Here is a 121,896-nt window from a genome sequence, read left to right as displayed (position 1 = left end):
TTTTAAAAAGCACCCACAATTTCACTACTCACAAGCAAACACGTATATATATTGGGATACTTCTTCACATGTTGCTATGGATATATATTTTTACAGAATTGCGAATTCTGTGCAAATTATTTAGTATCTTTTTTTTTTTTTGCTTCATATAAACATTTCTCATTTCCTTGAGCACATCGAGTTGTGTTTTTTTTGTTTGTTTTGGTTATAGTTCTATACTAACATTGTATAGCTGTACCAAAATGTTGTAACCATTTTCAGCTTTTAAATGTCCAAAGGATGCAAATATTTTAAAAATCCTTTATTCTTCATATTAAATTGTTCTCTACAGTGTCTGTACTAATCTATATTTCCAGTCTCACTGAATGAATGGCCACTCTTACTATACCTATCATTATCAATCAGAGAATGACATCAGGCCTTGAATAGGTATCCCCATCTGTCCTTCTGAGCACACCTCTGCTCTACCTTCCTCCTTACATTAAAAATGTAATGAAAAATTCAGAACCTTTGGGATTCAGACATTCAAACTATTGGAAACGTTGGCCACTTTTTCAGTTTCCCCATCATTTTCTATTCCCCTAAAGCTTATCAACAATATCACCCAATCAGTGTCTTAGAGATGGAAGAGGAATAAGTTAGAAATCTCTTTTCCAGGGAGGATTCCTTGGGTGTCTCAGTGGTTGAGCATCTGCCTTTGGCTCACGGTGTGATCCTGGGGTTCCGGGATTGATTCCCACATCGAGGTCCTTTCAGGAAGCCCGCTTCTCCCTCTGTCTATGTCTCTGCCTCTCTCTGTATCTCTCATGAATAAATAAATCTGAAAGAAAGAAAGAGAGAGAAAAAGAAAGAAATCTCTCTTCCAGAACCCTGGCCTCCCCTGCCTCTAGATAAGGCTCCTTCAGCATGTTTCCTCAGGAGCCTCAGCTGGCCAATAGATGTGGTGGCTCCCATGGAGTCAGGTCAATAAGTCAAGGTTGAGGTGTTAAATAATTATTGCTATTAAGAATCTCCTGGAGGGGTGCCTGTGTGGCTCAGGCTGTTAAGCTTCTGACTTTTTAAAGATTTTATTCATGAGAGACACAGAGAGAAGCAGAGACACAGGCAGAGGGAGAAGCAGATTCCCCGGAGGGACCTCCATCTGGGACTCGATCCCAGGACCCCAGGATCACAACCTGAGCTGAAGGCAGATGCTCAACTGCTGAGCCACCCAGGTGCCCAAGCTTCTGACTCTTGATTTCAACTCGGGTCATGATCTTAGGGTCATGAGATCAAGTCCTGCGTCAGGCTGCATGCTGGGTGTGGAGCCTGCTTAAGATTCTCTCTCCTGGGATCCCTGGGTGACGCAGCAGTTTAGCACCTGCCTTTGACCCAGGGCGCGATCCTGGAGACCCGGGATCGAATCCCACATCGGGCTCCTGGTGCATGGAGCCTGCTTCTCCCTCTGCCTGTGTCTCTGCCTCTCTCTCTCTGTGTGTGTGTGTGTGACTATCATAAATAAATAAATAAATAAATAAATAAATAAATAAATAAATAAATAAATAAATTTAAGATTCTCTCTCCTGCCTCTCTCTCTAAAAAATGAAAAAAGAAAGAAAGGAAAAAAGAAAAGATCCCCTGGAGAAACAACCTAACTGTCCATCAAGAATAATTCAGGAAGAAAAAAAAAGAATAATTCAGGAAGAAGGTGTGGTATATGTGCATATATACACACACATACATACACACCATGGAATATTATTTGGTCATGAGAAGGAAGGAAATCCTGCCATTTGCAATAAGAAATCCTGCCATTTGCAATAACGGATGAACCTTGCGGACATTAAACTAAGTGAGGTAAATCAGGGAAAGACAAATATTGCATGGTATCACTTACATATGGAATCTAAGAAAAGCTAAACTCATTCAAAAGAAAAAAAGAAGAAAAAGGGCGAGACGGTGGTTACCAATGGCTGGGGGATAGGGGAAGCAGGGAAGTAGGAGAGATGTTGTTTAAGAGTACAAACTAGTAGAGGGGCACCTGGGTGGCACAGTGGTTGAGAGTCTGATTCTTGGTTTCCACTCAGGTCATGATCTCAGGGTCGTGAGTTTGAGCCCCGTGTCAGGCTACATGCTTTAGGCTCAGCCTGGAGTCTGCTTATGACTCTCTCTCTTTCTTCCCTTTACCAGTACCCCTCATGCTTGCATTCTTTCTCTCAAATAAATAAAAATCTTAAAAAAAAAAAAGAGTTCAAACTAGTAGATACACAGTCCTGGAGATCTAATGTTTAACATAGTGATTATAGACAATAATACTGTGTTATAGACCTCAAACTTGCTAAGATACTAGATCTTAATTATTCCCACCACAAAAAAGAAATGATCATTTTGGTGACATGATAGAGGTCTAGCTAATGCTACAATAGTGATCATATTGTAATATATAGATGCATCAAGTCAACATGTGCACTTTTTTTTAAAAAGACTTATTTATTTATTTATTCATGATAGACACACACACAGAGAGAGAGAGAGAGAGAGAGAGAGAGAGAGAGGCAGAGACACAGGCAGAGGGAGAAGCAGGCTCCATGCAAGGAGCCTGGTGTGGAACTCCATCCCGGGACTCCAGGACTGGGCCCTGGGCCAAAGGCAGGCGCCAAACCACTGAGCCACCCAGGGATCCCTTCAACATGTGAACTTTAAACTTGCACAATATTATATGTCAGGGGACACCTCGGTGGCTCAGTGGTTGGGCGTCTGCCTTCAGCTCAGGGCATGATCCTGGAGTCCCAGGATCAAGTCCCACATCCAGCTCCCTGCATGGATCCTGCTTCTCCCTCTGCCTGTGTCTCTGACTCTCTCTCTCTCATGGATAAATAAATAAATAAATAAAATCTCTAAAAAAATATTATATGTCAAATATATTTCAGTACAGAAAAGCTCCCACATAGCTTGGACCTTAGAGAATAAAATAAACTGGAGAGTAAAAGAAACAACATTCCATATACAAATGACCTCACTCAGCCTTATTCCACAAAAAATTAAATTTAAATGGACAAGTGCTGTAATAAAGGTAAGTGCAAAATGCCAAGGGTGGGGAAGAAAGCCCTGGAAACCTGACCGCCTCCCCACTCAGGATGCTTTGGCAAGTCATGATCCTGGAAGATTTAGTGCCCAAATTAGTGGCTGAAGGGACTACGAAGCTTTCCAGAGCTGTGGCATTGCATTATAAGAATGAATAATAATAGTCACTCTAGGGATGCCTGGGTGGCTCAGCGGTTGAGCGTCTGTCTTGGGGTCAGGGCATGATCCCTGGTCTGGGGATGGAGTCCTGCATCAGGCTCCCTGCATGGAGCCTGCTTCTCCCTCTGCCTGTGTCTTTGCCTCTCTCCCTGTGTCTCTCATGAATAAATAAATAAAATCTTTTAAAAAAAAGTCACTCTATTGAGCCCTGTCTTGCTTTGAGTGTTATAACAGGTCATAACCACCCTGTGAAGGAGGGTGGCTCCTTTTATAGATAAGGAAACTGTAGCTCAGAGTAGTTTATCTGACTCCTTGATACCTGCAACTAATAACACATGTTGCTCCCCCTCCCCACTTTTGCACCTGCAGAGAGAGAGCGTGACCTGAACAGGATCTACACTTTCTCTTATATTTTCAACCTTATGTACTGTCTATACTCATGCAATCATAGCACAGCCCTGATGGGATCAAAACATAGCAGCAGCAACCACTTTTCATGTTTACTTCTATTTGGCTGCATATTTGTCATCACGTGGTTTTACCATATTCTATCCATTAAGCTGGCCTGCTTCCCTAGCCCCATAAATGCAGCTTGCTCTTGGGGCCCGCACCTGGAGCCTCTTGTTTTACCTTATCTTTGAAGTCTGTACTGCTCATGTGTTTGCCTGGCATCTCCCATCTGGGCAGCTGGCCTTGTGATGTTCTTGAAGACCGCTTTAACTCTTCTTCCCAGGGTGGGCTTTCAGCTTTCTTTAGATTATTAACCATTCTCTTAGTATCACTAAATCATCCAATAATTGAATTTTCAATCTAGGAGGGACTTTATCCATTGTCTAGTTATCATCTTACAGAGGCGGTGCTCAGATCACAGGTGTCCAGCACTCTTTCCTGCAGTCTCTGGTCACTGACTGTTTCCTTAGCTCCAGGAGCTAGCATCACAGATGAGAGCAGGTCACCCACCAATGCCCTTAGATAGAGCAGAGGCCTCTGTCTCTTGGCTAGTTAGCATGGTCGCTTAGATAATCCTGAATTATTGAACAATGTGGATTTTGCCTATGTTAACTCTGCAAAATATCCTTTTTTTAAATTTTTTTTTTATTTATTTATGATAGTCACACACACACAGAGAGAGAGAGAGAGAGGCAGAGACACAGGCAGAGGGAGAAGCAGGCTCCATGCACCGGGAGCCCGATGTGGGATTCGATCCCGGGTCTCCAGGATCGCGCCCTGGGCCAAAGGCAGGCGCCAAACCGCTGTGCCACCCAGGGATCCCATCTGCAAAATATCCTGATAAATTGTCTTTTATGAGCCTGCCTCAGTTAAGTGTCTGACCCTCGGTAGTGTAACAGGGAGAAGAGCATGTGTAAAGGAAAATGTTTAAAAAGTCCTGCTCTCTCCTACAGAAGGAACAATCCTCCCTCCTCCTGGCCCAACTCTTAAACCTTCCTTAAAACTAGAAAGAGCTTTATTTTGTTTTTCAAATGATCTAAAATTTATTTTAAGACATTACCACAAGCATATAGCATGTTCACACCTTTACAACTCATTGTCAGATTTTTAAAATAGTATTGTTTGTGTCATATTTTTATGTAATTTATATATTGTTTCAATTCTGCAATTTGCTTTCTTCCTTCTTTGTGTGTGTGTGTGTGTGTGTGTGTATATATATATATATATATATATATATATATATATATATAGAGAGAGAGAGAGAGAGAGAGAGATTCTGGTATCAAAAGTGATGAATTTTCCCAAACGGAACACATTCAGTTACTTGCATTCAGATCAAGAAGCACCATTTCCATCATCCCAAGCCTTCCTGTACAGAGCTTTTTAGTTGTTGTTCTTCTCTCCTTTCAGAAATTTGCCAAATGTGAAAACGGATTTTTGATTTAAAGATGCCACATTTCTCAGCTTCCTAGCCTGCAGAATGTGTACAATAGAAGAAACATTTCTTTCCTTCCTACTGTTATGAGGCCAACTTAAAATCCAGTTCATTAAACACTCTGCATCGCAGGAGAAAACTTGAGGGTGGATTCATAGATTCATAAGCTTCAAGAGACTTTGGAAAGAGGAGGTCAAGGTGGTGTAGCTCTCAAGTGGCAAGTCAGGAACTGGAGCCCAGGCCTCCTCACATCTTTCCTAGCTTTGTTAATACTATGTAAATAGCCGCAACTGAGAATAGAGAGGTACCAGATAGAGAGATTTCCCGAAAGTTTCCTGTGGAGAACTGAGGAATAACATTGTAACCTACTATGGAGAGTAGAGGTGGTGTCGTGTCGTCCCCCCCCCCCCCCCCCCCCCCCCCCCCCCCCCGTCTTCGGTTTTGCCAGAGAGAACTCTGCTGCCCTCTGGTTGCTACCTGGAATAGTCTCTAACAGGGTCCTGAAACCCCAGGGTACACAAATTGTGAGCAGAGGCACCCCCAGATGATGCAGAAAATTCACAGAGACCTCGTCAGTTATTTTTACATTTTTGAAGGAAACATGGTGATACCTGACATCCATCACAAACTGCATGAATTATTACTTAAAGGAAACCCATGGTTTCGAAATTAGGTTGCATACGTTGCTTTTGATGACATCCTACCTTTATGGAGTTGGGTTTTTGGTGGATGCTGTGTTAAAAAGAAAATTGTTGGGGAAAAGGAAATGGGCATGGCTGTGTGCAATCTGATTCCGAGGTTTGAGAAGTTGTACAGTGCTCCGCAGGTGCACAAATTTCATCAGAAAGTAATTGTAGTTATTTCAGAATAAAATAAAAATATCTACTTCTTTCCGCGTAGGTGGATTATTTTTGCAAACAACTGCTGAATTGTTTGGCCCTAACTACTTGATAAATGGACCCTTTAGGTAGGTATTTCCTTTGGCCTAGGGAGTCAATGAACCTTTTGCCTTAGGCATAAGGCTGGGTGATAGCGGCTTCTTTAAGTTACTTCACTTCTTTAGCACTATTTCACAATTGGGTGTTCAGCTGGTAGATCCAGAGTCTGGGGTGATTTTACTCAGATGAGGAAACTAAGTCTCAGAAAGTAAATTGATGGAGATTATCCAGGTAAGGCAGATCCAGGGTTTTTAAATTTTTAAAATTATTTTAAATTATTTTTTAAATATTTATTTATTTAAAGAGAAAGAGAAAGAGAGTTGCCAGGGCATGAGCAAGGGGAGGCACATAAGGAGAGGGGAGGAAAAAGAAATTCAAGCTGACTCCCTGCAGTACAAGGAGCCTGCCGCCTCTGCCGTATTGGGGCTTGATCTCAGGACTCTGGCCTTGGGGCTTGATCTCAGGACCCTGACACCACACTGACCAGAGCTGAAATCAGGAGTCAGCTGCTTAACCAGCTAGGCCAGACAGGCATTAGGGGCCTGAAGTTTCTGCAATTGTTGGAGCTTTACACTTGTCCTCTTTAAGAATGATAATGAACCTTTAGTTTCAAATTTGGATAGAGGGCTAGCCAGGGGCCTAAGCTAGTGAGGAGTCCTAAGGCTTAAGGTTCATTAGCTTTGTAGCAAGTCCACTTGGCTGCGAGCTAGTAAGGGGTGGAAATGGAATTCAAACTCTGCTTAATCTACCTCTAAAGACACAAAATAAGGAATTTTCTTTCCCTAAAGAGAAGAATAGAAAACAAGGGATGTGAAAATACTCCTAGAGATGTAAGCCTACCTGGGTTTTCTCCACACTTGACACTCTCCTCCCCAAGAAGGAACCTGAGGGTGAGGAACACAAGTCCTGTACCCTCTCATTGGAAAGTTGTGACAGGGGACTGGAGAGAGCTTTGGCGTCAAAGCTGAGTTTGAATTCTGGCCCCAGGGGGATCCCTGGGTGGCGCCTGCTTCTTCCTCTGCCTGTGTCTCTGCCTCTCTCTATATATATATTTATCGTGAATAAATGAAATTGTAAAAAAAAAAAAAAAAAAAAGAATTCTGGCCCCAGGGCTTCTAAACTCTGCAATCTGGGAAAGTGACTTACCATCTCTGGGTGCTACTGGAGCAGCAGTGCCCACACTCCACCAGATTGTGAGGATTAAATGAGCTATCACAAATGAAAGTGCCTTGTCTATAGCAGGCACACAAACTCTGTGAGTCTCCCACTCCTTCCTCTGCTCCCACACAGATATCATGCGTATTTGGAGACAAAATAAATATACACAAGCTAGCTGGTAGAATTTCCTTCATGTGTGGGTAAATTAAGTAAATGCACATATATGGCAAGCAGCTGTCTACAAAAGATGCAAATCAGACCAAGTTGGCAGATACTTGCCTGGTGTCTTGTCTTGGTTCAGTGCTTAGCTCGGTGTCTACTTTCAGGGGTTCCCCATTATCCACAGACTAAGGTCAAACCTCCTTATTCTGGTATCTGGAAATTTCCAAAATCTGGCCTCAATTTATCCTAACATTCTCTCCCACTATGACCCAACCCAAACCTCTTTTCTAACCCAACTGGCTTCCTTAATGACCCTTAAGTATCCACGGTGGCCTCAGCAGAAAACTACTGCCCCTGCCAGGAATTCTCTCTTTTCCACAGTCCTGAATCCTACCCATCTTTCAGGACGAATTCTGTCTCTTGCAGTAATTTCTGATGGACCCCAGTCCTTGGGGATTACACTCCCGTCAACTCTTACTGCTCCTCCCATTTGTACCATGCATTCAGATCCTGACCGCACACTGCCTTATTTTGTTCTACAGCTTTTAAGGAGTTTATTTTTTCTTCCAATAGCATTGTAAGTTCAATGCAGTGTCATGGAAATAACATCAGACTGAAACAGAGACTTGGCTTCTGTTTCCAACTTGCTGTATAACCCCAGGCAAGCAGCTTCCTTTAGCTCAGGAGTGAGGGGGCTGGATAGGGAAACTCTAAGATTCCTTCTTGAAAATTAGGACCCTTTCCACAGGGTCCAGCTTGGTGACATGTATATATAATTTCATTTGAAAAACACTCAAATATTTGTTGATCACTTATTCCCAAAGCACTGGCTAAAGGATGACTAAAGACAAACAACAAAGGGCTTGCTTTCAAAGAACTTAAAAGGGAGGACTAGATACATATACTCACTTGTGGAATTTACTGAATGAGGGTCAAGAGCTAAAAGGTCAGGAGCTGACTGATCATCTGTCTGACATTATGCCTGGTAGGTGCCTTTGTCCACCCTTCTCCACTGTTTGCCTCCCTGGCTGCCCTCATCCTCTGAACCTCGTGTTTCTTCCTGTTCTAGCACCCTACCAGAAGCTCCCTGCTTCTGTCCTCACGATGCCACACATCCTGTTCTCCTTGGCTTCGAAGTCAGCTGTGCTGCTCTCAACTTGGGGATGTGCCAGTCAGCATGGCTAGTCTGCCCTTCCATAACTATCTGGAACCTGAAGGTAGTCCTCTAAAGCTGGGCCTGACCTAATTTTAAAAAATATATATATTTTATTTATTTATTCATGAGAGACACAGAGACACACACAGAGAGGCAAAGACATAGGCAGAGGGAGAAGCAGGCTCCCTGCCTAGAGCCTCATGCAAGACTCCATCCCAGGCCCCCGACTGGGATCATGCCCTGAGCCAAAGGCAGATGCTCAACCACTGAGCCACCCAGGTGTCCCCTGACCTGAGAGATTAATCTGGTTGTGATACAGAGTAAGAGGCTTCAGGCAAGAGGAAGAACATCGGGCATGAGGGAAGAACATTAAGAAACCCAGCGCAGTAGGCCCACTGGAGTGATATCTTTGATGATGTTGTTATACTACAGGTGCTGTCCTGAACACTTTACCTGTATTAATGCATTCAATCCTCACATTTCTGTGAGGTAGTACTATCATTATCTTCGATTTACAAACAAGGAACCCAAAGCAGAGAGAAGTCAAGTAACTGCCCAGATAGCTAGTAGGTGGGGAAGCGAGGCCTGGAGTTCAGGCTGTCCGGCTCCACACAGCGCACTTTCCCAACCTCTAGATAAAACTGCCCCCTTTGCAGTCCTGGGTAAAGGTTTTCTGTCCCCCTGTCAGCTGTGATCCTTTCCTGGAGCTACCCTGAGACAGAAAGAAGGTAACAGGCCGATACACCTTCCCCCGGTGTGTGGTGGGGAGATCTGCAAGATGTAACCCGGATAACCAAGACTGGAGTTACCGGTTTCAGGAATAGTCGGGTCTGCCCCTGAACCGCAGGGAAGCATCAGGCTACAGAGAAGGCCCTGGCCGAGGGAGATCTGAGTTCTGGTCTTAGTTCTGATCTAGAAAATATTTGGACCTTTCATGGAGCCGCAGCTTTTCCAACCCTCAAAGTGAGAGCAAGGGAAGGGAGTGGCGCCAGGTGAGCTCCCGGGCCCCTCCGACGTCCCGGGTACGGAGGGTAGCAGAGAGGGGTGGGAAGGCCGGGAAGGCCGGGAAGGCCGGAGGGCTGCGTGCAGGAGGAGGTCTCCGCGGGCGGAGGCGGGGGCGAGCGCTGTCTGCGCAGCGCGGGCCGGGGCGGTGAACGCGTACGGCCTGGGACCCAGGCGTGAAACTTGAGGAACGAGGCTCTGCCGGCCGGGGCTCGGGGGAGGGGAGCAGAGGGCGAGCCCCGAGGCCGGGCTGCGAGCGGAGGCTGCGAGCGGAGCAGCTGCAACCGTGGCAAAGCAGACGGGAGGCCTAGCGCCGCGCTCGCCGGGCGACGGGCCAGAGCAGGGCCCGGCCGGGCCGGAGGAGGGCGGGGCAGGCGGGCCGAGGCCTACGCGGGCTCCGGGGAGGGAGCGAGCCGAGGCCCGCGCCCGCCCCCCGGCCTCCGCCCCACCCCACCCCCCCCCGCTCTCGGGCCGCCGCCGCCGCGGCCCGCGCAGGCCCCGCCCACAACACATATCACGTGTGCGCCACGCACCCTCCCTCGGCGCGGGCTGGGGGCGCGGGGCCGGCGGGCGGGCCGCGGGTCCCGAGTCCCGAGGGAGGAAGCTCCGGGGGCGGGCCGGGGGACTGGGCGCCCGGCCGAAGGCTCGGCACGGAGCCGGGACACTGCCGGGGTCGGCCGCGCCCGCCGCCGCGGAGAGGAAGGCGGGAGGCTCGCGGGGCGGGGGGCGGGGCCTGTCGCGAGGGGCGGGGCCTGTTGCTGGGGCTGGCGCAGGAAACGAGGAGCAGGGGCCGGTCCTACTGGCTGCCTGGTGCGGCTGCTTGTTTACTCCTGGCGGGGGAGCTTTAACCCGAAGGGCGGGAGGGAGAGAGGGAAAACCCGGAGCCGGAGCTTCGAGCCGCTGGAGCAGGAGTGGGCGGAAGGAGGGAACGGCTGCGAAGGTGCCAAGGCCGCTGCGTTCCTGGAAGGGTCCAGCAGCAGACGCTCTGGACAGTTTTTGCATGGTCTTTTTTTTTTTTTTTTTTTGGTGTGTTTTTAAAATTTCCTAGCCTGTGCAGTGTGCACCTCCCACCTCCCGCTTCCACCCTTCTCTCTGTTCTCGCGCACACACACGTTGGGAAGGGTGCTCGCCTGCAGGGCTCTGGCCCTGAAATTCCTCCACCCTAGGGTGGACTCCCCAGGGGAGAGGGCTGTGCCTACGTGCTCGCAGGGAGCCCTGCCTCGTGAGGTGCATGCCTGCGTGCGTGTTGTCCCTGAGTGAGTCTCTGATACTTTTCTTAATCCAGGAAATGATTCAGTTGCAGTATCGTCATATATTTTTCGTGTCTGCGTGTGGCTCCAGTTACACAAATAAGTTAATTTTAGTCTGTATTCTAAGCATTCCAGCTTCTTAGGGCTTCGTTCTCCACTTTGTGTGGTAGATGAAAGAGCTTTTCGTAAAATGTAAAGTGCTCCAGAAATGCACTCGCATAAAAATAGAGGAGAGGCAAGCCAGCAATGTTGCAATGCCTTCTTCCACTTAACTCAGTTTTTCATTGTCTGAAAATTCAGTTGGTACCAGCATAGGGAATCTGTAACATGGAATTTAATAGTGTACTAGTAACTACCGTGTAACCATTTTATACGTGAGGAATCGAGGCTCAAAAAGGCCAAGTGGCTTGTCAGCAATCGCGCAGCTGATTAAGAGCACAGGAACACAGATCCTTTCACTCCCATGGTGTCCTTCCCTCCCTGCATTCCCGTAGTGGACATATATCATTTTCTCTGTCCAGCATTCATTCCTTTGGGACATAAGTCCTCTATTTCCTGTGGTTTTATTTAGGCTCAAAACGGTTGTGTCCTATTCCTCTGGCAATGGTGGTCCAAAGGGTGGGCATTTTAACCCACCATTGATTCTTTAAGCAGAATCAATTAGAGTCTTTCCCTGGAACTGGTATATGAATACCAAGGGAGAAATTTTGCGTTCTGCTGGTGTTGCTAAATTGGGATGTCATAGTTGGTAGCTGCCAGCAACAGTCTTCCCAAGCATATGAAAGAAGCTCTTTTCTTGGGGGGGGGGGTGTATGTGTGAGGAGCTCTTTTGAAGTAGGAAAGACTGGGACTAATAAGAAGGAGCAAACAGAAATGAGAGGTTTAGAGCACAAACCCTAGCAACTTTGTTGCAACCTGGGGCCTAGCTGTGTCGGTGGCCAGTACAAACTCCTGGATTTCCCTGTTAAGTGAGCCAACAAATTCATTTTTTTGCTTAAGCTAGCATGAATTGAGTTCCTGTCACTTGTCTCCAAAGAGAGGCCTGTCTAATAAGTTTGGCACAGTATTATTTATTTATCCCTCAGAAAATAATGGAAGTTGGGTGCTTGCCACAACTATCACTTCTTAAGTATGCTAGTTCCCATGAGTCATACCAAGTGTGAGTTCCATGGATGTGGATAGACAAAAGAAAATAGAATTCTTCTTCAATATTATTGTATGATAAACAGGACACAATTCGACAAACCCAAATTAGAAGTTGGACAGGTAACATTTAACTTTGGAACATTGTGATGGTCTGTATCATGAAGAAGATAAGTCTGAGATTTTTGAGATGAGATTATTAGGAAGTTTTTAGTGAAATGGTAAAGAAGGACCAATAACAACAACAGTTGACTCTGAACAACATGAGGGTTGAGACTGCCGACCCCCCCACCCGCTCACCCCCACCTGGTGCCCCTCAAAGTAAAAAAATCCATGTGTAACTTTTGACTTCCTGAAAACTACAAATTGCCTAGGAAGCCTTACCTATAACATAAACAGTTGATTAACACGTATTTTGTATGTTACGTTATCATATAGTGTATTCTTACAATAAAGTAAGCTAGAGAAAGAACAGGTTATTAAGAAAATCATAAGGAAGAGAAAATTTATGATACTGTACGTATCTTTATGGATAAAAAATCTGCTCATAAGTGGACCCATGCAGTTCAAACTCGTATTGTTCAAGGGTCAACTGTCTTCTACTGCTTAAAGCTAAAGGATAGGAAGGCGAGCAGTCAGTTTTAAGGAGGTAGTGAGGACAGGACATTGAATTGCAAGGAACAGGGGCATTTAGAATCACAGAATCTTAGAGACATAAGGAGTCCCTGACAGATCATTCTTCTTCCTCCTGAACAATTCTGGTGATGGACAGCTAGCTAGGTCACCAAGCAAAAGGTGGTCAGCGGTCCAAGGAGAGTGGGAAAGAATGGTCCTTCACATCCTTTGTCAACTATTCTAAGGGTCTGGGGATAAAACTGTGGAGGCCCTGTGTGCATTCCTTGGGAACTCAGCAGGGAGACTGGGTCTGGTCTGATACTGCTGTCATGAGAAGAAGAAAAAAAAGAATAAAATTAAAATTTAAATGTATACAATACCAATCCCTTGCCATTCCTTGACTTCCAGGGGAAGGATTCTTGGCTGGCTCAGTCAGCTGCTAGGTCTTTGACAAAGTTAAGAGACAGAAGTCGGGAGGGGAGGAGGCTTATTTCTCCACTTGAGGAGGAAGGAGAGAGAGGGGAAGTGGTAATAAGGAAGCAAAGAGAACAACGTTGAGGACAGTGCAAGAGAGGAAGAGAAGGGGAGAGAAACAGCTGCTGGTGAGAGGTAGGGAACAGAAATTCGAAAAGAGGATTTCTGGAAGCTTTGTCGTGTGTGGTGAGATGAAATTCTTCGTTGGATTCCACCTAAAGAGAATCTCAGTGAAGACTTGCATTATTTTCAAGGCATTTTTGAATTGAATTAGTTTTTCTCCTGGCTGTGTCACCTGGATTTCACAGGTCTGCCATCAACATTTTGTAACTCCTCCAGCTAACTGAAGGTGCTATAGCATCTCACCTCCTGCACCTTTTCCTGAAACATAGAAGAAATCAGAGCGACAATAATACCTTCCATTTATCAAGTGATGGATTAGCATACTGGCAATGGTGCCAGTGGTTGCTAAAGTAAATGATAGTAATGATTTCCAGTCATTTTGGCTCCTAGTATTCATGTCAAAGAGGCCTGGCAGATAATTGGCTAGTGTATTTCAAAGATCCTCTTGATTGTTTAGATCAGGAGGTAAGCCATGAAGAAAGAATAGAAATATGCAAGATATAACAACCTAGAGTGGTCTGGGCATGGATAGAAACCTGCTTCTTGTGTATGGCAGATTTCACTCCCATGTTTGGGTGCTAAATGACTGAAAACCCAGTTGCTAGCCATTTCTCTTGCCCTCAGGAATCACTGCAAGCTTGTTGGGGTAATCTGAGATGCAATCAATTATATTGTCAGAAGGAGAAGTTTGAGATTTGGTGATTCAACAGTTTATGAGAAGATTATGAGACTGGACATGTCTAAAACAAGTATGAGAGGGGCACCCGGGTGGCTCAGTTGGTTGGGTGTCCCCTCATAGTTTTGGCTCAGATTGTGATCTCTGGGTGGTGGGATCGAACCCCGCATCAGGCTCCATGCCGAGTGCAGAGTCTGCTTGAGATTCCGTCTCCTTCTGTCCCTCCCTCTGCTCTTGCTCTCTCTCAAATAAATACATTACTTTAAAAACTATTTTAAAAAGGAATACAACAAGTATGAGGAAATCAGAGTGTTACCAGGTGGATAATGCAAAAAGGAAATTGAACAGGATTTTATAAATGCACATGATTTCTACTCCCAATGTATTATAAGGATTATTAATGCAGAATGTGGCCTAAAGCTAGCTGAATTGTAGGTTAAGAAAATCTGTGTGGAACTGCACAATTGAAGTAGGATTAAGAGGAAGTGTTTGATTGACTTTCTTCAAAAAGCCAAAGATCAGGAAGTCCTATTCTTTTCATACAAATTAATTTAGGCCGGTCTATGAAAAGAGAAAGTTTTGTCAGTAAATGATTTGAACTTGGAAAAATTAACTTTGGAAGGAGAATCTAAGTTTCAGGCCTTGCAATCTATACTGAAACACAAGAGAGAATTAACAATGTGTATCAATCCCTTTTTGCTTCTAGCATCTTATAAACTGGTCTTGTGAAGTTGAATATCCTACTGGATGTTGATGGAGGCCAATCTATGAGAGATGTAAGAAATTGTGCTGACTGCAAATACAATAAGATGTTTGGTACAAATAAGGAATATTGTCTGATGTTCATTTCGCAAGAGCCAGAAATTGTCATAAAATAATTGGCAGCATTTAAAATGCCTTTAGAAGCGGACTTTTGGGCCTCTTGTTTGATTGGCTTATGGGTTTATGGGGTTTTAAAATATCTTTTCATTTTGTTTGTCAAAAAGTTATTCAGTTGATCAACCCCACATCCTGGGCAGTGGTTAGTTAGCTCAGTACTGGTGTGGCGCTGTGGAAACTGTCAGCATCTTCCAGTGTTTATGGGGTGCCATTCCATGGTATATAGAGTAGTACAAATCATCCTGTGCCCATTGTGTTTCACATGTCAAGAACTATGGTACTCTTGCATGATCATTTCTCCCTGTAGGAGATATATAGGGTCCGGGCCATTCTTGGTGATCTGGGTGGTCTGGATTGTGGCAGGCAAATCTGCCTTGGGCAGGAGTTTGGTCCTATAGAATAAAGAAGAAGGGCTGAATCCTTATTGAGGCTAATGAACAAAATGGAATATAGTTGAGAGGATGAAGTTTAAGAACTTGACAAAAATGAAACTCTGGTAAGTTCACTAGAAAAATGGCCAGCAGCCCCTTCACTAGGGGTCTGGGAGGGTCTTTCTGCCATGGGAGGGAAAGTAAGACTAGAAGCCCTAAGGGTGAAGTTACATGAAAAAACATAGGGCAGGAAAGTCATTATCATTGTTGATTGGAACCCAAGAAAATGAAATAGAGGATGGCATGGGTGGGCATTCACAGTGTCTACTTTTCTGGCAATTCTTTGCTTGAGGCTGGTTGTCTTGCCTTTGCTTGATCTTTCTCCTCTCTCTTTGGATAGTCTCCAATCTGTTTTTAAGGTAACTTTTGTAATCTAGGGGGTGAGGTGATTTTAGGTTACCGCAACCCCAATGTATAACCAGGTCCTCTTTACTTTCACAGTCTAATGTTTCCTGTCCTTTCCCACCATGTTTAGTGTTGCTTATCCCTTAAATAGCTCTGCTGTCTCTCCTATGGTTGGGAAAAGCTGGCTGCTTCAGCCCATTTTAAGGACTTTCTATGAGAAGATTGTTATTACAGAGGTTATAATGTGGAAGCCTAATGGAGGAGGCCTCTGTTAGAATTTAGTGTTTTTTAATTTTTATTTTAAAAAAGATTTATTTATCCATTCATGAGAGATACAAAGAGGGTAGAGACATAGGCAGAGGGAGAAGCAGGCTCCCAAGGGGAAGTCTGATGAGGGACTTGATCCCAGGACCCTGAGACCACGACCTGAGCCGAAGGCAGATGCTCAACCACTGAGCCACCCAGGCGCCCTAGAACTTAGTGTTTAATAGTATTTGTTGAGTTGAGCTGAACTGGTATTTTTACCACGTGGTATTTTCCTGTACCTGGTATGCTTCAGAGTGAGAACCGTGTCTAGATAGTCTTAAGCCTGTGGAGAAATTTTTTCCTTGGACTTGCACTCCTCTGGTCTCAGTTACTTAGCATCTCCCCTGGGGTGCAATGTAGGATGAAGCTGGAGTTGGTCCACCCTCAAAAAGGTACTGTTCTGGATTTTATCTTCCTGCTCTGAACAGTGAGATAAACATACTTTTAATCCCCATTTTTAATGCACTCACTAGAAAGCAGACAGGGCTGTTCCAGAATGGATTTCCTGTGTCATAGAAATCACAGAAGCATAAAAGGAAAAACCAGATGTGCAGAGAGAGCCTGCCTGGGCTTACACATTCTTTCATACCCAGAGTCATAGGGCTTTATGGTCCACGTTCCCAAAGCCAGCTCATTTTTCCTCCCTTTTGATTATGTACTCTTGCTCATATTCACCAACTTTTAGAGCTGGGAGGAAGTAGGCACAGTTCTGGGTATTTATGCAGTGGAGTGTATCCGTGGGTATCTTCACACATGTGAGGACTCGTTTGCTTGAAATTGTGGCCATGCAGATCTGAGCAAGCTGTTCCAGGGATACCCTTAAGCTTTGAACAACCTACTTGCAACCTATCAATCCTTTCTCTTTAATGAAATGCAAAGCCCATCTTCTCCAGGAAAGCTTTACAGATTGAATAGATCAGAGACAGGACACATTTGCCTCAGGCATACCCAAACACTACCTTCTCTTTGGAGTTTCTGAGTCTTGTGCCTTTTAGAATGAACATGCTTAAAATAGGTGCTGGGCCTGTTTTTGTCCATGAGGATATATTGTGCTTTTTCTCAATCAAAAGAAAACCATAAAGTATGTTACAAAAACAGCAGTATTATCCTTTTTGTTTGACTCCATAGCCTGGTTTGAGGTTGTGATATGGAAGCTGTGTTTAGAACTGTGTATCGTAGAGGTAGTAGAACTCCCTAGTGTAAGTGGATGAGAAGCAGGTGGCAAACAATTGGGCAGCTGGGATCTTGGTGCCCCACCGTAGGACATTTAAATTCTGGAGGGATTAGTTGGGGCTAAAGCAGTGGATAAGGAGGGACATGGTTCAGGAGTAACTTTTTGGTAGTCTAATCAGACCCTGAATTCATGATTATTTCTTGAATGTCTGTTATATGCTAGACACTATTCTAGAAGGTGGGGATACAGCAGTAAACAAAATATAGTCTCTCCTATCCTTAAGCCTATAGTTGAGTGGATAGAAACAGGCTGTCAGGTGATGATAAGTGCTAGAAAGAAAACTAAAGCAGGGCCAAGGGATGGTTGGGTGGTGCTATTTTTTTTTTTATTTATTTATGATAGTCACACAGAATGAGAGAGAGAGGCAGAGACATAGGCAGAGGGAGAAGCAGGCTCCATGCACCGGGAGCCCGACGTGGGATTCGATCCCGGGTCTCCAGGATCGCGCCCTGGGCCAAAGGCAGGCGCTAAACCGCTGCGCCGCCCAGGGATCCCGGGTGGTGCTATTTTAGATAGGTTAGCTAGAGACTGCCTTTCTCAAAAGGGTACATTTGAACAGGGACCTGAATCAACTGATGGAGCAATCATATGGATATCTGGAGGTAGATCATTCCAAACTAAAAGAATAGCCTTGGAAAGGTTGATTTGGAAGTGGGTCTAAGAACAGCAAGGAAGCCAATGTGGCTGGCACTGAGTGAGCCAGGGAAGAGTGGTGGGCAGTGAGGCCAGAGAGTTGACTGGGGGCAAGACTAGGTAGGACCTTGTAGTGAGTGAGGTAGGTAGCCATTGAAGATTTTGAGCAGAATAGTGATATCATCTGACTTAGGTTTTAAAAGGATCACTCTGCCTCCCATGGTGTTGGATAAGGAGGTAACAGAAAAAGCAGGGAGAGCAGTTAGGAGTCCAGGTCAGGGAGGTAGTGGTCTGGCTGGGGAAGTAGTGCTGGAAATTGGAGGGGAGGGGGGAGCACATAGCCAGATTCTGGATATATTTCATAGATAGAACCAACAGGATTTTCTGGAGGATTGGATGTGGAGTGTGAGAAAAAGTAAGGAGTTAAGGATGACTCCAAGTTTTTGCTTGTTTGTTTCCCGAGCGACCACAAAAACGGAATTGGCATTTACTGAGGTGAGGAGAAGGAGATTTTTGGAGGGAAATCAGAAGTCTGGTTTCAGACATGGTACATTTGAGATCTTATTAGACATCCAAGTGGAGATGTCAAGTAGGTAATTAATTGGTGACAGGAATCTGGAGCTCAGGAGGCTGGGTTAGGTATAAAATTAGGTTCTGGTGGGGAGTGGAACCTGAGGACTCCATTCATTTCATAGGCCCCATCCTCTTCTAAATAAGTGGTTGGAAAGTCTTCACCAGCCCTGGAATCTACAGAGCATCTGAGGCATGCTTTGAACCAGGGATTGCCCAGACCATGAATAGAATGGCTCCCATCAGTCCCCTAGTCCAACCAGCAATTCATTATTAATCAATGTTTAGTAAGTACCTACCACGTGCCAGGCACTGTGCCAAATGTTGGGTATTCAATGGAGAACAAGATCTGCTCCTTGTCCACATAGAATGTTGAGTCTCATAGGGGATTAGGACAAGAGAAAGGAGATCTCAGTGCAGTGTAATGGGGGTAAGTACAGGGTGCTATTGGACACAAAGGAGAGGCACCTAATCCAGTCTTGGAGGCTCGAGAAAGTGCTATCTAAACTGATGCCTGAGGAATGAGTAGGAATAGCCAGGTAAAGAGGTGAGAGAATGCGGTGAAGAGTGTTCTAGGCAGAGAAAAGAGCAAGTATCAAGTAAAGAAAAAGTCTGTTCAAGCAGAGGACAAAAGTTCTATGTAGCATGTCTGGAGTACAGAGTGAAGGGGGTAGAAACAGAGAGGCAGGCAGTGACTGGAGAAGTAATTAGGAGCCACACCATGAAGGATCTTAATGAGCATTGCTGGGACTTTATTATAAAAGCTATGGGAAGCCTTTGAGGAGTTTCAAGCTGAGTAGGGAGCCAAGGCTGGAAGTAGTTACATCAGGGAATTGGGGATGGTGGTAATCTTAGACTCATACTGCCCTAAAAATCACCTGTAAATGTGTCCATATAATAAGAGGCAGAGGGACGGCTGAGTGGCTCAGCGTCTACCTTCGGCTCAGGGTGTGATCCTGGGGTCCTGGGATTGAATCCCACATCGGGCTAGCCACAGGAAGCCTCCTTCTCCCTCTGCCTATGTCTCTGTCTCTCTCTCTCTGTGTCTCTCATGAATAAATTAAAAAAAATAAAAAAAATATCTTAAAAAAAAAGAGAGAGACAGAGCTTGGGTCTGCTTTGCTTAACTTCAGCTAATGGGAAATGCTCTCCAAGAAGCTAAAAACTTTTATGAAAAGAGGTAGAAGATGCCTGCATTGTAATAGGGGGCTACAGTATGGGAAGAAGCAAGGTGAAGGGCAGTTCTAGGACAGCCTCCACGAAGGGCAAGCTCTAGTAATGGGAGAGCCAAGACTGCAAACCAGCAAGTTAAAGTCTTTCTACGATTTGCTTTGTGTAACGTGTGTGTTATTCGATGTGTCTTTAGAACAGGGCCTGGATTCTTTATGAGGGTGCTAAGTGCTGGGTGTGTGTTTGGTAATGGCTGCTTGTGATGGGAAGTTTTCTCTGAGCCTGTGTTAATGTGCAAGACTCTGGAATGCATACTGTGCAAGTATATACCTGCAGTGGAAAGGGGTATGTGTGAAGTACACACTGAGAGAGAGAGAGAGGGAGAGAGAAAGAGAGAGAGAGAGAGAGCGCATACGCCTTTTGCTGGCCTGTGTTCACAAAAGTCTCAAACAGCATAAGCAATGAGTTCTGTTCAAACTTAGAGATTTTTTTGGTTCACTCTCTACACAGCAGGAACTCACATATTTGTCAAATGAATGATTGTTTCCGTTTTATTAAAGTTCAATCATTTGGGGGAAATAGAGAGGTTTGGTTACAAGTTTGAACTAGATGTTTTAAGAAAAATAAACTCATAGCCCAGCACCAACTCCATTTGCAAAACCTAGCAGTTTAAGCACTGTAAAGGAGTTTATATACTAGTTGGAGTCCTACGCCATGTAAAAAGCCTTCTTGATTTTGTATTCAGTAAACATTTACCGAACACCTCAGCCACATAGGCAGTGCGGGGCTGTTGCTGCTGAACTCACTTCCCTCTCCTCTGGGCCGCCTTAGTCTGGGTGCAGCAATTAAAGCTTAATTATATGCTCTCTTGTATTGTTCCTTAATTGTTCCATGTGTATGAATCCACTTTCAACTACGCTGTATGTTCCTTGGGGGCAGGGACTATATTACAAACTTCAGGATAGGTGAGGAACTTAGCAGAGAGGTGAACATACAGTGAATAAACACCCACCGTTTAGGGAAAAGGGAAGAAAGAACATAAAACCATTTATAAGCCACAGTAATACATAATATATAAAATACCTTAATAATAAGGGAGCATACATTATTGTCAATTAACTATAAAATACTCCTTTAATAATATTTTTTTAATTTTTTTTATTTATGATAGTCACAGAGAGAGAGAGAGAGAGAGGCAGAGACACAGGCAGAGGGAGAAGCAGGCTCCATGCACCGGGAGCCCTACGTGGGACTCGATCCCTGGTCTCCAGGATCGCGCCCTGGGCCAAAGGCAGGCGCCAAACCGCTGCGCCACCCAGGGATCCCTCCTTTAATAATAAAATATAAAATTTGAATCTGCATTTTCACGTTAAGGAAAGGCTTTGTACATTGGTAGAATTGCTGTGATCCCCACAGTGGTTTCATTCTTGTTCTATTTAATGCAAAGCAAGAATGTTTCCTTGAGGATGAGAGTTGAAAGGTAGAAGTCTTTGGTGGACTATCTGATAGCAGAATTATCCTATAGCAGGATTTCTCAACAGCGGCACCACTAACATTTTAGGCCAGGTAATTTCTTGTGTGGGGCTGTCCTGCCCATTGCAGGATGTTTAGCAGCATAGTTGGCCTATACCTATTAGATGCTAGTACAATCCTCCCCTCCTCTGTGCACCCCCCCCCCATCGCCCAAACATTTCTAATGTTTCCTGGGGGCAAACTCATCCCCAGTTGAAAACATATGTCCTATAAGGATTTGGTTCTATTTAGATATTTTTCTTATGTAACTAATGGTGAGAGAAGGGGGAAAGGAAATAATATTTATTGCTTATTTGGTATGAGCTAGGCACTATACCTGTTTCCTATTTCATCTTACAGATAAAGAAGCTGAGGTTCAGAGAGATAAAAATCTGCTGAAGATCATAAAGATAAAGCAGTAAAATCAGGATTGCAAACCAGGCTTGTCTGACTGCAAAGTTTAGTCCTTGCCAGCACACACCCCACTGCCTCTCTGCAAGAAAAACAGCATACCTCAAGTTGAAGAAGTGCAACAAGTATGTCCAAAAAGATCTAAAACTTTTCTTTGGAGGGGGAGGGGAATCATTTCTTCCATTCCTTACATTTACTTGATTATAAATGTATGTCACCCATACCTATAGACACTCGGGGCCCCTCACTACCGTTTTGACTCTGTGGTCTTATCTCTGAAAAACATAGAGCAACACAATGGAACAGCTTCAATTCTCCTTGTTACAAATTACACAAAAGCCAGAGCCTAACGGTGCCAGAAGCAACTGGTATCGTTTACATAAGGGCCGAAAGCTAATAGTTAACTTTCTTTCATTTAATTCCAGAAAGAGTAAATAACGCCTCACTTTACAGCTGGGAACGGGTAAAATCGAGTAAAATGTCATAAAATGGAGAAGAAAACATTGACCCCGGAGGAAAATGGAAAGACCGGCTCCCAGGCTCCCTCCTCTAAGGCGCTTTCGCTCGCGCCCGCGGCGGGCGCCGGCAGCGCGGCCTGGGTCTCTGCGGTCCCCGGCGGCGCCCGGAGCTCTCCGGCTTCCTTCCCGCCCCGGGGCGAGCTCGGCCTCTCCGGGAGAAGCCCATCCCGGAGCCAGGCCTGGAAAAACAACAGCAAGAAACTTTGGCTCGGGTTTGCGGTTCAGTGAAAAAAAGCAAACACTCAAGTTTGGTTTGGGGCTGCAGCCGCCGGTTCCGATCCGGGGGCGGGGGCGGGGGTGGGGGTGGGAGGGGGGTGTCACGACTCGGTCAGGTTCAAGTGCGCATGTGCTTGAGGAGTCGCTGGGGCACTTATTGAGCGCCCACTGTCTACGGGAGGCGGGGGGTGGGGTGTGTGTGTGTGTGTGTGCGGGGAGGGCGCGCGCGGCCGGGGAAGGGGGAGGGGAGGGGAGGGGAGGGGAGGGGAGGGGAGGGGAGGGGAGGGGACGGGGCGCGCAGGCCGCGTGCGCGCGCGGCGCCTGGGGCTGGGGCTGGGGAGGGGGGCGGGGGGCGGGCGGCGGGCGCTGGGGGGGTGTGTCCCCGAGCCTCGCTCGCTCGCTCGCTCGCTCGCTCGCTGGCTGGCGCGCTCCGCCGCTCCCTTCCCGGGCGGGGAATCCGGGCCGGGTTGTGGCCGCGGCCGCGTACGTGAGCGCAGTGTCCCGGAGAGGGAGGGCAGGCCGGCCAGGTGGGCGCGAACGGAGCCTCGGCGGGCGGGCGGGCGGGCGGCCGGAGCGGAGCGGAGCGGAGCGGAGCGGGGCGGCGGGCCGCGCCGGGTGGGCGCGCAGGGGCCGCGGCCGCTGCAGCCCGAGCCAGGCCGAGCTGTCCGAGCGGGCGCTGCCCGGCCCGCGCTGCTGCGCGTGGCGGGGCGAGGTGAGCTGCGCGGGGACCTCGCGGCGCTGCAGCGCGGGGACGGGGGCGGCCCGGGAACTTCCCACGCTCCGCGCGCCTGGGGGGCCGGGCCGGCGGCCGGAGGGCCCGGGGGGCGGGCGCCGGGGGGCAGCGGCCGGCGGGGCGCGGGGGCGCTGCGGCAGCGCCGGTGCCCGCGCGGGCGGGGTGGGGGGTGGCCGCCCGCTCCGCCGTGCGCCGCCTTGTTTATCTCGGCCGCCGCGGGCGCTCGCGCAGGCACCCCCTCCCCAACTTTGAGCGGCCGTCCGGAGTCGCCTCTCCGACGGGACCGACCTGCCCCCTCCCTGACCCTTTCCGGCTGGGCCGCCAGCCCAGCCCTCGCGGCGCCCCGCGCGTCCCTGCCCGCTCCTCCGAGCGAGTGCCGGGCTCGGGACGCGCGGCGCGACACACCCTCCACCTCGGGGGCCGCCCCCCGCCCCTCTGCCCCCTTTTGTGCACCCCCACTTCCTTCCAGGCGGTGTAACCCTGTCTCTCCTCGCCGCAGGGGGGGGGGACGGAGGGGGGCCCTCCTTGGAACTGGTGCTGTGGGCCTGTGGGTGCTCGGGTGGGGGCCTGGACTGGGAGTTTGTCATGTGCAAACAATTTCAAAGGCAGAATTTTCCTCCCTGTCTTGGAGTTAAGGGTTCAGCGCCTTCACTTTAGGATTGACTCAGAAATCTAAAGAAGCCCACCTGCCCGGCGGTGGGGGTGCCACTGCCTCCTTGAGGTCAGGCAGTCCTGGGCAGCTGTCGGTGGCTTTGCCACATTCCCACCAGGCAGGCGTTTTTCGTGATGTCAGGCCGCCGGCTGCAGGGTTACCTACAGGCCACCACTGTCTTCTTTACACTCCTTCTATTAAAGTGTCTCTGGTGCAGTTTGCCTGAAAGTGAGTGATCAACAGGTATTGAAGCCTTTTTTTTTCTTGACACCCTCCTGAGGTGTTGTGTAAACAGAGGTTCTGGGTCTCAAGGAATTTGAAACACAGGGAAACAGCAATTAAGTTCAACTCCACAGGTACTTTTGAGGGGCTGCTGTGTTCTCAGGACTGTGCCAGGCTCTTAGGGAGAGATGATAGGAGGCACACAAGAAATCTAAGGCCTCAGAAATCCTACTGACCAGGTGGAAGTGATTTGAGAGCTCAAGTTCAAATTAATGTGCTGTGGCTGCCTAAATTACTGTAAATGCTGGGGGTGGGGAGGTGGGAGGAAGAATATCAAAGGAAAGGTTAGAGTTGGGGAATGGATTTAGGGTACTAAGTTATGAAATAAAGTTAGGCACTTGGAGAATATATTACCCACTGGCCAAGGCCCAAAGGCAAGAGAGGGAGAGAAGTAACAGGTGCCAGAGGTTGCAGAGATATTGCCCTAGGAGAATAGGTTCAAACAGTTATTTCAGTGAGGGAGGATACAAAAGATACATGAGATGATTCCTTCCAGGGTTTATAATCTCATGGAGAAGACAAATCCTTGAGCACCTGAAAGAAGACCTTGAGATAAGGCACAGGGGCACCTGGGTGGCTCAGTTGGTTGAGTGTCCGCCTTCAGCTCAGGTCATGATCCCTGGGTCCTGGGATCGAGCCCCATGTTGGGCTCCCTGCTCAGCACGGAGCCTGCTTCTCCCTCTGCCTTTCTCTCTCAAAAAAAAAAATAATAATAAAGATGAAACACAATTAGCTGTCAAAGTATGAGGTATAGAAGAGGTGCTGTTGGGATCCCTGGGTGGCGCAGTGGTTTAGCGCCTGCCTTTGGCCCAGGGCGCGATCCTGGAGACCCGGAATCGAATCCCACGTCGGGCTCCCGGTGCATGGAGCCTGCTTCTCCCTCTGCCTATGTCTGTCTCTCTCTCTCTCTCTCTCTCTCTCTCTCTCTCTCTATCATAAATAAAAATAAAAATTAAAAAAAAAAAGAAGAGGTGCTGTTGGAGCTCGGAGAAGAGTGCTATGCACAGGAATCACTAGAAATGTATTCCTGAGGATGAGACCCTCGAGATGGGTCCTGAGGTGCGATTGACCATGGCCTTCCTGAGAGACAGGAGATGGGCTTGGCCAGACGAGGGAACGTTTCCTGAGCAGGAGATAAAGATGCAGAGGAACAATGGTTAAGATTGTGAAAGTCCTAGAAAGCCAGACTGGGGAATTGCACTTTACCCTGTGTGTACTGGGGGGACATTAAAGATTTTTGAGCCAGAGAGTGACGTAATAAAAGGGTATTTGGAAAGGTTTTTAAAAGTAATGTTCAGAGACAAATCGGTAGACAGTTATAGTTGTAGAGTGCTCAGAGTTTGGACTGGGATAACTGGAAATGGGAAAGAGGGTGGATTTTAGAAGCATTACTGTTGAAATAATCTGTTGACAGGGGCAGGGTGAAGGAAGGGGATGAATGGAAATTAATTCTTTGTGGAAATTGATTACACGCCAGAGCCTTGGAACTGCTGTAGTTGGTAACTCGAGAAATCGGAAATGTGTATTTTGGAGAGAAGCAATTGACAGGCTGCAGAGGTTTCTTGTATTTGCCAAGACGTCCAAACATAGGTGTCTTGCAAGCAACTGAAGCTCTGCGATTGGTGGGAAACCAGGCTGCCAAAGCCAGGAGAGGGAAGACACGTTGAGTGGGATGTTGTCTTGGTCGTAGGTCATAGGTCCCAGCAGTAGAGGATGCTAGTGAGTGGGACTGAGGGTCTGAATTGGAAACGTATGTTCTGATTGTCATTCAGATGACATTGCTTGGTCCTGAAGTTGGCAAAGTAACTTGGGATTGGAGATTGGAGGGAAGAATGGAATTTGCTAAACACAAAAATTATTGGGCTTTGAAACCGGTTGAATTATGCTCTCCACTGAGACCTTCAGGCTAGTCCCGGTGTCCCTTCCTAGGGGTGTTTGGGAGGGTGATGGTGTGGGTGTGGGGAAGCCACAAGACAGGGGAGCTGCACAGTGACCAGCAAGGGTACTGCCCTTCCCAGGGCCAGATCTGTCCTAACCCGTGCCATTGCCAGTTCTCAGGAACAGAGCGACCTGCAGCGGGGGAGCTGGTGCCGGTTTTTTCCTGAGCTCTGAATTCCGCTTTCTTGTTGCAAGGGTGATTTAGGGTGATTTGCTGAGCAAATTCCCCAAGCCTCAACTTGCAACATCTGAGGGCTGGCGAATTTGAAGGATGATTGCAAAAAGTTGCAGAATGGAGTGGAGAACGTACTTACAGTCCTTGAGCCTCCTTGTTTCTCTGAGACGCAGGATCAGTGAACTAGCGGGGGAAAGCTGCCTTGCGTGGGCAGAGGCGGCCGTCAGATATTTTTCCTTTATAGGGAATATATGATTGTCAAAAAAATTTCACGGAGCGTTGGTTGAGCTAATTTACTCTTCAAACAGTAGTGTGTGTGTGTGTGTGTGTGTGTGTGTTTTGCACTGTTTTTTTTTTTTTTGTCTGTGACCTACATTAAGAAATAAAATTGACATCATGACCCAGGTACACGAAATCATGTATGTAAAAATCTAATTTAAGTTCTTGAAGTACTCCTTTCTTTTGCTTGGTGCAGTCTCCTTGGGTGCTTTTATTTTCTATTCTTTTATTTTTCATTTAAAAAAGCTCACTGTCTCCCAAGAAGTTGACTTAACCACTCGGTCACGGATATAACCCAGAGTTTGAAAAACACAGTTATGGAGAGTTTTCACATCTAGTAAATGTTTATTAAGCTGCTCATGTGCAGGGCTCCCCTTACCAGTGCTGTAAGTGGAAGGAAGCATGAGGAAGAGATTGAACATTTACAGGCTAGTTGGAGAGATAAGGTATACCGATGATTAAGGAGCAAGGCAAGATGATTAAATGCCAAAGGGAGAAATAAGCACCTGTCAGGTTCATAAGAGGGGGCAAGCAGCTTGGGCTGGAGTGGCTTGGGAAAACTTTTGGGGATAGAGAAGGAAGTCTGGGATGAACCCTCTGAGGTGTTGCATGGTGCCCTGCAGGTGTGTGTGTGTGTGTAGCCTGGACGAAGGCTTGGGGTTAGGATGAAATAGAGGGTTCTTGTTAGAGAGTGGGGAGAAGCCAGTCTGGAAAGGTTGGTTAGGATCAAAATATAGGGGTTGTAAACCAGAGACCCAGAGAACGTGTTCTACCTACAGAAGTGTTATAATTTGGAGAACACAAAGGTTTGAAAGAATTGGAACAATCCAGAAAACCTCTGGATTTGGGGCTCCGTTAAAGAATCAGATCAGGGATCCCTCGGTGGCGCAGCGGTTTGGCGCCTGCCTTTGGCCTAGGGCGCGATCCTGGAGACCCGGGATCGAGTCCCATGTCGGGCTCCCGGTTCATGGGGCCTGCTTCTCCCTCTGCCTATGTCTCTGCCTCTCTTTCTCTCTCTGTGACTATCATAAATAAATAAAAATAATAATAAAAAGAATCAGATCAGGCAGTGAGCAGTGGTGAACCCCTGTGGACAGGAGACAGGTCCTATGGTCGCCAGTTGTCATTGTGCCAGCATTCCCTGTTGCATGAGTGTGGTTGCTCTATATTTCTTGTTTAGTCCGGCAGGCCTTTGGGTTTGTGACCTGATCTTTCAAGAGACTTTAAATGCCAACCTAGGGAATTTGGGATGGCTGTCCTGGCTCTGAGTGGCCACTGGGGGATTTGGGTAGAGTGTGACATGATGGAATCTGAGATATTTGTGTGCAAGTAATTTGTTTTAGGCAAGCCAAAAGGCCAGCACTTTCTGAGTTACTGCTGGCTAGGACTTTGAAAGATTTTTCTGATGATTGGAATGGTACTAATTAGGGCTTTGGGCTGTGTTATGTATTGTGAGGCCAATTTCTAGTGACCTCAAGATTTCTCAAGCCCTCCCATTTTCTACTTCTGGCTGGCATCGGTAGATGGTGGCTCCTGGCATGTATCTTCTGAGAATGATGTTGGGGTAATAATTTGGGGAGATGTGAGTCACCACTGTCAAATGCCATATGACATTAGATTCTCAGGATCTTTGGTTGTATGAGTCAGTAGTAAAGGAAGAGCAAAGAGAGGGGCTCTGTCATTTCTTATTTCACTAGTCGTAAGAAACCCCCCAGGGGGTAGGCCTCTAGGGTTCAGAGATTTATAATCCAGGATTCAAAATGACCGCAGAATTATTGGTTTAAACCCAGGTGTTTGTGCAAATGACCCCTGGAAAACTAGGCTTATTTTAGGACCAGCTGAAGTGAGTAAATTCAGGGCTCTCTGGTCTAGAGACAGTTTGGTTTACCCTGGAAGTTCATAACCACCAGTGATTCTGAGCATTTCCCCAGGTGAGCTACAGGTTGCACAATCTGATTACTTAAACTGTTGCTGTTGTGACAGTAATAGAAGTCAGAGCTGAAGTGCTCTTTGGTTAAAAATGTGTGGTGGTAGGGTGTAAGGATAATCAAAAGTCAGCCTAACGGTATCAAATTGAATCCATTTCCTGTTTTATATGGTGGTTCTGTTACTAGAACAGAGGAATGAGGCAGTAGCTATGGTGCACTCTGGCTTTGGTAAAGTATTTAACAGTTTCTTAAGATGTGATGGTCCGTATTAAATAAGCGGTAGAATGTGGGCTGGGTGGTGTTATTAATTTGACAGTCATATGCAAAAACTGTTAACTAGTGGCACTGAGTCAACCTGGAATGGGGTCTGAAAATTAGTGTCGCAGGGTTCTATTTTTGGCCTTGAGCTACTCAACATCTTTTCCAGTGTTGTGGATCGTGATACAGAAGGTGTGTTTGTCAGCTTTGTTGATGGCACAGAGTTGGGACAGGTTGCTTATTTAGTTGATAGATCAGGGTTCACAGTCATCCAGAATGAAGGCCCAAATTAGAAAAGAAATTCTAAATAGGAAGTCTGATTTAGTTTTAAAAATTTGAATTGTTCGTACATTCTGGTAAGTTTATTTCACTTTTGGAGGTGGAGGTACAGCTAAGACCATATCCAAAATGTTAGATGATGATTATGCACAGAGATTATTCAGTTTTTTTTTTTTAACTGTTACTAAAGTGATAAGAAGTTAGAAATAGCCTAAACATCCAGTGATGTGACTGGGCTGAAAGTAATTTATAAGTGATTCTGATGGATATGTCATTATAATGGAATATTATGAAGCCATTAGAAATAATGTTTAGGGGGCACCTGGGTGGCGCAATGGATTAAGTGGGCAATTCTTGGTTTTGGCTGAGGTTGTGATCTCAGGGTTGTGAGATCAAGCCTGGTTTTGGGCTCTGCACTCAGTGGAGAGTCTCCTTGAGATTTTCTCTCCCTCTCCTTCGGCCCATCCCATTTACACACTCTGTCTCAAATCTTTAAAAAAAAAAAATTGTGTTTAGAAATAGCTTTAAAATAACATGGACAGGGCAGCCCGGGTGGCTCAGCGGTTTAGCGCCACCTTCAGCCCAGGGCCTGATCCTGGAGACCCGGGATTGAGTCCCATGTTGGGCTCCCTGCATGGAGCCTGCTTCTCCCTCTGCCTGTGCCTGTGCCTGCCTGCCTCTCTCTCTCTTTCTCTCTCTCTCTCTCTCTCTCAATCTCTCTCTCATGAATAAATAAAATCTTAAAAAAAAACATGGACAAATGTTTCTGTTAAAAGTTGAGGTGCATCTGCAATGTAATTTCAAATCTTAAAGAAACAAAGTGCCTAAGAAATGGCTGGAAGTAAATATCCTAATAATTCTAATACCAAAATACTAATACTGGATAGGGGGTGGAGTTGAATGACTTTTTTACATTTTAAATTTATTATTTGCTTTTTCTATGTGTATTTATAACACAGTGGGGAAAAACACTGTTATATATTTTTTAATGTATTTTTTTTTAGAGCAGTTTTGTGTTCACAGCAAAATTGAGAAGGTATAGAGATTTCCCATTTGTCTCCTGCCCCCACACATACATATCCTCCCTCACCGTCGACATTCCACCAGAGTGGTACATTTGCTGTGACTGATGAACCTATATTGACATGTCAAATCACCTAAAGACCATAGATTACATTAGGGCTTACTGTTGGTGTTGTACATTCTGTGAGTTTGGACAGATGTATAAATGGTGGACGTGTATCCACCATTAAGTATCCTACAGAGTACTTTTACTGCCCTGAAATCCTCCGTGGTTTGCCCATTTATCCTTCCCGCTCTCCAACCCTTGGCAACCACATTTACTTCTTACTGTGGACAGTTTTGCTTTTTCCAGGATGTCATATAGTGGGAATCATACAGCATATAGTTTTTTTCAGATTAGCTTCTTTTACTTAGTAACATGTGATTAAACTTCCTCCATGTCTTTTGATGGTTTGATAGCTCATTTCTTTATAGCACTGAAGAATATTCCATTGTCTGAATGTGCCAGTTTATCCACTTACCTACTGAAAGGGCACTTTAGTTGCTTCCAGGTTTTGGCACTTTTTATGAATAAAGCTGCTGTAAACATCTGCAGCTGCTGTAGGTTTTCATGTGGCCACAAGTGTTGAACTTGTTTGGATTAATACCAAGGAGTGTGATTGCCAGATCCTATGATAAGAGTATGTTTAGTTTTGTAAGGAACTTCCAAACTGTCTTCCAAAGTGACTGTATTGTTTTGTATTCCCACCAGCAGTGAATGAGATTTCGTATTGCTCCACATCCTCACCAGCATTTGGTGGTGTCATTGCTGTATTTTGGCCATTCTAATAGGTGTGTGGTGGTATCTCGTTTTAATTTGCATTTACCTAGTGACATGTGATGAAATCTTTTCATGTGCTTTTTTGGCATCTGTATATCTTCTTCGGTGAAGTGTCTGTTAAGGCCCATTTTGTAATCAAGTTATTGGTTTTCTTAATTGTTGAGTTTTAAGAGGTCTTTTTATATTATGGGTAACAGTCCTTTATCAGATGTGTCTTTTGCAAATATTTTTTCCCAGTCTGTGGCTTGTTTTTTTCACTCTCTTGAGTACTGCTGTTAAAACCCTGGGGGATCCCTGGGTGGCGCAGCGGTTTGGCGCCTGCCTTTGGCCCAGGGCGCGATCCTGGAGACCCGGGATCGAATCCCACATCGGGCTCCCGGTGCATGGAGCCTGCTTCTCCCTCTGCCTATGTCTCTGCCCCTCTCTTTCTCTCTGTGACTATCATAAATAAATAAAAATTAAAAACAAAACAAAACCCTGTCTTATTGTTTAAGGACAGCATAGAGTAAAGACAGATGATTTTAATTCAGTATCTTGAGTACCTACCTACTATATGTCAAGCACTGCAGTCACAAAATGAGACTCAGTCCCTGACCTGCAGTTGATAATCTAATTGAAAGGGGGAAGTCAGACAAGTGAATAGACATTGTCTTGTGAACTCACAAGTATACTGTAGTCCTGGTGGTACTCCAGGTATGCTGAAGAGGGGCAAATCATGTGGGAAAAAAAGTTTTGAGATTTTTCTATTGTTCATGGCTTAATGTGAGCTCTGAGTGGGATGTGGCTTTTAAAAAAATGAATCTAGTTCATAACTGGATGAGAAATTCATCCAGTCACAGGATGTATTTTAATGACTTCTACTGGTCATATGACATTTGGGCCATGAGGGGTTTGGGAAGGCATGATTTAAAGGAAACAAGAGGGCAGCCCCGGTGGCACAGTGGTTTGGCGCCGCCTGCAGCCTGGGGTGTGATCCTGGAGACCTGGGATCAAGTCCCGCGTGCGGCTCCCTGCGTGGAGCCTGCTTCTCTCCCTCTCCCTCTTCCTCTTCCTGTGTCTCTGCCTCTCTCTGTGTGTCAATAAATAAATAAAATCTTTAAAAAAAATAAAGGAAACAAGAACAAGCAAGGCTTTATCCTCAGGAGGGACCCTGGGATGATGTAGGATCAGGAATGACTGCAGTGAGTAGTGAGTATACTCATGTGGTCGATATACAATAGTGCTTTCATGTACTTTCATGGTTATCAGGTACAGGAAAGAGTAGATTTACCCATTTTTGGTCGTGGTGTTGGAATATGACCATTGGATAGAACAGTTGCTTTATCCTCTTTGTTTCAGGTCTCTCATCTGTAGAATGATTATACATTACAAGATCCCTTATCTGTAGAATGATTACACCAAAGTTTATGAGCTTTAAGTTTCCTTTTAACCCTAAATACTGAGAGATCAGACTTCAGGTCACTATTGAAAAAGGGTTTTTTAAGCTGGCAGAGCTGTCCAACAATGGAAATGTCTGCCTATGGAGTAGTGAGCGTCCCTTTGTTAGAGGTATTCAGTTGGGGCTGAATGCTATTGATTAGGGATGCTCTAGAAGAGAAGGACAGGAATTAGACTGACCTCCAAAGTCCTTTCCAGTTCTTAGTGTTCTTATGTGATTTGTCAAAGCTGAAAGATACTGTGGAATAGGGGTTATACTTCTAGTTGTGTAGTATTTGAGTCAACATCATCATGTGTCTTTTAAAAAAAAATGTTTATAAATGAGACCTCACACTTTTGAGAGACCCTTCTGGGGCCATTTTGGAAAGAATGAAGAGAACTGTTTCATGGTTGGTCAGGGTGGTGACCCCAGAGCTGCTGAAAACTTAATTTGGTCTTTCAGAGAAGCAAGAACGTGGGGGTGGGGTGGAAGTGGCAAATAATAAAATAGATTAACATGTAGAAGACCAGTGTGTTTATTGGGTGGTTTTACTCAACATAATGAATGAATGAAGATGGAGCCCTTTAATTGAATAATGGACACTTGGCTTGGCTATGGAGGACCTGGGAGTGCCCTTGATCATCTCCTTCCTATTTCATTTCCCACATCGCAGATTTATATCACTAGGTATAGCACATTAAAAACTATCCTGACGCCAGGGATAAGACTGAACCTCGTGATGGCTTTCTCAGTTTAGGGACAAAGAATTTCAAGGGACAAATTGAAAGAAACTTGAGTGGGATTTTCCAGGAGTGCATATATTTGTTTCATATCAGACAATAAGTTTGTGGTTCCAGTTAAAAATGTTTACTTTTTCAATTTATTAATAGCTTACACATAGAAAATAAAATTTCTCTTTCTGTAAAATTTGCTTTAGTTTAATTTTGCCTAAACTTTACTTAAATATATGGCCTATTTAGAATCTACTCTGATTATTTAACATTTTTAGATATTTTTGGATTACTTTTTGTTGGCAGGCAAGGGGGCAGTGCTAGGGCTAAATAGCCCCTTGCAAAAGTTTCTTAGCTCTGTAGACAGAACGAAGGTTTATCTCATCTTTGGAGAATATCACAAGATGATTTCCATGTCCATGTGATCCAGCCTCACATTTTGGCACTTGAAAAATCAGTATTTGGCAAGAAAGTGCTCTCTTTACATGGAGTAAAGCAGTTTGGGGGTTCATGAAGTAGGAAACAAGGGTTTTAGATGTATATAAAAATACAGGTTGAACTTGGTTATTTAGAACTAAAGTTGGAGATGTTTGTGCATTTAATGATACAGGGCCTGGGTCTCCTTTATCTCAGTATCACTTGGGCCTCACAGAGTATGGTGCATCATCTGGGCTTGTTGACTTGCTTTGAACTGGTTCCTTAGGCCATGTATCATAGGTATGGGAAACACTTAGACTCTCATATGCCTTTTTTTTTTTTTTAAAGCAAAGTATGATAAGAAATAACCGTTCACAGCCTTTTTTGTCCTTTGAGTATAGGGAAGCCATAAAACTCTTTTAGTAAAAACAACCACTTCCAGTGGCTGTTTTTTTCAAAGTGCTGGTGGAATGAAAAACTCCCTCTCCTCTTTCTATTTTTCTTCTGCTGAAAATGAATTGCTCTTGGTGTGCCGTTCTTAAATTCATGTGTCCTCTATCCATTTTAATCTTGTTATCTATTTTTATGGTGACTGTCGCCATGGTACTCGAGCTCTTTACATAGCACAACAGAGATTTCAGATGTCTGATAGGACAGCTCAAAGTTCTGCTGCAGCCAGCAGAGAAACAGTGTTTGAGTAGCTTTCTTTTTTTTTTTTTTTAATTGAAGTATAATTTGCATACAGTGGAATGCTTAGATCTTAAGTATGCTGTTTAATCAGTTTTGACAAATGCATTTTGAGACAGAACATTTCCATCACCCCAGACATGTTTCTTGTGACCATTTCCAGATTATCCTCCCCCCAACTAGAAGTAGTACTGTTCTGATTCCTATCACCTCAGCTTAGTATTGCCTACTAGGTTCTTAATAATAAAATATTGTATTTCCGAGTAGTGCTTTGAAGAGATGGAAGAGTCTGTGGTTAAAAATCAGTGTTCTATATGGTTAGGTGGCCCTGGTAAATAAATAATTTTTGGCACTTGTCTGCTCTTGCATACAGATTATTCCTTCTCATTAGTCCATGGGATCCAGATTAATGTTAGGAATTCTGGTAAGAGTCTGAGGCACAAGCAGCTAGGCCTAGAGTGGAATATGGGTGGTTGGGCAGGGCTGCCATTTGTGGCACGTGTGTACTAGTTGGTTGTGTTTGGGAGCTAGAATGTTCAACTAGAAGACCTGCAATTGCTCCTAGGACATCTGCGTGGATTTCCCAGAAAGCCCGCCTGATATACTTTCTTTTCCTGCCTCTTTCTTGAACTAGCATATAAATTTAACGATCCACAGAGTTACAGTGTTGGGCTTGTAATATTGTAACAAGATCTGTGTTGCAAAGCCTACTCTCTCCACTGCTGAGCTCTCAGCCTCCTGGAAAGCATGTGTCAGATTCAGATAGAAATTGCCCCAACACATAATTGAATTGTATCGAACAGAGTCAGTTTCTTTCTTTCTTTTTTAAAAAACTTAAATGGTTACATAGAATTTTCATTACTAAAGTAATGCATGAATACATTCTCTGTAGGGGGAAAAATGCAAACTTTCTAGAGGAAACAAAATCTCCCTCAACAACCACTCCTAATCCTAGTCCTTCTCTAGACATCAACCTCTGTTAGGAGTTTGTTGGTGTTCAGATGCTTTACGTACTTGTATTTATACCTTAGAACTTAAGACAAGGTAAGTGCATTGCACTGCAAGCACTGGGCTGTTGTTCCCCGTCCCCCTCAACGGGACATCTTGGTGACTGCTTCCTGTCTGCAAATCTAAGACTTCTTGATTTTGTCCAACTCCTATATAGCTTTCCTGAGAACCTTCCCCTAACTGATGGACATTTAAGTTATTTCTAAATCCTCTACTGTTACAAAAGCTGCTACAGTAAACTTGGCTGCACACATGCCTCTTTGCAATGCGTGTGTTTCTCTAGGGTAGATACTGAGAAAAAGCAGTTGCTGGGTGATAGGGTTTTCCAGTTTGAAATCTTTTTTTTTTTTTAAGATTTTATTTATTTATTCATGATACACACACACACACACACACACACACACACAGAGGCAGAGACACAGGCAGAAGGAGAAGCAGGCTCCATGCAGGGAGCCCTATGCGGGACTTGATCCCGGGACTCCAGGATCACACCCTGGGCCAAAGGCAGGCGCTAAACCGCTGAGCCACCTGGGGATCCCCCCCAGTTTGAAATCTTAAATAAGATATATTACAAGGTCAGTTCCTAGCTTAGTCCTGAGGTAGGCCAGGGCACATTTGAAGTGTGCTCAGACATGAAGCAATTGTTTCCTTTCTTCCCTCCTCCCCTCCCTCCTCCTCTCCTCTTTCCTTCTTGTTGACATGCAATATAATATTAGTTTCAGATATACAGCATAGTGATTCAACAACTCTCTACCACAAGTGTAGCTACAATCTGTCACCATACAATGCCATTACAATACCATTGACTATATTCTCTTTTCCATACCTTTCATCCCCAAGACTTACTCGTTCTATAGCTGGAAACCTGTATCTCTTAACTCCCTTCACTCATTTTGTCTTTCCCCTCACCCCTGTCTCCTCTGGAAGCCATCAGTTCTATGTATTTATGAATCTGATTCTTCTTGTTTATTTGCGTTTTTCTTAGATTCCATGAAGGAGTGAAATCATATGGTATTTATCTTTCTCTGACTGCTTTCACATAGCATAATACCCTGTAAGTCTGCCCATGTTGTCATAAATGGCAAGATCTAAATTTTTAAAAAAATGTTGACTAATATTCAATTGTATGTGTACCCTGCATCTTTTTTTTTTTTAAGATTTTATTAATTTATTCATGAGAGACACATAGAGACAGGCAGAGACACAGGCAGAGGGAGAAGCAGGCTCCATGCAGGGAGCCCAATGCTGGACTCGATCCCGGGACTCCAGGATCAGGCCCCTGGCTGAAGGCGGCCCTAAACCACTGAGCCACCCTGGCTGCCCTACCCTGCAGCTGTGGACACTTGGGTTACATCCATATCTTGACTACTGTAAATAATTCTGTAATAAACATAGGGGTGCGTATATCTTTTCAAATTAGTGCTTTAATTTTCTTTGGGTAAATATCCAGTAGTGGAAATCATATGGTATTTCTATTTTTAATTTTTTGAGGAAACTGCATACTGTTTCCACAGCGGCTGCACCAGTTTGTGTTCCTACCAACAGTGCATGAGAGTTCCTTTTTCTCCACATCCTGGCCAACACTTGTGATTTCTTTTTTTAAATTAAAAATTTTTTTAAAAAATATTTAAAATTTTAAAAACTTCTTTTTGATTTTAGGCATTCTGACAGGTGTGAGGTGATCGCTCTTTGTGGTTTTGGTTTGCATTTCTTTGATGATGAGTGATGTTGAGCATCTTTTCATGTGTCTGTTGGTCAGCTGTATGTCTTCTTGGGGAAATGTCTTTTCAGTTTCTCTGCCTAATTTTAATCAGATTATTTATTTTGAAGGTGTTGAGTTGTGTAAATTCTTCATATATTGTGGTACTAACCGCTTAGTGGGTATGTCATTTCCAAATACCTTCTCCCATTCAGTAGAGTTGCCTTTTTATTTTGTCAATAGTTTCCTTTATTGTGCAAAAACATTTATTTTGATGTAGTCTCAAAAGTTTACTTTTGCTTTTCTTTCTCTTGTCTCAGGAGACAAATCTAGATAAATGTTGCTAAGGCCAATGTCAAAGAAATAAGTATCCACATTCTTTTCTAGGATTTTTATGGCTTCAGGTCTCACATTTAGGTCTTTTTTTTTTTTCTTTTTAAGATTTTATTTATTTATTCATGAGAGAGAGAGAGAAGCAGAGACACAGGCAGAGGGAGAAGCCTTTAGTAGAAAGAGCTCCATGCAGGGAGCCTGATGTGGGACTTGATCCTGGGACTCCAGGATCACGTTCTGGGCCCAAAGCAGGCTCTCAACTGTTGAGCCACCCAGGGATCCCCACATTTAGGTCTTTAAAGCATTTTGAGTTTCTTTTTGTGTATGGTGTGAGCAAGTGGTCATTCTTTTACATGTAGCTGTCCCTTCTTCCCAGCATCATTTATTGAAGAGACTGTCTTTTCCCTACTGTGTATTCTTGCCTTCTTTGTCATAAATTGACCATATAAGCATGGGTTTATTTCTGGACTCTCTATTCTATTCTGTTGATCTATGTGTCAGTTTTTGTGTCGTACCATACTGTTTTGTCTATTGCAGCTTTGTGTAGTGTATCTTGAAATCTGGGATTGTGATACATCCAACTTTGTTCTTTCTCAAGATTGCTTTGGCTGTTCAGGGCCTTTTATGGTTCCATATACATTTCAGTATTATTTGTTTTAGTTCTGTGAAAAAATGTTGGTATTTTGTAGGGTTTGCTTTGGGTACTATGGACATTTTAACAATATTCTTCCAAACCATGAGCATGGAATTTCTATTTGTGTCATCTTCAATTTCTTTCTTTCTTTCTTTCTTTTTTTTTTTTTAATCTCCAATTTCTTTCATTGATGTTTTGTAGATGTCAGTGTATAGGTCTTTCACCTCCTTGGGTAAATTTATACCTAGGTATTATGCTCTTTTTGGTGTGGATATAAATGGAATTGTTTTCTTAATTTTCTTTCTGCTACTTCATTATTGGTGTATAGAAATACATCTGATTTCTGGATATTAATTTTGTATCCTGCAACTATACTGAGTTCATTTATAACTTCTAATAGTTTTTTGATGGAGCCTTAGGGCTTTCTATGTATAGTATTATGTCATCTGCAAATAGTGACAGTTTAACTTCTTCCTTACAAGTATGGGTACCTTTTTCCCCTCTCAGGTATAATTGCCATGGCTAGGATGGAGCCATTGTTTTCTAAGACTAGAGCAGGGTTTAGGTTGTGCGAGGTGTGTGTACCTGTAAGTTAGAGCTGATTGACTATAACACTTGGTGTTAGGAAGAGCCCCGCTGAGCCCCATTGTTCATTCTGTGTGGTCTTCTTGAGGACTTTGGTCTGCATGATGGTCCTGGTTGTGTGGAAGAGAGTCACAGGATGAGCAACACATTGAGAACATTGAGAACTCTGGATGGCAAATTCTAAACCAGTTCATTTCTGAACTAGAGACCTTCAATGCATCTATAATTCTTTTCTGTGACATCTTGAGAATTCAAAGTGTGGCTGAAATGCTCAAGCCAAGGGTGAGGCACATTTGGAAGCATTTAGTGTTCTTAAAAAAAAAAATCTAGAACACTGTCATGTTACTTTTATTAACAGTTTCATTTTATTTGGTGAAGGACGATGTGTGTCTCTCCGTATTTACACTTTGTGCCATCATCTCTGGATTTCTGAGAACTCTAGAAATCGTGAAAATTCATCATGTCAGGCCAAATCCATGCCTTTAGGAGCCAGTGTGGCAAGGGAGGGCTTGGCTCTGTCCCTCTTGAAGGCACATGCTGGTGCTTCCAGTCACCTAGCTGGTGAGAGGCAGTCTTTTTGCAGCTGTAATTATTTCACATCTGTTTGCCTTCAGATACCGTATGAAGACGTTAATGCAAACAGTTCTGGTTCTGACCCCAGGGCACCACTCTCCCCCTCCCCCGTCCCAGGTTGTATGAAAACTCCTGTCCAAACCCAGTGATGCATTGATATAGTCTTCTTCTGGGGGTGTTTGAGGCATCTCCCACTCTGGTCTCCCTTCAGTGTTAATAGGTGTTCCCTTTTCTGTCATTTCAGGACTTGGTGACAGAGTTGGCACCTTATTTCAGGGCCTCCTGGCCTTGGTCTTTCTGACCTTCTTAGCATACTTTCCCCATCACACACCCCCATTTAGGTGACTATCCTCTGGTTTTACAAGTTGTCTTTCTTATTGGGCAGCAACCAGTATTCTTAGTGTGGATGAATCTCTAATTTAATGGGGGGTGGTGTTGGTGGGCAGTGTGTTTGTTTTTAGTGTTCTTGCAGTGGTGCCAGATGACACGGTTTGTCCATCTGTCTTTTGGCCTTTGTGACCACATAGTAGGATAGCCTCATCTACAGTGACATCAAGGTCCTTTTATGGGGTTTGGACTGTTGCTCCAGAGCTTGATGGTCTTGATTTTTTGTTTTTTAAGATTTTATTTATTTATTTAAAGTACAAGCAGGGGGAGAGGGAGAAGCAGACTCCCTACTGAGCAGGGAGCCTGATGTGGGGCTCCATCCCAGGACCCTGGGATCATGACCCAAACCAAAGGCAGAAGAAGCTCAACCAACTGAGCTGCCCCAGCGCCCCGGTTTTGATTTTTTTTTCTTTAAATATTTTACATTGCCCTGTCATTGTTAAAATTTACTGGCTGATTTTCCTCATATTTGTTCAGTTTCCCTTGTAATCTTCTCATAAGTTTGAGTCATCACTACCCAGAGTTTTGTATCTTTTTTTCTTTTTTCTCCTCCTCCCTCGTCCCCCGCCTTTCCCTCCTTCTCCTTCTCCCCTCCTCCTCCTTCTCTTCCTTCTCCTTTTCCTCCTCCTCCTTCGCTATCATTTATCAGCTACTCTCCGAGAAATGGATGATGCTTAGTACTTGAGGTGCATTTTTTCATTTTTCCCAAGACTTCTCTGTCAGACCCAGGGAATCAGAATCTCTAGGAAGAGGAGCTCGGGGACACTTTAAAACCAAGACACCGTTGAAAGGGAAAAAGCTGCATTGCTTTCTCCAAGCCCCAAATTATCCTTTGAGCAGGAGCGAATATTTCCCTCATTTTATAGGTGAGGAAGCTGAGGCACAGAGAGATGAGGTGACCTGCCTGAAGTTGCACATTAGGAAATTAGAGTTCATTTGCAACCTTGACTCTTTCACTGTGCATTCTCTTTGGGGTATTTATAAAAGTGTTAAATCAGAATAATTTTAGTCCTGACCCTGGGGTGAGTCCCATGCTTGATACTTTGCTCTCAGAATGCCCATTTCATTTCCTCTTCCGTGCCCCAACCACCGCTACCACATTAACCTCTCGGTGACCTGAGTTTTTACTAACAAGGAGCCTGTAAGAGGTCATTTAGTCTAGCTTCTTCCTCCTCTTCCTTGATGCATAGATTTCCTGCATAATATAGTAGAAAGAGCATAGCTCTTGGAATCAGACCTATCTGAGCTAACATCTCAGTTCCATCACTTTCTGGCTCTGTGGCCTCGGGCATATGATTCAGCCTCTCTGAGTCTCAGTGTCCTCATCTGTAAAACAGGGAAGACGACGGTCTGGGGAAGATGATGGTCCTTCTCTCATGGGATTATTGTGAGGGATGAAAGGTGTTACAGTACACAAAATGCTTAGCCAGTGACTGGCACGTATGTCTTTGCCAAATAATGGCTACTGGAACATTCCTTAAGGAACATCAGTCTTTGAAAGGCTGTTTCTTTACAGAGAAGATCTGTTTTTCTCTTGCTATTTTACTCTGGAACAGTTCTAATGAAGTAGTTAGATGCAGTTTTGTTGCTTGTGCACATGGCAGTGTCTTTTCCCTCTAAAAAGGTTCTAGTCCTCTTTTGGCCCTGAACTAAGTATAGTCCACCTGCCAACCAGATACGGGGGTGGGTGGCCTCCTTGATTGTCCTTGAGGCAGGCAGGAGCTCACCAGTGCCGTGTAACCACGGCCTGTGTGTCTTGGCTTCCTGAGCGCTGATTTCATCCTTCACTTCTCTCAAAACTCAGGGGCGTGAGCCATCTGGTCTCTGTGATTGATCCACATTTATTTTGTCACTTTGGCTTAGAACATGCTTACCAGTGAGCACTCTCTGCCCAATGCCATTAGCCTGTCCATTTCAGGGAAAACATTCAAGAGTGGATACCCCAATATCCTGAGCCAAGACTGGGGGTGACCACTCATTCAGCCAGTTTCTCCATCTCTGTTTTGTCTTTGAACTCAGCCTCGGCCCTGCAGTTGTGAGGCCATGAGGATTCCTGAAACAGCCTTCTCCAGAGAAAGATACTTCCTTAGAGGTTGTGCTTTGGGTAAGCCCCCACCTCCCCCACCGTGTTCATTTTTCACTCTATTTGAACAGTCTTCCTTTATGGTGTCTATTGTCTCTTCACTTAGGCTGAATTTCTGTTTTCTGGGGAAATGTGTCTGTCTTCTTTACCCTTTAGTCACCCAGCAGATTTTTTTTTTCTAGGCTCATACTTTATTTCGGCTTAATTAACTTATGTCAAACACTTAAAATTTTAACATGCACACTCATTTAACTTTATGAGCTTAATCCTGAAAACCATCCTTTTATCAGGCTTCAGTGTCAGAGTGCTGGATGTTCTTTGCATTTTCCTGAAAGAAGCAAATTCTGATTTATTCATCTAATTATACAGCATAAATATATCAATGTGGCTCTGGAGCATATTAAGTGCTTTTATAAACAAGTGCTGGATGTGTGATCCAGGTGGGAGCTCAGTTTGGCCTAACGTTCTTTACAGGCAGGGTCTGAAGCTTAGGCTTCTTAATTATTCTGTTCAGTTCCTAGGTGAGAGTCTGGCACACGTGTTGAATATCAGCAGGTTTTTAAAAGTGCTGGTGTTTTGGTTCTGGGGTGCCCACTTCCCTGAGTTTCTGGTGAGTGGGTGCCAATTTGTTTCCCGTGTGGGTCTGCACTGCTGTGGGCCTGATCTGGATCTAGGACAGCTGGAATCTGAGACTGAGTGTCTGCGGGTGGGGTTACAGATTGGGAGGCAGTCACTGGAGGTTGCTCAGAGAGGCTGGTCAGATTCCGCCTCAGGGAGCTTTGGCAGCAGGCCTTGAACCATCCTGGGCAGGGCACCAAGAGTGAGATTTTGGCTTGGGGGAGCAGAGCACGATTTGGACCTGTGTGTGAGCAGGGGCCAGGTCATGTGGGAGACAGGCAGTGGCCCCTGGGTCTTGACTTTGTACTGCAGGGGCAAAGCTGTCTGGCTTGGCATTGAACTCTAAGCACTGATCCCTGGGGCTGATTCAGTGTGGCCAACAGGCCTCCAGATGGAATATGCTGGACTTCTCAGTTCCCCTAATCCTACTGAGATCAGTTTTGTTGCAATTTCCATTCATTACTGCCTCACCCTTGGTCTGCTTTTTGATTTCCTTCGGTAGTAGTATTACTGGTTTTGTTTGAATATCCTTTGCTAACTGCAGTTCCCAGATGCCAGCATGACAGTGGCTACTGAGCCTTTGGAGTGGCCCGTTGTGTTACTTAGCTCTCCAGCACTGGTCTAGAGTATCAGAGTCAGGGAAGGAAACACATCTGTTGAGTTCCTTCTAGATGCTGGATACATTTCTCATTTTTCACAGGTAAGGTAGGACATTGAGGCTCCAGTCACACAGGTGGAGGTGACTGGCTCCCATCCCTATCCCCGTCCATTCTTTCCCTAGAGAAGTGCCCTCTACAGTGAGTGTAGTGGCTGTGCTTTGGCTTAGCTTCACCTGCACAGGCTGGCTGTCCACTTTGATGAGCCAGGGTCAGCCCCCTCAGCATTGCCCAGCCTTTCCCCCATCTCAGCCATGGTATTCCTGGGGGATTGGAAGCATTCCCATTGGTATTGAAGGAATACTCCTCTCTCAGAGCAGAGTCTCCTAGGAGGAGATGATAGAGCGACAGGGTGAGGGGCTCCCCCCCATCTGGCAACAGAAAACATGTATAGTTAATTGGGGAGTAGGAATAAAGGGCAAAGTTGGATTAAGAGTTGGTCTGTGGAAGCCTGGCACTCCCACTTCTGGCCAGGGGGTAAGATCTATAGCCACTGGCCAGTCAGCCACTCTGGTCTTAGAACAAATTCTGGTGTCCAGCTCCAATTTAAAGATTTAAATGCTTCCAGCCACTAGAATATTTTGTCATGCCAACATCATATGCTTCTCGTGATTTATAATTTCCAAAATTGCAGTTTACTTCCCATTAGCTTAGATTTTAGACTAGTGCCTCCCAGATGACCCTTGGATTCCTGAGGGGTAGTTGGGTTGCACTCTGGTCCCTTTCCTCACCTATTTATCTTTCTTGGTTAGGTGTCTCTCAGTTGGCCAGTCTTGTGTACATGTGCATGGCTTATCTTTAATTTGGGGTCTCACACTCCTGACCTGCCCCCCAGACCAGGTGGCACTTTTCTTGAGCACTCAAAGCCCTGTGTGCCCTGATTATCCACCACAGGAAAGGGCTGCTGCCCTTTTATTACCTGCTGATTCCAGCCAGGCAAGTCGGCAGGTGGCTCCCACCCTCCTTACAAGCCTCACTGTCTGTTTATTTAGCATTGTCAATAAATGTAATAGTTATTTTTTCCAGTTTTATTGAGAAGCACTTGACATATTTCACTGCATAAGTTTAAAGCATACAGCATGATGGGTTGGTTTACATGTTTTGTGAAATGATTATCACAACAGATTCAGCTAACATCTATCTTCTCATACAGATTCAATAAAAAGAAAAGAAGGGAGAGAAGTGTTCTTGTGATGCGTACTCTCAGGATTTATTCTCTTAACACCTTTGCTATAGATCACACAGCAGTGGCAGCTCTAGTCAGCATGTTGGGCATCACATCCCTAGTACTTAGTTATCTTATCACTGGAAGTTTGTGTCTTTTGGCCACCTTCCTTTGATTCCCTGCTCTGCCATCCCCCTGCCTCTGCTAACCACAGGTCTGATCTCTTTTTCTATGAGTTTTTGTTTACTTGTTTGTTTGTTTTGCTTTTGTTTTTTTAGAGTCCACATGTAAGTGAGATCGTACAGTATTTGTCTTTGACTTATTTCACTTAGCAAAATGCCTTCAGGGCCTATCCATGTCGTTGTAAATGGTGGGATTTCCTCATGTTTCATGACTGAATAATATTCCATAGTATATACATACGTCATCTTTATTCACTCACCCATGGACACTTTGGTTATTTCCATGTCTTAGCTATTATAAATGTTGCTGTGATCATGAGGATGGAGATATCTATTTGAGTTCATGTTTTCTTTACTTTTGATTAAGATCCTAGAAGTGGAATTCCTGGATCATAAGGTAGTTCTGTTTTTAATTTTTTTTTTTTTTTAAAGATTTTATTTATTTATTCCTGAGAGAGAGAGGGGCAGAGACACAGGTAGAGGGAGAAGCAGGCTCCATGCACCGGGAGCCCGACGTGGGATTCGATCCCGGGTCTCCAGGATCGCGCCCTGGGCCGAAGGCAGGCGCCAAACCGCTGCGCCACCCAGGGATCCCCTGTTTTTAATTTTTGAGGATTCTCCATACTGTTTTCTACAGCGGCTGCACCAGCTTACATTCCCACCAACAGAGTATGAGGGCTCCCTTTGCTCTCCATCTTTATCAGCATTTGTCCTCTTGTCTTTTTGATGATGGCTCTTCTGACAGATGTGAGGTGATCTCCTCGTGCTTTAGCTTTGCGTTTCCCTGATGATGAGTGACATTGAGCATCTCTCCATGTACCCATTGGCCTCTTCTTATATCTTCTTTGGAGAAATGTCTATTCAGATCCTTTGCTCATTTTTAATTGGGTAATTTGAGGATTTTGCTTGTTTGCAATTGAGTTGTATGAGTTCTTTATATGTTTTGGATATTAAGGCCTTATCAGATACATGGTTTGCAAATATATTTTTCACTATTCTGTAGGTTGTCTTTAGGGAATGTGATTGATTATTCATTCAAATAGCTGTTGAATTCCAAATTGTTTCTACTTTAACCACTTAATGAAAAAAAATATATAGAGAGTACATTTTTCTGCCTTCCTAAGGGTGAACATCAGAGAGACTTTTTTTTTTTTGGTCTTGGGATTGCCACCTTGGGCATCATTACTGTACAGACTTCTCTTTCTGGCACGTGCAGTACTCAGGGCCTTATGCTAATGGATTGTTAGGCTTTTTAAATTCTCACCTCCATGTTTTCTATTTTTGGGGGTGGTTCTTTTGTTGCTAGCTTTGTGCTTTTTGTTACTGTGAGTGCTTCTAATAGATCCCTTTCTCACAGTGAAACTCACACTTTCTTCCTCACAGTCCTCTGAGGATCAGACAAGGTGGTGGGAAGGAGGGGACTGTGAACTCCAGAGCTCTCCATCCTGAGCCCCTGTCCTGCTGCTGCTAGGTCTCCACTTGTGGAGAAGACAGAATGAGACCAGAGAGGATCCAGGAAATCTGCAAATGCCACAGCTTGTTAGCGTGGACCAATAAATGACCTTGAGGAACCTCAGTTTTCTGAGTTGTGAAATGGGGATTATGTTGTCCCTCCATATTTTCTATTTTCTTGAGTTGCCAGGAGATTGTGAGGAAAAGGAAGTCCCCAGATGTGTGTATTATGGTGAGTGTAAACCCAAGTGCCATTCAAACAGCCCTCGGTGGTTTGAGTTAATGAGCAGGCCTCTCTTGTATGCTTACCTTAAAAACTGCTGGAGAGAACTGTTAGTTCTCTGGGCTCGTTCTCCAGGAGATCCTCAGCTCTAGGTTTCCTCCCTCCCACTGGGCTCTGGGTGAAATGCCGAGTCAGCAATCACTCATCTCCCCACCTCCTTCTGGAACGCTCACATAGTTTTAGCACAGTGCAGATCAGGTTTAACCACAGTGCACACACACACACGTACACATGTGTGTGTGTGCTCTCCCTTCCCCCGTGCATGTGCAAAAACAGTGCTACATAAACTCTCTACCTCACACAGCACATTTGCAAGCATGTTTTTACTTATGCCTGCTGCCTTTTATAGAATTCTCTGCCTGTTTTCAAGAAAACACTACAGTCTTAGAACTGAGTTTAAACACTAAAACTCTTGCTTTGCTTTTGATAACCTATCTTCATTTTAGGGCAAGCAGCAGATATTATTTCCTTTTTTTATATTATTTCTTATAACACATTATCTCTGGAATCTGGGGCTCTCCTCACCCATAAGAATATCATCCATTTAAAATCCTACATCTAAAAGAAAAATCATCAATCTGATGGGATGAGCAAGATTTGGTCTGTGCTCAAAGGGCTTACAGTCTAAGGAGGTGCAGTCCTACTGGCACTAGTAGAAATAGTTATAGATTACTGAGCCTAGCCACTAGCCTCAGAATTGTCTTGTTTAATACAGAGTGGTGTATGCAGGATAGAGCAATGAACAAAGGGCACCGCGGTGGTTTTGAAAGCAACTGGGGAGCTAGGTGTGAAGGAAGGGGAAGTGCACTTGTTCCTGGGCAGAACTGTGAAAACAGCTTTCCTTCCCTGCTGGCAGCGCAAACAGAATGATCTCTTTTACTTGACTGAATGATGGCTGTGCCATCAGACCCACAAAAGTGTTTGTTGACCAGGGTCATTTTTTATTTGCTGGAGAAAATTCAGTGTAACCAGATCAGATGACCTATTTCTATGGCCCATCTGCTGGAATATGAAAATAGGACTGCTATTTGGGACCTTTATTTTTTCCTTCCATTATTCTATTACATCTATTACTCACAATAATGGGAAGGCTGGGTACTCACTTATAGGGGATGCTGTGGAGAGGATGCCAGCCCTGGATGGGAGATGGGCACCCTTTAAGGTCCCTGTCAATCTTGATCATCTGTAATTTAAATTTTGCTGGTAGTCTAAACCATTATACACTGATGCAGTGTAGTCCAGCTTCTAAAAACCTACAGAAAAGGATGATAATTACAAAGCCCTGAGAATCCAAATAGTCATTTTTCGAATAGCTGACTTAGAAATGTTGGTATCAAATCAATCACTAATATGCTCAGTGCTGTATATCTTCAGCTTGAACTGTGAAAATCTAAAATGCACACCATACATTTTGAGATGGCATAATAGGGCCTGATAAATGACTGAAGGGGTCTGAAAGTTTTAGCTTAGGCCCTTGGCCACTCTTGGAAGGGTTTCTATCAAAAGCCAGGCTGGGCAGAGTCTTATGGGAAGAAAGGTCAATGTATGCCCAGTGAAGTGAATATTTTTAAACTTTTTCTGGAGCAGGTATCCCAGAAAAAAAATAAAGCTTGAGCACTGCCAGGTAGCATTTGGGTGGTGATAACATATGGGTATGGCCACTTGCTTCTGCCAAGGTTCAAATGGTGACCTGCGAACTAAGAGGACCACAGGCATATTTGCATATAATCATAAGCACGCTGTAAATGCACATGGAATCTCTCAACAGAGATTATCCCTGGCCAAACATTGCTGGAAAATGAATTGTTTGGGAATCCTATACCCCAATGGGTTTTGCTGTAAAATAGTAGATATGGTTTGCTACAGTATTTTGGCCTTTGGATGAGCTTAGAAAATCACCCTGAAGGACAATTTTAAGTTAAAACTTTATAGATTTAAAAGAAAAAATATTAGCTTTCTGATAAGAGATTAAGAATACTATGCAAAATATTAGCCAAAGAACTAAAAACTCAAACTGTCATTCTGTGCAGTAGTCAGCTGGTGGAGGTCATAAAATAGAAAACTGAGGTTTAGTAGAGGGCCTGAAACTCTTGGTAGAGGGTTGGTGTCCCTTGCCATGATCCATAATTATTCATTAGAGAGGTAGCAGGCACCCAGGATTTAGCAAATGGCAGTCTTATTCCAAACTCCACTCTCCTTCAACAACAGCACCCCCCTACCCCCCAAGAAATCCCATTGGATGTGTGTTGAATCACATTGACTTATGACCTGCATCCTGGAAGTGCCACTAGGTGATGTCATGGCTTGCTGCAGTGTCCTTGGGTGGTAGGAGAGAGCAGCCATTGTGCGTGAGCATGTGCACACACACGTACGTGTGCTGAGACAGGTGGTTGTCCAGCAACAGTCACATGTCAAATACCAATTTGCAACTCAGAACCACAGAAAGAATTTGTTTTCCTATTCTATCTGTTCCAGTTATTTAACTGATGGCAGATGTCCTCATTAAGGGCTATTAGTACATCAGACTATATTTGCTGAGGTTAACCCCTTTCGGACGTTGACCAAAATACAAGGGTAGCTACCCTACCTATTAGTGACAACAGCAAGGGTGAGAAACACAAGAAGGCTCAGGATCCCCTTAAAACTGTCCGTCTGCTGGGAAGGCTTTTTTAGCATACGTTTATGCTTCAGTCAAGGAATTCTGTAAGTAACTTCATAAAGTGGGATTGGGTTACAGGCTGAAACACTGTTATTGTTACCCTGAAATAGAGGTTCCTTGATTTCTTTTTGCTTCACTAGAACCCTATAGATAATAGGGTAGGGCTGTTTATATGCACCACTGATAGCTCCTGAGAAAGAAACCAAACAGGGAATGAATAGAAGTAGAGATGAGGAAAGAAGGGTTTGAAGGAGGCTATAGTTAGATTAATAGAAGCAACGTAGGAGGGAGGGTGGGACCCCTACTCCTCGTGTGAGACCCCCTACCCCTCGTGTAATGTAACGGGTGATCCTGGCGAGTCATTCTAGGTCCAGAGTTACCCTGGCTCCTTCACCCACCTGTATGATGGACCTCTGGAGGCACTACCGTTCATTTCTGGATCCCCAAAGGCCTCTGTGGTTTATGTTGTGCATAAAGCCATGCCCATAAAATAATGAGTATACTGATGAACACAAGAGAGGCATTGATTCGCTGCTGGCCTTGCTGCCCAGTCTATATTTAGCCTCGATTTGTATTCTTCACTTCCATGCTCTCAATCCCTAGTATAAACTTGGCTAAAATTTTCCTTAACTTTTGGGACTGTCATGTTATCTCTGTGCCCTCTGAGAGGGCAGTATGTGTGTAAAGGTCTTCCCGAACCACTAAATGATTAACAGTGCCTTCGACTGTTTAACAGGGTCACACTAAAGCATTGACCTTTATTTTGTAGGTAGGAGGCCAAGTGGTGAAACAATTTTCAAGGAAAGAAAGTGCACTAGGAAATGGAAAAGAGAGACTTGTAGGATTGGGAGCTAGTTTTTTTTTTCTATTGGGGTTCATTCATATAGGAAAAAAAATACCATGTAGAAAAAAAACAGCTTAACTGTTATATTTTGAGAGATTACACACCTACTAGAAACCCCCCACCCTGAGCACTGGTTCCTATTTGTGTAGCCTCTGCAAGCTAGCCTTACCGGGGCTCAGTTTCCTCATCAGAAATAGAAGAGTTTTGATCTCAAGTCATTTCTGAGGATTTAACTAAGTACAGTCTGTGAAAGCTAGTGCCTGTTTGCTACTTAATAAAGGCAGTTTCCCTTTCTTGTTTCTCTTCTGCTTTTAAAAATTAAAATGTGGGCATTCTATAAATAAATCAAATAATAAAATGCATTTCAGTGGAATTGGGCCAGTTAAAGGAGAAAGGCCAGAGAATGAAAGCAGATGCACATGGGGACGAGCTGGGAGTGGACAGGTTCACCAACTTTGCAGGCTTTGGAAGGCGTGGGATTCACAAACCAAGGGAAAAGTTTAATCTTTAAGTTTAAAAAGAAAAAGTCTCACAAAAACATCATCAGAGTCTGTCAGCCAAATATTTCAGGCCCCATCTGAAGCCTGGAAGCCCAGGAATTTTGGAAATACTATCCTTTCTTCATTTCAGTGGTAGAAACCTCAGACTTCCTGCTGTGGAAAGTGGGGGTGGCCAGTGTGTGTGTGTGTGTGTGTGTGTGTTTTTTTTTTTTGGTCAAGGAAAGGGTTGTGTTTTTCACCCCTCCCCCTGGATGGGTGCTGCCATCTGATGTCTGCAAGTGGCACTGCGGCTTCGCCTCTAGCTCTTAGGAACCCATTGAAATTAACCTGAACGTCGAGAGAGGTTCTTGTTTCAGGCTGGAGGCTTCAAAGATGAAGGTAGGCGACTGAGTTTCTAAAACCCAGTTAGCTTCGATATACTTTTTTTTTTTTTTGTAGTGGTAAAGAATTTACTGCTTACGTGTTTCTTCCTTTTTAGTGTTAAGCTTCCTAATAGTGTTACTGAATGTAAAGTCACCAGACAGCTAAACAGGAACTCCATAGGATGCTGTGGCTCTGACCTTTTCTTATCTGTTCTTTGCTTTCTAGGGAAATCATGGTGAGGATACCATGCTATCTGATTCTGATACCATGCTATCTGAAGCTTGGAGTAAAAAGCATTTCTAAAAACAAGACGAGCACTTTTTCTCAGTATTTGCAACTTTAAAGATTTTGCTTATTTATTTGGAGCATGAGTTGGGGGAGGGGCAGAGGGAAAGAGAGAATCTGAAGCAGATTCTGTGCTCCATCCCACGACCCTGAGCTTATGACCAGAGCCAAAACCAAGAGTCGGTTGTTCAACCGACTGAGCCCCCCAGGTGCCGCTCAGTATTTGCAACTTTATTATTATCTTTTAAACTTATTTTTTCCATTCATGTTTTGCTACCGTAGAAATGTTTGCTTAGCATAATTTGCTGGAATGGTTGGAAAGAGGCCAGGATTGAGAGATGTGGAAATAGCATGGGACTAGACAAAGCCCCAAGGCACTTTGAGACAAGGGTAAAAAGTAGAGGAGGTTTTTGGAATGGTTCAAAGCAAGCCTGAATTCTTTGCTGTGGTGATAGTTTTCTTCTGGTGTGAGTGTGGCCTGGGGAAAAGAGATGAGACGGAGGAGAAATGTCAATGAAACAGTCTCTAGCAATGCCAAGCCTAATAGTCAGGGGTGGAGTGAGCCTGATGGGGCATTTCAGGTGTAGCAATAGCATTGGTGTAGAGGTCCATGAAAATCCTTATAGTTTATATTTACCACAGCCCTGGGGAATGTGCTTTGCACATATCAATTCCTCAACTAAATATTAACTGAATAAATGAGTAGGAGGGAACAGAGGACCTGGAACAGTAGAGATTAGGAATGTGCTGGAGAGACCCAGAGGAAATGAACTCCAGGATGGCTGAAGAATCATGAGTGCTGTAGAGAAAGACGGCAACCTGAGTTTGTAAAGTGCTGCGTCTGATTCTTCCTCTTCTTTCAGGGGACACAGCTCTGAGAACCCCCTGGTAGGCACCTGCCCCTTGAGCCCTGTGCAAGAGCAAAGGGACTATAAAGGTCTGTCATGTTGTTAGGTGACCAATGGAAGTCAGTTCTCAGGAGTTGGAGAAAAGGACAGCTCTTAGGCTGGGGAAACCAAGGAGGAGGGTGTGGTTGGGAGTTGTAAGCACAAAGCTTACCCTTTCGGAATTGGACAATACCTTATGAAGCCAGTTCATGACATAGGTGCTAGAGATGGAGGTTTGGAATCAAAGCAGGTGAGGAATGGGGAAGTAGAGGCTGCAGGTCATGGGTCCTAGGCAATGCATATTTGGAAAAAGGAGGGGGAGCATGGTGCATGGTGTACTCTTAAGAAATACAGACTTTGAAGCCAGCAGGTCTTGGGATCCCTGACTTGGCCTTTCACCAGCTTTGACCTCAGTTGAGTCTCAATCTCTCTGAGCCTTCGTGTTTTTCTTTTGAGAGCGGAGCAAGGAGGATGCTAATGGTACCTGTGGAAAAAAAGAGAATGCCATGACAGCACTTAGAATAGGGTCTCGCACATAGGAAATGCTCTCAAGCATTAGGTATGAATGTAATGTCTATGTATGTATGAGAGGTGTTTGGAGGTGAGCTGTCCAAATGACCTGGGGGTTAGAACTTGTTACCTAATGGGGGAAAAAAAGGACCATTCATCTTTTTTAAGAATATGAGAGTTAAGTCTATTACAGAATTATTGTAGAAATCTGTGTGCAGAATGTTCATTTCTCTGAATCTGGAAGCAGAGTGGACTTCATTATAACAATGCTACTTTGTATTTCTGTCATGCTTAGCAGGTTGGGAAGAGCTGCTACAGGAATGTTTTCATTTGCTCCTTCAAGATATTGGTGAGGGGAGTGTTGGTGGTGTCATTTGTAGATGAGGAAACAGACTGAGTGGGTACGGCCCTTTTGGCCTGAGGGTGCATCTGTGTTTTCCCTGCATCTCTTTTAGCAGGGAGGCTGTAGGTCAGGGGAAGGATTTCCCAAGAGCCAACTGGTTCAGATCACCGAGGTATCTGGAAAATAGAGTTCTTGTTTTCTGGAATGATGTAGGTGCATGAAGGTCAAGGAGTGGTCCAAAGAACTCCTGAGGGCCCCACACAGCCCTGGGGCTCACCGAGTGCCACGGTGGTCAGAACCCCTCCTCTCAGGAGGATTTTGACATGATGTCTGATGTAGGGAAACATCAGAGCAAAGTTTCTAGTTCCAGCCTCCTCCCTAGCTTCCTCTTCCCTACGATGTGGAAGGCAGGTGCTCCCCAGTTCTCTGCTTTCTGCAGTATGATAAATGGGGGTACAGGGATGCCCCCAGAGTATCCTGAGATGACATGTGCCATTTTTCACAGCAGCTAGTGTTCATCATGGGATGAATGTGCCAAGGCCTGGAATAGTCTTCCTTGGTCCTTTACAGGGCTGTGGTCCTATGGTCCTATGGTCACCCTTTATGTGTTAGTAGCCTGACACCAGGTGCTATTGGAGAGAGTGTGTTGGCCACTCTGATTCACGGAGGGGACCTGGATTTGGAGTTGGGAAACCAGATCTCCTTCAGGGCCTGGCACCTACCAGGTTTAATGCTGCAAACAAGTCACTTAAGCTCTCAGCATTAATTTCTTCAAGTGTAGAATGAGGAGAGGAGAGTTAGCTACTCATTTCTGTGGCTCTTTGCAACTGAATCCAGCTAAGCCAGAGAATGTGCAAGTCTCTGACAAACGTCCTCACACTCTGACTTAGTGATGTCCTATATGGGAAGTTGACCTAAGGAAGCATCCTTGGTATGTGTGTGCAGAGGGTTGAGCTCAGAGGATGCTCCCTGCAGGCAGAGCAGATTAAACAGCACCACGCGGGATAGAGCCCTCAGGTACAATAATAAAGGATTTGTTAAGTTAGCAATAATGCATCTGCCTAAGAAAATACCGTGTGGTTTCTAAAAGTGTTTACTCATTTATTTTTTATTATTTATTTTTTAAAAAGATTTTATTAATTCATGAGAGAGAGACACACACACACAGAGGGAGAGAGAGAGAGAGAGGCAGAGACACAGGCAGAGGGAGAAGCAGGCTCCATGCAGGGAGCCCGATGCAGGACTTGATCCTGGGACTGCAGGATCACATCCTGGGCCGAAGGCAGGTGCCAAACCGAGCCACCCAGGTGTCCCTAAAACTGTGTTTATTGAATAACATTTAGTGTTATAGTAAAACCTATAGGGATCCCTGGGTGGCGCAGCGGTTTGGCGCCTGCCTTTGGCCCGGGGCGCGATCCTGGAGACCCGGGATCGAATCCCACGTCGGGCTCCCGGTGCATGGAGCCTGCTTCTCCCTCTGCCTGTGTCTCTGCCTCTCTCTCTCTGTGACTATCATAAATAAATAAAAATTAAAAAAAATTATAAAAAAAAACCTATAGAAGCTATTAAGTGAGAATTCAGTTTACCTAACCATGATCCCATTTCTGTAGAGATAAAGTATATCAACATATATATTGAAGAAAGCATGGAATGTTATATAGGTATTGGGTACCTCTGGGAGGCAGCATCTTGAGTGATTCGTTTTTTTCTTTGTGCTTATCAGTATTTTCTAAGTATCCTACTGGGGATGGGTGTTACTTTTGTAAAAGGAAAAGAAATTGTAGAAGTTACTTTAAAATGTTTCACCTACTTTAACGGATACTTACAGACTTCTGCTGCATGTAGGGTGTTGTACTAAAGGCTTCCAAATTCCTCCAGATAATGGATAAAGGACTCCCTGTCCCCTTTGCCTCCTCAGGAAAGGCAGCAGCATGGCCAGTGTGCTGTCCCGGCGCCTTGGCAAGCGGTCCCTCCTGGGAGCCCGGGTGTTGGGGCCCCCCGGGGCTGCCCCACCCTCAGAGCCTCAGACTGAGCTGCTGGAAGGGGCGGCTCCCCAGTCCTTCCTCGCCTCTAAGGACATTTCCTGCCAGGAGCAGCCCAAGGAAATCCTCAAGGCTCCTGGTACCTCAGGCCTCCAGCAAGTGATCTTTCAGCCTGGGCAGAAGGTAGGTTGATCCCCTGGTAGATAGGTGTCTGATCTCCCCTGACTTGGGGCTGGCAGGCCAGCAGCACCCTGAGTGCCCGGCCAGAAACTCTGTGGGTACCAGTTTGTACATAGACCTTGTAGCCCTGTGGGCCCTTGGGCAGCCCTGTGGGCCCTTGGGCAGCAGGCATCCCTAGAGAATGAGCCATCATTAGCAGACCCAGGGCTCCTCCATGACAGCGCTGTCTGGCCTCTGTTATTCTGGACTTAGGCCTACTCAAAGCCTCAGTTCAGAGCACGGCAAGAGCTCAGTTTCTCCATCTGCCTCAGTTTCCAACTTGACAAAACAAGACTCTTAGGCTTGTAAGAGACAGATAATATTGCACCTTTGAATTGCCTTTAGACACTTTCTTTTTTAAAAATTTTACTTATTTATTCATGAGAGACACAGAGAGAGGCAGAGGCACAGGCAGAGGGAGAAGCAGGCTCCCTTTGGGGAGCCCATTGTGGGACTCGATTGTAGGACCCTGGGATCATGACCTGAGCCAAAGGCAGACACTCAACTACTGAGCCACCCAGGTGCCTTTTTCCTTTAGACATTTTCAAGAGGCAAAGGTGTTGGTTTAGTCAGAGTGACATTTGGATTTCCTTTTTTAGTGTTCCCTCCCCTTGTGGCAGAGCCCAGTCATCATCTGTACCTGATATAACCACTAGGTCCAAGTGCATTGCCTTCTCGAGGGCCCATAAATAGAGACTCTACCTTCTGTCTCCTGCCAAGGCCTGTGTTGTCCAGGCCTCTCTTCCCATAATGTAAGGTGACCTGCCAACTGCTAGGCACCCCTTGAGAGAGGTCTACCTCTCCACTGCCACTATCTTGTCTCCAGGTAGACTTAGAATTCCCTGAAGGGAAAAATGCAGGGCTGATCAGTTCCAGGTATAGTTGGGAATATATATAGACAGCACATATATAGGACTTCAAAGGCAAGACAAAGCAAGACATCAAGAGAATGGATACAGATTCCAAATTCATTTAGTAGAGAATTTAACCCATTTACATTTAAAGTAATTATTGATAGGTAAGGACTTCTTCTTTTGTTAATTGTTGTCTGAGTTACAGTTCTTTTCTTCCCCTCTTGCTGTCTTCCCTTGTGAGTTGTTAATTTTTTTGTAGTTTTATGCTTTGATTCCTTTCTCTTTATCTTTTGTGTATCTATTATTATTACTTTTCTTAAGTTTTTTTTTAAAGAGATCTTATTTATTCATGATAGAGAGAGAGAGAGAGAGAGAGAGAGAGAGGCAGAGACACAGGCAGAGGGAGAAGCAGGCTCCATGCACCGGGAGCCCGACGTGGGACTCGATCCCGGGACTCCAGGATTGCGCCCTGGGCCAAAGGCAGGCGCTAAACCGCTGAGCCACCCAGGATCCCCTCTTTTGTGTATCTATTAGAGCGTTTTTCTTTATGGGTTACTGTGAAGCTTACAGAAAACATCTTATGTTTATAACAGTCTATTTCAAGATGATAACAACTTAACTTTAATGGTATATAGATTCCAAAATCAAGTTCCAGAAACTGGCATGTTTGCTTCAGAGAGTTTATAAGGATCTGTTTTGGGAAGAACTGATCTACTGTGGATAATTTGGGTATTCAGGTGGGAATCAGGTACCTGAGAACATGTATTTGAATTAAAATTTAGAGAAGCAGTTTGTGGTAGGTGGATCCTGGCTCTCAGAACAGGGGGCCTATGGCATAAGAACTACTAAGTACTGACCACCGATTGCTCTTTTTTACCCTCTCAGGTTTATGTGTGGTATGGAGGTCAAGAGTGCACAGGACTGGTGGAGCAGCATCGTTGGGCAGAGGATAAAGTGATGGTCTGGCTTTTGGATCAGAAGTTACAAATCTGCTGTAAAGCGGAGGAGGTGTGGCTGGCGGAGCTACAGGGCCCCATCCCTCAGGCACCACCTCTGGAGCAGGGAACCCAGACACCAGCCTACAGGCCTGTCTCTAGGAACATTGATGTCCCAAAGAGGTTTGTGTGGGAGCACCTGAGCTCTGAAAGTCATATGGGTGGTGAGGTGTGGGGTTATGGGATGTCTTGTGGTAGGGAAGGAATGTGAAAGTCCTAGGTGTCTAGTTGTCAAGATCTTGGACAAATGGGATACAGAGAGGGGGTGTCCTTTAAAAAAAAAAACAACACCTCAGAATAGCATCTTTTCTTCTCTGTAGCTCTGTTATGGGTGGCATATCTTTGGTGTGGCTAAGGGCTATTTCCCCCCTTCATCCTTAAATTAAAATGAGTAGTTTTTCATGATGAGAGGCAGGAAAAAATAGCTTAGATCAGAAGTCTGCAAACTTGTTCTGAGTGGGCCAGAAAGTAAATCACATAGGTTTGGGAGCCAAATAGTCTTCATCCTGGCTACTCAGCTCTGCTGTGGCAGTGTCAGAGCAGCCACAGACAATACAGAAACACAGGGCATGGTTGTGCTCCAATAAAACATTACTTACAGACACTCAGATTGTAATTTTATATGATTTTCATGTGTCACATATCAAGAGATAATTCTTTTGGTTTTTAATGCCATATAAAAATCTTCCCTTATGAGTCGTATAAAAACAGGCAGCGAAAACAACAACAACAACAACAACAACAACAAAAAACAAAAAAAAAACCAGGCAGCAGAGCATGTTGGCCCACAGATTGCTGACCCCTTGCTTAGATACTCAACACCATTGATGAGTGAAGAATGTATATTTTGCTTTAGAATTTTATGATACAAATTTTGCCCTAGAATATACATATATAATCTCCTAATTTCTATATTATGTACTCTGTTATACATTGATATTTTAAGATTAAGAAGGGAAATCTGCCAGTGAAGACTGCCTTATATATAGGATGTGTAAGCACTTAGGTCCCATTTTCACATCTTCTGCTGTGCTTGCCTCTGGGTACTACTGTTACAGGATATCTAATGTCTTTACACCAGACCAGAGCAATAATATTTGATTGTGAATTCAGTGGAATGCTGGCAAATAAATTATTTTACTGTCCTATGGAAATAGATATTCAAAGATCACACAGGGGGATGCACATTTGTTTAATATGATACTCGATTTAGTTACTTTCAGACCCTGTTGCATATTTCAGTGTCTAAATAGTAAAGAATGAATTAATACAATCCTTTCAAATAGATGAGCCAACCAGAAATTTATTTCAGAATAACTTTTCATACTTTAGCCATAGCTTACAGCTCCAAGTTTACTTCCATGTAATGTAACTTTATGTGGATTTTTAAAGAAGTTACATGTAAAATATTATAGAACTCTGCTGTCTGAAGCATTGAGATTTGTACCAGGAGATTTATTTTAGTGTTTCCGGTTTACTTGTGTACTAGGTTCAGAAGCTATCAGAATACCTCATCATTTTTCTCAGGGGAGGGGAAAGGAACTGGTTAATGTAATTGGTTCCTCTTCAGTTTAATAGAAGAGGGGGGAAGGAAGGTAATTTTAGTGCTTTTGAATCCCAGCAGGCATCTATTTGCTCATGGTTGATTTTGTGACCTTCACTCATCTTCCTTTGCCCCCAAATAAAATTCTCCACTTTAAGCTGCAGTTAGAGGGCCAACGTGAATTTAGCGGGGGACGGAGCTGCCTCTAGGTGTCAGCAGTGGCATGGGGACCCACCTGCTTGCACTGGGGTTGACTGATAGTAGGAATGCCATTCAGAGTGGGTATTTTTCATCAAGAATGAGGAGAGGCCTTCATGCTTTATTTAACGCACACACTGGCTGATTGGAGTGGGGGCACGGAGGGGACAGTCCAAAAGTGTGAGCTGATCACGCGCCCTGCTGTGTCAGGAAGTAACCTTTGGCACTCACCCACTTGAATTCAGGAAGTCGGACGCAGTGGAAATGGATGAGATGATGGCGGCCATGGTCCTGACATCCCTGTCCTGCAGCCCTGTCGTGCAGAGCCCTCCTGGGGCCGAGGCCAACTTCTCTGGTGAGGAAGGGGGCCCCCTGGCGGCTTCTGGGTGTGGTGCAGGCCCGCCACTGCCTCTGCTTTGACCTGCCCGTTGTGTGGCAGTAGGAGGATTTCTGGAGTCTCTTCCCCACTGGCTCCTTAGACTGGCTGAGTGACATTGAGTTAGATGCTTCCATTCTTTTTCTTCAGCTTCCTCAGCTGGGGAGGAGTTTCCCGGTGCCTTGTGAAGATGATTGAGCACGAGGCTCAGCCACACTGGCCACTCGAGTAAGTTCTTCTATGGGAGTAAGTGAGCGAGGCACTTTGGTGGGGGCCTGAACAGGGCCAATTGAGCAATATTTTAGTTCACGAAGGGGAAGCTTACCAAATGGTCCCCTAGTGGCCTCAGAAGTTTCACGCCCCCGATCCAAGTGCCTACTTCAGCCTTGTAAATCAGAGCAGGCCTACAGGCCAAGGACCTGGAATACATGAGCTGAAGTCTAACAAATCGAACTGCTTAATGCAAAGCAAGAGTAAAGGACTTCATGGCCAATTTCTTGATTAAAAGAAAATCCTTCTGGTGCGACCCCTGAACACATTATCATTAATATGGGAGGAAGAAGGGTTGCTGGATGCTAGTAGTTTGACGAGACCGATAGTGAACCTGAAGTTCTTTTCGAAATTCATTGTAAAACTGGCCTAACTTACTCCCAGGGAATAACTTTTTTTCATTGGTGACATCTAACTGAATTGCAAGCTACTTAAAAGCTGATAGGAAAATATGAGTTAGCTCAGAACACATGCCAGGAGGAAAGTGGCCTTTACAAGTATCTGTCATAAGGAATTTCCCTAGATGGAAGGTAAATCTGAAGGAGCAATGAGGCAAGCTTACTTTCTTCACCCAAAGCCTGTCATCAAGGCTGAGGCTGCTAGTGCGAGTCATGGCAGTCAGATGGCACCTAGTTGTGGAGCTCAGCACCGCTGGCCTGCTCTGTTAGCTCTTGGAGCCACACAAGCAAAACGGGGAGGAAAAGAATCAATCTTATGTTGTTAAGAAATTCTGCAGGTTTAGGAGATCTGGGAGGTTTGTCAACAGGAGGAAAATCAGGAATGTGTCATAAAGGGAAACAAAAATCACTGACTCCGTTCCCATTAGGTTATATGTGTATGTTTAGTACGTCAATACGTGTTCACACACACCCTGGCACCAACATATGCACACCTGACTGATACTATGCCTGAACCTGACATCTTAGGTCCCTGTTTGACAAACATTTTTCATTGTCTATTAAAGATTCTTTTTTCATTACAATGTATTTCCAATCTATGGTCAAAGTCAGTGGAAAAATAAGTCTTTCTTGGCAGCTGATTATATTGAAGTATTCTGCAAGGTGAGCTCTATGCTTTGCTGTACTTGTGGGTATATTTGCACAGAAGCCACCTATTTTCTTTATTCTCTGTATTGTTAGGATGGGTGTCTGTGTGTGTGTGTGTGTGTGTATGTAGAACAGAGGAAATTATAAATATTTCTTAGAAATTCAGTGTAGACCCTCATAGTTATGCAGAGGAACACTGTTTTCATGGTATAGAATATCTATTAACCTTACCCTAGAAGATCTAATGATTGGGCACCAGGGTGGCTCAGTGGTTGTGCATCTGCCTTTGGCTCAGATTATGATCCCAGGGTCCTGGGATCGAGTCCTGCATCAGGCTCCCTACAGGGAGCCTGCTTCTCCCTCTGTCTATGTCTCTGCCTCTCTGTGTCTCTCATGAATAAATAAAATATTAAAAAAAATCTCATAACCTAAGGTAGAGTCATTTATGTTTATCTTATAATTTATAGATTAATTTATGATATTAATATTTGTTATTTTGTTTTCTGTTTTTCTTCCTTTGTATGTCAATTTGCCAGTTTTGACATTTGAACCATTTGAATGGTTCCTCTGTGGAAGGCTGCTGTATTGTAGGGTTGGCCTACTGTTTGACCTACCTTTTTTCTCTAGAGTCTTGATCACACTAAACGTAGCATTCTGTTCCCTGGCCCTTATTTCCTTGATAGGTGTCCTAAGTAGATGTGTGGGCCCTGGACCTACTGGCCTGTTGGTGGCTCCTGAGTTCTTCCCTGAAGGGCTATCCTGGTTTTTTTTTTTTTTTTTCTTTCAGACTTATTTATTTTAGAGAAAGAGAAAGAGAGCAAGCTTGGGGGTGGGGGGGGGACAGAGGGAGAGGGAGGAGAGGGAGAGACAGAGAATCTCAAGCAGACTCCTCGTCAAGCATGGAGCCCAACACGAAGCTCGATCCCAGGACCCTGAGATCATGACCTGAGCTGAAATCAAGAGTCAGATGCTTAACTGACAGAGTCACCCAGGCATCATGAAGGGCTACCCTGTTTTAAGCCCTATGTGTACATGTTGAAACTCTGGGTTTTCAAGAAGTCATAGCTTTGAGACTTGACAGTGATACTTGGGGAGGGAAGAGTTCCTCCATCCCGTTCTTTTTGGGTGAGCTTTTCTTCATATGGAGGAGAGCCTGCATTGGAAACATGTAATGCTGAGAGTCTATTTCAGATGTCTAGATGAGCCTAGAAGCAGTTGGGAATCCGGAGCAGGATGAGAGAAAAACCGTAGGATTTTTATCCCGGCCACAAGGGACATGGTAGCGGATCTCAGAATCCAGGGTAGGGCAGCTCTGTGGAGCACCTGCCCTTGTTGGCAGTTGGGACTTTAGGGGACATGGCTGCCATACCTTGTCCCTGGCTTTTTCCCCCTCCTTCTCTTGCTCTTTCCGTGTATCAGAATTTCAGATTCTCCTGTCCCATAAATCAATCTGGATTTATGGCCTAGGCAGGGAGGGTTTGGGTTGCACCTAAGAAAGCAGCCTGAAGAAAGGCAGTGTAGAAACTGAAGAATGCACCTGTCTCCCTGCAGTCTTCTTCCTGTCCAGACACACAGCTGGGAGCAGGACAGTGAGTTCAGGGCTGTAGCTGTGGAAGGGTCTCCCCGACATCTCATGGTCAGTCTGAATTGCCCTCAGAGTTTCTTTCCTTCTCCAGACGTGTTACTTGTGGATAAAAGCAGGAGCCGCCTGGGCTGTAGTTAGCTCTGGTAAATGTTACACCTCCCATAGCTGTAAGGGCTGGTAGGATTGTTTCTCACACGCAGGTTTTGGTGTCCTTGTCTGGGTTTAAATTATGGAAAGGCATTTTTCAAGAAAGCCTGACCAAGGAACCCTTCAGTTGGCCTTTCCATCTGCCTTTGCTGTGGAGAAAGGGTCTCAAGTGAGACCCCGCACGCTGGTTTGTGCAAGTTCTCACCGACCCTCTTATGTCTAGATGCAGAGGAAGGTCTTGCCCCTCCCCACACCGGACACCCTACTCTCCCCCTGCCGTTTTTTTTTTTAAACATATAAAGTGAGAAATACATTTTAATTAGGTTATCCTTCTATTAATAATCTATAAAAGAAAGTTGCAGTGTGTGTCTGTGGGTTAATGATGATCAGCATGGCTGTGGTAGGAAATGCCCACTAGTGCAGAGCCGGGCTACTTCATGGAAGCTCAGAAAGGAAAGATTTTAGGGTCCTCCCCCACTCAAGGAAGTGGCAAAGCCAGGCAGAGCCAGAGCCAGCAATTGGATTCAGGAAGCCAGACTCCAAACTAGAATTTCATGGCCTCTGACTGGGGCTGCTGGTACGAATCTGATGTAGACAGAGCTGTGCCAGGAGCCCTGCCTGGGGATAGCATGTGAATGCTCCTGTCTTCTCTCTCTGGGCAGCTTCCCGTGCCGCCTGTGATCCGTGGAAGGAAAGCGGTGATGTGTCTGACAGTGGCAGCAGCACCACCAGCGGGCACTGGAGTGCGAGCAGTGGCATTTCTACTCCCTCGCCTCCCCACCCTCAGGCCAGCCCCAAGTATTTGGGGGATGCCTTTGGTTCTCCCCAAACTGATAATGGATTTGAGACCGATCCAGATGCTTTCCTGTTGGATGAACCAGCTCCACGCAAAAGAAAGGTATGTGGTATGGTGTGGCGCTGACATCGGCTTGAGACCCAGCTATAGAGGGGCGGCAGGTGGTGGTGGTGGTGGTGGCATGGGTCCTTTGGTCTTTAGTGTTCTCAGGCTCCATCCCATTTCCATTTTCCTTTGCTCCTGTGTTCCCTCATGATATCCCCAGGGGCACACTCCTCCTCCTTCACACTGGTTCCTTTTTACCTCTGCCCCAATCCCTGCCTTCTTCACTGCACTCATATAGGGCCCATGCATGAGGGCCTCCTGTGGGGTCTTATTCCCAGCACCCAGCACTGCTGCTAGCAGCAGGACCATCTCCTGGGTCTGGGCTTTCTGCCTCTGCCTGTCTGTTTCTCTGGTCCCAGAGAATCCCTTCCTTAGAGCTTTTTGTTAGGTTCTGTTTGAGGGCAGCTGAAATCCCCACTGGGTGAGGATGAGGAGTGGTGAGAGGGAGGGGCATATCCCCATGATATTCTCTTCCTTTCCCCCAGAACTCCGTGAAGGTCATGTACAAGTGCCTGTGGCCAAACTGTGGCAAAGTTCTGCGCTCCATTGTGGGCATCAAACGACATGTCAAAGCCCTCCACCTGGGGTAGGTATGGAGCCCAGGGCCCATTTACGTGGGGACCCACTCAGGTGTTCCTCCACTGTGCCAATTCCCCATGACCTACAGCCAAGAATGGCTCCAAGAAAATGACTTGCTGAGAAGACCACCTGGTGCCTTCCCTGGCCCCTGTGTTCGGCAAAATAGCTTGTTGGAAAGTGATCTTTGCTGGGAAGGAAGGGCCCTCCTCTCATGGTGAATGTTGATGCTGTTCATGGGAAGGGAGCCCTGTCCATCTGTGGACTTGTCTTCCTGCCTCACTGTAGGAAGCAAGATGTTTTAATTCCGTGTAGAAATTGGGTGATTTGGTGAGACCTCATTGTGGGTTCTGCACCCCCTTCCCCTCAGGGAGCTGGGGCTGCATCAGCTCTGACTCCCCGGAGCCAGGGCTGCTTATGGCAGTGGAAACTGACTCACAGCCCTTTCCCTTAAGTAGAGGATGTGACCACAGTATGTGGGGCTCAGAGGGGACCCGTTGCAGAGTCAGATGACTATTGCAGGAGGAGAGGTGTGCACACATCCCTTGAGAGGAGGAACCTTAGGTACGAGGAAAAACAGTTCCCACTAATGTGTAAGCACATCATCCTTTGCATCAGCAGTGAGACTTTTGAGGGTTCTCTTGGTCTCCTTCCCTGCCTTGGCTGGGTTGGCCTGAGCCATCACTCTTCCCTCTTGTGCCACAGTGTCCCTGTGTTTGACCTGAGACAACTTGTCCCTGACCATCACCACATCTCCCTCCCTCACAGAGACACTGTGGACTCTGACCAGTTCAAGCGGGAGGAGGATTTCTACTACACAGAGGTGCAGATGAAGGAGGAAGCCGCTGCTGCTGGCACCCCTGCAGCTGACCCAGCACCCACCCCCGGCATGACCAGCCCTCCTCTTGCTCTCCTTCCACCACCTCCTCCCAAAACCCAGTCCTCAGGCCCAGAACACCCTGGCCTGGAGTCTTACCTGCCGTCTGGTGCTCTCAGCAAGTCAGCTCCTGGCTCCTTCTGGCACATTCAGGCCGACCATGCGTACCAGGTATGGGACTGGCAGACATTGGGAGCTCAGCCTTGTGGCCATGAGGATGTTTGGTGTCTGACCTGTCACTGGTCAGCCTGATCGAAGGCTGAGGCCTTTGGCTAGATTGCTAATTGCTAACTTCTACAAAGAAGAAAAGAAAAATGACTTCATGGTCAATAAATGTGGGAATTCCATAGTTCTCCATCGGTGGCTGTCATGAGTAGTTACTAGAAATCTGGTTGAATCCGAGTGACCTGGTCGATGGATTTGGACTGGGGAACTGTTATATCCCTGGTTATACCAGGGGATGGAGTTGTGGATTTGCGCTTCCCACGGTAAATCCCTACCTCCTAAAATTGTGTGACGTTAACAAACAACCCGGCACCCATGTTTTTGAGTACCTGCTATGTGTCAAGCATTGGGCTAAGCTTTTCAAATAGAGTAAGACATAGTCGCTGATGGTGTGAAGTGCATGGTTTAGCGGGAGAAAGAAATGAATATGTAAGTCTGATTAATTATAATAAGTGGTCAAAATGCCTTTTGAGAGGCAGGAGAAATTGTTGTGGGTACAGGAAGAACCAAACTATTATGCCCGTGTGGCTGGGCAAGTTATTGTAGAGGGGGTGACATGTAAGCTGATCTTTACCACACATAAGTACTCAGTGAATGCACAACTTGCTCTGTGCCATTTTCTAAAAACATCCTTTTAGGCCTACAGCTTGGTTTTATCAGACTCCAGCCTGGCTTACAAGTCAGTAATTAAAAAGCAGTGCTTTCAATCAGAAAGACTTTACAAAATGAGCCAGCTCTCCTTCTCATTAGAATGAGTGGCTGCTTGGCTAGTTCATGTTTGGCCAACTTCAGGGGGCCCCTTTGGGCTGCTGGCTGACCCACAAGCTGGGCCCTAGAGAGGGCAATTGGTGTTTTTACAAACAGACCTAAACCCGAACATCTAGGAGAGTGTTGCCTCCTTCCAAGTGGTTGCCTGGGGACACCATATACTTAGTATAGCAATACCACCTGTGCTTAGAAGGGTTTTAGACTTCTTTGGGGGCACTGCCTTTAGCATGTTCTTGGAAGGTGAGCCAACTGATGCTAATCCAAGTGATGATTCAGTCATGAGGCTGGCACAGAGACCAGCTCTGAGAGAAGGGATCCAAAAAAGGATTGGAGCCTGGGACTAAGGAGTAACTCGAAGACTTGGGCTTGCTGGCGTCTCCCCCAGGCAGTGTTTGGGTGCATCCCAGTATTGTCTGCTTGGAGGCCCATACTCTGCTGTGGTATGAGTACCTAGAAGTTCTAGGGAGCATGGGTAGACTTGCACACTGCCCGAACAAGTGGGCCTGAGGCTGACCTGCTCTTGTCTTTGGCAGGCCCTGCCGTCCTTTCAGATCCCCGTGTCGCCACACATCTACACCAGTATTAGCTGGGCTGCCGCCCCCTCCACGGCCTCCTCCCTCTCTCCGGTGAGTTTGTCTGTCTCTGAGCCCCTGGGCACCTCTGGTGGGCCCAGAGCCAGCCCAAGGCTCTTCTGTATGTTACTGGTGCTGGAGGCCATCCCCCCCCCGCCAGCTCCTGTACTTGCTTCCAGTCCCCAGACTTCTAGAGGGCCTACATGCACTCTCCCCCTTGCCTGGCACTCCCTAGTGGTCACAGCCCCTCTCAGGGGGTGCTAGGGCAGGTGTGTGAGAAGGAGCATCCAGATCAAGCAAGTTTGCTGCCAGGGAAGTCACTGGGCAAGCATGGGGTCGGTTCCCTGCTGAGCCCTGAGTTATCTGTGGGTGCTTGTTAAGGTTCCAGTGTGCAGAGGAGAAAAAGGGAGAGAAGAAGGGAAGGTGGAGAGGATGAGGGTAGGCAAGACAGATGATGGGAGCTTGTGAGGGTGTTGCTTACCTCTGAACTAAAATCAATCTGAAATCCTTTTGAGCCACTCACAGTGGGTCCTGGTCTTAAATATCTCCTATGGGAAGGTGTCACATGTTGTCAAGTCTGAGTGCTTGCAGAAGCCACTGAGGCAGTACAGCCCCTCCTTTGTTCTACCTGCAGTGATTCCACTTAAACCTACAGGTGGCCAGGTTAAGAGGCTCCCCTGCCAGAGGCACCTGCTTTAGGCACGGAAGTGTGCCTTAAAGGCCTGCCCTCACTCTGCAACCTTTCACTACTGTCCTGGTGTCCCCGGCCTGTGCTGATGGCCCCTCTCTCTGTGCCCAGGTCCGGAGCCGGTCGCTAAGCTTCAGCGAGCCCCAGCAGCCACCGCCTGCAATGAAATCTCACCTGATTGTTACTTCTCCACCTCGGGCCCAGAGCAGTGCCAGGTGAGACCATTTGCTCCTGTGGCCTCCCCTCTGGCCTCTGTCCCCACCATGTCCACTCTAGGTGTCAACTATAGCCCAGCGAGCCTAGTCTCCAGGGTTAGTTCCCTGGTTGGGGGGTGGAAGAGGCAGCTGGGGACATGCTGGATGCAGGGGGGCGGTGGTGGTGGTGGGGTGTGGAGGGGACTTTGCTCCTTTGGCCCATTGGCTCCCACCTTTTCAGCCTCTGCTGTTTTGCTCAGCCTCATGCCAGGCTGTGCTGTGCTCCACGTCTTAACTACCAGTGCACGTCTGTACCCTCATTCTTCCTTTTTGACAGGAAAGCCCGTGGGGAGGCTAAGAAGTGCCGTAAAGTGTATGGCATCGAGCACCGGGACCAGTGGTGTACAGCCTGCCGCTGGAAGAAGGCCTGCCAGCGCTTCCTGGACTGAACCTGTCCCACCGGCTCCTCCTCTTTGCTCCCTGCCCTGACTGGCAGCCAGATGACAAAAGACAGACGTGTCACAAGCCCTCAGCAGAAACCTAAAACATAAAGAGTGGACATGGGGAGTTTGGGCTCTATTGGCTAAGGTTCAATACTTAACACATTTCCCCCTCCCTTTGGGGAACAGTTTAGTTTTTAAAAGAAGAAAGGAAAATATCCCCCCTCCCCCAGAATAGGAGAGAGAGCCAAAACTGACCAAGGGTAGTCTGCAGTGAACCAGAGACCAAAGAATTAATTACCCTCCCTTTCCTGAGTCTCTCTCTAGGGGATTAGTTTGCATGTTTCAAAAGACGGAACAGCTCATTCTGTTTCCTGCTGAGTTGGTGAATTCTTTGCTTTCTCAACTCTTCCAGAAGGGACGGTGAGCAAGATGAATTTACTTTTCTTAAAAAAAAAATAAATAAATAAGTTTCTGGCTGATGAGTCCGAGAGCAGGACCTGCTGTGGATAGGGTGGGAGGAGTGGGGAATCTGTGCACTTTTTAAGGTACAGCCGGCCCCTCTTCTCCACCCGCATCCAGGAGAAGGGAGAGCCTGTTCTCACCGAGCAGCTTCCATGGAAGTAAAAGGAAAACCCTTTCTTGATGACAACGATTTGAATCTGGGGTCACTCAGCTGTTGGGTTACATCCCAACAAATATTGTATGGCTTCTTCTCAAAGCCCAGACTAGTAGGTTTTTAAAGATTGTCCCCCAAATAGCTGAGCCAAAAGGCTATATGAATTCACTTTTTGAAAAATGTGGCAATTAAACACTACCTTGATCGTTCTCCCCTCTTTCCTTGAGGAAAAGCTGGAGGGTTTTAGTATCTGTGAAAGCCCTCTGCTGTTACCTGAGTAAACTCCCTCTTGATGTTCCTCCCTCCAGTTATGGACAGGACACCTCTAAAACACTTTATATTCTTTTCCACTGTATTCAGAAGCCTTTTATCTGATTCAAGCTCCCTTCCACTTGAGTGAGAGGCCCTCCCTCCTTCGGCACACTCTGCACAGGTTCCTCGGTCTCTGGTTTTACCAGGGATTTTCTCATACTGTCCTGAGGCTGCAGTTAGGGCTGGTGTGGCGGGACGGAGGGAGGAAAGAAGAGACAGAAAAGTAAGTGGCAGCTTGCCCCCACCATGGAGAGGGAGTTGGCAGGTTCCAGATTGTTCTGTTGGCTCAGAGGGTCCGAGAGAATCCAATCTTCCTGAGGTGACGGGTAGGACAGGAGTCTTCCATCAGTGTCAGCGGCCTCTGGATGTTTATCCATGTTGGTCCAGTCCCTGTGGTGGGAAGGTCAGTTTGAGGCCAAGACCTGCTGGATACCCATTTCTTCCCTGCAGGTAGGAGGGGGACGGTAAAAGAGTGGTGGAGGAACTCCTGGGGTGGGGGGTTGGATGAGCAGCTCCTGGTGCTTTTTTAGCCTTTGCTGTTTCTGGAGCCCTCAGGAATGGAGGGGAGCCTGGATGGCACTGTTTGTGGAGTAAATAAGCAAAGCTATTTTTGTTGACAAGAAGGGAGATGTGGGTGGGGAGTTTAGAACCCTGCCCATCTGTGCTTAATTGAGACCAGATGAGCTGAGGAGCAGGACACATTTTGTTTTGGGCATCTCCTTTCTTTTAAGGCCTATGTGTCTGGGAGTTCCTCTGGCCTGCATGAGTGTGGCCACCTGCTGCTTACCTGCCTTGGGTACTGGCACTGGGCACTGCACCTACACGCCAGAGGTCAGGGGTTCAGGAATGCCACCAAGTCCATCCCCTGGCTGTAACTGAGGTTGTCCTCTTACTCCCAGGTGAAAATCCCTGGCTGTCGAGGCTCCTTTGGCCACTTCACGTGGGAGCCGCACAGATGTTTGTCAATCTGGGACACACTGAGTGTGAGAAAACCCGCTGACCTTAGAGATGTGATGTTGCGAACGCTGATAGTGACTCCCATGTATGGGTGTCTGTGGTGGTGACGGGGTTTATTTTTATAACTTAGTAAAAAAAAAAAATAAGAAAGAAAAAGTATGTGGAATCTGTCCCTAAAGCTCAAAACCAGGCCAGCAAGAGGTGGCCTGGGGTCCTCCTTCCTGTCCCTTCCACCTCTGAGAGAATTAAAAGCTGACAGCAGGTGGTTGCTTGTTGTCCATCTTCAGCTCTTACCAGCAAGGGGAGGGAGCTTTTGAGACGTGAGGACTCTGCCTAGCAGCGTCTTCCCTTCCCTTCTTAATCACAGCTCTGGCTGAGTCTCGTCTTTAGAAAAGCTATTTTCATTTTTCCCTCAGTTTGGTCCGTGTAGATATAACTGGCTATCAAGATTTCCTCTAAGTGAGGTAGGCTTCTCATGTCGTTGGTACCCAGGGCAGAAGAGGCAGAGAGAAAGAAGAAAGGGATGAAACAGTTTAAAAACTGAGGTGGTTTTTTTTTTTTTTTTTTTTTAATGTTTTATTTTGGTGCAGCTTTCCCTGTCTGTATCTGTTCCTCTCTCCTTATAGGTGGTGGTGGCGGTGGCGGCCTCCGCTCCCATCTTGTGGCTGTTGTGTTGGTTCTTGACATGTGGTCTGTCCGTGGGGTTGCCCCATTTGTTTCTTCTTGGAGGGTGGGGGTGGCTTGTGAACTGATCAGCGATTATGCCTGTTTCCTGCATCTCCGCGTCTCTCCCTACTTCCCAGCCCACCTGGGCAGCAGAATCTGACAGGAGGGCAGGTGCCACAGCTGTGCACTGGAATCTAACAGGACCGATTTTCAAAAGAAATGATTTGGGGAAACCATTTATTCCAGGGATGTTACCCCTATTCAATGTATTTCTTGGGGTTACCTCTGGAGTCTGTGGTGCCTGCTTCGGACAGCCTTAATGATTCTCAATCTGCACCCATGCTCATTCAGTGCAGAGTCCAGTGAATGATGTCTGTGGTCAAGTGAGATCACAGGGGCAAAGCTCATGGACCGACTAGCGAGGGAAATAGCTTGGATTTAATTATGTGGCTTTTAAGCTGGCTGTGAAAGCAATTTTGTAATTTCAGAGAGCATTCTGAGTGATACCAACTTTCTGATAGTAAGCCTATAGCTTGACTCCTTGGAGGACAGCATTGATTTGGATGTGAGAAACTCATTTGTTTGAAGAAATCTGTCCTGTTACTTTCTGGTCCTCCCAGGTTCTGACTTTACCAGGGCCAAAAATTAAAAAAAATTAAAAAAAAAAAAAAAAAAAAGGAAAGAGAGAAGAGGGAGATAAATCCCATCTGTGAATTTGTCTTATTGGCGCCTTTTCCCCCCAGCTGTCTTCCAAGTATTATTTTTACTGTTAAAAAAATTTTTTTAAAAATGTGAAATGTAATGTTTTTACAGCGACAATATGAAATATATTTTATAAGGAATAAAATGGTACATTGTCTGATTTCATGTGTGCCTGTCCCTCTACTCCCTCCCCCCTACAGAGGCTAAGATTACTGTTGTTCTTGGTGGTGAACACATGATGGCATTTGGGCAAAGCCTACGCATTCATTAGCTTGTAATAATAGGGACCATTAGGAGCCAGGCCAAGTGCTTACGTGAATAACCAAGTGCTTACCTAAATAACCCCATGAAAGTTACTACTCTTATTCCCATTTTACAGATGAGAAGGAGGCAGCACAGAGGTTAAAGAACCTACCCAAGGGCATACGTTGGGAAATAAGGACACTAAGATTACAACCCAGGCAATAAGCATTTTTCAGTACTGCTTATCTTGACAATGGGAAATATGCTTTTGGCTCTATTCCTGAGTTTCTTGATGAGTGGCCAAATGCCTTAGGAAAAAGTAAGTACATATTCTGCTTATGGGATGGTTCTGACTTCAGGGAGCATGCTGGGGACACTCCTTGAGTTCACCGATTCCATGTACTGTGATGGCCTGGATGGCTGGAGAATGCTGGTCTAGGTGGTGGGAAGCAGAAAGAAACATCCCATTCTTCCTGAGCTGGGACTGCTTCTTGTAATTTTAGCTTCTGAGACTACAGATGTCTCTGGGAGTGGGATCTGGGAGTGGGATCTAGGGCTCCTAACAGGGCCTGCCAGTGTGGGTGAGGTGCTCCCAGTGGGGGGTTGGATTACCTCACTCGAGCCCAGCAGCTAGTAAAGCTGGCCCAGGGGTGGTCTTTTGGCCCTTTTCCTTACTATGTGGTAGAGTGGAGAGCTTCTCTCGGCCCCCTTTCCCTTGCTCCCCACCCCCATGCAAAGTCTCAGTAGAATCCACTGCTTCACTGAGGTTTGCCCAAATCCCTCTACATCAGTTGTGACTTTGGGCTGCACATCCTCCATGTGTACCTGCCAGCCTCACCTTTATGGCTGGCTGTATGCACAGACTTGAAGTTTCCAGCTTCCAGCTGGGTTTGATCAACAGGTGAGACCAGACTGGAGTTTGAAGGGTAGGGGGAGAGAGACGTTGGGATAGCTCATCTCCTGGCCCTTCCTGTACCCCACAGTGTCTGAATGACTGCATTTTCCTGCTGAGAGCTACAGGGAGGGGGGGGCGTGGCGGACAGCTTTAGTTCTCCCTGGGTTCCAATAACGATCCCCCAGCATCCCAGAAGAGCTCCTTACCCCCTCATTGATTTCCCATCACCCGGTCTACACTAGATGTTTGACGCTCCTCAGTTACCCTGTCTGGGTGCACCATATGTTTCCTCGCCTAACTGACAGTTACACCTTAACATGCTTCATGCTAAATTGGAGATAAAAATGACACCAACAAGTGTGTCTAGGCTCTCCCATTTTCCACGTGTCTCAGTCCAGTGATCTGCAACCAGTAAGATCTGCATCACCTGGAATTTGTTAACAGTGCAAATCCTTCCTGAGTCAGAAACTGGAGGTGGAGACCAGCGAGCTGCCCCAAGGGTGCCGTTGACCGGGCGCTGGGAGGTTCTGAGCACCCTGCCCCCTCAGCCTGCTCATCTATTCACGCACTTGGATCTGGAGATGCAGTGCAATCAGGGTGTTTATGCTTATGTATTCTTGCCCGTCTTGTTTTATATAAAGCAGAGCCAGGTGCTTTTTGCCTCTGCTTCCCAAGAGAGGCAGCTCTGATGGTGTGTCTGGAGTCTGGGCTTCTTGGTGACCTCACTTAAAAAACAGCCACCCAATGTATTAACCATTTGCTCAGTAGAAGTTTAATGGAGAAATATCTGTTTAAAACAATCAGTCAAAAAGAACAGCTCTTTTACAAACAAGTTATGGCAGTGACAAGTCAAAACCCCGGGCTTAATTTCCTGTTCCTTTGACCCACCCCTAGAAGAGGAGAGAGTGTGGAGTGAGGACAGATGGGGCCGTTTATATGTTAGCCAGAGGAATTACAAAAATACACTCTGATGTAGCAACAAGGTTGTCATGAAACATGCCATGGGGGGGTGGGGAGGGAGGGACTGGGGGAGTGGGGAGGGAAAGACAACCAGACAGGGAGGTTCTCCACCCTGAGGGTGGAGACCTGAAGGCAGAGCTTGCCTCAGGGCCTTGGGAAGGAAGGAGTCCCGATTCCCAGCCGACAGGTCTGGGGCTGGAGACATGCTGTTTTGGGGATCACCTGGACACCTGGGGAGACAGAAATGATTAAAATGGCAAACACAGTAGTTTCTTTGACCTTTCAATGCTATTTGCCCTGGTGACTGAGCAATAGAAGGGAGGCAATGGAAAACTTATCAACTGAATAAAGAGCCCCTGAAGCAGCAAGTAGAGTTCCCTAACTTCCTCCATACACCTCAAGTCTGGCCTTGAGTCTATTGACAGGATTCACAGAATAATGGCTGGGACTTGAAAGGCAGAGCTGAGGCCTGGAGCCCAGAAGCAGCTCTCTTATCCTTGATGTTTGGAATCCAAGTGTAGTAATTCATTTTTTGAGGCTAAATAGTGTCCTCATTTATGGCTCTTTTATATTGCAAGTGCTCTTTACACCTGATTTCACCAATTCCTCACCACGAATGGATCTGCTCACTTTCCACTGTCTAGAAAGATCAAGGTGTGGGGCAGAAGAGAGTAGAATAGGAACAGGGAAAGGGATAGGAGGCAGATACCCTTTGCACGGATCTTTCTAGGACTGGACTTGCATCTCAATGTCCCTCCTTCCTGACATCATTACACCTTCTAAATAGGGTTCTTTATCTCATTTCAGTGTCAAGAGGCCCCACTTCCTCCAGCCTTCCAAGTGGTGGTTGGTATTGGGTATCTCAGAAGTCCAGAACAACCCTGGCAACAGGATTCCCCACGATGGAGACATCTGAGGCATGTGTAGGGCTGGTTGGGTGTGTGTGGGTGAGTGAAGACAGGGTCTCAGCTGCCTGGTGTGGACTCGTAAGTACATATCCATATTAGAACTCAGCCACCCTGAATGTGTGCAAAAAGGAACCAGAGAGATGGCTGCAGAAAGAGGAAGGAGAACAATCAATAATATACTCAAATGAGCTGGTTAACATTTCCAGTGGTTCTGTCAAGAACTTTACATCTTGAGCAAAGCAGCAGACAAGCTAGTTACCAAGTTATGTTTCAGTGCCTCTCAGCTGGAAGCTTAATAGAAAACTAGCAAAGTCAATTGTCTGAATAGGGGCTCAAAAATTTTTTTAAATAAATTGATTTCTGCTAATGTGACTGATTTTATTTTTTATTTTCATTTTTTATTTTTTATTATTTTTTTTTAATTTATTTATTTATGATAGTCACACACAGAGAGAGAGAGAAAGAGAGAGGCAGAGACACAGGCAGAGGGAGAAGCAGGCTCCATGCACTGGGAGCCCGACGTGGGATTCGATCCCGGGTCTCCAGGATCGCGCCCTGGGCCAAAGGCAGGCGCCAAACCGCTGCGCCACCCAGGGATCCCTTCATTTTTTATTTTTAAAAAGATTTTTAAAAGTCATGAAAGACACACAGAGAGAGGCAGAGACATAGGCAGAGGGAGAAGCAGGCTCTCTGGTGAGTAGGGAGCCCAATGCAGGACTCCATCCCAGGACCCGAGGATCACACCCTGAGCTGAAGGCAGACATTCAACCACTGAGCCACCCAGGTGCCCCTAATGTGACTGATTTTAAACTGTTTTTAGGAAAAGAAAATAGCTGTGGTTCAGAATTAGACAAGAGCCTCAGTGTCCCTTAAGAGCCACTTTAAGAAGAATAAATGTCTAAGATTGGAAAGAATTCAATCCATGCCATTTCTGAAAGATATGCTGTGTTAGGTACTATGCAAATATGGCTTAGGAAGGAATAGGATCCTTGTTAAGGATCCAAGAGTATGACTTCAAAAACCGTGAGGGTTAATTCAGGGCCTTTAGAGATTAGTCATTCTGCTAAAATGCACATGGCAGCCTTCTCCTCACAATTTAATACTTACGTCTGTATTTGGTAATGCACCTTCTACAACCAGCTTACCTGCAAAGAGCTATGTGGGCTGCCCCCATGCTGAAGTGTGGGTGCCAAAGATTAACAGCTGTATTAATATACTTTGAAAATGAGGATTATTAATGATCTGGCTGCCTTTGACATATGGAAAACAAAATAAAACAGCACATGTAGACTTTTTTAATGCCCCTAAATCAGGGAAAAGCCTCACTTGGGTAATGTTCAGGGGAATGTTTATGACCAATTGATTAGTTCTTTCTACTAGGGTAAGTTTCTACTGTTAACGAAGAGGTATGAGGCTCTGCAGATAATCAGATTCCCATATATGAGTTAAGGCACATGTTTGATGGGTAGAATTTTCTTAGATTTTCAGAAAAATTCCACTGTGCTAGTTTTCTACTCCACTAGAAGTTCTGTACAGGGTGACGGACCAAGGAAAGTGGAATTTGTAATGACTGGGCAATAAATTAGAGGGTTTGATGTTTATTATCTGATATGTATTATAGTACATGTAGAAGCATTCCCTTGGGCATAAGATGGCCCAGATTCTCTAAGCCTTGCTCAGTGATGATGGTGAAGTAGGTCTAGCTATGGGTTCCTAGATAGTCTCTGAGGAAAGGTGAACTGAATGGTTACTATGGCAACTGGATAGGTAGATTGGTCCACTTAACTGTCCCCATAGTAACTGAGCTCCTGGAGAGCGATAGAGGAATTAGTTATCTTAACAGGCTACTATTATCCCCATGGTAACCAATCTCTAAATGGCAGTGGTCAGCGCTAAGGAACAATCTGAGGAAAATGTTTGCTCCCTAGAGAAAGGATAGGTAGGAGGCAGAGAGGTGAATATACCTTCCCTGCCTCCCAGGAGCTGAACACCTTGGGGAGGTCTGGGATGTGTGTGTGCATGTATCTGGGGGCTAATGTGCTTCCAGGCCCAGGAGAAAGGCTAAGACAGTTGGGTATATAAGGTTTCCTTTTGCCCCCAGCTCAATCGTGCCCAACTCACTCATGGGTTGAAGTGGACGGTGCAGCTGGGAGGGGCTCCCCTTCCGGCTACACATTACCATTCTGATGCAAGGTGCGCCGGCGCTGACTGGACTGCAAGCTCAGGACCAGGTACTGCCTCATAAACTCACTGAACCGCTTTTGGTTGGCCAACTTCCGGGCCGACTTCCGGGCCCCAGTGAAGCCTCCAAATCTCTTCTGCAGCTGCTTCTGCTCTATCTCTCCAGCCTCATCCATGCCTGGCTCTGTCCCTTCCTGGGCTTGGATTAGGCTCCTGATGCGAGGCATGCGCTTCAGCTGCATCTCAGAGGTGCTTGGCTGGTGAAGGACAGTTGCCACGTGCTCTGGGTCCGCAGGGCTGAGCTGCCAGGAGCCCCTGGCCATGACCTTGGTGCACGGAGTCCAGAGAGGGCTGCTGAAGACCTTCCCTTCACACTCAAGGATGCACACCTGCAAAGATATAGGCAGAGTGGGGAGGAAGGGAGGAGAAGGATTGGGAATGTCTATTAGTCCAAGGTGATGAGATAAAGTCCTTCTATTGCATACAAAATCCACATTGGTACCAATGCAAGTGCTTCTGAAGCATCTCTTTATTAAGTATCATGTAGCAGTTTTACACATAATTACTCAAGTTTGTAGAATTTCAGAGTTGCAAAGACACAGAAAACTATCTGGCCAGAGAGGTGAGTTAATTTACCACAGGTATCACAGAAAGTCAGTGCAGAATGAGTGCCCCAAACCACACTCAGAGCACTAGCTGAGTTTTTGAAGCCAATACGACTCACGAGGGTCACCCATAAAAAAGAATCTTATTTTATTCTCTTCCCAGGCTTGGGAGAGATCAGTTTGGTTTAAGAAGCTGGGGATGTCAAAGCATGTACTTAAATCTGCGTGTTGAGATGAACCCTGGTGTGGTTCATTTTTCATCCCACATATACTGGTTCTCACTTACCTGTGCCTCAGTTATAGGAAATGAGGGTCAAGACCCTTTGGAATGTAGACAGGTTGGAGTCGGGTTTAGGTGGGGAAGAGGGGTCATCAGATACCATCCAGTAGACCTGCCAGGGTTCTGGGAACTTCTGCTGCTGCTCTGTCTCTCCAGGTGTCTTCCACTTCTAGTCTATACCAACACCCTGGCCATGAGGTTTCCATACCCTTCCTGACTTGTCCTGGCCTTGGCCATGCTTCCCACATTCTTTAATTGTGCCTTTTGGAAGCATCTAACCTCCAACTTCTTTTACTATTTGCTGTCTTTGCTTCACCCCAAATGCTTCTCTGTGTTTCTGTCCTCCGCCAGATGAAAACCCCATTTCAACATGACCTTGCCATCACAGTCACTGAGTAGCTGCGGAGCCCTTCATCAAACCTTGGAGCTCTTGCCTGGCTTACAGGGCATCAAGAGATACTGCTCTGTCTGGACAGCTGTGGGACATCAGAAGACTGGAGTGTGTGCCCAGTATCCCCTATCTGGGGAGCAAAAGCCTCCCCATGGTGTTCAGAGTGGCACAGATGTTAATATAGGCAAGGTTTCCCACCGGATCCCTAAACAAGGATCCCTCCTTGTGCATGAAGCTAAATCACATACCTTATAGCCATCCCACCGAACTCGAAAAAATGGCTCCTCCAGTCCCGCTTCTCTGTGACCCTTTGCCACTCTTGACCCTGACCCTCTTTTGTCTCTGCCAAGCTTCTCCAAGATGTGGTCTGTACTCATGCCTCCATTTCCGCATCTTCCATTTTTGCCTCATCTCCTTGAAATCTGCTTTCTGCCCTCTTCTTCCACTAATTGCCCTCTTGAGGACCATCAGTGAATTCCCAGTCACCAGATCCACTTGGGCCTCGTCACAGACTATGCTGCATTTGGCAGCACAGGCCACACCCTCCTGAAAATTCTCTTTCTGACATTGCACTCACCTCTCAGACTCCTTCCTTCTGGGTTCCTAAGATTCTATCTTTAAGATTCTTTAAGATTCTTATCTCTCTTTACAATCTTCCCCTTGGTGACTGTTCATTTCTGTGATTTTGGTCATAACTTTCAGAGCATCCGAGGTCTATAGGTTCAGCGCCTGACATCCATTGAACTCCAGATACTTCTCTGATCCTGTCTGGTATCACCATCAAAGTATCTAACTAGCACTTTAAATGCAAGTTGTTAAGAATTCCCTTCTGGGGCAGAGACTGCCAGTTGTTCATTCCATACCCATCTTGCCTCTTCCTTCCTAACAGAACACTTGTCTTCTTCCTGAAGGCCACATGTATGTTTCTCAAACTCCTTTTTAGCCAGAGGTGGCCAATGGCATAAAAATGGAAGTGACAAGGTGGGGCTCCTGGGAAAGTAGGAGGTTGACTCATCAGGGGAGAGCATCCTTTCTTCCTTCTTTTTCCCCGTCCTCCAGCCTCCTGCTTAGAATTGGCTGGAACTCAATTGGCTATCTTGAAGACATGAGGTGACTCAGAGGATGGAAGCCATGTGGGAGTGGCACCCATATACGGATAAAGTAGAAAGAGAAGGAGCCTGGGACATTGGCGATGTGGTAAAGCTGCCATACCAGCCCTGGATTATCTACCTCCCAACTTCTTGGAGGAATCAAATCGCTGTCTTATTTAAGCCATTGTTACTTTAGGTCTTTCTTACTAGCAGGTGATATACTTTCTCTACCTTAAGTCTGCTCTTCTGCTTGGTCTGGGTGGGAATCCAAATAATCTCAGAATTATGTATTTATTTAATTAATTTATTTTAGAGAGAGGGGTTGGGAGGGGGCAGAGAGAGTGGGAGAGAAGCAGCCTCCCCACTGAGCACAGCACCTGAAGCTGAGGGGACTTGATCCCATGACCCTGAGATCACGACCTGAACTGGTGATCAAGAGTCGGACGCTCAACCAACTGAGCCATCCAGGTGCCCCTCAGCACTTTTAAAAAGACAGAATTCAAAAGCCAGTTAAATTCCTGAGGAATAGAACCAGGGTTTAAAATGCACTTTTATAAAGATCAGGTAATTGTGAAACCTACCTGGGTTTGGAAACTGCTAACATAGTCCATGTTCACATGTTATGATGAGGTTTAGTAATTAATGTGTCCAAAACTCCACTGTTAGACAAGATATTACCTGAACGAGAACCCAAGACTTTCAATCCCGGATGTCTCCTATTCAATGAGCCCTGTGTGCTTGCAATACAAATTGTTGTAAATTAATACAAGAGTAAGAATCTTGCGAGACTGAAAGGTAAAGTTCTGATGGGAAAATTGCTAATTTTTGCTGGGCCAGAGAGAAAGAGACAGTAGCCAGTGGGAGTGCCACTTATCTTCCCTGATAAGATTTCCAAGGTGCACCCTTTGCCAGGCCCCCCTGCTAGCCATAGGTAGTGACGGTGGCCCCTGCTGATACACAAGTCATGAGCATATCTTTTCCATTTAGATTTTCCTCAGAGATGCTGATAGAACTATTATCATTAGTGCCAACTCAGCTGAGATACAAAGAGAAGCCACTTTTTCACATCCACAAAGTCACTGGGTATGAATGAATGGCAGCTTCCATAGTGGGGGGAGGGTAGACTTTAACACAGTGGTAGCTACAAATCCGAGTGCTCTTTAAGAATGGCTACTGGTTAAGGGTGCTTGGGTGGCTCAGTTGGTTAAGCATCTGCCTTCAGCTCAGGTCATGATCCCAGGGTCCTGGGATTGAGTTCTGCATCAGAGTCCTTGCTCAGCTGGGAAGCTGGGAATCTGCTACTTCCTCTGCCTCTGTCCCTCCTCCTGGCTTGTGCTCACTCTTTCTCTCTCACATAAATTAAAAAAAAACTTAAAAAAAAGAATTGCTACTGGTTTGTTAGAATGCAGATTCTTAGCCTATACTCCTAGAGATGCTGATTTAGTATGTCAAGGGTATGGTCCAGGAATCTGCACTTTTAGCCAATGCCCCAGTGATTCTGAGGCTGGACTGTATTTGAGAAATCCTGCTTTGGATCTTGCTTTGAGGAGGAAGGTGTCATCATGGAATATAGTGGTCGGAGGAAGGGTTACTTGGGTCTTTATTTAGCTGTTCCTGAAATACTTTGAAGAAAACCAGGCACAACCAACTTGTAGTACATTCTTTTCAGATCATCATCCCATTGAGTTATTATTCTATAGCCATGGGTATCTAGTGGGGAGCAATTTTGTCCCCAGGGAACATTTGGAAATGTCTGGAGCCATTTTTGGTTGTCACATGGTGGGTGGGGAAGGGGGGATGCTACTGCTATCCAATGAGTAAGGCCGGGATGCTGGTAAACATCCTACAATACACAGACAGTCCCCTGCCCCCACCCCATGACAAAGAATTATCCAGTCTACAATATCCATAGCGGTGAGTGTGAGGTATCCTACTCTACAGGGTCAAGAGGAAAGCAGGAAAGCATGGGTAGAACTGGGAAAGACAGAAGTGTAAAATTTTGGAGATAACATGGAGTTGGAGCAGACTTGGTCCACTCCTTACAGAATAGAACCCCAAATGCTTGTTGAACAGTTCTACTCCATCCATTTACAAGAACAGGTGGAGGTTATTAAACCTAGAGGCTATGAGATCTTCTGGGAGCCCCTGGGTCGCTAAACCCAGATGGTAATTAGATTAGGTGTCAATCGGAGAAAATGAAGTTCTATGATCAAACCAGATGCATAGGCTGTACAGAGACTCAACATACTGTTAGATGAATTGGATACTGACAAAATCATCTCAACCCTTGATTTAGGAGAAAGTTTTGGGCAAATGTGAGGAATCCAAATTCGCAACAGCATTTGTAGCACCAGATGGGCATATGAGCTTAATGCCTAACACTCTGGTCTAAGGGACCCACCAGTCTCTTTCCAGAGATTGGTTAATGGACTATTAAGTGGAGCTGAACACATTTTCACAGCCTACACCGATGACATTGCTATATTAAGCCAGAGTGTGGATGAGCATCTGGAAAGTCTCAGACTGGTGCCAAATTCATCTGTAAAGCTGGGTTTAGAGGGAAACTGAGCAAAGGGCCATCTGGATGTCTGGGATCAAACATTAGGGAAATAGGCACATGAGCCCATTGGAAGGAAAAGAAGAGGCTCACTGAGATTGTCAAGTTTCTGCACTAAAGAATCAAATCACTTTTGACCAAAACATTTAGGAGCTATTTGCTTTAGTAAGTTATGCTAGAATATGAGGGGTAACACTAGTAGGGAAATGGATAAGTAGTGCAAGAGGAAAACATATTAGGAACTCTTACTGCAAATCAATCAGTAAGTTTTTATGTAATGAAGGTAGAAAGCACTAGAAGTTCATTTCTTTTGCTATTATTCAAGTTTCAGGAAGTTATAAATACATTTCCCCAGACCTTGATGGTTGCCTTCTTCTTTGTCTCTAAAACAACTTGGTGAATCTAGTTTTTTTTTCTCTACATAAGCTTATGGGCTAAGTATCATTCATAATTAGGCATAAGCCCAAGGCATTGCAATGGGTTTGGGTGTGAGAGTCATTTACTGACCAAAACTACAGTCTTACACAAAGCCAGCCATCTTTGGACCATTGATCTAGAGTGAGAAATACAGAACTTCCTGATAAAGCCAAGGATTTAAAGTGTCCTGGGAATAGCTCAGAATTCCATAATTTAGTGGAGGGATTGGGAAGGTGATCCTTGCTGAAATATCTAAGTTCCCCCAGCTCCCATAATTCACAAAGTTGGGAAAGAGTTGCAAGATTTGGAAATGAGATGTGGTTGCCAACGTTCTAGGCATTTCATCAAACTTTAAAAAACAGGTGAAAAGTGAATACAAACTAGGAATAAAACAACCAGGCAGTCAGGTTCCCTGAGGGTCAGCAGGCACTTTGAAGGATTTCTCTTTCACTGTGAAGGTCTAACTGGTTATATTCTAACTTGTTTCCAAGAAGTATCAACTGGTGTTGTCTGGATCCCAGATATTTAAATGCTAGGGTGGGATGGAAACATGTTCCAGATTCTTTACTGGGTTTGAAAGATGCCAATGTGAAAATGCTGCAGCATTTGCACTGGATGGACCCATTAGGAGCCTAGGGGTCTAGCTGTCTTACAATTTCCATGGAACATGTTCATGGAGTACTGCTCTCTGCCATGCTCTGTGCTACACGATGGGGATCCCCAACACAATCAGAAAAGGACCCTTACACGTTATGGTAAAACACTGGCAGACACAAGTACCTGTCAGAACACAAATGAGCGAGGTTGTGGCTCTACTGGGGGCAGGTGGAGAATCAGCATAGTGTTCTCACAGGTGAAATTTAATCTGAGTTTTGAAGTAGTATTGGATGAAGGAGGAGGGAGAAGAAGGCACAGGATGGTGGGGCAAGTTCTTGAAGCCTTGGGAAGGCCAAGAAGGGAAAGCGGGATTTTTAAGGAACTGTAAAAAGTGATTGAGGTAAGGAGTGTACCCTGGGGAGACACCTGCAGCCTGGGGAGAGCTGAAGGCCTGGGATCCAGGATGGCATCTCAGAAGGAGAGAGTATAGGGAGATGAGAAACCCCCGATCTTGGTGATCACTTGTGTTTACAGAGTGGGGAGAGGAACAGGAACCCAACAGGACATAGAAAAAGAGGAGTCTGAATGGAGAAGAGAACCAGGCAAGTTTATCAGGAGAGGATAAGGAGGAGGAAGCCTACAAATTGGTCCTGGACCTTGCTCGATGTGATGCCGTACAAAGGGGGCGAAGGCACAAGTGTAGATTACTTCCTGAGTATACAAATATCCGTTTAAGTCCTAATACTTTTTTTTTTTTGAGTGGGAAATAACGGGTTACTTACCATGAAAGCTAGAGATTCCAGAATTGTGCATAACTTTCAGTCTTGTCTAGGCTACAAATTGAGAATTTAGCTGCATGGTGATTATCAGATTATCAGCTCATCACGGGTTTACAGGTAAACTATGTTGTCTGTTCTGTTTACTAAGATCAGGGGAAGGTGTTTTTTAGATAAACTTTAAACCTCTTTGTGCTGCACAACAAAGCCCTGTGGGCCTTCTATGTTTCAGCCAAACTCAATTTTCTCAGTTCCTTAAATGACATTTCCCTCTGGGTACAGGCATTTGCACATGTGCGCCTGGCCTCCCTCCACCATGGGGAGCACTCTCCCTGCCTCTTCACTTCCACTTTTCAGGTCTCCTTAGATGCTTCTGATCTTCCAAAAGCCCGCTCTGTCTTTCTAGTCTAGTTTGGGGGCCACTGCTCTGAGCTTCCCTAGCACCCAATAATTAATCACTTCCTCTTGGAGGGATTGTGAGATCTTCTCTCCCACTGGTTGCAAACTCCATCCATCTGCTTACCTACCTTTGGATCCTTTGCCCAAGCCTTGGGCTCAGCATATAGGAAATGCTCAGAAAAACCGTAACAGATCAATGAGAAGGATGGATAAACTTTGGATGGGTTACCTGGGGATGCTCTTCATGATGCAGTAGTTATTACTGTTCAGAAAACAGGTGTGGGGATAGGTTGGTCTTTGGGTCTGTAGGGGCTGTCCACTCATGGTTAGTGAGCTAACCCAATATGAATATATATTCCATATTTGTACACTTGCCTTAAGGAGCACTAGTTACTTTTGGTTGATTTTTAAAGATTGAGGAGTTTGAGGGGCGCCTGGGTGGCTCAGTCGGTTAAGCAGCTGACTTCTGATTTCAGCTTAGGTCATGATCTCAGGGTTCTGGGATGGAGCCCTGCATCAGGCCCCATGCTCAGTGGGGAGACTGTTTCAGGATTCTCTCCTTCTCCCTCTGCCTCTCTCCCCATTCTCTCTCAAATAAATAAATAAATAAACCTTAAAAAGATAAAGATTGAGGGGTTTGGAATATGGCACCTTTTCAAAGAAGTTTGACTACAAAGAAAAAATAATTGAGTTCTATTGGGCTTAATAGAGGAATAACCATTCAGACTGCTATGAAAGCAGTTAAGAAAGCAGTTTATTTAATGTAAAGAAATTTAATGCCAGATTTGCACCTCAAATTCAAAATTTAAAATATAAGGGAGCATTTAGGTATTTGTTGTAGAATTAACTTTAATACCAAAGATGGAGGGCAATGTACATGTTCAACAGGAGGACCATAGTTAAACAAATTATACTGTATTCATAGAAAGAAAGAACTTAAAATAATGTTAAATAACATGGGGAAATTATCCTGGTATAATATAGCACGTGAAAAAACTAAAATTGTTTCTCTGACAGGTGGGATTAAGGGTAATTTTCTTTTTTTCAGACTTCTCTTAATTTGACAAATTCTCTAAGAGGAGTATGCATTATTTTAATAATGGGAACGGAATGGCGGCCCAGGCATGCCTTTATCTGAATGTGAAAAAGTGGAAAAATGTCAGGGTTTGTACTTAGAAGATGTGAAGGCCCGTATCTGTTTCCCTTTTTTTTTTTTTTAAGATTTTGTTGATTTATTCATGAAAGACACACACAGAGAGAGAGGCAGAGACATAGGCAGAGGGAGAAGCAGACTCCCCTCCCCACAGGGAGCCCAATGTGGGACTTGATCCCAGGACCCTGGGATCATGACCTGAGCCAAGGGCAGATGCTCAACCACTGAGCCACTCAGGTGTCCTCTGCATCTGTTTCCTACTGACCACATGACACCAGATGAGTCACCCGACCTCTGGGCAAGGCCCTAAGTTTCTCCTTCTGGGTCTGGAGGGAAGAAGGAGAAGGCAGGGATGCTCCAGGACCTACCTCAAGGTTGAAGCTGTCAAGAGCTGGGCGGAGCTTCTCTCTGCAGGTCAGACAGTCCTTTTGGCAGCTTCCAGACACGCTGGAGAAGAGGCTGAGCAGCAGGAGGTCACAAAGCAGGATTTTCATGGTGCAGGAGCAGGAAGTAGGGTGCTAAAATGTTAAAACACAAGGAAGGGTGGGGGGCAATTACACCAGCCATTCTGTGGGGGCCTCACACAGGGGATGCACTAGAGGTCACAGCACCAGAGCCTAAGATTCACCTCCAGGAGGAAGTGGGTTATCCAGGAAACAAGAGGCCTGCTCCTGTCAGCCAGGTCTACCCTGCATGCCCGGAGTTGGGGGTCTGGGCTCCTAGGGAGAGCACCCTTGTGATTCTAGCCACCTAGCTGGTCTCAACAGGCAGGAGCACTTCCAGGGAGCTAAAGACCTCACTTAGTCGCTTACCCATGTGTGACCGTAAGACAATCTTGCCAAGCTTCAGTTTTCACAGCTACAAAAGGGGTATAGTGGTACCTGTCTTGTCACAGGGCCGATGCAAAGAGATGAGATCCATAAGGGGAGTTTTGCACAGGGCCTTGCAAGAGTGAGATTTATGAATGACTCATGGACTTTGTCTTGTCCTCCCTAGCCTTCCCTGTCTCAGCCAGGAATACCTGGGTCCCGGAACTTGCTCTTGCAGGAAGCCTCCACCAGGCTCCTTGTCTGCTTCCCGCACTAGGTGTGAGCTGGCTTCCTGAACACAGGGCCTATATGTTCACTGTGTTTAGTCCACACAAAACACAGGACCAGGTATGTGGAGTGGAATGATTGAAAAATGAACAGAGACACGAAGATAACAGCTCCAGCTATTAGTTAGGTCAGCCGTTTATATTCTTTATGTAGGATTGCCTAAAAGGTGTGCAGTTTTTCCTGCTGCTCTTTAAATTTATCCGGCAAGCAAGCCTCCTGAATCAAAATGCTGTTTCCTTGGACTGCATCATTTTAAGTCCCTATAGAAACATCTTTACTTGGAGTATTAAATGGAATAGGGAACAAGGGAAATTTCTGGCAATGTTGGGAATGTTCTTGGCTGAGGTATAGGTCGCAGGGGTGTATACACTTGCTGAAACCCTGGGAATTGTACATTTAAATCCTGTGCATTTCACCGTACATAAATTTTAACTTCAACAAAGAGTCCAGTGTAGAAAAACAAAAATTATTGCTTTCTTATCAGACTATACTGAGAAAACGTATAAGTTTTGCTCTTCAAATGCGGTCTTCAGACCAATATTGGCATCATCTGGGATCTTTTTAGAAGTGCAGGATGTCAGGCCCTAAGCCAGAGCTACTGAATTTGGATCTACTTTTTAAGCAAGATTCTCAGGTGATCCAGACACATGCTAAAGTCTGAGAAGCCCTGCTAGACGATGGATCTGGAATGAAGCAAGTCAATAAGAGAAGGAAGGGGATCCTGCAATTGAATTCACCCAATGGCCATATTGGGAGACTTTCCCAGTTCTTCTCCCGTGTCATCCAAGCATCTTATACTAAGAGGATGTCCACTAAAAGATGCTTAATCAGTGCTTGCTAAATCAATGAGGTGATATATGAGATGGGTTTTGAATGAGTAATGGTTTGCCAAGAGGACACAGAAGAGGGCATCTGAGAGGCTCAGGAAACAGCCTTTGGAAAGACATGGAGGAGCTGGGACCACAGCCTGTGAGAGGTACCAAGGCCACCTGCCCACACTCCCTATGGGAAGCTCCCTGGGACTGGGTCTTGCTTGCCATCCAAAGGGTTTAAGCTTTACTCAACAGGTGATGTGGTGTCCAGGGCTAATGAAGAATGAACAGAAACACCTGTACAAGGAAACATATTATATGCATTTTTTCTTCTCTATCCCAAAGGCCAGTGCCTTAGTTGAGACTTACTGCCTTGGCTATTGTGATGGTCTCCTAATTAGTCCACCTAATGATCTGGCTGCCCACCAAGCCATTTCCAAATCTGATGACATTACTTCATACTTAAAATGGATCTGTAACCCCAGTGGGACTTCGTACTGCTCCTGCCCACTCTTTCTAGCTTTCTCTCTTGTTGTTCACAGTGACATCTCTTCTGGTCGTAGGGAATCATGCAGTTCCCATTTCTATCCTGTCCTCAATGCCTTTGAATCTTGGCACATGCTCTTTCTTCTGTCCAGAATACCTGTCTCCAATTTATACTTCCTACGCATCTCAAAAATTATCCCCCTGGGAAGTCATCTCCAAACCATGGTCTGAGTTAGATGAAACTCCTGTGTTTCTATGCCATCGTGAAGCAGCACATCACAGTGGGAAAGGAAGAGAGCCTCGGGGGCCTGTCAAACAGACATGACAGACCTGTGTCCCAGAGCTCTGATTTGCATTTTCTCATCCGCTCATCACTACAGAATGACTAGGTTCAGATCCTATATCTGAAACTCAACTTCTCAGTTTCTCATCTGCAAAAATTGGACAATAATAGTGCCTATCTCATAGGGCGATGAATGTGGTAACGTTTCTAAGAAGTTAAAATGGCACCTGGCACATAACCAGTGCTATAAAAAAGCTTATAAAAGAAAAAAGCCAGCACATAGCCTTCACTTTATAATGCTATCATCATCTCTCACATGGCACTTATGACATTGTACTGTAAGCTTAGATTTCTATGGCTACTTGTCCCACTGGGCTGAGACCGTGTTATATGGTTCTCTGTATTTCTGGCCCCGAGCACAGAGTGAGGAGGCACTTAAGAGGTGCTCAGAATGTTTGATAAGAGGCAGAAGAGTATCTCTGGAGCATTATTCCTTCTTTTTAGCTAATGTAGAGTTGAAGAGCGTCTAGGAGCATCTGCCTCACTGGGGTCTGAGAAGCTAATGGCACAGGAGCCACTTCTGGACTGTGTAACTGGCAGCATGTCTGTTAGCTAATTGTTCAGTTCATGCGGGCAGGAGTGGGAATGGTGTCACTCCAGAGCGAGGCAAGACACCATCCTAAGCTGTAGCCCCATGCCTGCTCTGCTATGGTTGCAAAAGGCTGTGAGGCGTGGCTGGAATAGTGTCATGTGCTAAGTCTGCAGGTTAAATACAGCTTGTTGGTGCACAAGCTATAGAAGCTCATCACACCGGTTCTTTTGAAGAGAAAATGTGTCCTTGAGTTCCAAACAGCCACCCCATAAGCACATGTCAAATTGAGGACTGCTCGAATATGCCTTTGTTTATTCTGAGACTTGCCTTTACATTTATTATTTTCTTAAATTTTAGTCCTTCTAGGGGCCCCTGGGTGGCTCAGTGGTTGAGCAACTGCCTTCCCTTCAGGTCGTGATCCCTGGGTCCTGGGATCAAGTCCCACCTTGCGCTCCCCGCAGAAAACCTGATTCTCTATCTGCCTATATGTCTGTCTCTCTCTCTCTCTCTCTGTGTGTCTCTAATGAATGAATAAATGAAATCTTAAAAAAATAAATATTTTTGTCCTAGTTGGGAGACGTTTTTGTAGAATTTGTCCAGAATGGCATGGCTGTGCCCTCTAAGGCCACATGGTGGCAGTAGCTGTATGTCACCAAGGAAAGAGAAGGCCCGGCGGAGAGGGACCGGATCCTTCCTAATACACAACTGCCATACATAACGTTTGCATAGGCTGAGCTGATAAGTTGTGACAGATGTTAATGAAATGCTCTCCGGCTGAGGTTTTTCATGAACCTCATTAACTGTCGCTACTTGCACATTCAGGAAATGCCCGGTGGATTGATTGATGTTTGTTATCTCAAATTCTGTGTAAATGGGTTTTTAGGATGAGGTGAAGAAAGAAGATGAGCTCCTGGGACATTTAGCACGGAAAATATATTTGATAGCCCTGCCGCATGTAAAATGTGAGCCGTCCTTGGTTTGGCACTTGGCAAGTCTTATCATATGCACTTGGCATTAGCTTGCCCCCACCCCCCTGCTCCCCTCTGGGGTGGCCCACCATACACCTCTCTTACAGGCTCCAGCCTCCCTACCCTCTGTGTCCTACTCCTCGCTCTGAACAAGTAACTCCACCTATTATTTAAAACCCATAAAAAAAAAAAAAACATCCATACACGAAGCTATTTATTCTTTGCAATTCCAAGAGTCCTTAAAATGGGACCGACACAGGTCTATCTCAAAGATAGTGATATTTTAATGAGACCAATATAAGTGAAAGCTCAAAATAAATCTAATTATCCTTACAGAGGGGACCATATTTTGTACTTTTTGGTACTCCTCACAACACCTAGCATCATTGTGTTCTAGGTTAAGTCAGATTTTGAACTGTACTGAAAAATCAATACTTTCATTTTTAAGAAATCTTAGCAACATCGCTATGCTTTATCTTGTAGCTCTGTGTATAAGTTAATGTCATGTAAGTGAAGGTGAGTAATTAGTTAATTCATGGATTTTATTTATTTATTTATTTATTTATTTATTTATTTATTTTCATGGATTATATTTATAAGTTTTATACTTTGTGTGATTTGGGGTGAGCTACTTTACCTGAGAGTGTTTGTCTTCTTCACTGCAAAATGGGGATCATGACAGGTGGTGGTTTTTGTTTATTGCAAGAACACTGACCCTCAGTAAATAAAACTGCCTGGAATATGTTTGAATTTTACCTGGCTTGTATTTCACTTGGTGAACCAAGCTTGGTTAACACTTCGTGTGATGATGCTATCATCTGGACATCTCTTATTGAATAAAGGAATGTTTAATTACCTCTTATTTCAGTAATGACACCTTATAAATATAATTGTGCCTCGTTTATGAAGATAAAATACCACTGTGTTTTAGTCTTAATCTATTTGCATGTAATCTTGCTTCCCAGGGCAATATAATTAGGTGCTTATCTGTTGGGAGGATTACGTATGAAGCTAAAAGTTAATTGAGTTTTGTCTTATGACCTATGAGAAAGGCTGTAATTTTGGTGCTTTTAGTGGAGAAGGGGAGGGGCAGCCTTTCTGTGAGAGCCACATACTTCTCTGTTCTTTTCATCAGCCACGTGTGTAGATATTCTTCTTTAGAGCTGACAAAATATTTTTATATTCATATACGACCCTATAACCGAGGGTTAATAATATGTCTCTTTTTGAGAAGAATGTAAGTTCACAGGGGTTAAGCAACTTGCCTAAGATCATCCAGCTTATAAATAGCAGAGCCAGGACTTAAACTCAGATGTTTTGACGTCAAACTGTGTGTTCTGGGAAACTGTAAACTCTATATACTGCTTCTGTTTTGGAAGGGTTGGCCAATTCTGGTGGAATCTCACTGGGCCAGTCTCTATTTGTATTTGACAGTAATCACATTACCGCTATACTTAGAATATGATGTGCCAGGCGCTGTGTTAATCGCTTTGTAAGCATCCATCCTATGGGGTAAGTGGTATTATCCCCATTTTACCATTGAGAAGACTGAGACTTGAAGGGAGTGCCAGAGGTGAGCCTCAGACCCAGCTGATTTCCAGGCTCCTGCTCTCACTAGGCCACTCAGTGATCTCTGCAGCTGTCTCTGGGTAGGTGAATTCATTCTAAGTATTGCCCCCTGCCCTTTTATTAAGATTTTATTTATTTATTCATGAGAGGCAGAGACATAGGCAGAAGGAGAAGCAGGCTCCCACTGGGACTTGATCCCAGGACCTGAACCACTGAGCCACCTAAGAACTCCCTTTTATCCCGACTCTGGGCTTCCCCTCTCTGATTGCAACGTCCTTATTGTTGTCTCTCCTTCATAGAGAAATTTTTCATTGCCCACAGGCATGGGGGTTTGTCTTCTGCATGCCTCACTCCTTGACCCCTTGTAGGCAGAGGACTCCTCCACTGGATTTTGCTTGTTCACCAGCTGTTACTAAGAGAGCCTCCTTTAGTGGCTTTTTGTCCTCTCACCAATATGCTCATGTTCAAAAAGGTCCTTCTTCTGCTCTAAATTTCTACCTGGAAGGAGGGAATGAGCAGAGAGGAGGTGGAGGGCAAAGCAGGTCCCCCACCCCAGTGTGCCTGGTGCTGGTGAACAATGAATGAGCAAGAGCCCTGTGCTTAGAAACGAGAGTCTTGGATTCCAGCCTTGGCTCTCTTGTTACCTGTGGGATCTGGTGGAGCAAATCTCTTTCTTTCTCTGGGCCTCAGTTTCTCCTTCTCCAGAAAGAGTCAGTTAGGTTAGATGGTTAATATTTTTTATTTTATAAGTGGCCAGATATTTGGGCTCTTCTAATAAGGAGAAGCAAGAAGGAAAGAGGGAAGGAGGAGGGAAGATGAGGGTTTCATGAGGAAGCAGCTTCAGGGCAGCACAGAACAGAGGCTGAACAGCCCAGCTCCAGCTCAGGAGAGGGCTGGGAGGGGGCGACAGACACATTCCCTGTCAGGGCTGCCAGGAAGTTGGAAAGGTATCACTCTGAACTTTGATTTTCCGGATTCTGGCCCGTAGTTCCACAGATGCTGTCAAAATAAGTGGATTTTTAAAAGCTTTCATTTACTTTTATATTAAAATTACCTGATGTTCTTTCAAAAAGATTAGAAAGTACATGTAAGCAAAAGGGCTATGAATCTAGACCAATAACCTTCAAACTTCTTTAGATTTATATCTCCAGCAATCAAACCGTTTTAAGCAGACATTCCCAATTGACTTATAAGGTAGGTACATTATAAAGCCCACTAAAGGGCAAATTAAGAAAGATAATATAAAAAGCAAGACTTCAGTTTCCCAAAGCCCAGTGGATTGTGGGGCACACACCTCTTTGGGAGACCACTGGCCTAAACTCATTGCCGTTCAGCTACATTGATGTGAGTTGCTACGAAGCCGAGGACATTCTGACAGTCTTTTCTGGCACAAAGCACTACGGGATCCTATCAGAATGTCACACACGTTTCTTGGCTGGATGAATGAAATGATGAATGGGGATGGGGGGTGGGGAGGGAGCACAGGCCCCGTGTGGGAAGAGGAGAGCTTGGCTGTATGGTGATTCACTGACATTTTCACCAAGACTTAGACTTCTTGGAAGCAAGCTTTACACTTCGCCTGCCAAGCCAGGCCCTTCAGAGCTGGCAACACTTGTTTCTGCAATGCTGAGGTAGCAGCTAATATTTGAAAGTCAAGACTGAATGTGATTGTAGCTGGTCTAGGGAGATGCCCAGAAAATTGGCTTGCCTCTCAAATTAACATGCCCCAAATCTCAAGGTTTGTGGCCAGTAGGAAACCTTCATGTTAGGTACTGGGAGCACCTACAGGCATTTAAATAAAAGCGTTTAGAAAAACCAGTTTGCGTAGTGAGTTGTCAGCCATTGAAGCCACTGCAAGATGCTGTCACAAGGACTCCTGTTTTCTGAGAAGGGCCCATCCCCTTCCTAGGATGTCTGATGAGTAGCTCCACCCAGACGCAGGAGGGGTAGATTGCAAAGTTTCCATCTCAGGCTTCAGGAGCTGTGGGTCCATGGGGTGGGGCTCCCTGAGCTCTGTTGATAAAAGCATAGAACACTCACCCTAAACCTCACATCTCTACTGTGTGTGTGTGTGTGTGTGTGTGTGTGTGTGTGTGTGTGGAGCGTGTGTTAGCATGAAACAAGCATGTAGACAAGCTTAGCTCACTTCCGGGCAATGAGGATTTCAATAAAGGTTAATTCCCTTGCCCTCCTTTTGGGCTTTGTCCTGGGAGCCACCTCCCTCTCCGAAGCCCTCTACCCATCCCAATCCTACCTCCTTGCCCGCTCAGTCCGAATCCCTGGAATCTCTGGAGCAAGTGCTCCTTCTTCCAAATTCCTCCAGCACTTGCTGTGTGAACCACACAATTTAGGACTTAATTACCCTCAGCCTTACATCCATCCTCTAATTGTTTCACTGTGTTTGCATTGTCCTACCCCCACCCCCATTACTTGGTGAGCCCCCCTGACCCCAGAGAGTGGTGTGCAGAAGCCGGAAAGGCTGGACTCGGTCCTCACAGGGCCTGGTCCAGTTCAGTCCCTAACACGGTATTTAGCTGAGCTCTCAGCTTCAGTTTCGCAACGTGGAGATGATGACACCAGCTCACGGGGCTGTTGCTGGGGACAATGGGTGTGAAATCGTGAAGATGTAAATCGTTGTGCGAACATAAAGGGCTGTTATTATCACCTCAGTTGGATCCACCGAAGCCCCCACATGCCTCCCCTGCCTGATGGAGTGTAGATGATAAATACCTGATTGATGGAATACAGAATGGCTTTGTGACAGCTCCCGTCACAGGCTCCAGAGAGCACGGGGTAGAACCTAATCCTGCAATTACTCCCTTCATTGACAATGCAAAATCTCCTGCATTCTCTGAATCCCCCGAGTACCCTCAGCCCTCAGCTGATAAAGCAGAGGCTGCTGCCTCGTGGAGAACAGAACAGTACCCCCCCAGCAACCTGGGGCTGGACCGCACACAGTGCCCTCGACGGGGCAGCACACATGGCCTAGGGAAGGAAGCTGCTCCTTTTACTGACGTGGTGGGTAAGGACAGTCTTTCCACGCACCCTCGCCCACAGAGGACTCAGCAAGCCCAAAGGAACACTAATCCTTCCTGTTAAAGGTATCGCAGCATCAGTGGTAGTGTATTGAATATTTCCCTGCCTCACTTCGTAAATGTGAAAAAGGAGTGTGCGTGCAGCAGCCACCCACAGGCAATGAGAAAGAACAGCAATTTCTTTGGGAGGTTTTGATAAGAAGCCAGGCAGTTACTTTCCCCCATCTATGTTGAGAACTCTGGTTTAGGCTTGCTGGCAAATGCCATGCAAAGCTCATCTTTTGTGAGTCTGCCGAACAATGTTATTGGTTATAATTGGGGCAATTATGGGCTGCTCGAGGAAGCGAAACACAGATGTTTAAGCCCGGGATCAGGGTATTCAAGTCCAAGCAGCTTGCTTTAAATAGTCCATTTCCCGAATCATCCTGCTTTACTTGAAATTCCCCCAGAACTTACCCATGTTCAGAGTGAGATGGGGGGAGGAGGGGATGGATAATGAAGGGAGGGGAAATGACACATGCAGAAAGTGACAGAGAGAGAGAGAGAGAGAGAGAGAGAGAGAGATGGATGCACAAAGGAGACAGAAAAGGAGGAGGCTGAGAAAGAGCGAGAGTTTGGATGACTTCTGAACGTCATATTCAGCAGGACCTAGCAGAGACCTTTAAGTGGGAGAGATGGGCAGGAGGAGAAACATGCAGGGGAAGAGAAGAAACCCCCAGATAATTCAGGGGCTGGGAGCCCAAGGTCAGCCCTGCAGAAATCTACGTGGGTTTCGCGCACCGTGGCCGCGATCAGCACCGGTCTAGCATAACGCCCCGGGTCCCACTTTTCCCCACGTCATTACTGGCAATTTCTATTCAGTGCATCAGGGAGAAGGGTTCCCTCAGGACGGAGAAACCCAAATCCAAATCAAGTTCAGAGGTATGTTGAAAACCAGCCCGAACACACTCGGAGGGAAGGAAAGAAAGGAAGTCAGCCACAGAGAGAAATCATTCACCAGGGTGCCCCGAAAGGCCAGCCCCCTGCCCCGGTGCCTGCTCCCCCGCTAATCTCACGCCTGCATCCACCTCTTCTCAACAGAGAACAACGACATAGTGGGGGCCGCATCTGGGGAATCAAAACTTTTTCTCATTTCCAAGTTCAGCTCTTTCTTCTTCTGCAGCTCTCTTCAGGATGAAAACCTCAGCCCTCGCCTCCCACCCCCTATGTGAGCACTGAAAGTAAGATGAATGGAGAAATAATTTTGCAGGAGGCCAGCAGCATCCACCCTGGACAAAGGAGACAGGGTGAGGGGAGAGCCCCTGGCTGCTGTGTTCCTTCCCCGGCCTTTCAGCTGCGCATCCGGGGCTGGGGTTCGCATGCAGTTGCCTACCTGAGAGCTGTCAGTAGCCCGGCTCCCTCGGATGTGAGGCTCAGTCCGCCGTACCAGCCACACCAGCATATATATAGCCTCCCCCCACCCCCCCACGCACAGCCCTCCCCTTCCCTGCCCACCTCGATGACACATACACACGCTGACCCCCTTCATCAAGCGAACAGCAGAACCTACAATCCTCCCTGGCTGCTCCCCGCCCCCCTGGCTCTGAGCTCAGACCTGTGACACCCCAACCGCCCCCCCATCCATCCATTCTCGAGCCTGCTTTACCTGGACTCTGTTCAGCCAGGATCCCACAGCTGCCTTCTCTTTCCTTCCAGAGGCACGGCGAGCACTGATGGGGAGCTCTGGGAGGAAAAAAAGACTCCTGGTGACAGCAACGAAGCAGACCCCAATCCCGGAGTCTCCTTGAACAACCTCTTTTTTTTTGCCTAAAGAGTAAGGAAGAGGAAGCGGGCAGAAGGAGGGGAATCTCACGCCAAGCTCCCACCGGCACAGAGAAGCCCAGAGCCGAGCTAAAGCCAAGCCCCCGCTCTTGTCACTGCCCCACAGGCAGCAACAGCTAGGCCACTCAAGGGAGTGGCTCTGACCTGCCACCGGTCAGGTCCCGGGGCATTTTCACAGGTGCCCACAGCAGGGCACAATGTAAGATGCTGAGCCCTTACTCTCAGAATGAAGTGTCTGAACCTCTGGCTCTACTGTCACAGCAAGTTACTGCTCTTCGAGAACCTCAGGTCCTCCTGTGAAATGGGTATGGTACCTCCTGAGTAGAAAAACGAGATTCCATTTGCATTTGGAACACAGGAGACCCTTAATAAATGTGTTCTGCAACCCCCTCATCCATTTCGCATTAAATAACACCCACCGAATCTAAAAATCCCCTGTCAACATCTAGTGTCACAGCAGAGTACTTTCAAAGCTGATGCTGAACCTTAGGGTGTCACCCCCCAAGGGTCTTGGAGTGTCAGAAGCTGTGGAAGATGCCTCCACTGCTCAGTGTGGAGCCTCCTTCCCTTGCCCATGGGGAGGTGGTTCGTGGTCAGCCCAGGCAGGCAAGGTTTCGATCCCCAGCGTCCTGTGCATCCCTCCTCCTCTCTTTGCCCTGCACATATTGCAACATGACCTCCTCCTTGGTCCTCCCATGAAGATGCAAAAATGATCCAGAATCCCAATTTGAGCCTATGTTGTGCTGGGCCCTCTCGTGGACCTGAGAATGGCGGTGAAAAATGAAAGAAAGCATCTGCTTTGACTGCTAATGACATGGTGTTTTTCTTTTTTTCTGGGAGGAGGAGCTGATGGAAATGTTCTGGAATTAGATAGTGCTGAGGGTTGCACAGCATAGTGGATATACTAAAAGCCACTGAATTCTATCCTTTAAAATAGTGAGTTTTATGTTATGTAAATTACATCTCAATAAAAAAACTAGAAAGCAAGCAAGTAAGCACCTGCCTCGAGTGAAGAGCAACAAGTTCTAAGAATAAAACTTCCCTTCCATTCATAATTCAACGGCAAAAGGGTCCAGGAGACCAACATATCCATGATTTTCCACTTAGATCTTGATTGCTAGAAACTTACACTTTGTTACTACAGGTCAAAGCCCCAGTAGGAACTGAGAAATTAGCATGACCTGTGGTCACTTTTGCATCCTGCCCTATGTGGGGATCCTAGGTCTGGAGCTTGATTTCACTCATCCTGGGCCAGATGTTCTCGGTTGCCTCCCTGATACCCGTTCCTCTGTTCTTCTTTTCTAAACAGTACCCTTGAATTTATTCCAGGGGGCAATGTGCTGTGCTAAAAGGCCACATTTCCCAACCCTCCTTGCAGCTAGGGGTAGCCAATGAGAATCAAGCTGCTAGTCATTGAGTGGGGCTTCCAAGAAAACTCTTCTAAAGGGGGCTGGTGCAACCAGAAAAAGCCTCTTCTCTACCCTCTTTCCTTCCTGCCTGGAACATGGATATGACAGCTGGGGCTCTAGTAGCTATCTTGGGTCATCAGACGACTTTGAGGGTGAAAGCCATAGACTAAAGATGATGAAGCATAGAGACAGAAGGATTCTGGGTCCCTCACGACTATGAAAATGCCACACCAATCCTGGATTTCCAACCTCCAACTTTTTTTTTTTAAAAGAGAAAAACCTCAGGTATTTAATTTCAAATATCAGTCAGGGTTCAGTTAGCTGTTGCTGCATAATAAACCACACCAAAGCCAGAGGCTTAAGCACCAAATCTTTTATTTGGCTTGTGATACTGCAAATTGGCAATATCAGGCTGGGGTCAGCAGGGAGATTCTTTTGGCTCAGTTTGGCTTCCTCGTGAATCTGCAGTCAGCTACGTGTTGGCTTCAAGAAGTTGGCTGCTGTCACCTGGGGCACTTGGTTCTCCTGCATGTGTCTTATCCTTCACATGTCTCTTATATCCCTTCAACAGGCTGGTCTGGCATGGTCTCCTAGCAAGGCTGAGGTGCAAGCGCAAGCAAGTACAATCAAGCAGGGAAACAAGCCGAATCAGGTATCCCTGGAGGCCCAAGCTCGGAACTGGAGCTCCATTGCTTTTGCTGCATTTACTGGCTTAAGGCAGTCACGAGGGCAGTCCAGAGTCAGGTTGGGTGGAGATTACAAAGTCACAGGACAAAGCGGGTGGCCAGAGAGAGGCCATTCCCTGGAGCCATTGATACTTTTCTTTCTTTTAAAAATTTATTTATCTGAGAAAGAGAAAAGGAATGGGGCGGTGAGGGGGGAGAGTGGCAGAGCAAGAGGGAGAAGCAGACTCCCTGCTGAGCAGAGAGCCCAACATGGGGCTTGACCTAGGACCCCAGGAATCATGACCTGAGCCAAAGGCAGATGCTTAACCGATGTAGCCATCCAGGCGCCCCTGAGCCATTTGTAACTTTAATCTACCAAGTTTTGCTCAAGCCGATTTGGATTTTTGTTACATCCAGTAAGAAAATCATCTTAAATGAGATACCCACCTTGGAGCACCTAATCGTTCCCAGAGTGTTTGGTAGCGAACTGCTTTAATCCCCGTGCAGCTGAGGTAAAGAAAAAGCAAGAGCGAAGTCACAACTTCTCTGAACGTTTCTTTCTTTAGTCACCAAATGAAAGAGTTGAGCCAAATGACCTGGACGTTCTCTTTGGGGTAAATGAAGCTATGGATTCGGATTCAGATGGGCTGTCTCCTATAATGCCTGGAGGGGAAGGGCAGGGATGAATCTAGGAAGGGACTTTACAACCAATTGCTGTTTGGGGGTAGAAGAACCTTGCCTCTTGGAACAGCCAGAGCGAATTAGAAAGGGTGCAAATTGCCTGGTACTTGGAATCATGCAAAGGCTTTCTTCTGGGCACTTTGCCCCTGAATCAGCACGTCCAGGTCTGCGGGCTTCCCTCGGCTGTGATAACTGGTCCTAGGCAAGCAAGCTGCCCTCTGTTCTTCTGACAGTATACATTAATTAAAATCCTTGAGGAGGAAAGTCACATAGCCTATTTCTAGTGATTAGCGGGTGATGGTTGTTCACTTCTGCTCATACCAGCTTGCCATCCTCTTGCAGTGAAGACACCCAATCTAATTCTACAAGAATTAGACTCTATTCCATTCAGATGGGTACATTTTGAGGCAGCTTTAGAAGCTCTTAAAACAGGGGTGCCTGGGTGCCTCAGTGGCTGAGCATCTGCCTTTGGCTCAGGTCATGATCCCGGGATCCCAGGATCGAGTCCTGCATCGGGCTCCCCGCAGGGAGTCTGCTTCTCTCTCTGCCTATGTCTCTGCTTCTCTCTGTGTCTCTCATGAATCAATATATAAAATCTTAAAAAAAAAAGGCACCCTCTAAACAGCCACCAGAAAATTTCTGTAGAAGTATAAAGGGAAGAAGGCAGTCATGGCTGGGCTCCCACACTGAACTCCTGGAACCTCCACCCACCCAGCAATTTTCCCCTCTCAAAGTGAAGAGCCTCTCACCATCAGGTATTTGGCTGCTCAGAATTTACTGATTAATTACAGCACCTACAGCCAATTCGTCTCCTTAGTAACCACTCTAGCAGGGTCCCAGCTGGAAAAGCTGCTTCTTATTTCCCTCTTCACACCTCCAATCTGAACACAGGCTATTATTTTATTTTATTTTATTTTATTTTATTTTATTTTATTTTATTTTATTTTATTTTATTTTATTTTATTTTATTTTATTTATTTTATTTTATTTTATTTTATTTTATTTATTTTATTATTTTTGTCTATGTTTTTCTTTTTTTTAAAGTATAGTTGACATACAATGTTACATTAGTTTCAAGTCTACAACATAGTGATTAGACTATACTTTCTGCTGCGTTCACTACGAGTGTAGCCACCACCTGTCATCGTGCAACACTATTATAATACCATCGGGTATATTCCCTAAGCTATAACTTTCCTCCCTGAGATTTATTCACTCTGTAACTGGAAGCCTGTACTTCTCACTCCTCTTCACCCATTTTTCCCTATCTGCCTACCCTCCTTACATCTGGCAATCATCAGTTTGTTCTCTGTATTTATGGGTCTGTTTCTGTTTTGTTAGTTTATTCATCATTATTTTTTTAGATTCCCTATATAAGTGAAATCATATAATATTTGTCTTTGACTTATTTCACTTAGTATAATACCCTCTAGAGCCAGCTATGTTATTGCAAATGGCACAATCTCATTCTTTTCTTATGGCTGAGTAATAGTACACAGAATATAAATCCCATTTTTTTTAATCCATTCACGTATGGATGGATACTTGGGTTGCTTCCATATCTTGGCTATGGTAAATAATGCTGCAATAAACATTATGGGGAGTATATATCTTTGAATTAGTCTTTTTGTTTTCTTTGGGTAAGTACCCAGTAGTAGATTTACTGGATCATAGAGTATTTCTATTTTTAATTTTTTTTGAGGAAATTCTGTGCTCTTTTCCCCAGTGGCTGTACCAGCTTGCATTCCCACCAACGTGGGTTCCTTTTTCTCTATATCCTCACCAACACTTGTTATTTCTCATCTTTTTTTATTCTGACCATGCTGATAATTGTAAGGTATTATCTCATCATGGTTTTAATTTGCATTTCCCTGATGATGAGTGATGTTGAGCATCTTTTAATGTGTCTGTTGGCCATCAGTCTCCTTTGAGAAACTATTCAGGTTTTCTGTCCATTTTTAAAATTTATTTTATTTATTTATTCATGATAGAGAGAGAGAGGAAGAGAAAGAGAGAGAGAGAGAGAGAGAGAGGCAGAGGCACAGGCAGAGGGAGAAGCAGACTCCATGCCAGGAGCCTGACGTGGGACTTGATCCCGGGACTCCAGGATCACGCTCTAGGCCAAAGCCACGTGCTAAACCACTGAGCCACCCAGGGATCCCCCTTTCTGTCCATTTTTAATTGGATTGTTTGTTGTTGTTGTGTGTGTGTGTGTGTGTGTGTGTGTGTTGGTTTGGTTGTATAAATAATTTATATACTTTGAATACTACCCCTTATTGGATATATCCTTTGCATATTTTCTCCCATTCAATAGGTCACCTTTTCATTTGTTGATGATTTCCTTTATTGTGCAAAAGCTTTGTATTTTAGTGTATGCCCAATAGTTTGTTTTTGCTTTTGTTTCTTTTCCCTTAGGAGACATATCTAGAAAAATGTTGCTGTGGACAAACGGATTTTTAAAAATTTATTTTAGAAGGAGGGAGGAGGAGCAGAGGGAGAGAGAAACTCAAGTAAACTCTGTGCCGAGCCTGGAGCCTGACTCAGGGCTTAATCTCAAGACCCTGAGATCGTGACCTGAGCCAAAACCAAGAGTTGGATGCTTAACCAACTATGCATTTCATCCAGGTGCTCCTGGGGAAATGGATTTTTAAAATAAAGGGACACACACACACACACAAATAAAATAAAATAAAATAAAGGGACACTCATATTTCTCCACAACTTTACTTCCAAGTAAAGTTGCATGGGCTTTGAGTTATTGAGGGAAAGTGGAATTTTAGTGATCAGTAAGAGATAGATTTTATTTTATTTTATTTTTTAAAAGATTTTATTTATTTATTCATGAGAGACAGAAACAGAGAGAGAGAGAGAGAAAGAGAGAGAGAGAGAGGCAGAGACACAGGCAGAGGGAGAAGCAGGCTCCACGCAGGGAGCCCGATGTGGAACTCGATCCTGGGACTCCAGGTTCATGCCCTGGGCCGAAGGCAGGCGCTAAACTGCTGAGCCACACAGGGATCCCAAGAGATATATTTTATTTTTTTTATTTTTTATTTTTTATTTTTTAAGAGATAGATTTTAAATGAAGAATTCATCAAATACAATTTCAAAGCAAACAAGTATAGGTTTGACTACTTAGAGTACCCAGCTGTGTGCTGTGCTAGGTGAGGTGAGAACAAGGGAAGGACTTGGATGCAGGTCCTTGCCCTCAAGAGCTGTCCCAGGGGACAAGACATATGCTAATAAATGGTGGCCTGGACAGTGTATATTATAGTGGCCCAGAGAATTTAGGAATTAGAAAGCACACAATAACGTAAGGTGCTAATTGTAGATTAGACTAGAGGTTAAGGAGTTCAAGTGAGAAGGGAGGATGACATGATGTTTATCTTCTCTTTTTGGATGAAATGTTAAGATGTTGAGGATCAGTAGCAGGATCTGAGTGGGCAGAAAAGTGACTGCAGGGCTTCGATAAGAGTATGAGGATTAGGGAGGTTGCAGTCTGCCCGGGCTGCCACAGCAGAGTGCCATGGACTGGGTGGGGGTGTGTGCGCTTAGCAACAGACACTTAGTTTTTCACAGTTCTGGAAGCTGGAAATCTAAGCTCAAGGTGTCAGCAGGGTTTGTTCCTCCTGAGGCCTCTGTCCTCAGCTTGCAGGTGGCTTTTTCCTCCCTGTGTCCTCACACAGCTTTCCCTCTGTAAGTCTGTGTCCCAATGTGCTCTTTGTATAGGACACTGGCCAGATTGGATTAGGGCCCATCCTAGTGACTATTTAACCTTAATCATCTCTGGAAAGACCCTATCTCCAAATACAGTCATATTCTGAAGTACTGGGGATTAGGACTACAATATACAATTTTTCTTGTGTGTATGTGTGGAGAGAGCCCAATTCAGCCTATAATAGGGGCAAAATGATACTATGCCCATAGTATAGGTAATGTGGATAAAAACCCAGAAAGGGAATGAGAGATCACTATGGATTGGTTGGTGACTAGTGAGCACAGTGGGTTTCTTTTGTTCTCCAGCCTCCAGGCCCAGGCACTGGTATCACCAAGCCAACAGGATCCATCCTGCCTTGCCATATCACAGTGTGCCTGGAAAACCCAGGCAGTTTTGCTGGGTGGTGGTTCTCATCTTACCTGCATAGGAGGACTGTAAACTACCTGATGGAAGCAATTTATAGTCTCTCCTATTTCTCTTTGAGCACAGTGCCAAGCATGCTGAGATCAACCAGTCCCACATGGTTGAGTACCACTTCTTTGGTGATATCCCCAAGGCACATATTATAGGCAAGAGACTAAATTAAATACAGTAAAAATCCCAGCACTCAAAGAGCTCACCGTCTAGCTTGGAAGATGGGCTGCAAGCACCAACAAGGATGTACAGTTGACCCTTGAACAACGTGGGTGCTAAGAGTGCCAACAGTCCCCCTTTCTGGAATTGAAAACCCACATGTAATTTTTGACTCTCTCAGAACTACTGATTGCCTACTGTTGACCAGAAGCCTTCCTGAAAGAAAAAACAGCACATATTTTATGTGTTATATTAATTACATATGGTATTATTTTCAACAAAGTAAGCTATAGAAAAAAGGATATTTTTTAAAAAAGATTTAATTCATGAGAGAGGCAGAGACATAGGCAGAGGGAGAAGCAGGCTCCCTGTGGGGAGCCTGATGCAGGACTTGATCCCAGGACCCCAGGATCATGATCTGAGCCAAAGGCAGATGTTCAACCACTGAACTGCCTGGGTGTCCCCCAAAAGGAAATGTTTTTAAGAAAATCATAAGAGAAAAATGTATTTATGGTAGTATACTATAACAAAATCTGCATATAAGTGGACCCATGTTTTCATGGACCTACATAGTTCCAATCTGTATTGTTCAGGCTGTTACAGTATCAGCAAAAGACATTCAAGGGTGATAATTCCCCTCTGGCTGGGATGGTAGGAAAGGCTTGGCCAACAGGGAAGATTTGAGCTGGGACTTGAAAGATGGGTGATATCTGGATTGGTGGAGATGGGGGGGTGTAGAAGCCAGTGGACAGGCCGGGTGAACTGGAACAGAAGGGAGTGGTGGGAGAAGGGGCTAGATATGCAGACTGGATAAGACAGTGAAAGGCCTTGAATGATGGCCTCAGTAATTAGTACCTTGGCAATCAGAAGAGATTAAAGATTTTTTTTTTTTGAGATTAAAGATTTTTGCCCAAGGGGTGATATGTTCAGGGCAGTCTTTGGAGGTTGCGAAGCTAAGGCTGACAATAAATACTTACTGATTAGAGAAAGCAGGAGGGTATTTATCTGTGTAGGTGTTCATCAGTCTCTGTGTAGTTAGTTCTTATGGATGACTGCAGCCTCAAAACCCCACTAGAAATAGACAAATAGTCAAGCAACTGCACTGAAAGCTTAGTATTTTTTCAGCAAATAATGCCACATGAAAATCTCCTAATCTCTTGACATTTCCAGTTTCCAGACCAACTCACCTCTCTCTTCACCACCATCCTCAGAGCCCTAACAGCCAGACACAGTCTGAACCTGTGCCTCATGAAGGAGGGTCCCTCCTTCCTCTCTCCAAACAAGTGCTGGCTTAAGGATCATAGAATGCCATTTCAGGAAATTGTGTTGTTGTTCACGCAAGATGACTACCTTTTCAAAGCCATTTTGTGGTTCTGGAAGGGGAAAATAGGAAAGAGATTTTTTTTTTTTTTTGAGAAAGAAAATTGTTTTACTCCTTTGTAAAATAAAAAAAAGGATCTCCAAGTCCAATTTTTCTGCATCAATTAAAAGACATTTCCTAAGAACTTGTTGTAATCTTCTTCCTCCTGCATGCCCTCTGCCCACCCTGGGTATCTGCTGGCCACACACACACACAGCTGGTACTTCCAGCTCTGTCTACCATCATTACAATCAAAGAGCTTTTACCAGCACCCACATGAGCTGGTGCCATTAGAATTGCTTGCAAAATGTATCTCGTTGAATCACAAGAGCACAGTGCCTAAAAAAAATCCAAAGCTACTTGGTTGCTTAGGATAATGAAATTGTTTCTCTGAGGGAAAGGTAGGTGATTAACCTCTTGTGTCATATAATAATAAAACTGAGAGCAGATCACCAGGAGAGGAACTTTTTCAGAAGTTAACTGGTGCTTGCCAAAGCTTGGCTCTGTTTTTTTTTTTTTTTTTTTTTTTTTGTTTGTTTGTTTTTGTCGTGTTGCCCACCAATGTAAAAGAGTTATCCAGGCCTAGGCCCCGGGAGTTCAGGCTCCTATCCTAATGACAGATAAGAGTAAATGAGAATGGGACTCCCCTCTGAGGTAGCACATCTGTATTCCAGGCTGCCATGAGGCCTCCATGGTGCTGCATCCAGGACCTGAATGTTTTATTGAAGCATTAATAGTGAATTTTCTGCTTGGATTCCTTGCTGCTTGGAGACAAAAGGCACCAGAGGGCTCTGAGTCAGGGCTCAGGGTTGGGGTGGAAACATTCTTATTTGCATTCCATAGCTTTGTATGTGTGCATAGTCTAAATAGACACAGACTCTCCCCGCCAACATAACTGTACAGAGATTTTGATTAATTCATTCAACAAACACAGACTCAGTGGCAAGCACTGTGCTAGGTGCTGGGCACACAGATGAGAATGAGACAGGATCCTGGCTGCAGCACACTGTAGCCCCTGAAGCTTGAAAAAGGCATTTAGGATAAATGCAAAAACGCTTATATGCCAAATATTCATAGATTGCAGAGGATTTTACATTAATGAACTGAAGATTCAGAGGAGAGAAGTAAAAGGAAGTCCAGATGATGACAACTGGGTAAATCATATGGATAGATTAGTGGGAAACAAAAAGAAAGAAATCATTGACACGGTGATTTTTCCTTCTCTTCAAAATTTTGTTACATGTTGTTACAATAATATTTACATTGTAAAATAGGAAGAAAACACTTAAGGTTAGATGAGAACTTCAAGATGTATCCAGGGCCTTTGTAAGCAACACAGTATTCTCTCATACTGAAATATTTGCTAAAGGAATTTGTTTCATCAGACAAACAATTATCTCAATCATTTCCAGAGATGGAAAGACAACTTATGGAATAGAAAATGGTATTTTTCCCAAAAATGAATGTAGTCATTTTTCTGCCTCTACAAGCAATGTGTGTTCAAAAAATAGACTACCCAAAAAAAGTATAAAAACGAAAGTAAAAATACATCTGGAAACCCATACAGATATAAGTCAACTGATCTTTGACAAAGAAGCAAAGGCAATACAATGGAACAAAGATAATGTTTTCAACAAATGGTGCTGGAAAAACTGGACATCCACATGCAAAAAATAAATGTAGACAGAGGCCTTACACCCTTTACAAAAATTAACTCAAAATCCATCGTAGGCCTAAATGTAAAACACAAAACTATAAAACTCCAAGGAAATGACATAGGAGAAAACTTAGATGATCTTGGCTATGGAGATAACATTTTAGATATGGTACCAAAGGAACAGTTCATGAAAGAAAGAACTGATAAACTGGACTTCATTAAAATTAAAAGCTTCTTTTCTGCAAAAGACAATGTCAAGAGAACGAGAAGACAAGTGACAGACTGGAAGAACATATTTGCAAAAGTCACATCTGATAAAGGGCTATTACTCATAACATACAAAACTCTTAAAACTTGACAATAAGAAAACAAAAAACCTGATTAAAAATGAGCTGAAGGCCTTAATAGATACCTAACAAAGAAGAAATATAGATGGCAAACAAGTACATGAGAAGATACTCCATAACATATGTCATCAATAAAATGCAGATTAAAACAACAATGAGATGCCACTATATACTTATTAGAATGGTCAAAATCCAGAACACTGACCATACCAAATGCTGGTGAGGATGTGAAGCCACAGAAACAGCCACATTCATTGCTGATTGGGAATCCAAAATGGTACAGCCACTTTGGAAGACAGGTTGGTAGTTTCTTATAAAACTAAACATACTCTTATTATATGATGCAGCAGTTGTGTTCTTTGATATTTTTCCAGAGAAACTGAAAACTTATGTCCACACAAAAACCTGCATGTGGATGTTTACAGCAGCTTTATTCATTATTGCCAAAACTGGAAGCAGCCAACATGTCTTTTAGTAGGTGAATGAATGAATCAATAAATATGATTCAGTGCTAAAAAAAAAAAAGAGCTATCAAGCCATGAAAAGACACAGAGGAAGCTTAAATGCCTAACACTAAATGAAAGAAGGCAATCTGAAAAGGTTATTTACTTTATGAGTCCAACTACAAGACATTCTGGAAAAGGAGAAACTGTGGGGACACACACATACTTTGATTGCAAATAACAGAAAAACTCACTCAAATTGGTTTTAACAAAGAGGAGGAGTTCAGATACAGGAACATCTCCCAGAACCTAATGGTAGGCATGTGGCTAGCTTTCTAAGGGACTGGGACCAAGAACCAAAGCTTCAGAAACAAGGAGCCCCTCTCTCAGGCTCTCTGTCTTTTCTACATCTGAGGTTGCATGGTCTCTCTCTTTTCTGCATCATTCTGGGCATCTGTTTCTTCCATTATTCCATCTGGGCTAGTTTTCTCTGCTTTTCCAAGCATGTAGTAGAAGAAGGTGACGGCCCTCAGCTTCTGGGTTGACTTGTCCTTTAACTTTTTTTTTCCTTAAAAAAACCCAACAACTCAATTTTTGGGTTTCAGTAATCAGCCTAGAATGGCTTAACATTTCTTTCTTTCTGTCTTTTTTTTTTTTTTTGGCTTAACATTTCTAAATCCCAATGGCAAGTTCCCAAGAAAGAGATGATTTGTTCTCAAGTTTATTCTAAAAAAAATTCAAACCCATAGAAATGTTGGAAGAACAGAACAATAAACCTTCCACAAAATTAATCAATTGTTAACATTTTTCCATGTTCATGTGCTTTCTCTCTCTCCACACACATACACTGTTTTGTGGCTGACACACTTGAGATCAGGTGTGCTCAGGGTGGTATGATCATAGATCACCAGCTGTGGCTGGCTGAACCATTTGAAAGTAAGTTGTAGATACCATGATGCTTCTCTCCTGAAACCTTCAGCATGATCTCCTAACATAGAGATGGTCTTTTGAACCACTATATTCTTATTGCACCTAAGAAAATAACCACAATTCAACAACATCATTTAATGTCCAGTATATATTCAAAATTTCCAAAGTGTCCCAAATTTTCCTTTGTAATTTTTAAAAAGATTTATTTACTTATTTTAGAGAGCAAATGAGGGGAGGGACAGAGAGAGAGAAAAAGAGAATCCCAAAGCTGAATGTGGAACCTGACTCAGGGCTCAATTGCAGGACCACAAGGTCATGACCTGAGCCAAAATCAAGAGTTGGATGCTTAACTGACTGAGCCACCTAGGTGCCCCTATAATTTTTTGCTTAACAAGGATCCAATCAAAGTTTTTATACTGCATATCTTCGGTCATTTAAAAAATCTAGAACAGTCATTCTTCCTTCCCTTGTGTTTCTTCATATTGACTATTTTGAAATATTCTGGCCAGTTGTCATATAGAATGAATTTCATTCTGGGTTTGACTGGTATTTTTCCATGATTAGATTCAGATTAAAAATATTTTTTGATAAAACAATTATCTAGATGATGTACATTCCTTATTTCATCATGTCAGGAGGTAATTTCTGGTAATACCAAGTTGATGACTTGGTTTGATGACTTATTAATGCAGTAACCACCAAGTCTTTCCATTGTAATGGTATATTTTGATTTTCTAATCAATAAGAAATCTGTGGTGTAATAACTTTGAGATTGTGTCCTTATGAGTTTTATTCAATATTTTCGGATGATCTTTACCTGAATAAATTATTATTTTGGAGGTTGCAAAATAATATTTTTTTCTCTCATTACTTTTTTATTTTTAAATGGCATTGTTGTAAAGAAGAGTTTTCCTCATTTTCCTTCCCTCTCTCTGCCCCCACCTCTTCTTCAGGAGCACTATAGAATGTACATCTCAAAAAACCCCAACCTCAAAGTATTGAAACACCATAATTTTTCTTTTTTTTTTAATTTTTCTTTTTTGATACTCTGACTGCTCCCAAATTTGGCTAGTGAGAATCCTTCAAGTTGGCTTCTGTGTCCTGAGCCGATGCTGTTAATCTTTGAACACTTTATGTTTTCGTGCACAATATGTTCCAGAATTATCTTATAGTTCCTTGTCCCAGATCTAAAATCAACCAAAAGAGAGAATCTAGATGGCTTAAGATGAATCTGTTACCCCTCACCTTTGGCCTAACTGGCTATCAAGGGCATGGGATAGGGGGTAAGGGCCCAATAGAACAAACCTTTCTGCCTGTATGTGTGTGAGTGAGTTGAGTGTGTGTGTGTGTGCACGCATATGTTTAGGTGTGTGTGAGTGTCTGGTGGGAGTGGGAATGCCCATGGGTGCTGCAAAAATCTGGTATGTTTAATATTTCAGGACACCAAGATTGAGACTGGTGTCTTGCCCAAGCTTTTCTCATGTTACTCTTTTGGGACATCTCCATCCTATCTTTCCACTTCAAATCTAGTTCTGATGTTCATTTGGACCAAATTTTACCTGTTTGAAAATGTTGATAGAAGCACAACAGTTTTATTTATTTGGGTCCCTCACCTCCCTAGAGACCCACATTCAAACAGACTCTCATAACCTCAGCCAATATTTACTCATCTCTCACTATGTGCCAGGATAGCTGATTTCACAGATATCATTTCTTTAGACTTGAAGGCAACCTTGCCAAATACATACTATTATTCTCATTTTACACACGAGGGAAGGAGTGTCAGGTTAAGTAACATGCTTAAGTTCATATGCCGGTAAATGGCAGAGTCCAGGCTTGAACCCATTCTTCAGACCTCAAATGTGGAAGTCTCCTATTCCTTGTAATCCTGAATGTGAAAACAACCTGTGCTCTGATATAGTCAATCACCAAGTATGACCTGAATGTCTACTATGTATTCACCACTGTATCAGGCATGTTCAAGGATATATCATTTATTAAGCATAGTGTAGAGTATTAAATTTGTAGCAGATGAATGGAAGGTGTGATTCCCATCGTTCAGGACTTTATACTCTGACTTTGGGGTGAGGGGAGACACACATGGAAAGACTTATATAAAGAAATAAGTGTAGGTTAGCTTGGACAATGTGAAAAAGTATCATAAGAATGTCTAATGAGTAGATTCTGGAACAACCATGATATGTTATTTCAACTTGTTTGAAGAATTTTGTAAAAAAAAAAATGTATTGACCTAGGAGACAAAAGACTTTAAAGATAATTAGAAAATCCCACTCTTTTTATTTTTTTTTTAAATTTCTATGGTCTAGGGCAGCCCTGGTGGTGCAGCGGTTTAGTGCCGCCTGCAGCTCAGGGTGTGATCCTGGAGACCCGGGATCGAGTCCCGCGTCAGGCTCTCTGCATGGAGCCTGCTTCTCCCTCTGCCTGTGTCTCTGCCTCTCTCTCTCTCTGTGTGTCTCTATGAATAAATAAAACCTTAAAAAAAACCCAAACAAACAAAAAAAATAAAAAAATAAAATTTCTATGGTCTAGTATGATATGTTCTTTAAATTTTTTTTATTTAAATTCAATTTGCCAGCATATAGTATCACACCCAGTGCTCATCCCATTAAGTGCCCCCCTTAGTGCCTGTCATCCAATCACCCCAATCCTCCACCCCCCTCCCCTTCTGCAACCCTTTGTTTCCCAGAGTTAGGAGTCTCTCATGGTTTGTCTTCCTTTCTAATTTTTCCTTATTCAATTTCCTTCCTTTACCCTATAGTCCCTTTCACTATTTCTTATATTCATATGAGTGAAACCATATGATGATTGTCTTTCTCTGACTGACTCACTTCACTCAGCATAATACCCTCCAGTTCCTTCCACGTTGAAGCAAATGGTGGGTAATCATCCTTTCTGATGGCTGAGTAGTATTCCATTGTATATATAGACCACATTTTCTTTATCCATTCATCTGTCAAAGGACATCATGGCTCCTTCCACAGTTTTGCTATTGTGGACATGGCTGCTATGAACATTGGGGTGCAGGTGTCCCAGCATTTCACTACATCTGTATCTTTGTGGTAAATACCCATTAGTGCAATTGCTGGGTCATAGGGTAGCTCTATTTTTATCTTCTTGAGGAAACTGTGCACTGTTTTCCAGAGTGGCTGTACCAGCTTGCATTCCCACCAACAGTGCAAGAGGGTTTCCCTTTCTTCACATCCTCTCCAAAATTTATTGTTTCCCATCTTGTTAATTTTAGCTATTCTCACTGGTGTGAGGTGGTATCTCATTGTGGTTTTGATTTGTATTTCCCTGATGGCAACTGATGTGGAGCATTTTTTCATGTGCTTGTTGGCCATGTGTAGGTCTTCTTTGGAGAAATGTCTTCATGTCTTCTGCCCATTTCATGACTGGATTGTTTTGTTTCTTGGGTGTTGAGTTTGATAAGTTCTTTATACATCTTGGATAACCCCCTCTTTTGAATTGAAATATAATTAACCTACAGTGTAATGCTAGCTTCAGGTGTACAACATATTGATTTGACAATTCTATATATAACTCAGTGCTCAACATGATAAGTGTAGTCACCTTGCAACATTATTACAATATTATTGACTATATTTCCTATGCTGTATTTTTCATCTCTATGACATATAACTGGAAGTTTATAGCTCTTAACCCTCTTTATAAATAAATAAATAAATAGATAGACAAATAAATAAATTATATATATATATATATATATTTTTTTTCTCATCCTCATACTCACTTCTCTGGCAACCTCCAGTTTGTTTTCTGTATTTGAGTTTATTTTTGTTTGTTTATGTGCTTGTTTTTTTAGATTCCACATATGAGTGAAATCATATGATATTTGTCTTTTTCTTGTCTGACTTATTTCACTTAGCTTCATACCCTCTAGTTTCTCCATGTTGTCATACATAGCAAGATCTCATTCTTTTTTATGGCTGAGTAATATTCCATTATATATATATACACCATTTTTTTGTTACTCATTCATGTATAGATGGACACTTGGGTTGCTTCTATATCTTGTCTATTGTAGATAAACCCCCCAAGTGTCTGTCCATAGATGAATACATAAAGAAGATGTTATATATAAATTAGATTTATTTATTTATTGATACTTGTATCAATAATTTCTTAAAGATTTCTTAAAGATTTTTTTTTAAAGATTTTTTTTCTTAAAGATTTACTTATTTATTTGGGAGAGAGGGGAGGAGAGGGGCAGAGGGAGAGAGAGAGGGAGAGAATCCAAGCAGACTCCCTGATAATCATGGAGACTGACAAGGGACTCCATATCATGACCCTGATATCATGACCTGAGCTGAAATCAAGAATTTGATGCTCAACCAACTGAGCCACCCAGGTGTCCCTGGATACTTTTGAATTGAGCTTCTTCTGTGTACCAGTGTTGTGTGCCAATCTCAGCCTATCAATAACCAGTGTTGTATTTGGACTAGCTCCTGAGAGTCTCATTATGATTGCAAGATCCCCTTCAGCAAGAAACATTAGGAAACTTAAAAAAAATACAGGTTTATTATTTTGGGGAAGGAGGGAGGGAGAGAGAGAGAGAGAGAGAGAATGCATGGGGTCTGGGGTTTAGCTTTCATTGGGGTAAATGGTGGGGCCCTAGGGTTTTACAGGCTCACTCTCTATTGGTGATTCTAAAATATAAGAGTGGAATTTAAAGTGAAAGAAGAGAAAAGAACAAGTGGTCCAAATGGTCAGTTACTGAAAGCACTAAAACAACATAGCCTCAGTTGAGAGTGGTAGTCTGGCTCTTTATCTACTCATGTGGCTGGTAAAGTGTTTATCTGAGATAACCCTCTTTTGAAGATACCTCCAAAATCAAAGCCTAAGTCAGGCACTTGCATTGCAAAAAAGAAAAGGCAACATCAGGGCTTATACTACAACCAGGTATGTTATATATAGCATACACTCTAACCCTCATGGCACCCTCCTACGGACTGGGTCGTATCTTTCCAGACTTCATATGTTGAAGCCTTGACCCATAACATAACTATATTTGGAGGTAAGGCCTTTAAAGAGATAATTCAAGTTAAATGGGGTTGTAAGGGTAAAGCCCTAGTCTAACATGACTGATGCTCCTGTAAGAAGAGGAAGAGACCTCAGGGATGTGTGCCTATGGAGAAAAAGGCCAGGTGAGGACACAGGGAGAAGGTAGTCATCTGCAAGGCAAGGAGAGAGGCTTCAGGAGAAATCAACCCTGCTGCCACCCTGATCTTGTACTTCCAGCCTCCAGAACGGTGAGAAAATGAATTTCTGTTTTTTAAGGCATTCAGTCTGTGGTGTTTTGTTACGGCAGTCCTAGCAAGCTAATATAGACCTCCACATCTCAGACTAAGAGAACAAAGTTCAGAGAGGCAAAGAAACTTCCCTAAGTTCCTGCAAATAGGAAGTAGTGATAGCAGAATTCGAATTCAGGTCTATCTGACCCATAGCAGAAGCTATGACTCTTTTCACTTCACTCTCCTTTGATCATGTTTGAGCCCTGCCACAGCTGAAGGACATGCCAAGAAGGCAAGGATGATGCTTAATTTGCTTACTGCTGTGTCTCTATGGCCTGCTATAGCACTAGCCACAGCACTCAAGTGTTTGTGGGCAAAATAATCCTTGCCCTAAGGAACTTCATGATTTGGTTTAGATAAGAAATGAAACAAATGCATAACTCACATCAAACTACTGTTATGGAAGAGCTTCTCAGAACAATACTTCTAGGGAGGGAAAGTTCAGGGTGGGCTGGAACAGAAGAAACAGGTCCAGGAGGTGGATGAAGCTCCAGCTGGACCAGAACTCTCAGAATATGAGGAAAAATAGTTACCATCGAGAAGGCTCAATGGCTTATCTATTTATCTTTTATATTTTTAAGTCATCCTGTAAATATAGAAGTGAAAATAAAGGGATAGTGAAAAACAACTTTATTAGATTTTTAATAAGAATCCAAACATAATAAACCTCTTTGTAGCAAGTAAATTTTGAGGCACAAACATCAATGAAAATGAAACAATGCTATCATATGTCCTTTTAGCAAAACGGGATAAGTCAGGTTCTTGTCACAAATGATTGCATGAAGAGGCTTTCCTTTGACTGACTAATTGGATAAAAATACTGTATTCTCTTCTTGTCCTTAAAAATACGTTGTTCAGGTGCACCTGGGTGGCTCAGTTGGTTAAGGGTCAGACTCTTGATTTCGGCTCAGGTCATGATCTCAGGGGTCTTGGGATTGAGACCCAAGTCAGGCTCTGCGCTCAGTGGGGAGTCTGCTGAAGATTCTCTCTCTCTCTGCCCCTCCCCACCTTCCTATCTCTCTTTCTCTCAAATAAATAAATAAATCTTGAAAAAGTACATTGTTCATATGTTGATTCTTAAATTTGAGAAAGATCATTAGAATATTGTCATCCGAGGACTCACTGTCTGAGATTTCACTTACAGGGTAAATTTTACCATCATCATTAGAGTCTAGAGTGCTGCTGTCTCTTTTCATTTCATCTTCTGGTTGTCTAATGATTTGAAAGGTCTTTCCCTGTTCATTTTCTTTTCTTTGCCTTTAAGAGTAGAAAATGAAAAATTCTGAATTGTCATTTGTTTTCTGTGAAGGCTAAACACAGACTATGAATATGGTGTGTACTGCCTTCTTTCATGCCCCTTGAAAGATGATATATTTCTTTTAGCAGTCAGAAAACTAAAGGATGGTGATTATTTCACTACTGGTTCATCTTTTTAGACAATTCCATCATTCTTCCACTTAAAAATTATGATGACTTTTTTTTTTAGTATAGCTAGGAACAGGTGATGAGTAATGATGAGGGATGATGAATAACAATAATTCCAGGTAATGGAAGAGTAACGTGTTTGAAGATATAGGAAAAAATAAGATCATTAAGATCCCACATTGTATCTTAGACACATTGCCCTTGGATAAAATGGTTCATATGGTAATTGCAAGCTAGAATAAGTTCTGTGTAATTAAAAAATATGTAAATTCCCTTTTTGTTCTTTGGAAGACCTTTAGGAAAAAAGGAAGTCACAAATTATCAATCCTCATAAATAGTTAGAATTGAGAAAAGAAACACAAAAGAGGACTCCCAGCTGTGTGGGGCAGGGCTGGCAAACACAACAGGGAGAGGCAACACAGCAGTGTGTATATGGGAGCCGGTGAGTAGACGAGATTTATCACAGCTGATGTTTTGTTGGAAAGTAGGGGGCTGCTGATGGCTACTATCACCTTGAACAGTGTGGACTCTATTCTGTAAGGCATGGCACAGTAATTTCAAAAGGTCTTGAGCAGGGGTGGCATAGAACATGCAAATATTCTCCGGCTGTTTTCTACTATAATTGTGAAGCTATATTCCCAAGGGAAAAAATAACTTTTAACATGTAAGAAAATGATACATAAGAATCTTAATATTTAATTCAGAGCATTATGTATCTATTTTTCTAGTCCTTCAGTATGTATTTTTTTCTTTTATACAAAGTAAAAACCCACAGGCTGTCTTCCAAGCCAATTAAAACCATACACATATCAACAAATTTCTTAGTTATACCCCATTTCTTTGGGACTTTGCACTGACTCCAAAGGCCTTGAATGTTTCAGGTGCCAAACTGGTTTGCCAGTAGGGAATGTGATGAGAGATTCTAGACTTTGCAGTCTGCAAAGGTAAAATTTAAGAGTGAATGTGATTGTAAGTTCTGAAACGGTAAGAGCAGTAGATAAATTGAAAACATATTTGTTGGGCAGCCCGGGTGGCTCAGTGGTTCAGTGCTGCCTTCAGCCCAGGGCGTGATCCTGGAGACCTGGGATTGAGTCCCATGTTGGGCTCCCTGCATGGAGCCTGCTTCTCCCTCTGCCTGTGTCTCTGCCTCTCTCTGTCTCTCTCTCTCTCTCATGAATAAATAAATAAATAAATAAATAAATAAATAAATAAATAAATAACATCTTTAAAAAAGAAAAGAAAACACATTTGTTTTTCTAGTTCTGGAAGAGTTTCATAAGGAAGAAGCTTATGGAACTATTATCCCAAATGATGGTACTGCCTGACAAAGTAATTTCAAAGATTAAGATAAATGTGACGATGACAGTCATAATTGGCTATTAAAGAAACCAAAGTGTCTTGAGTGGCACTCCCCTAGAAGCTATTGTCAGGGCCGTAATTTCCAGCTGCTTAGGCAGAGTCACAACTAGCATGGCCCTTCGTACATTCTTGGGAGGCAATCTTCATCAAGAGATGTAACTCAGAACACAGGCTCTTTCCTTCTTTTCTTTCCTTCTTCCCAAAACAATCATTTATTTTTAACTGGGCTTAGGAAGTGGTTCTCACTTGGGGTTCCTCATGAGGTTGTGATCAGATAGTGAGTGGAGCTGGAGTTATCTCAAAGGTTGTTAATGCTCTCTGTTTGTTAGGACCTAGATTGGAGTAAGGACTTGGCCTCTCCATTTTTTTGCCTAGGCTTTCTCACATTACAGTGGCTGGGATTGAAGAGCATCCCAAGAAAGGGAGAGCCAGGCTAGACCATCTTTTATGGTCTAGCCTGGGAAGTCACACAATGCCACTTCTGTCCATTCCCTTCCTTAGAAGTGAGTCTCTAAGTCCAGCCCACTTCAAGGACAGGGGAATTAGACTCTACCTCTTGACAGGAGGCTCACTGACTTAAAAAAATGCTGGTTATCATTACTACATATTGATAATAATTATACCTAACATCTCTCTCTTGCCATTTAATCATTCACTCAGCAAATATTTATTATGTTGGTATTTTGTCCACACTTGACCTCTCAATGGGGCTTTATTGTTTCAAAGCATTATCTACACTTTCACTTGATATTCTCAACAGTCATGTATAATAGGCTGAGCATATTTTATTACTTCAGTTTTTTTTTTCAGATAAAGCAAGAGACTAAGGAACTCATCCATAGTCCCTAGCTGATGCCTGGTCCAGAGATCGTTAAAACTCAAGTTTGGGCAGCCCCGGTGGACCAGCGGTTTAGCGCTGCCTTCAGCCCAGGGTGTGATCCTGGAGACCTGGGATCGAGTCCCACATCGGGCTCCCTGCATGGAGCCTGCTTCTCCCTCTGCCTGTCTCTGCCTCTCTCTCTCTCTCTGTCTCTTTATGAATAAATAAATAAAATCTTTAAGAAAAAAAACAACCCAAGTCTGTCCTGGGACCATGTTCTTTCCACTTACTACCCACAGCACCACCATATCCCTTTCTCTCAAAATGTCTAAGATTGGGGTGCCCAGGCTTGCTCTGAAGTCATATGTTCTATGTACTGGGTGATTACATTATCACCAAACAGGGACACCTGAGAGTGGAAAGCAATGCTACTAATAATTATATTGCTTTTTTTAAAAAAGATTTTATTTATTCATGACACACACACACACATACACACACACACATAGGTAGAGGAAGAAGGAGGCTCCATTAAGGGAGCCTGATGCGGGACTTGATCTCAGAACTCCAGGATCATGCCCTGAGCTTAAAGCAGATGCTCAACCACTGAACCACCCGGGGGTCCCTATATTGTGATGACAGACATAGATCAGAAACGTTCCAGGCAATCAGGACATATGGTCACCCTATCCAGATAGACAAACTTCATTGGGACCCAAGCATCCTGTATTTTCCCACCAAAATCTTGTCTTAATTTTTAAACTTCTCATTTCTTAAAGCAAACCCCACAACTACTAAGAGAGCCATCAGCATATGAGTGATCTACAGCCTCCCCAGATAAGGCACAGGGGCACCTACTGCTTCTACACAACTGCATGATCAGATCCCCATACCTGGCTCATCCCACGTGAGTGGAGGCCCCAGGATGGATTTGGGCCAATGGACAGGGGCCTGTAGGGAGCCTGTCCAGTTGTTCTAGACTTCTCTTCTGTTGTTCTTCATTGTTGGCTGGAAGACCACAATCTCGAGAGCCAGAGTTAAGGGTGAAGGGGGTGACTTGGTTGGTAAGGGTAAGAACTGAAAGCCAGCCTAGAATTAGGGTGGGCAAGTCAGGGATGAACAAAAATTGAGGACAAGGTGGTTGCCAATTGACTGTGGGTGTGGCATAGCCTGGAAAGGCAGGTGTGGCAGGTTGGGTGCTCCAGAAGCAGATGCTGAGGAGGAAGAATCTGTGATGTAAGATGTTTATTAGGAACCAGCATCTATGAAAGAGAAGGAAGGAAACTGGATTGGGCAGAGGAAGAAGTCACAGTGTGATGCAGGTCTGATAAAACTCTGGCTAGCCCAGTGGGAAGCTCTGGAGTGAATACCACCCACCAACATTGCCCCCATTAGGCAGAAATGTCTGGGTCTTTATACCCTGCCTCATATAGTCAATGGATACAGGCTGCCATGGGAAGACTGTGACCTTGGGTAGCATGGACTTCTACAGTTGGGGCAGACCCTGAAGGCACTGAGAGCTTTAGGCTGTGTACTGACCATGCTTCCCACAACTGGACCACAGTCCTTGCTGAGAGGAATTCTGGGTGGTACTTGTCCATGACCACCCTGGCTGTTCTAGGAGAAAGAGAAAAGAAAGGAAGAAATTTCTATTTTAAAGTAGGCATGGTCTCAGATTTAAGAGACCCAGATCTGGTGCAGACTCACTACGAATTAATTATGTGACCCCAGGCATGTCTTTGCCTCTCCCCAGATTCATAGTTTTCACCTGTAAAAGTGAGACAACCCAATTAGAGTTGGAGCTAGCCTCCAAACAAGGCACTTCCCAACTCAAAGTTATCTGGGCTAGGAAGGCTTTTCTATTCCTACTGTGGGTTGAATTAAGCATTTTTGCTCTTGGTTGGGGATATTTGTCACCGGCTGTTCAAAGTAAACTAGAATACTCCCCGGAGAATAATGTTTTAAATGGAACTACAGAAAATTTATTGTGACTGTTAAATGGCTAAAGAACAGAATCCCTAGGGAGTGATCAGATGCCACTTGTCACACTTGGGAAAGATTTAGCCTTTCCATTAATGGGAAAGTGTGTAGAGTTGTGGTTAATAACTGCAGTGTGCCATCCTTAGCATTTACAGAGAACATTTTTGTGTTTTTCCTGTCCTTTGGATTTTACTTCCTTCCTGAAAACCTGTCACTGGCCTCTTTTGTGTCTTGCAAGCATCAACTTTAAATTGCACATTTGACGTGGAAGCGTTTTTTTTTTTTTTTGGAAACAAATGGATTATCTGTAGCTTTCCATTATTCTTATCTCCTGTTCCCAAGGTAATTAAAAGATGGCTGTGTCATTGAGTGATTTCAAGTGCTTTATCCAGTTATCTACAGTTTTGATCTTTCTCTGTGCAGCTGAATATCCTCTTTCCACTAGCTGAAGAAAGGTTGGCACCTTCAGTATTTCTGGCAGATTGCTGGTAGGAAAGAAGGCAGGTCATCCTGTGAGCTTTCTGGATAGTCAGGTTTAAATGAGGGTGAGGCGGGAGCCCTGGCCAGCATCTTAGAACAGTTTGCCCCCTGACTCCCCCGAGAACAGGTGGAAGATAAAGGGAAAACTGGGGACTTTGGGAAGTGTACGTCTCTGAAGCATGTGGAATTCTCTTAGGGAGAGATTCAGAGAATTATGATTCCTGCCAGGTTGGGGAGAATAGAAAGGGTCCCTTTTGGTGAAAGGGCCACCTCTAGTGCTGCTGGTCTTCAGTGATGGGAGGGGAGATAGGGAACCCATAGGGGGCATGTCCAGTTGATAATGGTCATCTGTATGTGAATCCTAGGTTTCCTGGGGATGGGTTGCAGGCTGGATTTTGAAGAAGAGGGATATAGATGAATAGAGGGGAGTCAGGCAAATGACATAAAGAAGCACCAGTGGCAGGACTCAGTCAGTCACTCATATATGTCAGAAAACAGGGCAGCCCCTGTGGTGCAGCGGTTTAGCGCCGCCTGCAGCCCGGGGTGTGATCCTGGAGACCCAGGATCGAGTCCCACATCAGGCTTCCTGCAAGGAGCCTGCTTCTCCCTCTGCCTGTGTCTCTGCCTCTTTCTCTCTCTCTCTGTGTCTATCATAAATAAAAATAAATAAATATGTCAGAAAACAGAACTTGGTTGGCAGCAAGGCCCAAGGGGGCACAGGACATAGATGAAATAGAAAGACCATTTTCTGCTAGGAATCTGAGGGGTTGAAGTGGGAACCATTTTAGGTTCTTGAGCCAGTGGGTACATTCATTTGCAGTGTGATTCTAGTAGCCTCTTGGGAATGGATCACCTTGTGGAAAAGACTGATGGGTAGGGGAGTGGCACCTGAGGGAGACCGATGGAGCCCAGCTAGGAGAGAGGGGGAGGGGAGGAGCCACATCAGTGTGTCCTCTTTTGCATAATGTCATCAATACCTCCAGAAACCTGGGCCTCAAACCCTGATAATATCCCAAAGAGCTCCATAATGAACCATTTCCAATTTCACTGCCCTGGCCCTAATTGAGCCCATTAATAATGTGAATTTGAATCTTTTTTTTAAATTTTTTTTATTTATGATAGTCACAGAGAGAGAGAGAGAGAGAGAGAGAGAGGCAGAGACACAGGCAGAGGGAGAAGCAGGCTCCATGCACCGGGAGCCCGATGTGGGATTCGATCCCGGGTCTCCAGGATCGCGCCCTGGGCCAAAGGCAGGCGCCAAACCGCTGTGCCACCCAGGGATCCCGTGAATTTGGACTCTTATACAAGCTTCCTACCTGGGCTTCTTGCCTCAATTCATTCTTCTGCTTATGACTCCTTCACTGTGCCTGGAGCTGTCCTACTAAAACACAGCTGTGATCCCCCCTCTGGTGACCATGTCTTTGAATCTTACCAACCCCTCTCAGTGTGGTGATTTCCTTAGCAAGCACTAAGTCCTTAGCTTGCCTTTTTATGCTTATGTCCTATAATCTCCCCTTCTCCTGATCTTATAGAAAGTCACAATTTTAATTTTGCTGCTTCTGTGTCCTTATTTACAGCTTTCCTCTGGATGAGAACATCCTTTTTCTTCCCTCTTCCTAACCTCAGCTGTAGAACTCTTACCATTCCTAAAGCTGAGTTCTAATGAGACTTTGTTAAAAAGCTGACCAACTTTTCTGGGCAGAATCTGTTTTGTTTTGTTTTTTGTTTTTTTCTCCTCTGCTGCTATAGCACTATTATAGCATGTAATGTAGTTTTCCTTGTTTATTGGTTCTTTTCTGTCTCCTTCATGAAGTGCTGGTAATTGATGGCAAGGACGGCATCAGATTGATTTGTATATGCCGCATGGTACCTGGGGACTCAGAGGCAAATCATTATAAGTGTTACTACTCTCTCCCTCAAACCACAGGCATCATTTATTCTTGTCCTATATGTTATTCTTCTTGGGGACCAAGGCCCCTTCCCCAAAGTCCTGATTTTGATTCTCTACAGGGTCAGTGCTACTCTACTTCCAATGTTCTCTTGTATGTGTGATAACAGATTATATCTTCAGCCCCACTACTGTGGCAGAAGCTGTGAATTCACACAAGATTCATTTGCACTGTCTTCGAAGACCAAATGGTAACCCACTAGGATCAGAAGGGCTGAATCACTGGGCAAGGCCCCATCCCCTTTTTGCAAATATTAAAAATGGACATTAATAACTACTTCTCAAGGGGTGTCAAGGATAACAATAAAATCATGGGCAAACAAGCACTTACAAATAAAAGTTTAGGGCAGCCCCAATGGCCCAGAAGTTTGGGCGCCACCTTCAGCCCAGGGTGTGATCCTGGAGACTCGGGATTGAGTCCCACGTCGGGCTACCTGCATGGAGCCTGCTTCTCCCTCTGCCTGTGTCTCTGCCTCTCTCTCTCTCTGTCATGATTAAATAAATAAAATCTTAAAAAAAAACAAATAAAAGTTTAAACCTCAAGATAAAACATTTAGATGATCCTTTGCTCATCATCTGATTCTTTGGATGCTGTTGAAAATATAGTTCACCTCCATTTATCATCTATAATGTTAGAACTCTACATCCTCAGAAGAATTGTCTGACCCCCTGGAGAGTGTGAGGGGTGGACAGAAGTTAGGAGACTGGCCCAAGGTCACACAACTAGTGGGTGTTGCATTATATACATGACAGCATTAACCCAAATACAGAGAGAAGGAAGTTCTAACTGAAGCTAGCAATGCTAAAGGCAAGATTTGCTTCCTGAACAATTAGATCTGGCATCTTCTCAACAGGTTATTAAGCTGATTGCTAAGGCCATGGCTATTGACTAACTGGGTCACCTGACTCACCCATACCTCTTTCCAAATGAACACAATTGAGACTTAGCCTTTGGGGTATCATGCTGCAGCTAGCTTACAAATGCTGCTGCTATGGACAACAGCAGTGTGAAAAGGCATGGCCAGGAAGACATAAGCTCTCCTGTTGAGCCAGCTTGGAGAGTTGTTGAAAGGTTAAGAGATAGTGGATGCAAAATGCACTCCACAGCTCCCAACACAGAGGAAGCATTTAATAAATGTCACCCACTGTTGTCATGTTTATTCACTCCACATTCCAGAACTGCAGCATAAACTACTTTTATATCATCTCAGAATATACAGCTGGAAGAAGCTTTCAAGATCTAGTTTAACCTCTTTGAAGAGGACTTCCTGACGGACAGTCTAGAGTCTTGCTATCCATTGAATCAGACCTATTGCATTTTAATAGGATTTCTAAAAATAGGAGATCCTGTTAAAACAATCTAGATACCATACCCTTAAGTAGGGCAGCAGTTCTAACTACTCCCCCATTGGTTGGCTTTGTTAGTTCTTCCTTATGCTGAGTCTAAGTCTTCCTCTAGTGATGTGCGCCCCTAGGTTGGGGTTTGCCCTTTGGTGCCACACAAACATGGTCTTCCCTGCTTTCTCAAGAGCAATCTTTCAGGTATTTGAAGACACCCATCGTTTTCCCCCGAGTCATCTTTCTGTCTAAAGGAGCCCGATCGCTTCAGTTGACCCATGACTTCCTGAGCCTTCACAATCTTGCCTTCCTTTGAACAATTTTCAGGTCTGTAATTAATGCGGAGTATCCTTCCTGAAAGGATTAGAAATGGTTTGTGATGACAACAGCAAAAAATGCAACAAGGTTAGGCTTCATTCCTTATATTAAAGGGAAACCAGGATAAGGGGAAATGAGGAAAACAATATGAGAACTCTAAGGATTAATGTAGCTGATATAATCGAGCATAGAATTTGGCTTTGAGCATCTGAACAGCAAAAGTAAAAACAAAAGGACAATAAGTTGTATTTACTGTTTAAAAAGAAAGAAGGATATACAGCTCTCTTGGGAGATTTTTTTTTAACTGTAAGCTTATCATGCAAGCCTTTTCTTTCTACGTAAACTTAATTTTGGAATAATTTTAGATTTACAGAAAAGTAGCAGAGATAGTACAGTGTTCCTGCAGACTCTTCACTTAATTTTTCCTAATGTTAACATTTTACATAGCCATGGCACATTTGCCCAAAGTAAGGAAATAACATTGGTATTGTTGACCTTAATAGTAAAGCAGCCAGTTATTTTACCAGGAAAATGGGTTTATTTGGGAATAGAGGAATTGCAATTTGAGACAAGCAGTCTATAGCAAAAGCAGGAAGTTGGGAGGGGCTATTATACACAAAAAGCCCATTGGCACAAACTAGAAGTTTGAAGTGTAGTGACTTTTCATTGGCTGGGTTGTGGTAGTTTCTCATTGGCTGGGCTATTGCTGGGCAAGGAGGAAATCTTCTTTCCTTCTGCTGGGGTAGTGATGTTTCAGATGAATATCAGTTGAAGATTTTGCTCATAAAAAGGATAGTAGCTGGTCCAATAGGGATAAATGACTGGTATCCCCAGACTTAGCCATAATGTTGTCAGAAATGGAGCAAATAAAAGACGTGAAGGGGTCATTTAACTCACCTGGTTGGCTATTTTGATTATTACTGTCAAATTCTAGAATTGCTACCCACTTTTGGGAGAAAGAAATCCCAGCATAATATTTTTCTAAGAAATCTGGACCCAATAAATGAATAGTGGCAGAGGAACTAAGGAGAAAAAGATGGGTATCACTCAAAGGGCCTTAACCAAAGGGCATAGGTTCAGAGACAGGAAATTATTGAGGTTTATTACAGACCCCCAGTATTTGGGCATTTGGGCATTTGGGCATTTTAGTACTCTAAATCCAGGGCCACTTTATAGAAGTTGGGTTGAGGTCAAGAGTATAGCTCCGGTGTCAATAAGACACCAAGAGATAAGAGAGAGATTAATTCCCAATCTGAAGAGTTATTTTCTCCAGGCTTATTAAGAGGGAATATTGGGAAAAGCTCCTGTTGTTCCTCAAACCCCATCATTGGGAATTAGGAGGATGTTGGAAAGGATGGTTAGAGGTCTGAAGGCTACAAGTTTATAAAAATCTTTTCCCCAATGTCCTGGCTTTTTGCAACAGTTGTGGAGACTATGAGGCTTTTGGTTTTATTTTGGGTCCTCCATTCACCAGAGTTGAAAATTAAGAATTTTGAGGGTCTCCCTTTTAGTTGACTCAAGGAGGGTGTGGGTGAGCCGATTTGCCAAATTAACTAAATCTGGAGTGGATTATAGTTTCCCATTCTACCC

At 44.5% G+C, this 121,896-nt stretch overlaps 2 protein-coding genes across 6 annotated transcripts; one reads left to right on the top strand and one right to left on the bottom strand.

Moving 5' to 3' along the window:
* Positions 1-9,425: 9,425 nt before the first annotated feature.
* On the top strand, positions 9,426-69,569 carry ZNF395 (zinc finger protein 395). 5 transcript variants are annotated; one of them, XM_055299882.1, is made up of 10 exons: positions 9,426-9,513; positions 53,616-53,862; positions 55,638-55,870; positions 57,734-57,843; positions 61,575-61,810; positions 62,299-62,399; positions 63,158-63,437; positions 64,793-64,885; positions 65,631-65,734; positions 66,051-69,569. In XM_055299882.1, exons 2-10 carry the CDS (start codon positions 53,629-53,631, stop codon positions 66,160-66,162), a joined length of 1,503 nt encoding a protein of 500 aa, XP_055155857.1. In that variant the 5' UTR covers positions 9,426-9,513; positions 53,616-53,628; the 3' UTR covers positions 66,163-69,569. The 5 variants fall into 5 exon arrangements, with proteins under 5 accessions (XP_055155857.1, XP_055155854.1, XP_055155855.1 ...); XM_055299879.1 differs by lacking the exon at positions 9,426-9,513 and adding an exon at positions 22,443-22,556; XM_055299880.1 differs by lacking the exon at positions 9,426-9,513 and adding an exon at positions 22,630-22,741.
* Positions 69,570-71,380: 1,811 nt separating this feature from the next.
* PNOC (prepronociceptin) lies at positions 71,381-83,367 on the bottom strand. Its single transcript, XM_055300394.1, has 3 exons — positions 83,231-83,367; positions 74,537-74,985; positions 71,381-71,737 (listed from the first exon to the last, which is right to left on the bottom strand). The coding sequence occupies exons 1-2, from the start codon at positions 83,354-83,356 to the stop codon at positions 74,584-74,586; spliced, it is 528 nt and encodes a 175-aa protein (XP_055156369.1). The 5' UTR covers positions 83,357-83,367; the 3' UTR covers positions 71,381-71,737; positions 74,537-74,583.
* Positions 83,368-121,896: the final 38,529 nt, after the last annotated feature.

Source organism: Nyctereutes procyonoides, unplaced genomic scaffold (genome assembly GCF_905146905.1).
Source record: "Nyctereutes procyonoides isolate TBG_1078 unplaced genomic scaffold, NYPRO_anot_genome, whole genome shotgun sequence".
Lineage (NCBI taxonomy): Eukaryota > Metazoa > Chordata > Mammalia > Carnivora > Canidae > Nyctereutes > Nyctereutes procyonoides.
The sequence above is the reverse complement of the archived record's forward strand: the minus strand, read 5'-3'. Positions and strand labels throughout refer to the sequence as shown.

What these genes read in the sequence shown, in the direction of transcription:
- ZNF395 (XM_055299882.1), top strand. Translation starts at nt 53,629, where the DNA reads ATGGCCAGTGTGCTGTCCCGGCGCCTTGGCAAGCGGTCCCTCCTGGGA. An exon ending in TCTTTCAGCCTGGGCAGAAG is followed by an intron (nt 53,863 to 55,637) that starts GTAGGTTGATCC and finishes TTACCCTCTCAG; the next exon opens with GTTTATGTGTGGTATGGAGG. An exon ending in CGGGCCCAGAGCAGTGCCAG is followed by an intron (nt 65,735 to 66,050) that starts GTGAGACCATTT and finishes CCTTTTTGACAG; the next exon opens with GAAAGCCCGTGGGGAGGCTA.
- PNOC (XM_055300394.1), bottom strand. Translation starts at nt 83,356, where the DNA reads ATGAAAATCCTGCTTTGTGACCTCCTGCTGCTCAGCCTCTTCTCCAGC. An exon ending in TTGACAGCTTCAACCTTGAG is followed by an intron (nt 74,986 to 83,230) that starts GTAGGTCCTGGA and finishes ATATCTTTGCAG; the next exon opens with GTGTGCATCCTTGAGTGTGA.